The sequence below is a fragment of the Coregonus lavaretus genome, assembly GCF_964263955.1.
Source record: "Coregonus lavaretus genome assembly, contig: HAP1_SCAFFOLD_274, whole genome shotgun sequence".
In the NCBI taxonomy this organism is placed as follows: domain Eukaryota; kingdom Metazoa; phylum Chordata; class Actinopteri; order Salmoniformes; family Salmonidae; genus Coregonus; species Coregonus lavaretus.
In genome coordinates, this window is record NW_028167064.1 from 1 (window position 1) to 132,500 (window position 132,500).

General features: G+C 45.4%; 1 protein-coding gene and 1 pseudogene across 2 annotated transcripts; one reads left to right on the forward strand and one right to left on the reverse strand.

Annotated features, from left to right (window-relative positions):
- Window positions 1–11,996: 11,996 nt before the first annotated feature.
- LOC311113926 (inositol polyphosphate 5-phosphatase K-like) lies at window positions 11,997–90,482 on the forward strand (the record flags this gene model as incomplete). Its single annotated transcript, XM_084189201.1, has 12 exons — window positions 11,997–12,247; window positions 12,597–12,701; window positions 12,806–12,914; window positions 39,141–39,257; window positions 63,210–63,385; window positions 63,490–63,601; window positions 64,179–64,288; window positions 76,630–76,855; window positions 77,081–77,218; window positions 85,606–85,686; window positions 86,446–86,550; window positions 90,414–90,482. The coding sequence occupies 12 exons, from the start codon at window positions 11,997–11,999 to the stop codon at window positions 90,480–90,482; spliced, it is 1,599 nt and encodes a 532-aa protein (XP_084045327.1).
- A 27,872-nt stretch (window positions 90,483–118,354) lies between these two features.
- LOC311113921 lies at window positions 118,355–120,465 on the reverse strand (annotated as a pseudogene). Its single transcript has 2 exons — window positions 120,068–120,465; window positions 118,355–120,001 (listed from the first exon to the last, which is right to left on the reverse strand). The product of its transcript is annotated as an uncharacterized misc_RNA (transcript).
- Between the last annotated feature and the right edge of the window lie 12,035 nt (window positions 120,466–132,500).

Genomic DNA, 132,500 nt, shown 5'->3' on the forward strand with positions numbered 1-132,500 from the left:
GGGTAGAGGAGAGGTAGAGAGGGGAGGAAGGAGGGGTAGAGGAGAGGTAGAGGGGGGAGGAGGGGTAGAGGAGAGGTAGAGGGGGGAGGAGGGGTAGAGGAGAGGTAGAGAGGGGGAGGAAGGAGGGGTAGAGGAGAGGTAGAGCGGGAGGAAGGGAGGGGGTAGAGGAGAGGTAGAGGGGGGAGGAGGGGTAGAGGAGAGGTAGAGGGGGGAGGAGGGGTAGAGGAGAGGTAGAGAGGGAGGAAGGAGGGGTAGAGGAGAGGTAGAGGGGGGAGGAGGGGTAGAGGAGAGGTAGAGGGGGGGAGGAGGGGTAGAGGAGAGGTAGAGGGGGAGGAAGGAGGGGTAGAGGAGAGGTAGAGGGGAGGAAGGAGGGTAGAGAGAGGTAGAGGGGGGAGGAGGGGAGAGGAGAGGTAGAGGGGGGAGGAGGGGGGAGAGGAGAGGTAGAGGGGGGAGGAGGGGGGGAGAGGAGAGGTAGAGGGGGAGGAAGGAGGGGTAGAGGAGAGGTAGAGGGGAGGAAGGAGGGGTAGAGGAGAGGTAGAGGGGGAGGAGGAGGGGTAGAGGAGAGGTAGAGGGGGAGGAAGGAGGGGTAGAGGAGAGGTAGAGGGGGGGAGGAGGGGTAGAGGAGAGGTAGAGGGGGGGAGGAGGGGGTAGAGGAGAGGTAGAGAGGGGAGGAAGGAGGGGTAGAGGAGAGGTAGAGGGGAGGAAGGAGGGGGAGAGGAGAGGTAGAGGGGGGAGGAGGGGGGAGGAGAGGTAGAGGGGAGGAAGGAGGGGTAGAGGAGAGGTAGAGGGGAGGAAGGAGGGGTAGAGGAGAGGTAGAGGGGAGGAAGGAGGGGTAGAGGAGAGGTAGAGGGGGGAGGAGGGGTAGAGGAGAGGTAGAGGGGAGGAAGGAGGGGTAGAGGAGAGGTAGAGGGGGAGGAGGGGTAGAGGAGAGGTAGAGCGGAGGGAGGAGGGGGTAGAGGAGAGGTAGAGGGGAGGAAGGAGGGGTAGAGGAGAGGTAGAGGGGAGGAAGGAGGGGTAGAGGAGAGGTAGAGGGGGGAGGAGGGGTAGAGGAGAGGTAGAGGGGAGGAAGGAGGGGTAGAGGAGAGGTAGAGGGGAGGAAGGAGGGGTAGAGGAGAGGTAGAGGGGGGAGGAGGGGGGGAGAGGTAGAGGGGAGGAAGGAGGGGTAGAGGAGAGGTAGAGCGGGAGGAAGGAGGGGTAGAGGAGAGGTAGAGGGGGAGGAGGAGGGGGAGAGGAGAGGTAGAGGGGAGGAAGGAGGGGTAGAGGAGAGGTAGAGGGGAGGAAGGAGGGGTAGAGGAGAGGTAGAGGGGGGAGGAGGGGGGAGAGGAGAGGTAGAGGGGGGAGGTGGGGGGAGAGGAGAGGTAGAGGGGGGAGGAGGGGTAGAGGAGAGGTAGAGGGGAGGAAGGAGGGGTAGAGGAGAGGTAGAGGGGAGGAAGGAGGGGTAGAGGAGAGGTAGAGGGGGGAGGAAGGAGGGGTAGAGGAGAGGTAGAGGGGGGAGGAAGGAGGGGTAGAGGAGAGGTAGAGGGGGGAGGAAGGAGGGGTAGAGGAGAGGTAGAGGGGAGGAAGGAGGGGTAGAGGAGAGGTAGAGGGGGGAGGAGGGGTAGAGGAGAGGTAGAGCGGAGGGAGGAGGGGTAGAGGAGAGGTAGAGGGGGGAGGAAGGAGGGGTAGAGGAGAGGTAGAGGGGAGGAAGGAGGGGTAGAGGAGAGGTAGAGGGGAGGAAGGAGGGGTAGAGGAGAGGTAGAGGGGGGAGGAGGGGTAGAGGAGAGGTAGAGCGGAGGGAGGAGGGGTAGAGGAGAGGTAGAGGGGGGAGGAAGGAGGGGTAGAGGAGAGGTAGAGGGGAGGAAGGAGGGGTAGAGGAGAGGTAGAGGGGGAGGAGAGGTAGAGGGGAGGAGGAGTGGGTAGAGGAGAGGTAGAGGGGGGAGGTGGGGTGAGGAGGTTGAGGGGGGAGGAGGGGTAGAGGAGGTGGGGGGAGGAGGGGTAGAGGAGAGGTAGAGGGGAGGAAGGAGGGGTAGTGGAGAGGTAGAGGGGTGTGGTGGGGTAGAGGAGAGGTTGAGGGGGGAGGAGGGGTAGTAGGAGAGGTTGAGGGGTGGAGGAGGGGTAGGGAGAGGTAGAGGGGGGGAGGAGGGGTAGAGGAGAGGTAGAGGGGGGAGGAGGGGTAGAGGAGAGGTAGAGGGGAGGAAGGAGGGGTAGAGGAGAGGTAGAGGGGGGGAGGAGGGGTAGAGGAGAGGTAGAGGGGAGGAAGGAGGGGTAGAGGAGAGGTAGAGGGGAGGAAGGAGGGGTAGAGGAGAGGTAGAGGGGAGGAAGGAGGGGTAGAGGAGAGGTAGAGGGGGGAGGAAGGAGGGGTAGAGGAGAGGTAGAGGGGAGGAAGGAGGGGTAGAGGAGAGGTAGAGGGGAGGAAGGAGGGTAACAGGGATTATCTAGCTTTGCTTTGGAAAGAGATATGCTCCCTTAATTCTCTCTCACTTCACTGTTTCTCTTTTCTGGTTCGGCTCTGTTCTCTCTTAATACTCTGTGTTTTCACGCATTTATTCTCCCTCTGGTCATCTGAGCACCACACAGGGTTAGGGTTAGGAGCACTACAGGGTTAGGGTTAGGAGCACTACAGGGTTAGGAGCACTACAGGGTTAGGAACACTACAGGGTTAGGAGCACTACAGGGTTAGGAGCACTACAGGGTTAGGAGCACTACAGGGTTAGGGTTAGGAGCACTACAGGGTTAGGATTAGGAGCACTACAGGGTTAGGATTAGGAGCACTACAGGTTTAGGGTTAGGAGCACTACAGGGTTAGGGTTAGGAGCACTACAGGGTTAGGATTAGGAGCACTACAGGTTTAGGGTTAGGAGCACTACAGGGTTAGGATTAGGAGCACTACAGGGTTAGGATTAGGAGCACTACAGGGTTAGGGTTAGGAGCACTACAGGGTTAGGGTTAGGAGCACTATAGGGTTAGGGTTAGGAGCACTATAGGGTTAGGATTAGGAGCACTACAGGGTTAGGATTAGGATTAGGAGCACTACAGGGTTAGGATTAGGAGCACTACAGGGTTAGGATTAGGAGCACTACAGGGTTAGGAGCACTACAGGGTTAGGGTTAGGAGCACTACAGGGTTAGGGTTAGGAGCACTACAGGGTTAGGGTTAGGAGCACTACAGGGTTAGGGTTAGGAGCACTACAGGTTTAGGGTTAGGAGCACTACAGGGTTAGGGTTAGGAGCACTACAGGGTTAGGGTTAGGAGCACTATAGGGTTAGGGTTAGGAGCACTATAGGGTTAGGATTAGGAGCACTACAGGGTTAGGATTAGGATTAGGATCACTACAGGGTTAGGATTAGGAGCACTACAGGGTTAGGATTAGGAGCACTACAGGGTTAGGAGCACTACAGGGTTAGGGTTAGGAGCACTACAGGGTTAGGGTTAGGAGCACTACAGGGTTAGGGTTAGGAGCACTACAGGGTTAGGGTTAGGAGCACTACAGGTTTAGGGTTAGGAGCACTACAGGGTTAGGGTTAGGAGCACTATAGGGTTAGGGTTAGGAGCACTATAGGGTTAGGATTAGGAGCACTACAGGGTTAGGATTAGGATTAGGAGCACTACAGGGTTAGGATTAGGAGCACTACAGGGTTAGGATTAGGAGCACTACAGGGTTAGGAGCACTACAGGGTTAGGGTTAGGAGCACTACAGGGTTAGGGTTAGGAGCACTACAGGGTTAGGGTTAGGAGCACTACAGGGTTAGGGTTAGGAGCACTACAGGGTTAGAGCATCCAGGCTCTGTCGCAGCCGGCCGCGACCGGGAGACTCATGGGCGGCGCACAATTGGCCCAGCGTCGTCCAGGGTAGGGGAGGGAATGGCTGGCAGGGATGTAGCTCAGTTGATTGAGCATGGCGTTTGCAATGCCAGGGTTGTGGCTTCGATTCCCACGGGGGGCCAGTATACAAAAATATTTATTCACTAACTGTAAGTCGCTCTGGATAAGAGCGTCTGCTAAATGACTAAAAAAAAAAAAAAAAAAAAAAAAAGGGTTAGGGTTAGGAGCACTACAGGGTTAGGGTTAGGAGCACTACAGGGTTAGGGTTAGGAGCACTACTGACCACAACTACTGACCAAAACCATGTGCATAAATTAGCATATAAAACTTACCAACAATAATTGTAACTCTTGAACTGTTCAAGCTAGAGACACCAAACCAACTTTCACAGGTTTATGCTGTCCCAACTTCAAATTCTTTAAAAACTTTTATCAACTATAACTATATAAATGTGCATAAATTAGCATAAAATAACTCACCAACAGTAACTCTTGAACCATTCAAGCTAGAGACACCAAACCAACGTTTTAATGTGCAGGCCATCCTATACTATCAACCACCTGATCCTTCACCAGCTAGCAATCACACCACATCTTCTTCTAGCAATCACACCACATCTTCTTCTAGCAATCACTCCACATCTTCTTCTAGCAATCACACCACACCTTCTTCTAGCAATCACACCACATCTTCAGGAAATGTACTATTCTAGTTTTTATTGGTTCTATCAAAGCAACACAACAGTCAGAGGAATTAAATTGGCTAAATGAGGAGTAGGCTACAATGATCAACCAACAGGAAGGCTGTTGTTTCATACGAATGGAGTTGTTGTAGACAAGGACGGGGAGTGCAGCAAAATAGACCCAATTAGCCTTGCTAGCTAGCTAGCTACCTGACTCCTTGCTCGCACACGCTTTTTCAGTTCTGCCCACAAATGTTTTATAGGATTGAGGTCAGGGCTTTGTGATGGCCACTCCAATACCTTGACTTTGTTGTCCTTAAGCCATTCTGCCACAACTTTGGAAGTATGCTTTGTGTCAATGTCCATTTGGAAGACCCATTTGCGACCAAGCTTTACCTTCCTGACTGATGTCTTGAGATGTTGCTTCAATATATCCACATCATTTTCCTTCCTCATGATGCCATCTATTTTGTGAAGTGCACCAGTCCCTCCTGCAGCAAAAATCACAGCATGATGCTGCCACCCCCGTGCTTCACGGTTGGGATGGTGATCTTCGGCTTGCAAGCAAACCCCCTTTTTCCCACAAACATAACGATGGTCATTATGGCCAAACAGTTATCTTTTTGTTTCATCAGACCACATGACATTTGTCCAAAAAGTACGATCTTTGTCCCCATGTTCAGTTGCAAACTGTAGTCTGGCTTTTTGATGGCGGTTTTGGAGCAGTGGCTTCTTCCTTGCTGAGCGGCCTTTCAGGTTATGTCGATATAGGACTCGTTTTACTGGGGATATAGATACTTTTGTACCTGTTTCCTCCAGCATCTTCACAAGGTCCTTTGCTGTTGTTCTGGGATTGATTTGCACTTTTCACACCAAAGTACGTTCATCTCTAGGAGATAGAACGTGTCTCCTTCCTGAGCGGTATGACGCTTCGTGGTCCCATGGTGTTTATACTTGCATACTATTGTTTGTACAGATGAACATGGTACCTTCAGGTGTTTGGAAATTGCTCCCAAGGATGAACCAGACTTTTCTGAGGTCTTGGCTCATTTCTTTTGATTTTCCCATGATGTCAAGCAAAGAGGCATTGAGTTTGAAGGCAGGCCTTGAAGTACCTCCAATTGACTCAAATTATGTCAATTAGCCTATCAGAAGCTTCTAAAGCCATGACATCATTTTCTGGAATTTTCCAAGCTGTTTAAAGGCACAGTCAACTTAGTGTATGTAAACTTCTGACCCACTGGAATTGTGATACAGTGAATTATAAGTGAAATAATCTGTCTGTAAACAATTGTTGGAAAAATTACTTGTGTCATGCACAAAGTGGATGTCCTAACCGACTTGCCAAAACTATAGTTTGTTAACAAGAAATTTGTGGAGTGGTTGAAAAACGAGTTTTAATGACTCCAACCTAAGTTTATGTAAACTACCGACTTCAGCTGTAACCTACGGCAGCAACAAGTTTGTCTAACTAACACTAGTCGGTTTGTCTACTTTCTCTCTCCCTCTCTCCCTCCACGTCACACACACCAGCCCCTGCTCCTCTCCCGCCCCTCCACCACCCTTCTGCTGAAACAAGCAGAGTGCACCGGCTCTCTCCTGAGTTGCACGAGCAAGTCCCCATTGATGTGAGAAAATATACATATTTCTTTAAAACACATGTATTTCGAGGTTCGACTATCAGGATATCCGTTTATTTTTTACATTATTCAAATAGTGAAATAATTTCAAATGCCCATCCCTATTATGATTCACGTCATTGTTTTGTTATGTAAATTATACCCCCATTTTCTTAATTACTGCTGTATGGCAGTACAGCTCATTATACACCACACCCCATGCTGCTGCCTGTCCCTCTGTCCCTCTGTCCCTCTGTCCCTCTGTCCCTCTGTCCCTCTGTCCCTCTGTCCCGCTGTCCCTCTGTATGGCTGTAGCTGGTTATAGACCCCATGCTGCTGCATGTCCCTCTGTCCCTCTGTCCCTCTGTCCCTCTGTCCCTCTGTCCCTCTGTCCCTCTGTCCCTCTGTCCCTCTGTCCCTCTGTCCCTCTGTCCCGCTGTCCCTCTGTATGGCTGTAGCTGGTTATAGACCCCATGCTGCTGCATGTCCCTCTGACATGTTCCTTTGTCCTCAACAAGAACACCAGAGCAATAACAACATCATACACGACAAGACTTCTCTAGCTATGCCCTATTCCCCTAGCCTCTCTGGCCCTATTCCCCTACCCTCTCTGGCCCTATTCCCCTAGCCTCTCTGGCCCTATTCCCCTAGCCTCTCTGGCCCTATTCCCCTAGCCTCTCTGGCCCTATTCCCCTAGCCTCTCTGGCCCTATTCCCCTAGCCTCTCTGGCCCTATTCCCCTAGCCTCTTTGGCCCTATTCCCATAGCCTCTCTGGCCCTATTCCCCTAGCCTCTCTGGCCCTATTCCCCTAGCCTCTCTGGCCCTATTCCCCTAGCCTCTCTGGCCCTATTCCCCTACCCTCTCTGGCCCTATTCCCCTACCCTCTCTGGCCCTATTCCCCTAGCCTCTCTGGCCCTATTCCCCTACCCTCTCTGGCCCTATTCCCCTAGCCTCTCTGGCCCTATTCCCATAGCCTCTCTGGCCTTATTCCCCTAGCCTCTCTGGCCCTATTCCCCTAGCCTCTCTGGCCCTATTCCCCTAGCCTCTCTGGCCCTATTCCCCTAGCCTCTCTGGCCCTATTCCCCTAGCCTCTCTGGCCCTATTCCCCTAGCCTCTCTGGCCCTATTCCCCTAGCCTCTCTGGCCCGATTCCCCTACCCTCTCTGGCCCTATTCCCCTAGCCTCTCTGGCCCTATTCCCCTAGCCTCTTTGGCCCTATTCCCCTAGCCTCTCTGGCCCTATTCCCCTAGCCTCTCTGGCCCTATTCCCCTAGCCTCTCTGGCCCTATTCCCCTACCCTCTCTGGCCCTATTCCCATAGCCTCTCTGGCCCTATTCCCCTAGCCTCTCTGGCCCTATTCCCCTACCCTCTCTGGCCCTATTCCCCTAGCCTATCTGGCCCTATTCCCCTACCCTCTCTGGCCCTATTCCCCTAGCCTCTCTGGCCCTATTCCCCTAGCCTCTCTGGCCCTATTCCCCTAGCCTCTCTGGCCCTATTCCCCTAGCCTCTCTGGCCCTATTCCCCTAGCCTCTCTGGCCCTATTCCCCTACCCTCTCTGGCCCTATTCCCCTACCCTCTCTGGCCCTATTCCCCTAGCCTCTCTGGCCCTATTCCCATAGCCTCTCTGGCCCTATTCCCCTACCCTCTCTGGCCCTATTCCCCTAGCCTCTCTGGCCCTATTCCCCTAGCCTCTCTGGCCCTATTCCCCTAGCCTCTCTGGCCCTATTCCCCTACCCTCTCTGGCCCTATTCCCCTAGCCTCTCTGGCCCTATTCCCCTACCCTCTCTGGCCCTATTCCCCTAGCCTCTCTGGCCCTATTCCCCTACCCTCTCTGCCCTATGCCCCTAGCCACTCTGGCCCTATTCCCTTAGTCTCTCTGGCCCTATTCCCTTAGTCTCTCTGGCCCTATTCCCCTAGCCTCTCTGGCCCTATTCCCCTAGACCAGGGGTGTCAAACATATGGTCGGATATAACCAATTTTCAGTGCGGCCCTTCGGACCTCGTTGAAGACTGAATGCGGCCCTTTGAACCTCGTTGAAGACTGAATGCGGCCCTTCGGACCTCGTTGAAGACTGAATGCGGCCCTTCGGACCTCGTTGAAGACTGAATGCGGCCCTTCGGACCTCGTTGAAGACTGAATGCGGCCCTTCGGACCTCGTTGAAGACTGAATGCGGCCCTCTGACCTCGTTGAAGACTGAATGTGGCCCTTCGGACCTCGTTGAAGACTGAATGCGGCCCCCGGGGCAAAATGAGTTTGATGCCCCTGACCTTTCCCCTATTCCCTATCCCAGAGACTCTGTTCCCTAACCCAGAGACTATTCCCTATCCCAGAGACTCTATTCCCTATCCCATAGACTCTGTTCCCTATCCCAGAGACTATATTCCCTATCCCAGAGACTCTATTCCCTATCCCAGAGACTCTATTCCCTATCCCAGAGACTCTATTCCCTATCCCAGAGACTCTATTCCCTATCCCAGAGACTCTATTCCCTATCCCAGAGACTCTATTCCCTATCCCAGAGACTCTATTCCCTATCCCAGAGACTATATTCCCTATCCCAGAGACTCTGTTCCCTATCCCAGAGACTCTGTTCCCTATCCCAGAGACTCTATTCCCTATCCCAGAGACTCTATTCCCTATCCCAGAGACTGTTCCCTATCCCAGAGACTCTATTCCCTATCCCAGAGACTATATTCCCTATCCCAGAGACTCTGTTCCCTATCCCAGAGACTCTATTCCCTATCCCAGAGACTCTATTCCCTATCCCAGAGACTCTATTCCCTATCCCAGAGACTCTATTCCCTATCCCAGAGACTCTATTCACTATCCCAGAGACTATATTCCCTATCCCAGAGACTCTATTCCCTATCCCAGAGACTCTATTCCCTATCCCAGAGACTATATTCCATACCCAGGCTTACACCCTTTCATGCAGACATCTCTACCACAGGACGTTCTCTAACAGGACTAATAAATTATTTGGATTTAATTAAATACGGACAAAGGATCTGTGCAATACACCAGGATAGATTTAAACAGCTCAACTATATGGATGTTAGATATGTGTAACGTCAGCTCAACACGTTGTGTGTTTCTAAATCTAGGGAGATATTTGAGATTGTTGACCGTTGATTGCTGAGTGTTAACGCAGCCTTGGGGCTTTAGATCAATTGGATTAAAATAAATAATTGTATTTAAAAAACAACAACATACAGTAAACCACAGTTGTAGCAGAGGCTTAGTCATTTCCCCACCGCAGCTTTAAATACCTGATCTTTCACCTGGATCACTGGTCTAAAGAGTTCTATTGTGAACTCTCTCTTTTCATCTCCCATCTCTCTTCATGTCTGTCTTTCTCTCTCTCACTCGCTCTCTCGCGCTCTCTTTTTTATATTATATTTATACAATACCTTTTTGGAAAGTTTTCAGACCCCTTGACTTTTTCTACATTTTGTTATGGTTACAGCCTTATTCTAAAATGGATTAAATTGTTTTTTTCCCCCCTCATCAATAGCCCATAATGACAAAGTAAAAACAGGTTTTGGGAAATGTGTGCGTACAGTGCATTCGGAAAGCATTCAGACCCCTTCACGTTTTCCACATTCGTTACAGCCTTATTCTAAAATAGATTAAATTGTTTTTTCCCCCTCAATCTATACACAATACCCCATAATGACAAAGTGAAGTTTATCAAACAGAAAAAACAGAAATATCACATTTACATAAGTATTCAGACCCTTTACTCAGTACTTTGTTGAAGCACCTTTGGCAGCGATTACAGCCTCGAGTCTTCTTGGGTATGACACTACAAGCTTGGCACACCTATATTTGGGGAGTTTCTCCCATTCTTCTCTGCAGATCCTCTCAAGCTCTGTCAGGTTGGATGGGGAGCGTCGCTGCACAGCTATTTTCAGGTCTCTCCAGAGATGTTAGATCGGGTTCAAGTCCGGGCTCTGGCTGGGCCACTCAAGGACATTCAGAGACTTGTCCCAAACCCATTCCTGCGTTGTCTTGGCTGTGTGCTTAGGGTCGTTGTCCTGTTGGAAGGTGAACCTTCTCCCCAGTCTGAGGTCCTGAGCGCTCTGGAGCAGGTTTTCATCAAGGACCTCTCTGTACTTTGCTCCGTTCATCTTTGCCTCGATCCTGACTTGTCTCCCAGTCCCTGCTGCTGAAAAACATCCCCACAGCATGATGCTGCCACCACCATGCTTCACTGTAGGCATTGTGCCAGGTGTCCTCCAGACGTGATGCTTGGCATTCAGGCCAAAGAGTTCAATCTTGGTTTCATCAGACCAGAGAATCTTGTTTCTCATGGTCTGAGAGTCCTTTAGGTGCCTTTTGGCAAACTCCAAGCGGGCTGTCATGTGCCTTTTACTGAGGAGTGGCTTCCGTCTGGTCACTCTACCATAAAGGCCAGATAGTTGTCCTTCTGGAAGGTTCTCCCATCTCCACAATGACCCAACACACCTCCAGGCTGTGTAAGGGCTATTTGACCAAGAAGGAGAGTGATGGAGTGCTGCATCAGATGACCTGGCCTCCACAATCCCCCGACCTCAACCCAATTGAGATGGTTTGGGATGAGTCGGACGGCAGAGTGAAGGAAAAGCAGCCAACAAGTGCTCAGCATATGTGGGAACTCCTTCAAGACTGTTGGAAAAGCATTCCAGGTGAAGCTGGTTGAGAGAATGCCAAGAGTGTGCAAAGATGTTATCAAGTCAAAGGGTGGCTATTTGAAGAATCTCAAATATTAGATATATTTTGATTTGTTTAACACTTTTTTGGTTACTACATGATTCCATATGTGTTATTTCATAGTTTTAATGTCTTCACTATTATTCTACAATGTAGAAAATAGTAAAAATAAAGAAAAACCCTTGAATGAGTAGGTGTGTCCAAACTTTTGACTGGGACTGTATGTAAATAAGGTATTTCTGTTTCTTATTTTTTATACATTTGCAAACATTTCTAAAAACCTGTTTTCTCTTTGTCATTATAGGGTATAGGCACTGTATATATTTTTTACAATAATAATAAAACATGAATCTCTCTCTCTCTCTCTCTTAGTAGTAACAGTTGTCAGTGTTATAGAGTAAAGCCAACATATTAAACCTCTTACAGTGTGTGACGCCACTCTAGTGTTGCCCAAGTCCTGAAACAATACCCTCTGTGATTGGGGATCACACACACACACACACACACACACACACACACACACCTTATCACGTGGCTCTCCCCTGTCCTAATCTCACACTTTCTCTTCATCACTCTTTCGCCTGCGTCCCCAAAACTCTGTCGCTCTCAGTCTGTCACTTGCCGGTCACTCAGGCCAGCCAACCAGACACACACAGACAGGGAGTACAGGAAACACAGAGGACAGGACAGAGGACAGGACAGAGGACAGGACATAAAGGCTGTGCAGTTCATTCTGGAACAAGGCCAACTGTTCTGAGGGAGGATCTCCTGGATCTACTGAAAGACAACCCAGATTAGATCATCTCAGAAGATTCGAACCTCCAACTGAGACTGACAGTTTACTGCCAGGAGGAATCCACTAGCAAGCCAATCAACAAGAAGCAGAGAATCACAGACTGGGTTCTGTGAACGATCCAAAGAGGACCTGAAGAGAAAGACGCTGGTCTGAGTGGACCCAACCCACGCCGTTGGTTTAACTTGACGCTAACAGTCCAGCAGCTGGAGACCTCTGGACTGGACCAATCAGAGAAGAGCAAGGAATCTAAACAATCTATCAGAGCTGGAAGACTTTTCTCTTCCCTTCTTTCTCTTGTTCTGCCGACTGTATCCCTCCATCTCACCAACCAACCTCTCTGCCTGCTATCACTCAGAGAGAGAGAAACACACTTACAGTCAGATCTAGCTATGTCTGAGTCAATGAAAATGGCGATGGATGCACTGTGTGTCTCTGACGGGGTAGGGTCGGGGGTCGGGGGTCGTGTGAGGTCAGACAGCACCTCCAGCACGGCGTCCCAGGGGTCAAAGGGCAGACTGCTGCTCCGACAGCGGCTGTCCCAGCTGCTGAACTGTGTGGAGGACCTGAGCTCTGATGATGAGGCTAACGAGGAAGTGTCCCGCACTCTGGATGAAGCCTTTCAGCTCTGTGGACGCATCAGCCCCAGAGACACCTTCAGGTTCACACAGACACGCACACACCCAGAGGGAAGCACACACACACACCCAGAGGGAAGCACACACATACACACACCCAGAGGGAAGCACACACTCACACACACCCAGAGGGAAGCACACACACACACACACCCAGAGGGAAGCACACGCACACACCCAGAGGGAAGCACACACATACACACACCCAGAGAGAGAGAGAGACACACACACCAAGTACCTTAGTAGTTTTAAGTATCAAGGCTGGGTTCTAAGGCTGTGTTCTAAAGCTGGGTTCTGCAAATAACCTTTCTTCTGAAAATACACAGTTTGTTTATTATTTCTCTCTCTCTACTTCCTGCTTGTTTCTGATAGGCTGCACATGGTCACATGGAATGTGGCGACAGCAGAGCCTCCTGGTGATGTCACTTCCTTGCTGCAGCTGGAAGCCCAGCCCGCCACAGACCTCTACGTGATTGGGTGAGATCATGTCTGCTGGACAGCTATTCGATGTTGACTGTAAAATCTGTCTGTTTACTTGTATATAAGTGTATGTTTTATTAAAGTGTGTGTGTGTGTGTCAGTCTTCAGGAGGTGAATGCAGCTCCTCTGCGGTTTCTGTCAGACCTGCTGGTAGAAGACTCCTGGAGCCACCTTCTGATGAACACACTGGCCCATAGAGGCTACATCAAGGTAGTGTGTGTGTGTGTGTGTGTGTGTGTGTGTGTGTGTGTGTGTGTGTGTGTGTGTGTGTGTGTGTGTGTGTGTGTGTGTGTGAGAGAGAGCTGCACCAGTAAGTTGTGAGAAAACAATAGGAGGAATAACTTGGTTCATTCATTCCGGTCCTGTTGCAGGTTGAGAAGACACACACAGGGCCCGTTGTCTCTGTCTAGTATTTATGTAACAGGTCAGATCAGGGCCCGTTGTCTCTGTCTAGTATTTATGTAACAGGTCAGATCAGGGCCCGTTGTCTCTGTCTAGTATTTATGTAACAGGTCAGATCAGGGCCCGTTGTCTCTGTCTAGTATTTATGTAACAGGTCAGATCAGGGCCCGTTGTCTCTGTCTAGTATTAATGTAACAGGTCAGATCAGGGCCCGTTGTCTCTGTCTAGTATTTATGTAACAGGTCAGATCAGGGCCCGTTGACTCTGTCTAGTATTTATGTAACAGGTCAGATCAGGGCCCGTTGACTCTGTCTAGTATTTATGTAACAGGTTAGATCAGGGCCCGTTGACTCTGTCTAGTATTTATGTAACAGGTCAGATCAGGGCCCGTTGTCTCTGTCTAGTATTTATGTAACAGGTCAGATCAGGGCCCGTTGTCTCTGTCTAGTATTTATGTAACAGGTCAGATCAGGGCCCGTTGTCTCTGTCTAGTATTTATGTAACAGGTCAGATCAGGGCCCGTTGTCTCTGTCTAGTATTTATGTAACAGGTCAGATCAGGGCCCGTTGACTCTGTCTAGTATTTATGTAACAGGTCAGATCAGGGCCCGTTGACTCTGTCTAGTATTTATGTAACAGGTCAGATCAGGGCCCGTTGTCTCTCTCTAGTATTTATGTAACAGGTCAGATCAGGGCCCGTTGTCTCTCTCTAGTATTTATGTAACAGGTCAGATCAGGGCCCGTTGTCTCTGTCTAGTATTTATGTAACAGGTCAGATCAGGGCCCGTTGTCTCTGTCTAGTATTTATGTAACAGGTCAGATCAGGGCCCGTTGACTCTGTCTAGTATTTATGTAACAGGTCAGATCAGGACCCGTTGTCTCTGTCTAGTGTTTATGTACCAGGTCAGATCAGGGCCCGTTGTTTCTGTCTAGTATTTATGTAACAGGTCAGATCAGGGCCCGTTGACTCTGTCTAGTATTTATGTAACAGGTCAGATCAGGACCCGTTGTCTCTCTCTTGTATTTATGTAACAGGTCAGATCAGGGCCCGTTGTCTCTGTCTAGTATTTATGTAACAGGTCAGATCAGGGCCCGTTGACTCTGTCTAGTATTTATGTAACAGGTCAGATCAGGGCCCGTTGACTCTGTCTAGTATTTATGTAACAGGTCAGATCAGGGCCCGTTGTCTCTGTCTAGTATTTATGTAACAGGTCAGATCAGGGCCCGTTGTCTCTCTCTAGTATTTATGTAACAGGTCAGATCAGGGCCCGTTGTCTCTGTCTAGTATTTATGTAACAGGTCAGATCAGGGCCCGTTGTCTCTGTCTAGTATTTATGTAACAGGTCAGATCAGGGCCCGTTGACTCTGTCTAGTATTTATGTAACAGGTCAGATCAGGACCCGTTGTCTCTGTCTAGTGTTTATGTACCAGGTCAGATCAGGACCCGTTGTTTCTGTCTAGTATTTATGTAACAGGTCAGATCAGGGCCCGTTGACTCTGTCTAGTATTTATGTAACAGGTCAGATCAGGACCCGTTGTCTCTCTCTAGTATTTATGTAACAGGTCAGATCAGGGCCCGTTGTCTCTGTCTAGTATTTATGTAACAGGTCAGATCAGGGCCCGTTGACTCTGTCTAGTATTTATGTAACAGGTCAGATCAGGGCCCGTTGTCTCTGTCTAGTATTTATGTAACAGGTCAGATCAGGGCCCGTTGACTCTGTCTAGTATTTATGTAACAGGTCAGATCAGGGCCCGTTGTCTCTGTGTAGTATTTATGTAACAGGTCAGATCAGGGTTCGTTGACTCTGTCTAGTATTTATGTAACAGGTCAGATCAGGGCCCGTTGACTCTATCTAGTATTTATGTAACAGGTCAGATCAGGGCCCGTTGTCTCTGTCTAGTATTTATGTAACAGGTCAGATCAGGGCCCGTTGTCTCTGTCTAGTATTTATGTAACAGGTCAGATCAGGGCCCGTTGTCTCTGTCTAGTATTTATGTAACAGGTCAGATCAGGGCCCGTTGTCTCTCTCTAGTATTTATGTAACAGGTCAGATCAGGGCCCGTTGTCTCTGTCTAGTATTTATGTAACAGGTCAGATCAGGGCCCGTTGTCTCTGTCTAGTATTTATGTAACAGGTCAGATCAGGGCCCGTTGACTCTGTCTAGTATTTATGTAACAGGTCAGATCAGGACCCGTTGTCTCTCTCTAGTATTTATGTAACAGGTCAGATCAGTGCCCGTTGTCTCTGTCTAGTATTTATGTAACAGGTCAGATCAGGGCCCGTTGTCTCTGTCTAGTATTTATGTAACAGGTCAGATCAGGGCCCGTTGACTCTGTCTAGTATTTATGTAATAGGTCAGATCAGGACCCATTGTCTCTCTCTAGTATTTATGTAACAGGTCAGATCAGGGCCCGTTGTCTCTGTCTAGTGTTTATGTAACAGGTCAGATCAGGGCCCGTTGTCTCTGTCTAGTATTTATGTAACAGGTCAGATCAGGGCCCGTTGACTCTGTCTAGTATTTATGTAACAGGTCAGATCAGGACCCGTTGTCTCTCTCTAGTATTTATGTAACAGGTCAGATCAGGGCCCGTTGTCTCTGTCTAGTATTTATGTAACAGGTCAGATCAGTGCCCGTTGTCTCTGTCTAGTATTTATGTAACAGGTCAGATCAGGGCCCGTTGACTCTGTCTAGTATTTATGTAACAGGTCAGATCAGGGCCCGTTGTCTCTGTCTAGTATTTATGTAACAGGTCAGATCAGGGCCCGTTGTCTCTGTCTAGTATTTATGTAACAGGTCAGATCAGGGCCCGTTGTCTCTGTCTAGTATTTATGTAACAGGTCAGATCAGGGCCCGTTGTCTCTGTCTAGTATTTATGTAACAGGTCAGATCAGGGCCCGTTGACTCTGTCTAGTATTTATGTAACAGGTCAGATCAGGGCCCATTGTCTCTGTCTAGTATTTATGTAACAGGTCAGATCAGGGCCCGTTGTCTCTGTCTAGTATTTATGTAACAGGTCAGATCAGGGCCCGTTGACTCTGTCTAGTATTTATGTAACAGGTCAGATCAGGGCCCGTTGTCTCTGTCTAGTATGTATGTAACAGGTCAGATCAGGGCCCGTTGTCTCTGTCTAGTATTTATGTAACAGGTCAGATCAGGGCCCGTTGACTCTGTCTAGTATTTATGTAACAGGTCAGATCAGGGCCCGTTGTCTCTGTCTAGTATTTATGTAACAGGTCAGATCAGGGCCCGTTGTCTCTGTCTAGTATTTATGTAACAGGTCAGATCAGGGCCCGTTGTCTCTGTCTAGTATTTATGTAACAGGTCAGATCAGGGCCCGTTGTCTCTGTCTAGTATTTATGTAACAGGTCAGATCAGTGCCCGTTGTCTCTGTCTAGTATTTATGTAACAGGTCAGATCAGGGCCCGTTGACTCTGTCTAGTATTTATGTAACAGGTCAGATCAGGGCCCGTTGTCTCTGTCTAGTATTTATGTAACAGGTCAGATCAGGGCCTGTTGTCTCTGTCTAGTATTTATGTAACAGGTCAGATCAGGGCCCGTTGACTCTGTCTAGTATTTATGTAACAGGTCAGATCAGGGCCCGTTGTCTCTGTCTAGTATTTATGTAACAGGTCAGATCAGTGCCCGTTGTCTCTGTCTAGTATTTATCTAACAGGTCAGATCAGGGCCCGTTGACTCTGTCTAGTATTTATGTAACAGGTCAGATCAGGGCCCGTTGACTCTGTCTAGTATTTATGTAACAGGTCAGATCAGGACCCGTTGTCTCTCTCTAGTATTTATGTAACAGGTCAGAGCAGGGCCCGTTGTCTCTGTCTAGTGTTTATGTAACAGGTCAGATCAGGGCCCGTTGTCTCTGTCTAGTATTTATGTAACAGGTCAGATCAGGGCCCGTTGACTCTGTCTAGTATTTATGTAACAGGTCAGATCAGGACCCGTTGTCTCTCTCTAGTATTTATGTAACAGGTCAGATCAGGGCCCGTTGTCTCTGTCTAGTATTTATGTAACAGGTCAGATCAGTGCCCGTTGTCTCTGTCTAGTATTTATGTAACAGGTCAGATCAGGGCCCGTTGACTCTGTCTAGTATTTATGTAACAGGTCAGATCAGGGCCCGTTGTCTCTGTCTAGTATTTATGTAACAGGTCAGATCAGGGCCCGTTGACTCTGTCTAGTATTTATGTAACAGGTCAGATCAGGGCCCGTTGTCTCTGTGTAGTATTTATGTAACAGGTCAGATCAGGGCCCGTTGTCTCTGTGTAGTATTTATGTAACAGGTCAGATCAGGGTTCGTTGACTCTGTCTAGTATTTATGTAACAGGTCAGATCAGGGCCCGTTGACTCTATCTAGTATTTATGTAACAGGTCAGATCAGGGCCCGTTGTCTCTGTCTAGTATTTATGTAACAGGTCAGATCAGGGCCCGTTGTCTCTGTCTAGTATTTATGTAACAGGTCAGATCAGGGCCCGTTGTCTCTGTCTAGTATTTATGTAACAGGTCAGATCAGGGCCCGTTGTCTCTGTCTAGTATTTATGTAACAGGTCAGATCAGGGCCCGTTGACTCTGTCTAGTATTTATGTAACAGGTCAGATCAGGGCCCATTGTCTCTGTCTAGTATTTATGTAACAGGTCAGATCAGGGCCCGTTGTCTCTGTCTAGTATTTATGTAACAGGTCAGATCAGGGCCCGTTGACTCTGTCTAGTATTTATGTAACAGGTCAGATCAGGGCCCGTTGTCTCTGTCTAGTATGTATGTAACAGGTCAGATCAGGGCCCGTTGTCTCTGTCTAGTATTTATGTAACAGGTCAGATCAGGGCCCGTTGACTCTGTCTAGTATTTATGTAACAGGTCAGATCAGGGCCCGTTGTCTCTGTCTAGTATTTATGTAACAGGTCAGATCAGGGCCCGTTGTCTCTGTCTAGTATTTATGTAACAGGTCAGATCAGGGCCCGTTGTCTCTGTCTAGTATTTATGTAACAGGTCAGATCAGGGCCCGTTGTCTCTGTCTAGTATTTATGTAACAGGTCAGATCAGTGCCCGTTGTCTCTGTCTAGTATTTATGTAACAGGTCAGATCAGGGCCCGTTGACTCTGTCTAGTATTTATGTAACAGGTCAGATCAGGGCCCGTTGTCTCTGTCTAGTATTTATGTAACAGGTCAGATCAGGGCCTGTTGTCTCTGTCTAGTATTTATGTAACAGGTCAGATCAGGGCCCGTTGACTCTGTCTAGTATTTATGTAACAGGTCAGATCAGGGCCCGTTGTCTCTGTCTAGTATTTATGTAACAGGTCAGATCAGGGCCCGTTGACTCTGTCTAGTATTTATGTAACAGGTCAGATCAGGGCCCGTTGACTCTGTCTAGTATTTATGTAACAGGTCAGATCAGGACCCGTTGTCTCTCTCTAGTATTTATGTAACAGGTCAGATCAGGGCCCGTTGTCTCTGTCTAGTGTTTATGTAACAGGTCAGATCAGGGCCCGTTGTCTCTGTCTAGTATTTATGTAACAGGTCAGATCAGGGCCCGTTGACTCTGTCTAGTATTTATGTAACAGGTCAGATCAGGACCCGTTGTCTCTCTCTAGTATTTATGTAACAGGTCAGATCAGGGCCCGTTGTCTCTGTCTAGTATTTATGTAACAGGTCAGATCAGTGCCCGTTGTCTCTGTCTAGTATTTATGTAACAGGTCAGATCAGGGCCCGTTGACTCTGTCTAGTATTTATGTAACAGGTCAGATCAGGGCCCGTTGACTCTGTCTAGTATTTATGTAACAGGTCAGATCAGGGCCCATTGTCTCTGTCTAGTATTTATGTAACAGGTCAGATCAGGGCCCGTTGTCTCTGTCTAGTATTTATGTAACAGGTCAGATCAGGGCCCGTTGACTCTGTCTAGTATTTATGTAACAGGTCAGATCAGGGCCCGTTGTCTCTGTCTAGTATGTATGTAACAGGTCAGATCAGGGCCCGTTGTCTCTGTCTAGTATTTATGTAACAGGTCAGATCAGGGCCCGTTGACTCTGTCTAGTATTTATGTAACAGGTCAGATCAGGGCCCGTTGTCTCTGTCTAGTATTTATGTAACAGGTCAGATCAGGGCCCGTTGTCTCTGTCTAGTATTTATGTAACAGGTCAGATCAGGGCCCGTTGTCTCTGTCTAGTATTTATGTAACAGGTCAGATCAGGGCCCGTTGTCTCTGTCTAGTATTTATGTAACAGGTCAGATCAGTGCCCGTTGTCTCTGTCTAGTATTTATGTAACAGGTCAGATCAGGGCCCGTTGACTCTGTCTAGTATTTATGTAACAGGTCAGATCAGGGCCCGTTGTCTCTGTCTAGTATTTATGTAACAGGTCAGATCAGGGCCTGTTGTCTCTGTCTAGTATTTATGTAACAGGTCAGATCAGGGCCCGTTGACTCTGTCTAGTATTTATGTAACAGGTCAGATCAGGGCCCGTTGTCTCTGTCTAGTATTTATGTAACAGGTCAGATCAGTGCCCGTTGTCTCTGTCTAGTATTTATGTAACAGGTCAGATCAGGGCCCGTTGACTCTGTCTAGTATTTATGTAACAGGTCAGATCAGGGCCCGTTGACTCTGTCTAGTATTTATGTAACAGGTCAGATCAGGACCCGTTGTCTCTCTCTAGTATTTATGTAACAGGTCAGATCAGGGCCCGTTGACTCTGTCTAGTATTTATGTAACAGGTCAGATCAGGGCCCGTTGTCTCTGTCTAGTATTTATGTAACAGGTCAGATCAGGGCCCGTTGTCTCTGTCTAGTATTTATGTAACAGGTCAGATCAGGGCCCGTTGTCTCTGTCTAGTATTTATGTAACAGGTCAGATCAGGGCCCGTTGTCTCTGTCTAGTATTTATGTAACAGGTCAGATCAGGGCCCGTTGACTCTGTCTAGTATTTATGTAACAGGTCAGATCAGGGCCCATTGTCTCTGTCTAGTATTTATGTAACAGGTCAGATCAGGGCCCGTTGTCTCTGTCTAGTATTTATGTAACAGGTCAGATCAGGGCCCGTTGACTCTGTCTAGTATTTATGTAACAGGTCAGATCAGGGCCCGTTGTCTCTGTCTAGTATGTATGTAACAGGTCAGATCAGGGCCCGTTGTCTCTGTCTAGTATTTATGTAACAGGTCAGATCAGGGCCCGTTGACTCTGTCTAGTATTTATGTAACAGGTCAGATCAGGGCCCGTTGTCTCTGTCTAGTATTTATGTAACAGGTCAGATCAGGGCCCGTTGTCTCTGTCTAGTATTTATGTAACAGGTCAGATCAGGGCCCGTTGTCTCTGTCTAGTATTTATGTAACAGGTCAGATCAGGGCCCGTTGTCTCTGTCTAGTATTTATGTAACAGGTCAGATCAGTGCCCGTTGTCTCTGTCTAGTATTTATGTAACAGGTCAGATCAGGGCCCGTTGACTCTGTCTAGTATTTATGTAACAGGTCAGATCAGGGCCCGTTGTCTCTGTCTAGTATTTATGTAACAGGTCAGATCAGGGCCTGTTGTCTCTGTCTAGTATTTATGTAACAGGTCAGATCAGGGCCCGTTGACTCTGTCTAGTATTTATGTAACAGGTCAGATCAGGGCCCGTTGTCTCTGTCTAGTATTTATGTAACAGGTCAGATCAGGGCCCGTTGACTCTGTCTAGTATTTATGTAACAGGTCAGATCAGGGCCCGTTGACTCTGTCTAGTATTTATGTAACAGGTCAGATCAGGACCCGTTGTCTCTCTCTAGTATTTATGTAACAGGTCAGATCAGGGCCCGTTGTCTCTGTCTAGTGTTTATGTAACAGGTCAGATCAGGGCCCGTTGTCTCTGTCTAGTATTTATGTAACAGGTCAGATCAGGGCCCGTTGACTCTGTCTAGTATTTATGTAACAGGTCAGATCAGGACCCGTTGTCTCTCTCTAGTATTTATGTAACAGGTCAGATCAGGGCCCGTTGTCTCTGTCTAGTATTTATGTAACAGGTCAGATCAGTGCCCGTTGTCTCTGTCTAGTATTTATGTAACAGGTCAGATCAGGGCCCGTTGACTCTGTCTAGTATTTATGTAACAGGTCAGATCAGGGCCCGTTGACTCTGTCTGGTATTTATGTAACAGGTCAGATCAGGGCCCATTGTCTCTGTCTAGTATTTATGTAACAGGTCAGATCAGGGCCCGTTGTCTCTGTCTAGTATTTATGTAACAGGTCAGATCAGGGCCCGTTGACTCTGTCTAGTATTTATGTAACAGGTCAGATCAGGGCCCGTTGTCTCTGTCTAGTATGTATGTAACAGGTCAGATCAGGGCCCGTTGTCTCTGTCTAGTATTTATGTAACAGGTCAGATCAGGGCCCGTTGACTCTGTCTAGTATTTATGTAACAGGTCAGATCAGGGCCCGTTGTCTCTGTCTAGTATTTATGTAACAGGTCAGATCAGGGCCCGTTGTCTCTGTCTAGTATTTATGTAACAGGTCAGATCAGGGCCCGTTGTCTCTGTCTAGTATTTATGTAACAGGTCAGATCAGGGCCCGTTGTCTCTGTCTAGTATTTATGTAACAGGTCAGATCAGGACCCGTTGTCTCTCTCTAGTATTTATGTAACAGGTCAGATCAGGGCCCGTTGTCTCTGTCTAGTGTTTATGTAACAGGTCAGATCAGGACCCGTTGTCTCTCTCTAGTATTTATGTAACAGGTCAGATCAGGGCCCGTTGTCTCTGTCTAGTGTTTATGTAACAGGTCAGATCAGTGCCCGTTGTCTCTGTCTAGTATTTATGTAACAGGTCAGATCAGTGCCCGTTGTCTCTGTCTAGTATTTATGTAACAGGTCAGATCAGGGCCCGTTGACTCTGTCTAGTATTTATGTAACAGGTCAGATCAGGGCCCGTTGTCTCTGTCTAGTATTTATGTAACAGGTCAGATCAGGGCCCGTTGACTCTGTCTAGTATTTATGTAACAGGTCAGATCAGGGCCCGTTGTCTCTGTGTAGTATTTATGTAACAGGTCAGATCAGGGCCCGTTGTCTCTGTGTAGTATTTATGTAACAGGTCAGATCAGGGTTCGTTGACTCTGTCTAGTATTTATGTAACAGGTCAGATCAGGGCCCGTTGACTCTATCTAGTATTTATGTAACAGGTCAGATCAGGGCCCGTTGTCTCTGTCTAGTATTTATGTAACAGGTCAGATCAGGGCCCGTTGTCTCTGTCTAGTATTTATGTAACAGGTCAGATCAGGGCCCGTTGTCTCTGTCTAGTATTTATGTAACAGGTCAGATCAGGGCCCGTTGTCTCTGTCTAGTATTTATGTAACAGGTCAGATCAGGGCCCGTTGACTCTGTCTAGTATTTATGTAACAGGTCAGATCAGGGCCCATTGTCTCTGTCTAGTATTTATGTAACAGGTCAGATCAGGGCCCGTTGTCTCTGTCTAGTATTTATGTAACAGGTCAGATCAGGGCCCGTTGACTCTGTCTAGTATTTATGTAACAGGTCAGATCAGGGCCCGTTGTCTCTGTCTAGTATGTATGTAACAGGTCAGATCAGGGCCCGTTGTCTCTGTCTAGTATTTATGTAACAGGTCAGATCAGGGCCCGTTGACTCTGTCTAGTATTTATGTAACAGGTCAGATCAGGGCCCGTTGTCTCTGTCTAGTATTTATGTAACAGGTCAGATCAGGGCCCGTTGTCTCTGTCTAGTATTTATGTAACAGGTCAGATCAGGGCCCGTTGTCTCTGTCTAGTATTTATGTAACAGGTCAGATCAGGGCCCGTTGTCTCTGTCTAGTATTTATGTAACAGGTCAGATCAGTGCCCGTTGTCTCTGTCTAGTATTTATGTAACAGGTCAGATCAGGGCCCGTTGACTCTGTCTAGTATTTATGTAACAGGTCAGATCAGGGCCCGTTGTCTCTGTCTAGTATTTATGTAACAGGTCAGATCAGGGCCTGTTGTCTCTGTCTAGTATTTATGTAACAGGTCAGATCAGGGCCCGTTGACTCTGTCTAGTATTTATGTAACAGGTCAGATCAGGGCCCGTTGTCTCTGTCTAGTATTTATGTAACAGGTCAGATCAGGGCCCGTTGACTCTGTCTAGTATTTATGTAACAGGTCAGATCAGGGCCCGTTGACTCTGTCTAGTATTTATGTAACAGGTCAGATCAGGACCCGTTGTCTCTCTCTAGTATTTATGTAACAGGTCAGATCAGGGCCCGTTGTCTCTGTCTAGTGTTTATGTAACAGGTCAGATCAGGGCCCGTTGTCTCTGTCTAGTATTTATGTAACAGGTCAGATCAGGGCCCGTTGACTCTGTCTAGTATTTATGTAACAGGTCAGATCAGGACCCGTTGTCTCTCTCTAGTATTTATGTAACAGGTCAGATCAGGGCCCGTTGTCTCTGTCTAGTATTTATGTAACAGGTCAGATCAGTGCCCGTTGTCTCTGTCTAGTATTTATGTAACAGGTCAGATCAGGGCCCGTTGACTCTGTCTAGTATTTATGTAACAGGTCAGATCAGGGCCCGTTGACTCTGTCTAGTATTTATGTAACAGGTCAGATCAGGGCCCATTGTCTCTGTCTAGTATTTATGTAACAGGTCAGATCAGGGCCCGTTGTCTCTGTCTAGTATTTATGTAACAGGTCAGATCAGGGCCCGTTGACTCTGTCTAGTATTTATGTAACAGGTCAGATCAGGGCCCGTTGTCTCTGTCTAGTATGTATGTAACAGGTCAGATCAGGGCCCGTTGTCTCTGTCTAGTATTTATGTAACAGGTCAGATCAGGGCCCGTTGACTCTGTCTAGTATTTATGTAACAGGTCAGATCAGGGCCCGTTGTCTCTGTCTAGTATTTATGTAACAGGTCAGATCAGGGCCCGTTGTCTCTGTCTAGTATTTATGTAACAGGTCAGATCAGGGCCCGTTGTCTCTGTCTAGTATTTATGTAACAGGTCAGATCAGGGCCCGTTGTCTCTGTCTAGTATTTATGTAACAGGTCAGATCAGTGCCCGTTGTCTCTGTCTAGTATTTATGTAACAGGTCAGATCAGGGCCCGTTGACTCTGTCTAGTATTTATGTAACAGGTCAGATCAGGGCCCGTTGTCTCTGTCTAGTATTTATGTAACAGGTCAGATCAGGGCCTGTTGTCTCTGTCTAGTATTTATGTAACAGGTCAGATCAGGGCCCGTTGACTCTGTCTAGTATTTATGTAACAGGTCAGATCAGGGCCCGTTGTCTCTGTCTAGTATTTATGTAACAGGTCAGATCAGTGCCCGTTGTCTCTGTCTAGTATTTATGTAACAGGTCAGATCAGGGCCCGTTGACTCTGTCTAGTATTTATGTAACAGGTCAGATCAGGGCCCGTTGACTCTGTCTAGTATTTATGTAACAGGTCAGATCAGGACCCGTTGTCTCTCTCTAGTATTTATGTAACAGGTCAGATCAGGGCCCGTTGACTCTGTCTAGTATTTATGTAACAGGTCAGATCAGGGCCCGTTGTCTCTGTCTAGTATTTATGTAACAGGTCAGATCAGGGCCCGTTGTCTCTGTCTAGTATTTATGTAACAGGTCAGATCAGGGCCCGTTGTCTCTGTCTAGTATTTATGTAACAGGTCAGATCAGGGCCCGTTGTCTCTGTCTAGTATTTATGTAACAGGTCAGATCAGGGCCCGTTGACTCTGTCTAGTATTTATGTAACAGGTCAGATCAGGGCCCATTGTCTCTGTCTAGTATTTATGTAACAGGTCAGATCAGGGCCCGTTGTCTCTGTCTAGTATTTATGTAACAGGTCAGATCAGGGCCCGTTGACTCTGTCTAGTATTTATGTAACAGGTCAGATCAGGGCCCGTTGTCTCTGTCTAGTATGTATGTAACAGGTCAGATCAGGGCCCGTTGTCTCTGTCTAGTATTTATGTAACAGGTCAGATCAGGGCCCGTTGACTCTGTCTAGTATTTATGTAACAGGTCAGATCAGGGCCCGTTGTCTCTGTCTAGTATTTATGTAACAGGTCAGATCAGGGCCCGTTGTCTCTGTCTAGTATTTATGTAACAGGTCAGATCAGGGCCCGTTGTCTCTGTCTAGTATTTATGTAACAGGTCAGATCAGGGCCCGTTGTCTCTGTCTAGTATTTATGTAACAGGTCAGATCAGTGCCCGTTGTCTCTGTCTAGTATTTATGTAACAGGTCAGATCAGGGCCCGTTGACTCTGTCTAGTATTTATGTAACAGGTCAGATCAGGGCCCGTTGTCTCTGTCTAGTATTTATGTAACAGGTCAGATCAGGGCCTGTTGTCTCTGTCTAGTATTTATGTAACAGGTCAGATCAGGGCCCGTTGACTCTGTCTAGTATTTATGTAACAGGTCAGATCAGGGCCCGTTGTCTCTGTCTAGTATTTATGTAACAGGTCAGATCAGGGCCCGTTGACTCTGTCTAGTATTTATGTAACAGGTCAGATCAGGGCCCGTTGACTCTGTCTAGTATTTATGTAACAGGTCAGATCAGGACCCGTTGTCTCTCTCTAGTATTTATGTAACAGGTCAGATCAGGGCCCGTTGTCTCTGTCTAGTGTTTATGTAACAGGTCAGATCAGGGCCCGTTGTCTCTGTCTAGTATTTATGTAACAGGTCAGATCAGGGCCCGTTGACTCTGTCTAGTATTTATGTAACAGGTCAGATCAGGACCCGTTGTCTCTCTCTAGTATTTATGTAACAGGTCAGATCAGGGCCCGTTGTCTCTGTCTAGTATTTATGTAACAGGTCAGATCAGTGCCCGTTGTCTCTGTCTAGTATTTATGTAACAGGTCAGATCAGGGCCCGTTGACTCTGTCTAGTATTTATGTAACAGGTCAGATCAGGGCCCGTTGACTCTGTCTAGTATTTATGTAACAGGTCAGATCAGGGCCCATTGTCTCTGTCTAGTATTTATGTAACAGGTCAGATCAGGGCCCGTTGTCTCTGTCTAGTATTTATGTAACAGGTCAGATCAGGGCCCGTTGACTCTGTCTAGTATTTATGTAACAGGTCAGATCAGGGCCCGTTGTCTCTGTCTAGTATGTATGTAACAGGTCAGATCAGGGCCCGTTGTCTCTGTCTAGTATTTATGTAACAGGTCAGATCAGGGCCCGTTGACTCTGTCTAGTATTTATGTAACAGGTCAGATCAGGGCCCGTTGTCTCTGTCTAGTATTTATGTAACAGGTCAGATCAGGGCCCGTTGTCTCTGTCTAGTATTTATGTAACAGGTCAGATCAGGGCCCGTTGTCTCTGTCTAGTATTTATGTAACAGGTCAGATCAGGGCCCGTTGTCTCTGTCTAGTATTTATGTAACAGGTCAGATCAGGACCCGTTGTCTCTCTCTAGTATTTATGTAACAGGTCAGATCAGGGCCCGTTGTCTCTGTCTAGTGTTTATGTAACAGGTCAGATCAGGACCCGTTGTCTCTCTCTAGTATTTATGTAACAGGTCAGATCAGGGCCCGTTGTCTCTGTCTAGTGTTTATGTAACAGGTCAGATCAGTGCCCGTTGTCTCTGTCTAGTATTTATGTAACAGGTCAGATCAGGGCCCGTTGACTCTGTCTAGTATTTATGTAACAGGTCAGATCAGGGCCCGTTGTCTCTGTCTAGTATTTATGTAACAGGTCAGATCAGGGCCCGTTGTCTCTGTCTAGTATTTATGTAACAGGTCAGATCAGGGCCCGTTGTCTCTGTCTAGTATTTATGTAACAGGTCAGATCAGGGCCCGTTGTCTCTGTCTAGTATTTATGTAACAGGTCAGATCAGGGCCCGTTGTCTCTGTCTAGTATTTATGTAACAGGTCAGATCAGTGCCCGTTGTCTCTGTCTAGTATTTATGTAACAGGTCAGATCAGGGCCCGTTGACTCTGTCTAGTATTTATGTAACAGGTCAGATCAGGGCCCGTTGTCTCTGTCTAGTATTTATGTAACAGGTCAGATCAGGGCCTGTTGTCTCTGTCTAGTATTTATGTAACAGGTCAGATCAGGGCCCGTTGACTCTGTCTAGTATTTATGTAACAGGTCAGATCAGGGCCCGTTGTCTCTGTCTAGTATTTATGTAACAGGTCAGATCAGGGCCCGTTGACTCTGTCTAGTATTTATGTAACAGGTCAGATCAGGGCCCGTTGACTCTGTCTAGTATTTATGTAACAGGTCAGATCAGGACCCGTTGTCTCTCTCTAGTATTTATGTAACAGGTCAGATCAGGGCCCGTTGTCTCTGTCTAGTGTTTATGTAACAGGTCAGATCAGGGCCCGTTGTCTCTGTCTAGTATTTATGTAACAGGTCAGATCAGGGCCCGTTGACTCTGTCTAGTATTTATGTAACAGGTCAGATCAGGACCCGTTGTCTCTCTCTAGTATTTATGTAACAGGTCAGATCAGGGCCCGTTGTCTCTGTCTAGTATTTATGTAACAGGTCAGATCAGTGCCCGTTGTCTCTGTCTAGTATTTATGTAACAGGTCAGATCAGGGCCCGTTGACTCTGTCTAGTATTTATGTAACAGGTCAGATCAGGGCCCGTTGACTCTGTCTAGTATTTATGTAACAGGTCAGATCAGGGCCCATTGTCTCTGTCTAGTATTTATGTAACAGGTCAGATCAGGGCCCGTTGTCTCTGTCTAGTATTTATGTAACAGGTCAGATCAGGGCCCGTTGACTCTGTCTAGTATTTATGTAACAGGTCAGATCAGGGCCCGTTGTCTCTGTCTAGTATGTATGTAACAGGTCAGATCAGGGCCCGTTGTCTCTGTCTAGTATTTATGTAACAGGTCAGATCAGGGCCCGTTGACTCTGTCTAGTATTTATGTAACAGGTCAGATCAGGGCCCGTTGTCTCTGTCTAGTATTTATGTAACAGGTCAGATCAGGGCCCGTTGTCTCTGTCTAGTATTTATGTAACAGGTCAGATCAGGGCCCGTTGTCTCTGTCTAGTATTTATGTAACAGGTCAGATCAGGGCCCGTTGTCTCTGTCTAGTATTTATGTAACAGGTCAGATCAGGACCCGTTGTCTCTCTCTAGTATTTATGTAACAGGTCAGATCAGGGCCCGTTGTCTCTGTCTAGTGTTTATGTAACAGGTCAGATCAGGACCCGTTGTCTCTCTCTAGTATTTATGTAACAGGTCAGATCAGGGCCCGTTGTCTCTGTCTAGTGTTTATGTAACAGGTCAGATCAGTGCCCGTTGTCTCTGTCTAGTATTTATGTAACAGGTCAGATCAGGGCCCGTTGACTCTGTCTAGTATTTATGTAACAGGTCAGATCAGGGCCCGTTGTCTCTGTCTAGTATTTATGTAACAGGTCAGATCAGGGCCCGTTGTCTCTGTCTAGTATTTATGTAACAGGTCAGATCAGGGCCCGTTGTCTCTGTCTAGTATTTATGTAACAGGTCAGATCAGGGCCCGTTGTCTCTGTCTAGTATTTATGTAACAGGTCAGATCAGGGCCCGTTGACTCTGTCTAGTATTTATGTAACAGGTCAGATCAGGGCCCATTGTCTCTGTCTAGTATTTATGTAACAGGTCAGATCAGGGCCCGTTGTCTCTGTCTAGTATTTATGTAACAGGTCAGATCAGGGCCCGTTGACTCTGTCTAGTATTTATGTAACAGGTCAGATCAGGGCCCGTTGTCTCTGTCTAGTATGTATGTAACAGGTCAGATCAGGGCCCGTTGTCTCTGTCTAGTATTTATGTAACAGGTCAGATCAGGGCCCGTTGACTCTGTCTAGTATTTATGTAACAGGTCAGATCAGGGCCCGTTGTCTCTGTCTAGTATTTATGTAACAGGTCAGATCAGGGCCCGTTGTCTCTGTCTAGTATTTATGTAACAGGTCAGGTCAGGGCCCGTTGACTCTGTCTAGTATTTATGTAACAGGTCAGATCAGGGCCCGTTGTCTCTGTCTAGTATTTATGTAACAGGTCAGATCAGGGCCCGTTGTCTCTGTCTAGTATTTATGTAACAGATCAGATCAGTGCCCGTTGTCTCTGTCTAGTATTTATGTAACAGGTCAGATCAGGGCCCGTTGACTCTGTCTAGTATTTATGTAACAGGTCAGATCAGGGCCCGTTGTCTCTGTCTAGTATTTATGTAACAGGTCAGATCAGGGCCCGTTGTCTCTGTCTAGTATTTATGTAACAGGTCAGATCAGGGCCCGTTGACTCTGTCTAGTATTTATGTGTGACGTTCTGGCTCCGGGACTCTTTGTTGTGAGCCAGGGTTGTCATTTTCTTTTGGGTGTATTTCTATGTGGGATCTGGTTGTTCATTTTCTATGTTTGGTTTTGTTGTTTATTGGGCATATGACTCCCAATCGGAGGTAACGAGTGTCAGCTGTTCGGCTCGTTATCTCTGATTGGGAGCCATATTTAATCTGTGTGGTTTCACCTTTGTTTGTGGGTTTTTGTTTCCGTGTGGCTGTTTGTTGTATTCAGCATTGAACTTCACTTTCGTCTATTTTGGTTTATTGTTTTCGATCGTGGTTTCTTTATAATTAAAGTCTACGATGTTCGCTCAACACGCTGCGCTTTGGTCTCATCCTTTCGACGATCGTGACAGAAAAACCCACCACAAGAGGACCAAGCGGCGTAACAAGCGGCAACAGGACCTACCTACGCAGGATTTATGGGAGCCTCCTAAGGACTTTTGGACATGGGAGGAGATACGGGCTGGAAAGGGTCCTTGGGCACAACCGGAGGAGTACCACCGCCCTCGTGAAGAGCTGGAGGCAGCTGCAGCCGAGAGGAGGTGGTATGAGGAGGCAGCGCGGAGTCGAGGCTGGAAGCCCGTGGTTACTCCCCAAAAATTTCTTGGGGGGGGGCTAAAAGGGAGTGTGGCGAAGTCAGGTAGGAGACCTGCGCCTACTCCCTGGACTAACCGTGGAGAGCGGGAGTACGGGCAGACACCATGTTACGCAGTAGAGCGCATGGTGTCTCCTGTACGCAGGCATAGCCCGGTGCGGTACATTCCAGCTCCTCGTATCGGCCGGGCTAGATTGAGTGTTGAGCCGGATGTCATGAGGCCGGCCCCACGCAGCAGGCCACCAGTGCGTCTCCTCGGGCCGGCTTACATGGCACCAGCCCTACGTATGGTTTCCCCGGTTCGCCTACTTAGCCCGGTGCGGGTTATTCCTCCTTCCCGTACTGGTCGGGCGACGGGGAGCATACAACCAGGTAAGGTTGGGCAGGCTCAGTGCTCAAGGGAGCCAGTACGCCTGCACGGTCCGGTATTTCCGGCGCCGCCTCCCCGCTCCAGCCCAGTACCACCAGTGCCTACACCACGCACCGAGCCTCCTGTGTGTTCCCAGAGTCCTGTGCGTCCTGTTGCTGCTCCCCGCACTAGCCCTGAGATGCGTGTCCTCAGCCCGGGACCACCAGTTCCGGCACCACGCACTAGGACTTATGTGCGTCCCCAGGGTCCTGCATGCCCTGTTGCTGCTCCCCGCACTAGCCCTGAGATGCGTGTCCTCAGCCCGGGACCACCAGTTCCGGCACCACGCACTAGGACTTATGTGCGTCCCCAGGGTCCTGCATGCCCTGTTGCTTCTCCCCGCACTAGCCCTGAGATGCGTGTCCTCAGCCCGGTACCTCCAGTTCCGGCACCACGCATCAGGTCTACGGTGCGCCTCAGACGGCCAGAGTCTGCCGTCTGCCCAACGGCGCCTGAACTGCCCGTCTGCCCAACGGCGCTTGAACTGCCCGTCTGCCCAACGGCGCTTGAACTGCCCGTCTGCACAACGGCGCCTGAACTGTCTGTCTGCCCAACGCCGTCTGAACTGCCCGTCTGCCCAACGCCGTCTGAACTGCCCGTCTGCCCAACGCCGTCTGAACTGTCCGTCTGCCCAACGCCGTCTGAACTGCCCGTCTGTACTGAGCCTGCAAAGCCGCCCGTCTGCCATGAGCCTTCAGAGCCGTCCGCCAGACCGGAGCCGCTAGAGCTCTTCGCCAGACAGGATCAGCCAGAGCCTTCCGCCAGACAGGATCAGCCAGAGCCTTCCGCCAGACAGGATCAGCCAGAGCCTTCCGCCAGACAGGAGCAGCCAGAGCCTTCCGTCAGACCGGATCAGCCAGAGCCTTCCGCCAGACAGGAGCAGCCAGAGCCTTCCGCCAGACGGGATCAGCCAGAGCCTTCCGCCAGCCATGAGTGGCCAGATCCGTCAGCCAGCCATGAGCCGCCAGATCCGTCAGCCAGCCATGAGCAGCCAGATCCGTCAGCCAGCCATGAGCCGTCCAGCCAGGATCCGCCAGAGCCAGCCAGCCAGGATCCGCCATTTAGTCCAGTGCTGCCCCTTAGTCCAGTGCTGCCCCTTAGTCCAGTGCTGCCCCTTAGTCCGGTGCTGTCCTTTAGCCTGGTGCTGCCTCTTAGTCCGGTGCTGCCCATTAATCCAGGTGGGTTTAAGTGGAGGGTGGTCATTGGGAGGAGGTTAAGAAAGCGGGTAGGAACTATAGTGGGGTGGTGGTCAAGCCCGGAGCCGGAACCGCCTCCGGGGAGCAACACCCACCCAGCCCTCCCCTATTGTGGGGTTGTGAGGCGCGGTCGCAGTCCGCGCCTTTAGGGGGGGGTACTGTGACGTTCTGGCTCCGGGACTCTTTGTTGTGAGCCAGGGTTGTCATTTTCTTTTGGGTGTATTTCTATGTGGGATCTGGTTGTTCATTTTCTATGTTTGGTTTTGTTGTTTATTGGGCATATGACTCCCAATCGGAGGTAACGAGTGTCAGCTGTTCGGCTCGTTATCTCTGATTGGGAGCCATATTTAATCTGTGTGGTTTCACCTTTGTTTGTGGGTTTTTGTTTCCGTGTGGCTGTTTGTTGTATTCAGCATTGAACTTCACTTTCGTCTATTTTGGTTTATTGTTTTCGATCGTGGTTTCTTTATAATTAAAGTCTACGATGTTCGCTCAACACGCTGCGCTTTGGTCTCATCCTTTCGACGATCGTGACATTATGTAACAGGTCAGATCAGGGCCCGTTGTCTCTGTCTAGTATTTATGTAACAGGTCAGATCAGGGCCCGTTGTCTCTGTCTAGTATTTATGTAACAGGTCAGATCAGTGCCCGTTGTCTCTGTCTAGTATTCATGTAACAGGTCAGATCAGGGCCCGTTGACTCTCTCTAGTATTTATGTAACAGGTCAGAACAGGGCCCATTGTCTCTGTCTAGTATTTATGTAACAGGTCAGATCAGGGCCCGTTGTCTCTGTCTAGTATTTATGTAACAGGTCAGATCAGTGCCCGTTGTCTCTGTCTAGTATTTATGTAACAGGTCAGATCAGGGCCCGTTGACTCTGTCTAGTATTTATGTAACAGGTCATATCAGGGCCCGTTGTCTCTGTCTAGTATTTATGTAACAGGTCAGATCAGTGCCCGTTGTCTCTGTCTAGTATTTATGTAACAGGTCAGATCAGGGCCCGTTGTCTCTGTCTAGTATTTATATAACAGGTCAGATCAGGGCCCGTTGTCTCTGTCTAGTATTTATGTAACAGGTCAGATCAGGGCTCTTTGTGTCTGTCTAGTATTCATGTAACAGGTCATGCCAGGGCCTGTTGTCTCTGTCTAGTATTTATGTAACAGATCAGAGCCTGTTGTCTCTATCTAGTATTTATGTAACAGGTCAGATGAGTGCCCGTTGTCTCTGTCTAGTATTTATGTAACAGGTCAGATTAGGGCCCGTTGTCTCTGTCTAGTATTTATGTAACAGGTCAGATCAGTGCCCGTTGTCTCTGTCTAGGATTTATGTAACAGGTCAGATCAGGGCCCGTTGTCTCTGTCTAGTATTTATGTAACAGGTCAGATCAGTGCCCGTTGTCTCTGTCTAGTATTTATGTAACAGGTCAGATCAGGGCCCGTTGACTCTGTCTAGTATTTATGTAACAGGTCAGATCAGGGCCCGTTGTCTCTGTCTAGTATTTATGTAACAGGTCAGATCAGGGCCTGTTGTCTCTGTCTAGTATTTATGTAACAGGTCAGATCAGGGCCCGTTGACTCTGTCTAGTATTTATGTAACAGGTCAGATCAGGGCCCGTTGTCTCTGTCTAGTATTTATGTAACAGGTCAGATCAGGGCCCGTTGACTCTGTCTAGTATTTATGTAACAGGTCAGATCAGGGCCCGTTGACTCTGTCTAGTATTTATGTAACAGGTCAGATCAGGACCCGTTGTCTCTCTCTAGTATTTATGTAACAGGTCAGATCAGGGCCCGTTGTCTCTGTCTAGTGTTTATGTAACAGGTCAGATCAGGGCCCGTTGTCTCTGTCTAGTATTTATGTAACAGGTCAGATCAGGGCCCGTTGACTCTGTCTAGTATTTATGTAACAGGTCAGATCAGGACCCGTTGTCTCTCTCTAGTATTTATGTAACAGGTCAGATCAGGGCCCGTTGTCTCTGTCTAGTATTTATGTAACAGGTCAGATCAGTGCCCGTTGTCTCTGTCTAGTATTTATGTAACAGGTCAGATCAGGGCCCGTTGACTCTGTCTAGTATTTATGTAACAGGTCAGATCAGGGCCCGTTGACTCTGTCTAGTATTTATGTAACAGGTCAGATCAGGGCCCATTGTCTCTGTCTAGTATTTATGTAACAGGTCAGATCAGGGCCCGTTGTCTCTGTCTAGTATTTATGTAACAGGTCAGATCAGGGCCCGTTGACTCTGTCTAGTATTTATGTAACAGGTCAGATCAGGGCCCGTTGTCTCTGTCTAGTATGTATGTAACAGGTCAGATCAGGGCCCGTTGTCTCTGTCTAGTATTTATGTAACAGGTCAGATCAGGGCCCGTTGACTCTGTCTAGTATTTATGTAACAGGTCAGATCAGGGCCCGTTGTCTCTGTCTAGTATTTATGTAACAGGTCAGATCAGGGCCCGTTGTCTCTGTCTAGTATTTATGTAACAGGTCAGATCAGGGCCCGTTGTCTCTGTCTAGTATTTATGTAACAGGTCAGATCAGGGCCCGTTGTCTCTGTCTAGTATTTATGTAACAGGTCAGATCAGTGCCCGTTGTCTCTGTCTAGTATTTATGTAACAGGTCAGATCAGGGCCCGTTGACTCTGTCTAGTATTTATGTAACAGGTCAGATCAGGGCCCGTTGTCTCTGTCTAGTATTTATGTAACAGGTCAGATCAGGGCCCGTTGTCTCTGTCTAGTATTTATGTAACAGGTCAGATCAGGGCCCGTTGACTCTGTCTAGTATTTATGTAACAGGTCAGATCAGGGCCCGTTGTCTCTGTCTAGTATTTATGTAACAGGTCAGATCAGTGCCCGTTGTCTCTGTCTAGTATTTATGTAACAGGTCAGATCAGGGCCCGTTGACTCTGTCTAGTATTTATGTAACAGGTCAGATCAGGGCCCGTTGACTCTGTCTAGTATTTATGTAACAGGTCAGATCAGGACCCGTTGTCTCTCTCTAGTATTTATGTAACAGGTCAGATCAGGGCCCGTTGTCTCTGTCTAGTGTTTATGTAACAGGTCAGATCAGGGCCCGTTGTCTCTGTCTAGTATTTATGTAACAGGTCAGATCAGGGCCCGTTGACTCTGTCTAGTATTTATGTAACAGGTCAGATCAGGACCCGTTGTCTCTCTCTAGTATTTATGTAACAGGTCAGATCAGGGCCCGTTGTCTCTGTCTAGTATTTATGTAACAGGTCAGATCAGTGCCCGTTGTCTCTGTCTAGTATTTATGTAACAGGTCAGATCAGGGCCCGTTGACTCTGTCTAGTATTTATGTAACAGGTCAGATCAGGGCCCGTTGTCTCTGTCTAGTATTTATGTAACAGGTCAGATCAGGGCCCGTTGTCTCTGTCTAGTATTTATGTAACAGGTCAGGTCAGGGCCCGTTGACTCTGTCTAGTATTTATGTAACAGGTCAGATCAGGGCCCGTTGTCTCTGTCTAGTATTTATGTAACAGGTCAGATCAGGGCCCGTTGTCTCTGTCTAGTATTTATGTAACAGGTCAGATCAGTGCCCGTTGTCTCTGTCTAGTATTTATGTAACAGGTCAGATCAGGGCCCGTTGACTCTGTCTAGTATTTATGTAACAGGTCAGATCAGGGCCCGTTGTCTCTGTCTAGTATTTATGTAACAGGTCAGATCAGGGCCCGTTGTCTCTGTCTAGTATTTATGTAACAGGTCAGATCAGGGCCCGTTGACTCTGTCTAGTATTTATGTAACAGGTCAGATCAGGGCCCGTTGTCTCTGTCTAGTATTTATGTAACAGGTCAGATCAGGGCCCGTTGTCTCTGTCTAGTATTTATGTAACAGGTCAGATCAGTGCCCGTTGTCTCTGTCTAGTATTTATGTAACAGGTCAGATCAGGGCCCGTTGACTCTCTCTAGTATTTATGTAACAGGTCAGATCAGGGCCCATTGTCTCTGTCTAGTATTTATGTAACAGGTCAGATCAGGGCCCGTTGTCTCTGTCTAGTATTTATGTAACAGGTCAGATCAGTGCCCGTTGTCTCTGTCTAGTATTTATGTAACAGGTCAGATCAGGATCCGTTGACTCTGTCTAGTATTTATGTAACAGGTCATATCAGGGCCCGTTGTCTCTGTCTAGTATTTATGTAACAGGTCAGATCAGTGCCCGTTGTCTCTGTCTAGTATTTATGTAACAGGTCAGATCAGGGCCCGTTGTCTCTGTCTAGTATTTATATAACAGGTCAGATCAGGGCCCGTTGTCTCTGTCTAGTATTTATGTAACAGGTCAGATCAGGGCTCTTTGTGTCTGTCTAGTATTCATGTAACAGGTCATGCCAGGGCCTGTTGTCTCTGTCTAGTATTTATGTAACAGATCAGAGCCTGTTGTCTCTATCTAGTATTTATGTAACAGGTCAGATGAGTGCCCGTTGTCTCTGTCTAGTATTTATGTAACAGGTCAGATTAGGGCCCGTTGTCTCTGTCTAGTATTTATGTAACAGGTCAGATCAGTGCCCGTTGTCTCTGTCTAGGATTTATGTAACAGGTCAGATCAGGGCCCGTTGTCTCTGTCTAGTATTTATGTAACAGGTCAGATCAGGGCCCGTTGTCTCTGTCTAGTATTTATGTAATAGGTCAGATCAGGACCCATTGTCTCTCTCTAGTATTTATGTAACAGGTCAGATCAGGGCCCGTTGTCTCTGTCTAGTGTTTATGTAACAGGTCAGATCAGGGCCCGTTGTCTCTGTCTAGTATTTATGTAACAGGTCAGATCAGGGCCCGTTGACTCTGTCTAGTATTTATGTAACAGGTCAGATCAGGACCCGTTGTCTCTCTCTAGTATTTATGTAACAGGTCAGATCAGGGCCCGTTGTCTCTGTCTAGTATTTATGTAACAGGTCAGATCAGTGCCCGTTGTCTCTGTCTAGTATTTATGTAACAGGTCAGATCAGGGCCCGTTGACTCTGTCTAGTATTTATGTAACAGGTCAGATCAGGGCCCGTTGTCTCTGTCTAGTATTTATGTAACAGGTCAGATCAGGGCCCGTTGTCTCTGTCTAGTATTTATGTAACAGGTCAGATCAGGGCCCGTTGTCTCTGTCTAGTATTTATGTAACAGGTCAGATCAGGGCCCGTTGTCTCTGTCTAGTATTTATGTAACAGGTCAGATCAGGGCCCGTTGACTCTGTCTAGTATTTATGTAACAGGTCAGATCAGGGCCCATTGTCTCTGTCTAGTATTTATGTAACAGGTCAGATCAGGGCCCGTTGTCTCTGTCTAGTATTTATGTAACAGGTCAGATCAGGGCCCGTTGACTCTGTCTAGTATTTATGTAACAGGTCAGATCAGGGCCCGTTGTCTCTGTCTAGTATGTATGTAACAGGTCAGATCAGGGCCCGTTGTCTCTGTCTAGTATTTATGTAACAGGTCAGATCAGGGCCCGTTGACTCTGTCTAGTATTTATGTAACAGGTCAGATCAGGGCCCGTTGTCTCTGTCTAGTATTTATGTAACAGGTCAGATCAGGGCCCGTTGTCTCTGTCTAGTATTTATGTAACAGGTCAGGTCAGGGCCCGTTGACTCTGTCTAGTATTTATGTAACAGGTCAGATCAGGGCCCGTTGTCTCTGTCTAGTATTTATGTAACAGGTCAGATCAGGGCCCGTTGTCTCTGTCTAGTATTTATGTAACAGGTCAGATCAGTGCCCGTTGTCTCTGTCTAGTATTTATGTAACAGGTCAGATCAGGGCCCGTTGACTCTGTCTAGTATTTATGTAACAGGTCAGATCAGGGCCCGTTGTCTCTGTCTAGTATTTATGTAACAGGTCAGATCAGGGCCCGTTGTCTCTGTCTAGTATTTATGTAACAGGTCAGATCAGGGCCCGTTGACTCTGTCTAGTATTTATGTAACAGGTCAGATCAGGGCCCGTTGTCTCTGTCTAGTATTTATGTAACAGGTCAGATCAGGGCCCGTTGTCTCTGTCTAGTATTTATGTAACAGGTCAGTTCAGTGCCCGTTGTCTCTGTCTAGTATTTATGTAACAGGTCAGATCAGGGCCCGTTGACTCTCTCTAGTATTTATGTAACAGGTCAGATCAGGGCCCATTGTCTCTGTCTAGTATTTATGTAACAGGTCAGATCAGGGCCCGTTGTCTCTGTCTAGTATTTATGTAACAGGTCAGATCAGTGCCCGTTGTCTCTGTCTAGTATTTATGTAACAGGTCATATCAGGGCCCGTTGTCTCTGTCTAGTATTTATGTAACAGGTCAGATCAGTGCCCGTTGTCTCTGTCTAGTATTTATGTAACAGGTCAGATCAGGGCCCGTTGTCTCTGTCTAGTATTTATATAACAGGTCAGATCAGGGCCCGTTGTCTCTGTCTAGTATTTATGTAACAGGTCAGATCAGGGCTCTTTGTGTCTGTCTAGTATTCATGTAACAGGTCATGCCAGGGCCTGTTGTCTCTGTCTAGTATTTATGTAACAGATCAGAGCCTGTTGTCTCTATCTAGTATTTATGTAACAGGTCAGATGAGTGCCCGTTGTCTCTGTCTAGTATTTATGTAACAGGTCAGATTAGGGCCCGTTGTCTCTGTCTAGTATTTATGTAACAGGTCAGATCAGTGCCCGTTGTCTCTGTCTAGGATTTATGTAACAGGTCAGATCAGGGCCCGTTGTCTCTGTCTAGTATTTATGTAACAGGTCAGATCAGGGCCCGTTGTCTCTGTCTAGTATTTATGTAACAGGTCAGATCAGGGCCCGTTGTCTCTATCTAGTATTTATGTAACAGGTCAGATCAGGGCCCGTTGTCTCTGTCTAGTATTTATGTAACAGGTCAGATCAGGGCCCGTTGTCTCTGTCTAGTATTTATGTAACAGGTCAGATCAGGGCCCGTTGTCGCTGTCTAGTATTTATGTAACAGGTCAGATCAGTGCCCGTTGACTCTGTCTAGTATTTATGTAACAGGTCAGATCAGTGCCCGTTGTCTCTGTCTAGTATTTATGTAACAGGTCAGATCAGGGCCCGTTGTCTCTGTCTAGTATTTATGTAACAGGTCAGATCAGGGCCCGTTGTCTCTGTCTAGTGTTTATGTAACAGGTCAGATCAGGGCCCGTTGTCTCTGTCTAGTATTTCTGTAACAGGTCAGATCAGGACCCGTTGACTCTGTCTAGTATTTATGTAACAGGTCAGATCAGGGCCCGTTGTCTCTGTCTAGTATTTATGTAACAGGTCAGATCAGGACCTGTTGTCTCTGTCTAGTATTTATGTAACAGCTCAGATCAGGGGCGTTGTCTCTGTGTAGTATTTATGTAACAGGTCAGATCAGGGCCCGTTGTCTCTGTCTAGTATTTATGTAACAGGTCAGATCAGGGCCCGTTGTCTCTCTCTATTATTTATGTAACAGGTCAGATCAGGGCCCGTTGACTCTGTCTAGTATTTATGTAACAGGTCAGATCAAGACCCGTTGTCACTGTCTATTATTTATGTAACAGGTCAGATCAGGGCATGTTGTCACTATCTAGTATTTCTATAACAGGTCAGATCAGTTGTTTAATAATCACTACCTCCATTTTCTCTCTTTCTGTTTCCCCCCCTCTCTCCCTCTCCATCCCCCCCTTCTCTCTCTCTCTCACCCCTCTCTTTTCCCCTACAAGGTATCTTCAGTGAGGCTGCAGGGGCTGCTGTTGTTGGTCTTCTCTAAGCAGGTTCATGTCCCCTTCATCAGAGACATACAGACTACCTACACACGGACCGGCATCTTCGGTTACTGGGTATGGACCTGATAGCTTTATTAACTCTATATGTGGGTTTGATTCCCACGGGTGGCCAGTATAAAAAAAGTAATAATGTATTCACTAACTGTAAGTCGCTCTGGATAAGAGCGTCTGCTAAATGACTAAAATGTAAATGTAAATGTATATACTGGGGATGGACCTGATAGCTTTATTAACTCTATATATTGGGGATGGACCTGATAGCTTTATTAACTCTATATACTGGGGATGGACCTGATAGCTTTATTACCTCTATATACTGGGGATGGACCTGATAGCTTTATTAACTCTATATATTGGGTATGGACCTGATAGCTTTATTAACTCTATATACTGGGGATGGACCTGATAGCTTTATTAACTCTATATATTGGGGATGGACCTGATAGCTTTATTACCTCTATATATTGGGTATGGACCTGATAGCTTTATTAACTCTATATACTGGGGATGGACCTGATAGCTTTATTACCTCTATATACTGGGGATGGACCTGATAGCTTTATTAACTCTATATATTGGGTATGGACCTGATAGCTTTATTAACTCTATATACTGGGGATGGACCTGATAGCTTTATTACCTCTATATACTGGGGATGGAACTGATAGCTTTATTAACTCTATATATTGGGTATGGACCTGATAGCTTTATTAACTCTATATACTGGGGATGGACCTGATAGCTTTATTAACTCTATATACTGGGGATGGACCTGATAGCTTTATTAACTCTATATATTGGGTATGGACCTGATAGCTTTATTAACTCTATATACTGGGGATGGACCTGATAGCTTTATTAACTCTATATACTGGGTATGGACCTGATAGCTTTATTAACTATATATACTGGGGATGGACCTGATAGCTTTATTAACTCTATATATTGGGTATGGACCTGATAGCTTTATTAACTCTATATACTGGGTATGGACCTGATAGCTTTATTAACTCTATATATTGGGTATGGACCTGATAGCTTTATTAACTCTATATACTGGGGATGGACCTGATAGCTTTATTACCTCTATATACTGGGGATGGACCTGATAGCTTTATTAACTCTATATATTGGGTATGGACCTGATAGCTTTATTAACTCTATATACTGGGGATGGACCTGATAGCTTTATTAACTCTATATACTGGGTATGGACCTGATAGCTTTATTAACTATATATATTGGGGATGGACCTGATAGCTTTATTAACTCTATATATTGGGTATGGACCTGATAGCTTTATTAACTCTATATACTGGGTATGGACCTGATAGCTTTATTAACTCTATATATTGGGGATGGACCTGATAGCTTTATTAACTCTATATACTGGGTATGGACCTGATAGCTTTATTAACTCTATATATTGGGTATGGACCTGATAGCTTTATTAACTCTATATACTGGGGATGGACCTGATAGCTTTATTACCTCTATATACTGGGGATGGACCTGATAGCTTTATTAACTCTATATATTGGGTATGGACCTGATAGCTTTATTAACTCTATATACTGGGGATGGACCTGATAGCTTTATTAACTCTATATATTGGGGATGGACCTGATAGCTTTATTACCTCTATATACTGGGGATGGACCTGATAGCTTTATTAACTCTATATATTGGGTATGGACCTGATAGCTTTATTAACTCTATATACTGGGGATGGACCTGATAGCTTTATTAACTCTATATACTGGGTATGGACCTGATAGCTTTATTAACTCTATATACTGGGGATGGACCTGATAGCTTTATTAACTCTATATATTGGGTATGGACCTGATAGCTTTATTAACTCTATATATTGGGGATGGACCTGATAGCTTTATTAACTCTATATACTGGGTATGGACCTGATAGCTTTATTAATTCTATATATTGGGTATGGACCTGATAGCTTTATTAACTCTATATACTGGGTATGGACCTGATAGCTTTATTAACTCTATATACTGGGTATGGACCTGATAGCTTTATTAACTCTATATACTGGGATGGACCTGATAGCTTTATTAACTCTATATATTGGGTATGGACCTGATAGCTGTATTAACTCTATATATTGGGGATGGACCTGATAGCTTTATTATCTCTATATACTGGGATGGACCTGATAGCTTTATTATCTCTATATACTGGCTATGGACCTGATAGCTTTATTAACTCTATATACTGGGTATGGACCTGATAGCTTTATTAACTCTATATACTGGGTATGGACCTGATAGCTTTATTAACTCTATATATTGGGTATGGACCTGATAGCTTTATTAACTCTATATACTGGGGATGGACCTGATAGCTTTATTAACTCTATATACTGGGTATGGACCTGATAGCTTTATTATCTCTATATATTGGGGATGGACCTGATAGCTTTATTAACTCTATATACTGGGTATGGACCTGATAGCTTTATTAACTCTATATACTGGGTATGGACCTGATAGCTTTATTAACTCTATATATTGGGTATGGACCTGATAGCTTTATTAACTCTATATACTGGGTATGGACCTGATAGCTTTATTAACTCTATATATTGGATATGGACCTGATAGTTTTATTAACTCTATATACTGGGTATGGACCTGATAGCTTTATTAACTCTATATACTGGGGATGGACCTGATAACTTTATTAACTCTATATACTGGGGATGGACCTGATAGCTTTTATTAACTCTATATACTGGGATGGACCTGATAGCTTTATTAACTCTATATACTGGGTATGGACCTGATAGCTTTATTAACTCTATATATTGGGGATGGACCTGATAGCTTTATTAACTCTATATATTGGGGATGGACCTGATAGCTTTTATTAACTCTATATACTGGGATGGACCTGATAGCTTTATTAACTCTATATACTGGGTATGGACCTGATAGCTTTATTAACTCTATATACTGGGGATGGACCTGATAGCTTTATTAACTCTATATACTGGGTATGGACCTGATAGCTTTATTAACGCTATATACTGGGTATGGACCTGATAGCTTTATCAACTCTATATATTGGGTATGGACCTGATAGCTTTATTAACTCTATATACTGGGTATGGACCTGATAGCTTTATTAACTCTATATACTGGGGATGGACCTGATAGCTTTATTAACTCTATATACTGGGTATGGACCTGATAGCTTTATTAACTCTATATACTGGGTATGGACCTGATAGCTTTATTAACTCTATATACTGGGTATGGACCTGATAGTTTTATTAACTCTATATATTGGGTATGGACCTGATAGCTTTATTAACTCTATATACTGGGGATGGACCTGATAGCTTTATTAACTCTATATACTGGGATGGACCTGATAGCTTTATTAACTCTATATATTGGGGATGGACCTGATAGCTTTTATTAACTCTATATACTGGGATGGACCTGATAGCTTTATTAACTCTATATACTGGGTATGGACCTGATAGCTTTATTAACTCTATATATTGGGGATGGACCTGATAGCTTTATTAACTCTATATATTGGGGATGGACCTGATAGCTTTTATTAACTCTATATACTGGGATGGACCTGATAGCTTTATTAACTCTATATACTGGGTATGGACCTGATAGCTTTATTAACTCTATATACTGGGGATGGACCTGATAGCTTTATTAACTCTATATACTGGGTATGGACCTGATAGCTTTATTAACGCTATATACTGGGTATGGACCTGATAGCTTTATCAACTCTATATATTGGGTATGGACCTGATAGCTTTATTAACTCTATATACTGGGTATGGACCTGATAGCTTTATTAACTCTATATACTGGGGATGGACCTGATAGCTTTATTAACTCTATATACTGGGTATGGACCTGATAGCTTTATTAACTCTATATACTGGGGATGGACCTGATAGCTTTATTAACTCTATATACTGGGTATGGACCTGATAGTTTTATTAACTTTATATATTGGGTATGGACCTGATAGCTTTATTAACTCTATATATTGGGGATGGACCTGATAGCTTTATTAACTCTATATACTGGGTATGGACCTGATAGCTTTATTAACTCTATATACTGGGTATGGACCTGATAGCTTTATTAACTCTATATACTGGGGATGGACCTGATAGCTTTATTAACTCTATATACTGGGGATGGACCTGATAGCTTTATTAACTCTATATATTGGGTATGGACCTGATAGCTTTATTAACTCTATATACTGGGTATGGACCTGATAGCTTTATTAACTCTATATACTGGGGATGGACCTGATAGCTTTATTAACTCTATATATTGGGTATGGACCTGATAGCTTTATTAACTCTATATATTGGGTATGGACCTGATAGCTTTATTAACTCTATATACTGGGTATGGACCTGATAGCTTTATTAACTCTATATACTGGGATGGACCTGATAGCTTTATTAACTCTATATATTGGGGATGGACCTGATAGCTTTTATTAACTCTATATACTGGGATGGACCTGATAGCTTTATTAACTCTATATACTGGGTATGGACCTGATAGCTTTATTAACTCTATATATTGGGGATGGACCTGATAGCTTTATTAACTCTATATATTGGGGATGGACCTGATAGCTTTTATTAACTCTATATACTGGGATGGACCTGATAGCTTTATTAACTCTATATACTGGGTATGGACCTGATAGCTTTATTAACTCTATATACTGGGGATGGACCTGATAGCTTTATTAACTCTATATACTGGGTATGGACCTGATAGCTTTATTAACGCTATATACTGGGTATGGACCTGATAGCTTTATCAACTCTATATATTGGGTATGGACCTGATAGCTTTATTAACTCTATATACTGGGTATGGACCTGATAGCTTTATTAACTCTATATACTGGGGATGGACCTGATAGCTTTATTAACTCTATATACTGGGTATGGACCTGATAGCTTTATTAACTCTATATACTGGGGATGGACCTGATAGCTTTATTAACTCTATATACTGGGGATGGACCTGATAGCTTTATTAACTCTATATATTGGGTATGGACCTGATAGCTTTATTAACTCTATATACTGGGTATGGACCTGATAGCTTTATTAACTCTATATACTGGGTATGGACCTGATAGCTTTATTAACTCTATATACTGGGTATGGACCTGATAGCTTTATTAACTCTATATACTGGGGATGGACCTGATAGCTTTATTAACTCTATATACTGGGGATGGACCTGATAGCTTTATTAACTCTATATATTGGGTATGGACCTGATAGCTTTATTAACTCTATATATTGGGGATGGACCTGATAGCTTTATTAACTCTATATACTGGGTATGGACCTGATAGCTTTATTAACTCTATATACTGGGTATGGACCTGATAGCTTTATTAACTCTATATACTGGGGATGGACCTGATAGCTTTATTAACTCTATATACTGGGGATGGACCTGATAGCTTTATTAACTCTATATATTGGGTATGGACCTGATAGCTTTATTAACTCTATATACTGGGTATGGACCTGATAGCTTTATTAACTCTATATACTGGGGATGGACCTGATAGCTTTATTAACTCTATATACTGGGGATGGACCTGATAGCTTTATTAACTCTATATATTGGGTATGGACCTGATAGCTTTATTAACTCTATATACTGGGTATGGACCTGATAGCTTTATTAACTCTATATACTGGGTATGGACCTGATAGCTTTATTAACTCTATATACTGGGGATGGACCTGATAGCTTTATTAACTCTATATATTGGGGATGGACCTGATAGCTTTATTAACTCTATATACTGGCTATGGACCTGATAGCTTTATTAACTCTATATACTGGGTATGGACCTGATAGCTTTATTAACTCTATATACTGGGTATGGACCTGATAGCTTTATTAACTCTATATACTGGGGATGGACCTGATAGCTTTATTAACTCTATATACTGGGGATGGACCTGATAGCTTTATTAACTCTATATACTGGGATGGACCTGATAGCTTTATTAACTCTATATACTGGGTATGGACCTGATAGCTTTATTAACTCTATATACTGGGTATGGACCTGATAGCTTTATTAACTCTATATATTGGGTATGGACCTGATAGCTTTATTAACTCTATATACTGGGGATGGACCTGATAGCTTTATTAACTCTATATACTGGGATGGACCTGATAGCTTTATTATCTCTATATACTGGCTATGGACCTGATAGCTTTATTAACTCTATATACTGGGTATGGACCTGATAGCTTTATTAACTCTATATACTGGGTATGGACCTGATAGCTTTATTAACTCTATATATTGGGTATGGACCTGATAGCTTTATTAACTCTATATACTGGGGATGGACCTGATAGCTTTATTAACTCTATATACTGGGTATGGACCTGATAGCTTTATTATCTCTATATATTGGGGATGGACCTGATAGCTTTATTAACTCTATATACTGGGTATGGACCTGATAGCTTTATTAACTCTATATACTGGGTATGGACCTGATAGCTTTATTAACTCTATATATTGGGTATGGACCTGATAGCTTTATTAACTCTATATACTGGGTATGGACCTGATAGCTTTATTAACTCTATATATTGGATATGGACCTGATAGTTTTATTAACTCTATATACTGGGTATGGACCTGATAGCTTTATTAACTCTATATACTGGGGATGGACCTGATAGCTTTATTAACTCTATATACTGGGGATGGACCTGATAGCTTTATTAACTCTATATACTGGGATGGACCTGATAGCTTTATTAACTCTATATACTGGGTATGGACCTGATAGCTTTTATTAACTCTATATACTGGGATGGACCTGATAGCTTTATTAACTCTATATACTGGGTATGGACCTGATAGCTTTATTAACTCTATATACTGGGGATGGACCTGATAGCTTTATTAACTCTATATACTGGGATGGACCTGATAGCTTTATTAACTCTATATATTGGGGATGGACCTGATAGCTTTTATTAACTCTATATACTGGGATGGACCTGATAGCTTTATTAACTCTATATATTGGGGATGGACCTGATAGCTTTTATTAACTCTATATACTGGGATGGACCTGATAGCTTTATTAACTCTATATATTGGGTATGGACCTGATAGCTTTATTAACTCTATATACTGGGGATGGACCTGATAGCTTTATTAACTCTATATACTGGGTATGGACCTGATAGCTTTATTAACTCTATATACTGGGTATGGACCTGATAGCTTTATTAACTCTATATACTGGGGATGGACCTGATAGCTTTTATTAACTCTATATACTGGGATGGACCTGATAGCTTTATTAACTCTATATACTGGGTATGGACCTGATAGCTTTATTAACTCTATATATTGGGTATGGACCTGATAGCTTTATTAACTCTATATACTGGGGATGGACCTGATAGCTTTATTAACTCTATATACTGGGATGGACCTGATAGCTTTATTAACTCTATATATTGGGGATGGACCTGATAGCTTTTATTAACTCTATATACTGGGATGGACCTGATAGCTTTATTAACTCTATATACTGGGTATGGACCTGATAGCTTTATTAACTCTATATACTGGCTATGGACCTGATAGCTTTATTAACTCTATATACTGGGTATGGACCTGATAGCTTTATTAACTCTATATACTGGGTATGGACCTGATAGCTTTATTAACTCTATATATTGGGGATGGACCTGATAGCTTTATTAACTCTATATACTGGGGATGGACCTTTTTATTAACTCTATATACTGGGGATGGACCTGATAGCTTTATTAACTCTATATATTGGGGATGGACCTGATAGCTTTATTAACTCTATATACTGGGTATGGACCTGATAGCTTTATTAACTCTATATACTGGGTATGGACCTGATAGCTTTATTAACGCTATATACTGGGTATGGACCTGATAGCTTTATTAACTCTATATATTGGGGATGGACCTGATAGCTTTATTAACTCTATATACTGGGTATGGACCTGATAGCTTTATTAACTCTATATACTGGGTATGGACCTGATAGCTTTATTAACTCTATATATTGTGGATGGACCTGGTAGCTTTATTATCTCTATATGCTGGGTATGGACCTGATAGCTTTATTAACTCTATATATTGGGTATGGACCTGATAGCTTTATTAACTCTATATACTGGGGATGGACCTGATAGCTTTATTAACTCTATATATTGGGGATGGACCTGATAGCTTTATTACCTCTATATACTGGGGATGGACCTGATAGCTTTATTAACTCTATATACTGGGGATGGACCTGATAGCTTTATTAACTCTATATACTGGGTATGGACCTGATAGCTTTATTAACTCTATATATTGGGTATGGACCTGATAGCTTTGTTAACTCTATATACTGGGGATGGACCTGATAGCTTTATTAACTCTATATACTGGGTATTGACCTGATAGCTTTATTATCTCTATATATTGGGGATGGACCTGATAGCTTTATTAACTCTATATACTGGGTATGGACCTGATAGCTTTATTAACTCTATATATTGTGGATGGACCTGGTAGCTTTATTATCTCTATATACTGGGTATGGACCTGATAGCTTTATTAACTCTATATACTGGGGATGGACCTGATAGCTTTATTAACTCTATATACTGGGTATGGACCTGATAGCTTTATTAACTCTATATATTGGGGATGGACCTGATAGCTTTTATTAACTCTATATACTGGGATAGACCTGATAGCTTTATTAACTCTATATACTGGGTATGGACCTGATAGCTTTATTAACTCTATATATTGGGGATGGACCTGATAGCTTTTATTAACTCTATATACTGGGATAGACCTGATAGCTTTATTAACTCTATATACTGGGTATGGACCTGATAGCTTTATTAACTCTATATACTGGGATGGACCTGATAGCTTTATTAATTCTATATATTGGGTATGGACCTGATAGCTTTATTAACTCTATATACTGGGTATGGACCTGATAGCTTTATTAACTCTATATACTGGGTATGGACCTGATAGCTTTATTAACTCTATATACTGGGATGGACCTGATAGCTTTATTAACTCTATATATTGGGTATGGATCTGATAGCTGTATTAACTCTATATATTGGGGATGGACCTGATAGCTTTATTATCTCTATATACTGGGATGGACCTGATAGCTTTATTATCTCTATATACTGGCTATGGACCTGATAGCTTTATTAACTCTATATACTGGGTATGGACCTGATAGCTTTATTAACTCTATATACTGGGTATGGACCTGATAGCTTTATTAACTCTATATATTGGGTATGGACCTGATAGCTTTATTAACTCTATATACTGGGAATGGACCTGATAGCTTTATTAACTCTATATACTGGGTATGGACCTGATAGCTTTATTATCTCTATATATTGGGGATGGACCTGATAGCTTTATTAACTCTATATACTGGGTATGGACCTGATAGCTTTATTAACTCTATATACTGGGTATGGACCTGATAGCTTTATTATCTCTATATATTGGGGATGGACCTGATAGCTTTATTAACTCTATATACTGGGTATGGACCTGATAGCTTTATTAACTCTATATACTGGGTATGGACCTGATAGCTTTATTAACTCTATATACTGGGTATGGACCTGATAGCTTTATTAACTCTATATATTGGGGATGGACCTGATAGCTTTATTAACTCTATATACTGGGGATGGACCTTTTTATTAACTCTATATACTGGGGATGGACCTGATAGCTTTATTAACTCTATATATTGGGGATGGACCTGATAGCTTTATTAACTCTATATACTGGGTATGGACCTGATAGCTTTATTAACTCTATATACTGGGTATGGACCTGATAGCTTTATTAACGCTATATACTGGGTATGGACCTGATAGCTTTATTAACTCTATATATTGGGGATGGACCTGATAGCTTTATTAACTCTATATACTGGGTATGGACCTGATAGCTTTATTAACTCTATATACTGGGTATGGACCTGATAGCTTTATTAACTCTATATATTGTGGATGGACCTGGTAGCTTTATTATCTCTATATGCTGGGTATGGACCTGATAGCTTTATTAACTCTATATATTGGGTATGGACCTGATAGCTTTATTAACTCTATATACTGGGGATGGACCTGATAGCTTTATTAACTCTATATATTGGGGATGGACCTGATAGCTTTATTACCTCTATATACTGGGGATGGACCTGATAGCTTTATTAACTCTATATACTGGGGATGGACCTGATAGCTTTATTAACTCTATATACTGGGTATGGACCTGATAGCTTTATTAACTCTATATATTGGGTATGGACCTGATAGCTTTGTTAACTCTATATACTGGGGATGGACCTGATAGCTTTATTAACTCTATATACTGGGTATTGACCTGATAGCTTTATTATCTCTATATATTGGGGATGGACCTGATAGCTTTATTAACTCTATATACTGGGTATGGACCTGATAGCTTTATTAACTCTATATATTGTGGATGGACCTGGTAGCTTTATTATCTCTATATACTGGGTATGGACCTGATAGCTTTATTAACTCTATATACTGGGGATGGACCTGATAGCTTTATTAACTCTATATACTGGGTATGGACCTGATAGCTTTATTAACTCTATATATTGTGGATGGACCTGGTAGCTTTATTATCTCTATATACTGGGTATGGACCTGATAGCTTTATTAACTCTATATACTGGGTATGGACCTGATAGCTTTATTAACTCTATATACTGGGTATGGACCTGATAGCTTTATTAACTCTATATATTGGGGATGGACCTGATAGCTTTTATTAACTCTATATACTGGGATAGACCTGATAGCTTTATTAACTCTATATAATGGGTATGGACCTGATAGCTTTATTAACTCTATATACTGGGATGGACCTGATAGCTTTATTAATTCTATATATTGGGTATGGACCTGATAGCTTTATTAACTCTATATACTGGGTATGGACCTGATAGCTTTATTAACTCTATATACTGGGTATGGACCTGATAGCTTTATTAACTCTATATACTGGGATGGACCTGATAGCTTTATTAACTCTATATATTGGGTATGGACCTGATAGCTGTATTAACTCTATATATTGGGGATGGACCTGATAGCTTTATTATCTCTATATACTGGGATGGACCTGATAGCTTTATTATCTCTATATACTGGCTATGGACCTGATAGCTTTATTAACTCTATATACTGGGTATGGACCTGATAGCTTTATTAACTCTATATACTGGGTATGGACCTGATAGCTTTATTAACTCTATATATTGGGTATGGACCTGATAGCTTTATTAACTCTATATACTGGGGATGGACCTGATAGCTTTATTAACTCTATATACTGGGTATAGACCTGATAGCTTTATTATCTCTATATATTGGGGATGGACCTGATAGCTTTATTAACTCTATATACTGGGTATGGACCTGATAGCTTTATTAACTCTATATACTGGGTATGGACCTGATAGCTTTATTATCTCTATATATTGGGGATGGACCTGATAGCTTTATTAACTCTATATACTGGGTATGGACCTGATAGCTTTATTAACTCTATATACTGGGTATGGACCTGATAGCTTTATTAACTCTATATACTGGGTATGGACCTGATAGCTTTATTAACTCTATATATTGGGGATGGACCTGATAGCTTTATTAACTCTATATACTGGGGATGGACCTTTTTATTAACTCTATATACTGGGGATGGACCTGATAGCTTTATTAACTCTATATATTGGGGATGGACCTGATAGCTTTATTAACTCTATATACTGGGTATGGACCTGATAGCTTTATTAACTCTATATACTGGGTATGGACCTGATAGCTTTATTAACGCTATATACTGGGTATGGACCTGATAGCTTTATTAACTCTATATATTGGGGATGGACCTGATAGCTTTATTAACTCTATATACTGGGTATGGACCTGATAGCTTTATTAACTCTATATACTGGGTATGGACCTGATAGCTTTATTAACTCTATATATTGTGGATGGACCTGGTAGCTTTATTATCTCTATATGCTGGGTATGGACCTGATAGCTTTATTAACTCTATATATTGGGTATGGACCTGATAGCTTTATTAACTCTATATACTGGGGATGGACCTGATAGCTTTATTAACTCTATATATTGGGGATGGACCTGATAGCTTTATTACCTCTATATACTGGGGATGGACCTGATAGCTTTATTAACTCTATATACTGGGGATGGACCTGATAGCTTTATTAACTCTATATACTGGGTATGGACCTGATAGCTTTATTAACTCTATATATTGGGTATGGACCTGATAGCTTTGTTAACTCTATATACTGGGGATGGACCTGATAGCTTTATTAACTCTATATACTGGGTATTGACCTGATAGCTTTATTATCTCTATATATTGGGGATGGACCTGATAGCTTTATTAACTCTATATACTGGGTATGGACCTGATAGCTTTATTAACTCTATATATTGTGGATGGACCTGGTAGCTTTATTATCTCTATATACTGGGTATGGACCTGATAGCTTTATTAACTCTATATACTGGGGATGGACCTGATAGCTTTATTAACTCTATATACTGGGGATGGATCTGATAGCTTTATTAACTCTATATACTGGGTATGGACCTGATAGCTTTATTAACTCTATATACTGGGTATGGACCTGATAGCTTTATTAACTCTATATACTGGGTATGGACCTGATAGCTTTATTAACTCTATATACTGGGATGGACCTGATAGCTTTATTAACTCTATATACTGGGTATGGACCTGATAGCTTTATTAACTCTATATACTGGGTATGGACCTGATAGCTTTATTAACTCTATATATTGGGTATGGACCTGATAGCTTTATTAACTCTATATACTGGGGATGGACCTGATAGCTTTATTAACTCTATATACTGGGTATGGACCTGATAGCTTTATTATCTCTATATACTGGGGATGGACCTGATAGCTTTATTAACTCTATATACTGGGTATGGACCTGATAGCTTTATTAACTCTATATATTGGGTATGGACCTGATAGCTTTATTAACTCTATATACTGGGGATGGACCTGATAGCTTTTGTCACGGTTCAGACAGACGACCAGAGGACCACAATTGCGTCACACCAGAAAGTTTATTAAAACTTAAGGGAAAAGGGAAGTAGGGAGTGAATGAAGGCTCCAGGGGTAACAGGGATCCCGTCCAATGTGCTGGGTCTGTGCCCCCCCCAGTGGCAGCGATGCGTCCTATGAAGCCGGTGGTGGGTGGTCCAGAAGTCCTGGGGGGGGGGAGACACAGACACAACAGGGCGGAATGAAACAAGGCAGCAGTACAGTTCAAGGGAAATCCAAAATACGTAGTAGCAAGGCAGAAGGCTGGTCAGAGTTACCGGGATTGAAGAGTAGTCAGGAGTCGTTATGGCAGAAGCAGGTCTGGATCTCCTGGGGCAGAAGAGTATCCAAAAATCAGGCAGGTCCGGGGTCACAAAACCAGGGTGAGCCAGAAGCGCGAGCAAACAGGTTCCGGGTGTGAGCTTTGCAGACGATCTGACACCGGAGAGCTGAAAGACAGGGCCTTAAATACTGGGAGAGGTAGTGGGTAATGCAGCGCAGCTGGCAGAGTAATTAGAGCAGAGCAGAGCAGGGACAGGTGGAGCTAGTTAGGCTGAGTAGAGAGAGTGGTGAGCAGAGTGGAAGAAAATTAAGGTGGTAACCCGGTGGAGTGAGAGGCTCATGACAGAACCCCCCCCCCAAGGGACGGCCCCAGAAGTCCCAAGAGCAACACCACGCCGGGCGGGAGGAGGGGAGCCGGAGGAGGGCTAGAACTCCTCCGAACGGTCCGAGTGAACGTCCTCATCCTCGGAGGAAGCCGGAGGGCCGTGGTCGGGAGATGGGACAGGTCCCGAGACAGGATCAGGCACAGGACAGGAAGCCGAGCGGGCAGGACGGTTAGGGACCCCTCTGGGGCGGCCCCTACGGATTGCAGGTTGATCAGGATGCCGTTGGTGGAAAGCGGTGATGAGAGTCCTATCCACAATCCGACTAGCTGGCACCCAGGTCCTTTCCTCAGGTCCATAGCCCTCCCAGTCAATGAGGTACTGGAGACCCCTACCCCTCCGTCTGGACCGAAGCAGGCGGCGGACGGTGTAAACCAGACCACCATCGACGAGCCGTGGAGGAGGAGGACAAGGCGCAGCAGGGACCAGCGGACTCTCATGGATGGGCTTAATCTTAGACACATGGAAAGTGGGGTGCACCCTCAGGGAATTAGGCAGTTGGAGCCGGACAGCAGTTGGGCTAATCACTCTTATGATAGGGAATGGGCCAATGAACCGAGGTGCCAGCTTCTGTGACTCCACCCTGAGTGGCAGGTTCTTCGATGACAACCACACCCTTTGACCAACATGGTAGGTGGGAGCAGGAATTCTCCGACGGTTGGCCCCGGTAGTGTAGCTGGCAACGGATCTGAGGAGTGTGGCTCGGGCTTGTGACCAGGTGCGGCGACATCGACGGGCAAAAGCAAGTGCAGATGGGCAAGTAACCTCCTCTTCCTGGCTGGCAAATAGAGGAGGCTGGTATCCATAAACACATTGGAAAGGGGACATACCGATGGCAGAGCAGGTCAGAGAATTGTGTGCGTACTCCACCCATGTCAATTGCTGCGACCAGGAGTGGGGGTTGCGTGAAGTCATGCATCGCAGTGCCTTCTCGAGCTCCTGATTAGCCCGCTCTGACTGCCCATTGGATTGGGGATGGAATCCGGAAGTCAGACTGACTGTGGCTCCCAGCAGGTGACAGAACTCCTTCCAAAAAGCGGAGGAGAATTGTGGACCACGGTCAGAAACTACATCCTTTGGCAGTCCGTGGATCCGGAAGACGTGTTCCAGGACCACCTGGGCGGTCTCCTTGGCGGTTGGGAGCTTGGGGAGGGGAATGAAGTGTGCCATCTTGCTGAAACGGTCAACTATGGTGAGAATGACGGTCATGCCACTTGAAGGGGGCAGCCCCGTGACAAAGTCAAGGGCGATGTGAGACCAGGGACGTCTGGGCACAGGCAGGGGCTGCAGCAATCCGGCTGGGGGCTGGCAGGACGACTTGTGTTGGTTGCAGATGGGGCAGGCTTGGACGAATTCCCGTACATCCTTTCTCAGAGAGGGCCACCAGAACCTCTGGGCGAGCAGGTTGTAAGTGCGGGTGGAGCCAGGGTGACAAGCTAGGCGGGAGTCATGTCCCCACTGAACGACCTGGGACCTCAGGTCTTCGGGGACAAAAAGGCGGTCAGCTGGGCAAGTGCTGGGACCTGGCTGGTTACGGAGAGCCTCCAGCACCTGTTCCTCAACAGCCCAGGTCAGAGCTGCAACGATGCAGGGACTTGGCAGAATCGACACAGGGTCCTTGGAGGGGGTGTCATCCTTCTGGAATTGACGGGAGAGGGCGTCTGGCTTGGTGTTGCGTGATCCAGGCCGGTATGACAGAGTGAAATTAAACCTGGTGAAGAACAGGGCCCAGCGGGACTGCCTGGAGTTCAACCGTTTGGCCGTGCGGATGTACTCCAAGTTCTTATGATCGGTCCAAACGAGAAATGGAATGGTGGACCCCTCCAGCCAGTGACGCCACTCCTCCAAGGCAAGCTTCACAGCCAGCAGCTCACGGTTCCCTATGTCGTAATTGCACTCAGAGGGGGACAACCGACGTGAGAAAAAGGCACAGGGATGGAGCTTCCTATCCTCCGCAGCCCACTGAGAAATCACAGCACCAACTCCCACATCCGAGGCGTCCACCTCCACAATGAATTGCCGGTCCACATCAGGCATCTGGAGGATGGGAGCGGAGGTGAACCTCACCTTGAGGGTACTGAAGGCTTTGTCGGCTGCTGGGGTCCAGGTGAAGGGTTGCTTGGTGCTGGTTAGAGCAGTGAGAGGGGCAGCAACGGTACTGTAGTTCCGGATAAACTTTCTATAGAAGTTAGCAAACCCCAGAAACTGTTGCAGCTTCTTTCTGTTCTCCGGAACTGGCCATGAAGTGACTGCTGATACTTTGGCAGGATCCATTTGGATACTTCCCTCTGCCACTATGTACCCCAGGAAGGCCACTGTCTTGACGTGAAACTCACATTTCTCTGCCTTGGCGTAGAGGGAATTCTCCAGAAGACGATGAAGGACTTGCTGGACATGGCGGGTGTGTTCAGACAGGTTTCTGGAGTAGATTAAGATGTCATCCAGGTAAACGAAGACAAACTTGTTTAACATGTCCCGCAGTACATCATTCACTAGAGCCTGGAACACAGCAGGAGCATTGGTGAGGCCAAAAGGCATAACCAGATACTCGTAGTGGCCTGTTGGTGTATTGAATGCGGTTTTCCATTCATCTCCCTCCCGGATCCGCACTAGGTGGTAAGCGTTTCTGAGATCCAACTTGGTAAAAACAGTGGCTCCCTGGAGCAACTCAAAAGCAGAGGTGAGCAGAGGCAGAGGGTAACGGTTTTTCACTGTGATGTCGTTGAGTCCCCTGTAGTCGATGCAGGGGCGAAGAGATCCGTCCTTCTTCCCCACAAAGAAGAAGCCAGCACCAGCAGGAGATGAAGATGAACGGATTAATCCTGCGGACAGAGAGCCATTGATGTAGTCCTCCATGGACTTTCTTTCAGGAGCAGACAACGAATAAAGACGACCCTTTGGAGGGGCTGTTCCAGGGAGGAGGTCGATGGCACAGTCGTACGGTCGGTGAGGGGGCAGAGATGTGGCTCTTGCTTTGTTAAACACCTCTCTGAGACCATGGTAGCATTCTGGGACATTGGAGAGGTCAGGAGCGGAGTTAGTAGGTACTGGCCGAGGGGGTAGTGCGGCAGCAAGCAGGCAGGTTCGGTGGCAGTCCTCTCCCCACTCCCTGATCACCCCGGTCACCCAGTCGAGCTGAGGGTTGTGCCGGCGGAGCCATGGGTAACCCAGGATGAGGGGTTGGCCTGGAGAGGGGAGCAGGTGAAACTGGATAGTTTCTTGATGGTTTCCGGACAGACCCATCGAGACCGGGGCCGTGACATGAGTGACCGATCCGAGTAAGTGTCCGTCCAGTGCCCGGGCAGGAATAGGAGGTGTCAAACGGAGGTTCTCCAGTCCCAGTTGGCGTGCCAGCTTGATTTCCATTATGTTGGCTTCGGCGCCAGAATCCACCAGAGCAGCCAGGGTGTGAGTTGAGTCAGAGAGGCGGAGGTGAACTTGCAGCAGGGGTTTGCGGTCGGAGGACTGGATGGTCATTGAACTCAACCGGACTCCCCCTATGCCCGGTGAGCTTCGGCCCTTTAAAGGGCAGGTTACCACACGATGTCCATCACCTCCACAATAGAGGCAGAGGTTTGAGGTGAAGCGGCGCTGGCGCTCTGCAGGAGTGAGAGAGGCTCGCCCAATCTCCATAGGCTCAGACTGATCAAGCTGACCTGGGTGAGTGGCAGTAGATGACAGGAGCCCAGTCGGATCTCTCCGAATGCCGGTAGTAGGTGGACCTTGGCGCCCCCTCTCACGACGACGGGTCTGTATCCTTCTGTCGATCCTGACAGTCAGTGCGATGGCTTCATCAAGAGTGGAAGGCAGTTCATGGGAGACCAACTCGTCCTTGATATAGTCAGCCAAACTATGGAAGAACGCGTCCACCAACGATGGTGTGTTCCAAGAACTTCGTCTAGCCAGGGTTCGGAAGTCGATGGAATGGTCTGCGACTGTACGTCTGCCTTGTCGAATACTGAACAGTTCATGAGACGCCTCTGCGGTTGGTGAATCCAGGTCAAACACCTTCAGCATCTCCTCAGCAAACAGGTCGAAGGTTGCACATGCGGGGGTTTGACGTTCGAACTCTGCTGTTCCCCAGAGTCGAGCTCGGCCCGTCAGGTGAGTGATGGCATACCCAACTTTAGCCCCCTCCGAGGCGAAGGTCCTTGGCTGCAAGGAGAACTGAAGTCGGCAGCTAGTCAGGAATGGCCGGACCTGGGTTGAATCGCCGTTGAACCGCTCGGGGTTTCCAATCTTGGGTTCCGGAGCAGCGGCTGCAATGACCGGGGCAGGTAACTCGGGGGCAGGGCTGGTGGGCAGACTGGCTGGGGTAAGGTTGGTGAGGAGTTGAATGATCATGGCGAGTTGTTGTTGCTGCTGCTGGAACTGCTGCTCATGCTCATCGGTTTCCATGTCGGGGAAAGTGTGCGCTGAGTCCATAATGGTCAGATCGTACTGTCACGGTTCAGACAGACGACCAGAGGACCACAATTGCGTCACACCAGAAAGTTTATTAAAACTTAAGGGAAAAGGGAAGTAGGGAGTGAATGAAGGCTCCAGGGGTAACAGGGATCCCGTCCAATGTGCTGGGTCTGTGCCCCCCCCAGTGGCAGCGATGCGTCCTATGAAGCCGGTGGTGGGTGGTCCAGAAGTCCTGGGGGGGGGGAGACACAGACACAACAGGGCGGAATGAAACAAGGCAGCAGTACAGTTCAAGGGAAATCCAAAATACGTAGTAGCAAGGCAGAAGGCTGGTCAGAGTTACCGGGATTGAAGAGTAGTCAGGAGTCGTTATGGCAGAAGCAGGTCTGGATCTCCTGGGGCAGAAGAGTATCCAAAAATCAGGCAGGTCCGGGGTCACAAAACCAGGGTGAGCCAGAAGCGCGAGCAAACAGGTTCCGGGTGTGAGCTTTGCAGACGATCTGACACCGGAGAGCTGAAAGACAGGGCCTTAAATACTGGGAGAGGTAGTGGGTAATGCAGCGCAGCTGGCAGAGTAATTAGAGCAGAGCAGAGCAGGGACAGGTGGAGCTAGTTAGGCTGAGTAGAGAGAGTGGTGAGCAGAGTGGAAGAAAATTAAGGTGGTAACCCGGTGGAGTGAGAGGCTCATGACAGCTTTATTAACTCTATATACTGGGTATGGACCTGATAGCTTTATTATCTCTATATATTGGGGATGGACCTGATAGCTTTATTAACTCTATATACTGGGTATGGACCTGATAGCTTTATTAACTCTATATACTGGGTATGGACCTGATAGCTTTATTAACTCTATATATTGGGTATGGACCTGATAGCTTTATTAACTCTATATACTGGGTATGGACCTGATAGCTTTATTAACTCTATATATTGGGTATGGACCTGATAGTTTTATTAACTCTATATACTGGGTATGGACCTGATAGCTTTATTAACTCTATATACTGGGGATGGACCTGATAGCTTTATTAACTCTATATACTGGGATGGACCTGATAGCTTTATTAACTCTATATATTGGGGATGGACCTGATAGCTTTTATTAACTCTATATACTGGGTATGGACCTGATAGCTTTATTAACTCTATATACTGGGTTTGGACCTGATAGCTTTATCAACTCTATATACTGGGGATGGACCTGATAGCTTTATTAACTCTATATACTGGGTATGGACCTGATAGCTTTATTAACTCTATATACTGGGTATGGACCTGATAGCTTTATTAACTCTATATACTGGGGATGGACCTGATAGCTTTATCAACTCTATATACTGGGGATGGACCTGATAGCTTTATTAACTCTATATACTGGGTATGGACCTGATAGCTTTATTAACTCTATATACTGGGGATGGACCTGATAGCTTTATTAACTCTATATACTGGGTATGGACCTGATAGCTTTATTAACTCTATATACTGGGTATGGACCTGATAGCTTTATTAACTCTATATACTGGGTATGGACCTGATAGCTTTATTAACTCTATATACTGGGGATGGACCTGATAGCTTTATTAACTCTATATACTGGGTATGGACCTGATAGTTTTATTAACTCTATATATTGGGTATGGACCTGATAGCTTTATTAACTCTATATATTGGGGATGGACCTGATAGCTTTATTAACTCTATATACTGGGTATGGACCTGATAGCTTTATTAAATCTATATACTGGGTATGGACCTGATAGCTTTATTAACTCTATATACTGGGGATGGACCTGATAGCTTTATTAACTCTATATACTGGGGATGGACCTGATAGCTTTATTAACTCTATATATTGGGTATGGACCTGATAGCTTTATTAACTCTATATACTGGGTATGGACCTGATAGCTTTATTAACTCTATATACTGGGGATGGACCTGATAGCTTTATTAACTCTATATACTGGGGATGGACCTGATAGCTTTATTAACTCTATATATTGGGTATGGACCTGATAGCTTTATTAACTCTATATACTGGGTATGGACCTGATAGCTTTATTAACTCTATATACTGGGGATGGACCTGATAGCTTTATTAACTCTATATATTGGGGATGGACCTGATAGCTTTATTAACTCTATATACTGGCTATGGACCTGATAGCTTTATTAACTCTATATACTGGGTATGGACCTGATAGCTTTATTAACTCTATATACTGGGTATGGACCTGATAGCTTTATTAACTCTATATACTGGGGATGGACCTGATAGCTTTATTAACTCTATATACTGGGGATGGACCTGATAGCTTTATTAACTCTATATACTGGGATGGACCTGATAGCTTTATTAACTCTATATACTGGGTATGGACCTGATAGCTTTATTAACTCTATATACTGGGTATGGACCTGATAGCTTTATTAACTCTATATATTGGGTATGGACCTGATAGCTTTATTAACTCTATATACTGGGGATGGACCTGATAGCTTTATTAACTCTATATACTGGGTATGGACCTGATAGCTTTATTAACTCTATATACTGGGGATGGACCTGATAGCTTTATTAACTCTATATACTGGGTATGGACCTGATAGCTTTATTAACTCTATATACTGGGTATGGACCTGATAGCTTTATTAACTCTATATACTGGGGATGGACCTGATAGCTTTATTAACTCTATATACTGGGTATGGACCTGATAGTTTTATTAACTCTATATATTGGGTATGGACCTGATAGCTTTATTAACTCTATATATTGGGGATGAACCTGATAGCTTTATTAACTCTATATACTGGGTATGGACCTGATAGCTTTATTAACTCTATATACTGGGTATGGACCTGATAGCTTTATTAACTCTATATATTGGGTATGGACCTGATAGCTTTATTAACTCTATATACTGGGGATGGACCTGATAGCTTTATTAACTCTATATACTGGTTATGGACCTGATAGCTTTATTAACTCTATATATTGGGTATGGACCTGATAGCTTTATTAACTCTATATACTGGGTATGGACCTGATAGCTTTATTAACTCTATATACTGGGTATGGACCTGATAGCTTTATTAACTCTATATACTGGGGATGGACCTGATAGCTTTATTAACTCTATATATTGGGGATGGACCTGATAGCTTTATTAACTCTATATACTGGCTATGGACCTGATAGCTTTATTAACTCTATATACTGGGTATGGACCTGATAGTTTTATTAACTCTATATACTGGGTATGGACCTGATAGCTTTATTAACTCTATATACTGGGTATGGACCTGATAGCTTTATTAACTCTATATACTGGGGATGGACCTGATAGCTTTATTAACTCTATATATTGGGTATGGACCTGATAGCTTTATTAACTCTATATACTGGGTATGGACCTGATAGCTTTATTAACTCTATATAATGGGGATGGACCTGATAGCTTTATTAACTCTATATATTGGGGATGGACCTGATAGCTTTATTAACTATATATACTGGGGATGGACCTGATAGCTTTATTAACTCTATATACTGGGTATGGACCTGATAGTTTTATTAACTCTATATATTGGGTATGGACCTGATAGCTTTATTAACTCTATATATTGGGGATGGACCTGATAGCTTTATTAACTCTATATACTGGGTATGGACCTGATAGCTTTATTAACTCTATATACTGGTATTGACCTGATAGCTTTATTATCTCTATATACTGGGTATGGACCTGATAGCTTTATTAACTCTATATACTGGGGATGGACCTGATAGCTTTATTAACTCTATATATTGGGGATGGACCTGATAGCTTTATTAACTCTATATACTGGCTATGGACCTGATAGCTTTATTAACTCTATATACTGGGTATGGACCTGATAGTTTTATTAACTCTATATACTGGGTATGGACCTGATAGCTTTATTAACTCTATATACTGGGTATGGACCTGATAGCTTTATTAACTCTATATACTGGGGATGGACCTGATAGCTTTATTAACTCTATATATTGGGTATGGACCTGATAGCTTTATTAACTCTATATACTGGGTATGGACCTGATAGCTTTATTAACTCTATATACTGGGGATGGACCTGATAGCTTTATTAACTCTATATATTGGGGATGGACCTGATAGCTTTATTAACTCTATATACTGGGTATAGACCTGATAGCTTTATTAACTCTATATACTGGGTATGGACCTGATAGTTTTATTAACTATATATACTGGGTATGGACCTGATAGCTTTATTAACTCTATATACTGGGTATGGACCTGATAGCTTTATTAACTCTATATACTGGGTATGGACCTGATAGCTTTATTAACTCTATATACTGGGTATGGACCTGATAGCTTTATTAACTCTATATACTGGGGATGGACCTGATAGCTTTATTAACTCTATATATTGGGTATGGACCTGATAGCTTTATTAACTCTATATACTGGGTATGGACCTGATAGCTTTATTAACTCTATATACTGGGGATGGACCTGATAGCTTTATTAACTCTATATATTGGGGATGGACCTGATAGCTTTATTAACTCTATATACTGGGTATGGACCTGATAGCTTTATTAACTCTATATACTGGGTATGGACCTGATAGTTTTATTAACTCTATATACTGGGTATGGACCTGATAGCTTTATTAACTCTATATACTGGGTATGGACCTGATAGCTTTATTAACTCTATATACTGGGTATGGACCTGATAGCTTTATTAACTCTATATACTGGGGATGGACCTGATAGCTTTATTAACTCTATATACTGGGGATGGACCTGATAGCTTTATTAACTCTATATATTGGGTATGGACCTGATAGCTTTATTAACTCTATATACTGGGTATGGACCTGATAGCTTTATTAACTCTATATACTGGGTATGGACCTGATAGCTTTATTAACTCTATATACTGGGGATGGACCTGATAGCTTTATTAACTCTATATATTGGGGATGGACCTGATAGCTTTATTAACTCTATATACTGGCTATGGACCTGATAGCTTTATTAACTCTATATACTGGGTATGGACCTGATAGTTTTATTAACTCTATATACTGGGTATGGACCTGATAGCTTTATTAACTCTATATACTGGGTATGGACCTGATAGCTTTATTAACTCTATATACTGGGGATGGACCTGATAGCTTTATTAACTCTATATATTGGGTATGGACCTGATAGCTTTATTAACTCTATATACTGGGTATGGACTTTATAGCTTTATTAACTCTATATACTGGGGATGGACCTGATAGCTTTATTAACTCTATATATTGGGGATGGACCTGATAGCTTTATTAACTCTATATACTGGGTATGGACCTGATAGCTTTATTAACTCTATATACTGGGTATGGACCTGATAGTTTTATTAACTCTATATACTGGGTATGGACCTGATAGCTTTATTAACTCTATATATTGGGGATGGACCTGATAGCTTTATTAACTCTATATACTGGGTATGGACCTGATAGCTTTATTAACTCTATATACTGGGTATGGACCTGATAGTTTTATTAACTCTATATACTGGGTATGGACCTGATAGCTTTATTAACTTTATATATTATCTCTGTCTCAGGGTAATAAGGGCGGTGTATCCGTGCGGTTCTCCCTTTATGGTCACATGATGTGTTTTGTGAACTGCCACCTGACGGCTCATATGGGCAACGCTCTGCATCGCGTTGATGAGTTTGAGTACATTCTGGAGACTCAGGACTTTGACCTGGACAACACACCCACCGTCCGAGACCACAAGTCAGTACCACACACACAGTCACACACACACGCACGAGCGCACGCACACACACACACACACACACACACACACGCACAAACACACTTATCGCTCTCTCTCCCAGGGTGGTTTTCTGGTTTGGTGATCTGAACTTCCGAATCGCTGACCATGGAATGCACTTCCTCCGATCCTCCATCAACAGCGGACGCTTCAACCTTCTGTGGGAGAGGGACCAGGTAACACACACAAGATTGACACACACACAAACACACACACATGTGCCTCCCGAGTGGCGCAGTGGTCTACGGCACTGCATCGCAGTGCTAGCTGTGCCACTAGAGATCCTTGTTCGAATCCAGGCTCTGTCGTAGTCGGCCGCGACCGGGAGACCCATGGGGCGGCGCGCACAATTGGCCCAGCGTCGTCCAGGGTAGGGGAGGGAATGGCCGGCAGGGGATGTAGCTCAGTTGGTAGAGCATGGCGTTTGCAACGCCAGGGTTGTGGGTTCGATTCCCAGGGGGGGCCAGTATGAAAAATATAAATAATGTATGCACTCACTAACTGTAAGTCGCTCTGGATAAGAGTGTCTGCTAAATGACGTAAATGTAAAAAGTGATACACACACACATGATACACACACAAGCACACACCCTCTCTCTCTAACTCTGTGTGTTATCCTGTAGCTGTTAACGATGAAGAAAAAGCACACACACACCCTCTCTCTCTAACTCTGTGTGTTATCCTGTAGCTGTTAACGATGAAGAAAAAGCACACACACACCCTCTCTCTCTAACTCTGTGTGTTATCCTGTAGCTGTTAACGATGAAGAAAAAGGAACCGTTCCTGCAGGAGTTTGAGGAGGGACCTCTGAAGTTTAAACCTACGTACAAGTTCGACCGCAACTCTGACACCTACGATACCAGGTAACACACTACACAGTCAAATACACTCCTGTACAGCACACACTTCATAAGCCAACTTGCTGTCTGACCAATGAGAGATAGAGAGAGAGAGAGAGAGAGAGAGAGAGAACACCAGATAAGACAGAAGAAAGTACACCAGCCAGGACAGACTGACTATTGCAGCATAGACGCTGAGGACTGAGACGTCGGGGGACACTGTGACCCCTGGACAGGGCCAACCAGGCAGGATATAACCCCTCCCACTTTGCAAAAGACAATAAGGAGGCCTGCGTCTTGTACGTGTAGGTATGTACGGCAGGACCAAATCAGAGAGATAGGTAGGAGCAAGTCCATGTAATGCTTTGTAGGTTAGCAGTAAAACCTTGAAATCAGCCCTAGCCTTAACAGGAAGCCAGTGTAGAGAGGCTAGCACTGGAGTAATATGATCATTTTGGGGGGTTCTAGTCAAGATTCTAGCAGCCGAATTTAGCACTAACTGAAGTTTATTTAGTGCTTTATCCGGGTAGCCGGAGAGTAGAGCGTTGCAGTAGTCTAATCTAAAAGAGATAAAAGCATGAATTGGCTTTTATGCGTCATTTATGGACAAACGTTTCTGATTTTTGCAATGTTACAGAGAAGGACAAAAGCTGCTCTTGAAAAATGTTTGATACGCTTTTCGAAAAAGAGGTCCTTCACAGTTTTGTTTCAGACGACAGTACAACCATTGAGATTCATTGACAGATCTGACAGCAGATCCCTTTGTTTATAGGGTCCTAAAACTAGTATCTCTGTTTTGTCCAAGTTAAAAGTACAGTATAAAAATTGCCGCCATCCACTTCCTCATGTCTGAAACCAAGGCTTCCAGGGTAGGCAATTTTGGTGGCTTCACCATGCTTCTTTGAAATGTACAGCTGTGTGTCGTCTGCATAGCAGTGAAAGTTGACAATTTTGTTTCCGTATGACATCACCAAGAGTTTATTAGGTACACCCATTTAGTACCGGGTCGGAACCCCCTTTGCCTTCTGAGCATGGAAACGTTGCTCAATTGGAACCCGGTGTGGTCGTCTGCTGCAATAGCCAAGGTGACAAGGTGACCTCCGTGACAAGGACCGACGAGTTGTGAGTTACGAGATGCACACCACTGTTGTGCTGCGCCGTTATTTGCCTGTTTGTGGCCCGCCTGTTAGCTTGCATGATTCTTGCCATTCTCCTTTGACCTCTCATCAACGAGCTGTTTTCTCCCAGAGGACTGCCCGCTGACTGGATGTGTTTTGTTTGTCTCACCATTCTCGGTAAACCCTAGACACTGTCGTGCGTGAAAAGCCCAGGAGGCCGGCAGTTTCTAAGATACAGGCGCGCGCCTGGCACCGACGATCATACCATGCTCAAAGTTGCTTAGGTCACTTGTTTTGCCCATTCTAACATTCAATCGGAACAGTAACTGAATGCCTCGATGCCTGTCTGCCTGCTTTAAATAGCAAGTCATGGCTATTTTTGAACAGGGTGGTGTACCTACTAAACTGGCCACTGAGTGAATAGTGAAAACAATAGTGGTCCTAGAACGGAACCTTGAGGAACAGCGAAACGTACCATTAATTTGTCGGAGGATAAACCATCCACAGAGACAAATCTTTCCGACAGATGAGATCTAAACCAAGCAAGAACTTGACGTGTAGTTTAGGGTTTCCAATCTCTCCAAAGAATGTGGTGATCGATGGTGTCGAAAGCGTCACTAAGGTCTAGGTCCTAGACCTTAGAGCACAAGGACAGACGCAGAGCCTTGGTCTGACGCCATTAAAAGGTCATTTACCGCCTTCACAAGAGCGGTCTCAGTAGTATGATGGGGTCTAAAACCAGACTGGAGCATTTCGTATACATTATTTTGTCTTCTGGAAGGCAGTGAGTTGCTGAGAAACAGCTTTTTTTAATGATAGGAATGGGAGATTCGATATAGGTCGATAGTTTTAATTTTCCAGGACAAGGTTTGGCTTTTTCATGAGAGGCTTTATTACTGCCACTTTTAGTGAGTTTGGTTCACATCCAGTGGATAGGGAGCCATTTATTATGTTCAACGTAGGAGGGCCAAGCACAGGAAGGAGCTCTTTCAGTAGTTTAGTTTAGTTGGAATAGTGTCTAGTAGGCAGCTGGAAGGTTTAGAGGCATCACAATTTGTTATGAATGTGTCGAGAGATACAGGATTTAAAAACTTGAGTATCTCCATTGATCCGAGGTCCTGGCAGTTCTGTGCAGACTCAGGACAACTGAGTTTTTGGAGAAATACGCAGATTCAAAGAGGAGTCCGTAATTTGTTTTCTAATGTTCATGATCTTTTCGTCGAAAAAGTTGAAGGCCAACTTCACTTGAGGAATGTTGCTTTTTAGTTAGGTTTGCGAGAGTATAAAAAAATAACATTTTGAATTATTTTTATTCTCCTCAATCAGGTTGGAAAAGTAGGCTGATCGAGCAGCAGTGAGGGCTCTTCGTTATTGCACGGTAGTGTCTTTCCAAGCTAGTCGGAAGACTTTTAATTTGGCGCCATTTCCGTTCCAATTTTCTGGACGCTTGCTTCAGGTCACGTGTATTTTCTGTATACCAGGGAGCTAGTTTCTTGAGGCAGTTTCTTTTAGTTTTCTGCTGTGCGACCGCATCTAGGGTATTAAGCAGGGTTAAGTTTAGGTCCTCGATTAGGTGGAATCTTGGGAATCTTTATGTTGTCTGAGAATTTATAGTACGACTTTTGATCATCCGTGGTTGGTTTTGGAAGCAAATTAGTTGTTGCGATTACAAATGTAATAAGATGGTGGTCTGATTTTGAGGAAAAACATTTAGATCCACAATATGTATTCCACGGGACAAAACTAGATCCAGGTTGTGATTGTGTCAATGCGCAGGTCCTGAGACATGTTGAGTCGATGATGGCTCCGAAAGCCTTTTGGAGTGGGTCTGTGGACTTCTTCATGTGAATATTGAAGTCACCCAAAAAAATTTAATATCTGCCATGACTACGAGGTCCGATAGGAATTCAGGGAACTCAGTGAGGAACTCTGTATACGGCCCAGGAGGCCTGTAAACAGTAGCTAAAAGTAGGATTGAGTAGGCTGCATAGATTTCATGACTAGAACCTCAAAAGATGAAAACGCAGTCATTTTTCTTTCTGCGTAAATTTAAATTTTATGTCAGATGTTAGCAACACCTCCGCCTTTGTGGGATGCGCTGGGGGATATGGTCACTAGTGTAGCCAGGAGGAGAGTCCTCATTTAGCACAGTAAATTCATCAGGCTATGTCTAAGTCAGGCCCAATCACATTCAGTTTATGATCAGTGATTAGTTCATTGACTATGGAGGTGAGGGATCTATCACAATATTTTTGATTAATGACAGGAATGGAAGAGTTCTTTATTCCAACATGATTGCTAAGGCGAACACCGCCATGTTTAGTTTTGCCCAACCTAGATCGAGGCACAGATACAGTCTCAATGGGGGATAGCTGAGCTGACTACCCTGACTGTGCTAGTGGCAGACTCCACTAAGCTGTCAGGCTGGCTAACAGCCTGCTGCCTGGCCTGCACCCTGTCTCATTGGGCTGGCTAACAGCCTGCTGCCTGGCCTGCACCCTGTCTCATTGGGCTGGCTAACAGCCTGCTGCCTGGCCTGCACCCTGTCTCATTGGGCTGGCTAACAGCCTGCTGCCTGGCCTGCACCCTGTCTCATTGGGCTGGCTAACAGCCTGCTGCCTGGCCTGCACCCTGTCTCATTGGGGAGGCTAACAGCCTGCTGCCTGGCCTGCACCCTGTCTCATTGTGGAGCTAGAGGAGTTAGAGCCCTGTCTATGTTGGTAGATAAGATGAGAGCACCCCTCCAGCTAGGATGGAGTCCATCACTCCTCAGCAGGCCAGGCTTGGTCCTGTAGCCCCCCTCCATCTAGGATGGAGTCCATCACTCCTCAGCAGGCCAGGCTTGGTCCTGTAGCACCCCTCCAGGATGGAGTCCATCACTCCTCAGCAGGCCAGGCTTGGTCCTGTAACACCCCTCCAGCTAGGATGGAGTCTGTCACTCCTCAGCAGGCCAGGCTTGGTCCTGTAGCACCCCTCCAGCTAGGATGGAGTCCATCACTCCTCAGCAGGCCAGGCTTGGTCCTGTAGCCCCCCTCCAGCTAGGATGGAGTCCATCACTCCTCAGCAGGCCAGGCTTGGTCCTGTAGCACCCCTCCAGCTAGGATGGAGTCCATCACTCCTCAGCAGGCCAGGCTTGGTCCTGTAACACCCCTCCAGCTAGGATGGAGTCCATCACTCCTCAGCAGGCCAGGCTTGGTCCTGTAGCCCCCCTCCAGCTAGGATGGAGTCCGTCACTCCTCAGCAGGCCAGGCTTGGTCCTGTAGCACCCCTCCAGCTAGGATGGAGTCCATCACTCCTCAGCAGGCCAGGCTTGGTCCTGTAGCACCCCTCCAGCTAGGATGGAGTCCATCACTCCTCAGCAGGCTAGGCTTGGTCCTGTAGCCCCCCTCCAGCTAGGATGGAGTCCATCACTCCTCAGCAGGCCAGGCTTGGTCCTGTAGCCCCCCTCCAGCTAGGATGGAGTCCATCACTCCTCAGCAGGCCAGGCTTGGTCCTGTAGCACCCCTCCAGCTAGGATGGAGTCCATCACTCCTCAGCAGGCCAGGCTTGGTCCTGTAGCACCCCTCCAGCTAGGATGGAGTCCATCACTCCTCAGCAGGCCAGGCTTGGTCCTGTTTGTTGGGGAGTCCCAGAAAGAGGGCCAATTATCTACAAATTATATATTTTGGGAGGAACAGGAAACAGTTTTTAACCAGTGATTGAGTTGTGAGACTCTGCTGTAGAGCTCATCACTCCCCCTAACTGGGAGGGGCCAGAGACAATTACTGCTGTAGAGCTCATCACTCCTCCCCCTAACTGGGAGGGGCCAGAGACAATTACTGCTGTAGAGCTCATCACTCCTCCCCCTAACTGGGAGGGGCCAGAGACAATTACTGCTGTAGAGCTCATCACTCCTCCCCCTAACTGGGAGGGGCCAGAGACAATTACTGCTGTAGAGCTCATCACTCCCCCTAACTGGGCGGGGCCAGAGACAATTACTGCTGTAGAGCTCATCACTCCCCCTAACTGGGAGGGGCCAAAGACAATTACTGCTGTAGAACTCATCACTCCTCCTAACTGGGAGGGGCCAGAGACAATTACTGCTGTAGAACTCATCACTCCTCCTAACTGGGAGGGGCCAGAGACAATTACTGCTGTAGAGCTCATCACTCCTCCTAACTGGGAGGGGCCAGAGACAATTACTGCTGTAGAGCTCATCACTCCTCCTAACTGGGAGGGGCCAGAGACAATTACTGCTGTAGAGCTCATCACTCCTCCTAACTGGGAGGGGCCAGAGACAATTACTGCTGTAGAGCTCATCACTCCTCCCCCTAACTGGGAGGGGCCAGAGACAATTACTGCTGTAGAGCTCATCACTCCCCCTAACTGGGAGGGGCCAGAGACAATTACTCGATGCCGACATCTTTCTAACTAATTTACACTCTGAAGTTATGTTGCTCTTGGTGGCCTCTGACTGTTTCATCCTAACATCGTTGGTGCCGACGTGGATAACAATATCCCTATACTCTCTACACTCACCAGTTTATAACAATATCCCTATACTCTCTACACTCACCAGTTTATAACAATATCCCTATACCATCTACACTCACCAGTTTATAACAATATCCCTATACTCTCTACGCTCACCAGTTTATAACAATATCCCTATACTCTCTACACTCGCCAGTTTATAACAATATCCCTATACTCTCTACACTCACCAGTTTATAACAATATCCCTATACCATCTACACTCACCAGTTTATAACAATATCCCTATACCCTCTACACTCACCAGTTTTAGCCTTAGCCAGCACCATCTTCAGATTAGCCTTTACGTCGGTAGCCCTGTCCCCTGGTAAACAGTGTATGATCGCTGGATGATTCTTCTTCAGTCTGATATTGCAGGTAATGGAGTCTCGCCAATGACTAGGGTTTTCAATTTGTCAGGGCTAATGGTGAGAGGCCTCGGTGGCTCAGACCCTGTAACAGGTGGAGGAGAGACCTGAGAAGGCTCAGACCCCGTAACAGGTGGAGGAGAGACCTGAGAAGGCTCAGACCCCGTAACGGGTGGAGGAGAGACCTGAGAAGGCTCAGACCCCGTAACGGGTGGAGGAGAGACCTGAGAAGGCTCAGACCCCGTAACGGGTGGAGGAGAGACCTGAGAAGGCTCAGACCCCGTAACGGGTGGAGGAGAGACCTGAGAAGGCTCAGACCCCGTAACGGGTGGAGGAGAGACCTGAGAAGGCTCAGACCCCGTAACGGGTGGAGGAGAGACCTGAGAAGGCTCAGACCCCGTAACAGGTGGAGGAGAGACCTGAGAAGGCTCAGACCCCGTAACGGGTGGAGGAGAGACCTGAGAAGGCTCAGACCCCGTAACGGGTGGAGGAGAGACCTGAGAAGGCTCAGACCCCGTAACGGGTGGAGGAGAGACCTGAGAAGGCTCAGACCCCGTAACGGGTGGAGGAGAGACCTGAGAAGGCTCAGACCCCGTAACGGTGGAGGAGAGACCTGAGAAGGCTCAGACCCATTAACGGGTGGAGGAGAGACCTGAGAAGGCTCAGACCCCGTAACGGGTGGAGGAGAGACCTGAGAAGGCTCAGACCCCGTAACGGGTGGAGGAGAGACCTGAGAAGGCTCAGACCCCGTAACGGGTGGAGGAGAGACCTGAGAAGGCTCAGACCCCGTAACGGGTGGAGGAGAGACCTGAGAAGGCTCAGACCCCGTAACGGGTGGAGGAGAGACCTGAGAAGGCTCAGACCCCGTAACGGGTGGAGGAGAGACCTGAGAAGGCTCAGACCCCGTAACGGGTGGAGGAGAGACCTGAGAAGGCTCAGACCCCGTAACAGGTGGAGGAGAGACCTGAGAAGGCTCAGACCCCGTAACGGGTGGAGGAGAGACCTGAGAAGGCTCAGGCTCAGACTCCGACTCGTTTTTTAGTGGTTGAAGGTTGAAGGTTTCTATCGGCTGTATGAGTGACCCCGGTTGACAATGCCGACAGCATTTCTTTCCAGCAGCCTGTACTTACTGGTGGCACAGATGCTGTTTCATCCTTTCCTACACTTACATTGCTCTTGCCTAACGACTGCATCTGAAGCTGTGCTTGCAACATGGCTATCCTCACCATAAGGCGATAGTTCTCCATTATAGTATGAGTACAGCGACTGCAATGAGAAGGCATAATGTTTCCCGTGTGTATCAAGAATGGTCCACCACACAAAAGGCATCCAGCCAACTTCCCACAACTGTGGGAAGCATTGGAGTCAACCTGGGCCAGCATCTCTTTGGAACGCTTTCAGCACCATGTAGAGTCCTTGCCAGGACGAATTGAGGCTGTTCTGAGGGCAAAAGGTGACGCAACTCAATATTAGGAAGGTGTTCCTAATGTTTTGTACAGTCAGTCTAGAATGCTGAACTCGATAGGAGAAGTTTGGGTTGAGTCACGACACTGACCTTCAACAAGTTTGTTCAAACCTAAACATGCATGCTTACAGAATATTTAATGCAATTTTCTCATTGGCAGAATTGACATCTTTCAGTTGCCTGGTCTGATTGAGCTGATCTGCCCAGTTGCCTGGTCTGATTGGCTGATCTGCCCAGTTGCCTGGTCTGATTGGCTGATCTGCCCAGTTGCCTGGTCTGATTGGCTGATCTGCCCAGTTGCCTGGTCTGATTGGCTGATCTGCCCAGTTGCCTGGTCTGATTGGGCTGATCTGCCCAGTTGCCTGGTCTGATTGAGCTGATCTGCCCAGTTGCCTGGTCTGATTGGCTGATCTGCCCAGTTGCCTGGTCTGTTTGAGCTGATCTGCCCAGTTGCCTGGTCTGATTGGCTGATCTGCCCAGTTGCCTGGTCTGATTGCGCTGATCTGCCCAGTTGCCTGGTCTGATTGGCTGATCTGCCCAGTTGCCTGGTCTGATTGAGCTGATCTGCCCGGCTGCCTGGTCTGTTTGAGCTGATCTGCCCAGTTGCCTGGTCTGATTGGCTGATCTGCCCAGTTGCCTGGTCTGATTGGCTGATCTGCCCGGCTGCCTGGTCTGATTGGCTGATCTGCCCGGCTGCCTGGTCTGATTGGCTGATCTGCCCGGCTGCCTGGTCTGATTGGGCTGATCTGCCCGGCTGCCTGGTCTGATTGGGCTGATCTGCCCGGCTGCCTGGTCTGATTGGCTGATCTGCCCGGCTCTCCCACACAGTTCCCAGGCGGTCACTTCAGTCACTCGTCAATCTTTTGAACTGTTGCGAAGCCAGAACTCTTGACTTGTAAACTAACCTCAATTAACAACAAAGTTTACGCTCTCCTACTTTCATATCGGCTATTGTTGCTATGTGCGCTGTTATTCATTCATCTGTGTTTCCACGCTCACGCACCACAGACCGCAAATGCGAGTTTCGGTTACTTTTTTCCTATGGGAAAAACGAATGCTATAAGAAACTAATGTTATTAGAAACGAATGCTATAAGAAACGAATGCTATAACAAACGAATGCTATAAGAAAATAATGCTATAACAAACGAATGCTATAACAAACGAATGCTATAACAAACGAATGCTATAAGAAACTAATGCTATTAGAAACAAATGCTATAACAAACGAATGCTATAACAAACGAATGCTATAACAAACGAATGCTATAACAAACAAATGCTATAACAAACGAATGCTATAACAAAAGAATGCTATAACAAACGAGTGCTGTAAGAAACTAATGCTATTAGAAATGAATGCTATAACTAACGAATGCTATAACAAACGAATGCTATAACAAACGAATGCTATAACAAACGAATGCTATAACAAACGAATGATATAACAAACGAATGCTATAACAAATGAATGCTATAACAAACAAATGCTATAACAAACGAATTCTATAACAAACGAGTGCTATAAGAAACTAATGCTATTAGAAACGAATGCTATAACAAACGAATGCTATAACAAACGAATGCTATAACAAACGAGTTCTATAACAAACGAATGCTATAACAAACGAATGCTATAACAAACGAATGCTATAACAAACGAATGCTATAACAAACGAGTGCTATAACAAACGAATGCTATAACAAACGAATGCTATTACAAACGAATGCTATTACAAACTAATGCTATAACAAACGAATGCTATAACAAACGAATGCTATAACAAACGAATGCTATAACAAACGAATGCTATAAGAAACGAATGCTATAAGAAACGAGTGCTATAAGAAACGAATGCTATAACAAACGAATGCTATAACAAACGGATGCTATAAGAAACGAATGCTATAACAAACGAGTGCTATAACAAACGAATGCTATAACAAACGAATGCTATAACAAACAAATGCTATAACAAACAAATGCTATAAGAAACGAGTGCTATAACAAACGAATGCTATAACAAACGAATGCTATTACAAACTAATGCTATAACAAACGAATGCTATAACAAACAAATGCTATAACAAACGAATGCTATAACAAACGAATGCTATAACAAACGAGTGCTATAACAAACGAATGCTATAACAAACGAGTGCTATAACAAACGAGTGCTATAAGAAACGAATGCTATAACAAACGAGTGCTATAACAAACGAGTGCTATAAGAAACGAATGCTTGTCGTGAAATCTACTTCCTGGACGATGTGAATCTACTTCCTGGACGTCGTGATGGGAGGAAACATTGTTTAACCTGTAGCCAAGGCTTTATATCCTGTATGGTTAATTGTGGTTAGCGTTTGGTTACAACCTGCCACAATATCGATGTTGCAAGCTAAGGTATAGGATATTAGGCTTAGCTGGACCAGGCTATCTGAGCCTAGCTGGGCCAGGCTGTCTGAGCCTAGCTGGACCAGGCTATCTGAGCCTAGCTGGACCAGGCTGTCTGAGCCTAGCTGGACCAGGCTATCTGAGCCTAGCTGGACCAGACTATCTGAGCCTAGCTGGACCAGACTATCTGAGCCTAGCTGGACCAGACTATCTGAGCCTAGCTGGACCAGGCTATCTGAGCCTAGCTGGACCAGGCTATCTGAGCCTAGCTGGACCAGGCTATCTGAGCCTAGCTGGACCAGGCTATCTGAATGTCCACATGATGGTAGTTAGAGGTAGAGGTAGCTGGATGGATGGAAGATGGTATCCTACATATTCATTATTTAATAGAAGCAAATACACAGACTATTATGTGACTAAAATGGCTGTGACTAAAACTAGACTAAAACTGTCCAGAGTTTTAGTCGACTGATAATAACTAAAACTAGACTAAAACTTTCCAGAGTTTTAGTCGACTGATAATAACTAAAACTAACGAAAGATGAAATGACAAAAATGTATTTTAAGACTAAAACTAAATCTATAATAGCTTCCAAAATTAACACTGCTCTCCTCACCCTCCTACCTGCGCCTCCCTACACCCCCCCCCCCTCCCCCAACCCAACAAACGCACCCATTGCACCCCCCCCCCCCACACCAGCCTTTAACTGCCACCGCATGCTGTTCATGCTCCGTTTTACAACAGTGTGTTACTATGTGTGCGATAGATGTTAAAAGGGAATGTGTCAGTGTCTGTTCACAGCTTCACAGTTCATGTCTTCATCCAATATGACACCAACATGACACCAACATGACACCAACATGTCACTAATATGACACCAACATGTCACCAGCATGACACCAACATGTCACTAATATGACACCAACATGACACCAGCATGACACCAACATGACACCAGCATGACACCAACATGACACCAGCATGACACCAACATGACACCAGCATGACACCAACATGACACCAACATGACACCAACATGTCACTAATATGACACCAACATGACACCAACATGTCACTAATATGACACCAACATGTCACCAGCATGACACCAACATGACACCAACATGACACCAACATGTCACTAATATGACACCAACATGTCACCAACATGACACCAACATGACACCAACATGACACCAACATGTCACTAATATGACACCAACATGTCACCAGCATGACACCAACATGTCACTAATATGACACCAACATGACACCAGCATGACACCAACATGACACCAGCATGACACCAACATGACACCAGCATGACACCAACATGACACCAGCATGACACCAACATGACACCAACATGACACCAACATGTCACTAATATGACACCAACATGACACCAACATGTCACTAATATGACACCAACATGTCACCAGCATGACACCAGCATGACACCAACATGACACCAACATGACACCAACATGTCACTAATATGACACCAACATGACACCAACATGTCACCAACATGACACCAACATGACACCAACATGACACCAACATGTCACTAATATGACACCAACATGTCACCAGCATGACACCAACATGTCACTAATATGACACCAACATGACACCAGCATGACACCAACATGACACCAGCATGACACCAACATGACACCAGCATGACACCAACATGACACCAGCATGACACCAACATGACACCAACATGACACCAACATGTCACCAGCATGACACCAACATGTCACTAATATGACACCAACATGACACCAGCATGACACCAACATGACACCAGCATGACACCAACATGACACCAGCATGACACCAACATGACACCAGCATGACACCAACATGACACCAACATGACACCAACATGTCACTAATATGACACCAACATGACACCAACATGTCACTAATATGACACCAACATGTCACCAGCATGACACCAGCATGACACCAACATGACACCAACATGACACCAACATGTCATTAATATGACACCAACATGTCAACAGCATGACACCAACATGACACCAACATGACACCAACATGTCTTCAACATATCTCACCAACAAAAATAAGCCAAGCTCAAATGAGGCTGCATGAATTAACATGAATTAGTAGAGTCTGATAACTGTAACTATAGAGAGAGAGAGAGAGAGAGAGAGGGAGAGAGAGAGAGAGGGAGAGAGAGAGAGGGAGAGAGAGAGAGAGAGAGAGAGAGAGAGAGAGAGAGAGAGGCAGAGCGAAGGAGAGAGCAAGAGAGAGAGAGAGAGAGAGAGAGAGAGAGAGAGAGAGAGAGAGAGGGGGAGGGAGAGAGAGAGAGAGAGAGAGAGAGAGAGAGAGAGAGAGAGAGAGAGAGAGAGAGAGAGAGAGAGAGAGAGAGAGAGACAGTATAAAGAGGAGGATGTGTATTAAACCCTCCCAACTCTCTGAGTCACCTGATCTCATAGTGACATCACTTCCTGTGTTCTTTGATTGGCCAGTGGTAAGAAGAGGAAGCCAGCATGGACCGACCGCATTCTGTGGCGCATCAAACCCAAAACCCCGCCCCCTGAGGATGACGAGGAGGAGAAGGCGTCGACCTCCACCCAACACTCGGATGACGGACAGGAGGAGTATCCAATCAAAGTGCTACAGGACACCTACACCTGCGACCCCAGCTACGGGGTCAGCGACCACAAACCTGTCATAGGAATCTTTAACCTGGAGGTAGGAACACACAACACACAGACACACACACATACACAAAGAGATACACACAGAGACACACACGAGGACACACACACACACACACACAAAGAGATACACACAGAGACACACACGAGGACACACACACACACACACACACACAAAGAGATACACACAGAGACACACACGAGGACACACACACACACACAGAGAGAGACACACATAACCCCTGTCCTCTCCCTGTAGATGAGGAAGCGTAGTGACAGGGCACTGGTCAGTGTGTGTCCAGAGGGCCAGTGGAGCGCTGACCAGGAAGCTGAGCTGTCCTACACCATCCTGGAAGACTTCATGTCCTCTACCTGGGACTGGATAGGACTTTACAAGGTGAGGGGGGAGGAAAGAGGGGTGGGGGAGACAATGAGGAGTAAGAGAGAGAGAGTGGTGGGGGAGAGAGAGAGGGGTGGGGGTGAGAGAGAGAGAGGTGGGGGAGAGAGAGGTGGGGGAGAGAGAGAGTGGGGTGGGGGAGAGAGAGAGAGGTGGGGGAGAGAGAGAGAGGTGGGGGAGAGAGAGAGGGATGGGGGAGAGAGAGAGGGAGGTGGGGGAGAGAGAGAGGGGTGGGGGTGAGAGAGAGGGAGGTGGGGGCGAGAGAGAGAGGTGGGGGAGAGAGAGAGGGATGGGGGAGAGAGAGAGGGAGGTGGGGGCGAGAGAGAGAGAGGTGGGGGGGAGAGAGAGAGAGAGGTGGGGGAGAGACAGAGTGGTGGGGGAGAGAGAGAGGGAGGTGGTACTATTTAGAGTTAATAAAACTATCAGGTCCATACCCAGTATATAGAGTTAATAAAACTATAAGTCCATACCCAGTATATAGAGTTAATAAAGCTATCAGGTCCATACCCAGTATATAGAGTTAATAAAGCTATCAGGTCCATCCCCAATATATAGAGTTAATAAAGCTATCAGGTCCATCCCCAGTATATAGAGTTAATAAAGCTATCAGGTCCATACCCAGTATATAGAGTTAATAAAGCTATCAGGTCCATACCCAATATATAGAGTTAATAAAGCTATCAGGTCCATCCCCAGTATATAGAGTTAATAAAGCTATCAGGTCCATACCCAGTATATAGAGTTAATAAAGCTATCAGGTCCATACCCAGTATATAGAGTTAATAAAACTATCAGGTCCATACCCAGTATATAGAGTTAATAAAGCTATCAGGTCCATCCCCAGTATAATAGAGTTGCAATGATCATGAGAACGGTGAGGAATCAGCCCAGAACTACACGGGAGGATCTTGTCAATGATCTCAAGGCAGCTGGGACCATAGTCACCAAGAAAACAATTGATAAAACACTACGCCGTGAAAGACTGAAATCCTGCAGCACCCGCAAGGTCCCCCTGCTGAAGAAAGCACATATACAGGCCCGTCTGAAGTTTGCCAATGAACATCTGAATGATTCAGAGGAGAACTGGGTGAAAGTGTTATGGTCAGATGAGACCAAAATCGAGCTCTTTGGCATCAACTCAACTTGCCGTGTTTGGAGGAGGAGGAATGCTGCCTATGACCCCAAGAACACCATCCCCACCGTCAAACATGGAGGTGGAAACATTATGCTTTGGGGGTGTTTTTCTGCTAAGGGGACAGGACAACTTCATCGCATCAAAGGGACAATGGACGGGGCCATGTACCGTCAAATCTTGGGTGAGAACCTCCTTCCCTCAGCCAGGGCAATGAAAATGGTAGTGGATGGGTATTCCAGCATGACAATGACCCAAAACACACGGCCAAGGCAACAAAGGAGTGGCTCAAGAAGAAGCACATTAAGGTCCTGGAGTGGCCTAGCCAGTCTCCAGACCTTAATCCCATAGAAAATCTGTGGAGGGAGCTGAAGGTTCGAGTTGCCAAACGTCAGGCTCGAAACCTTAATGACTTGGAGAAGATCTGCAAAGAGGAGTGGGACAAAATCCCTCCTGAGATGTGTGCAAACCTGGGGGCCAACTACACGAAACGTCTGAACTCTGTGATTGCCAACAAGGGTTTTGCCACCAAGTACTAAGTCATGTTTTGCAGAGGGGTCAAATACTTATTTCCATCATTAAAATGCAAATCAATGTATAACATTCTTGACATGCGCTTTTCTGGATTTTGTTGTTGTTATTCTATCTCTCACTGTTCAAATAAACCTACCATTAAAATTATAGACTGATCATGTCTTTGTCAGTGGGCAAACGTACAAAATCAGCAGGGGATCAAATACTTTTTTCCCTCACTGTATATACATTCAACTCATTTCATCAACAAAAAATAGTTTCCCCTCCTCCACAAAACAAACCGCTCCTTCGTAAGCCCACTTCTCCTCAAACAATGCGAAATATTTTACAGCCGAGAAGAACTCAAAATTCACTTTTATTCACGCTTTCACTAATCCTTTAAAAACACATATTACTTCCTGCCCATATCCCGTGTCTATCTAATGTTTCCTACTCAGAAAAATTGACATCTTGGCTTGTCCCAAAATAAAATGTAACAGTTTACATTTTATTTTCTGTTGCTTACTATATTGAAACCCCAAAATAAAAACAGTGTTATTGAAAATCTCCCCTACAGCTTTAAACAAAGACTCCAGTATTTCCAAGAGAGGCTTTATCCTCTCACACTCCATAAAACAGTGAAAAATGGTTTCTCTTATAATACAAAAAGGACATCCATCTCCAACATCTGAGTTAATAACAGATACAAAAGCATTAACTGCAATGATGCCATGCAAAACTCTCCATTGCATATCCCCAGTACCCTTTTGTAACGGTGGCTTGTACAGTGCTCTCCATGCTGGCTTTACCTTGTCATCAATGCCCAATTTTACCCTCCATGGAGTGTCTTTTCTATTTTTCAATGTATCTTTATTCAACACCTTGACACACCCCCTATATAAGTCTTTCCCATTCACCTCATCCAAACCCACCTCTTCCAACCCTCTCAAATCCAGTAATAACGCCTTTCTTTCTGACTCTGGGATATTGGGTGTAATCCCTAGTCTTGGAAATGAGACGTTTTCATCTTGTACCTTCTTCTTGTGACTATTCAGCATACCCCACTCTTCTGCTGACAGAGCCTTCCTGCAGCTTCCCAGCAGTTGTCCGACAATCCTTTCCGACCTCACCCCCAAATGTTCAGCCACCCGTCTTCCATCCATTAAGGCGGGCCCAGCCATGGCCATTAACTGTTTTAAGGTGATGATTTTGCCCTTTTACCAGAATCTTGGAGAAATGTGGAACAGCTGCAGTTGTACAATCCAGTCTTGCCCCGTACACCAGAGGTTCCTCCAACAGCCAATGCAACTCTGCTGAAGTGCGTCTGGACACCTTCATTATGCTCCACACCCTAAGAAGGCCTCTGTAAAACGGAGATACTCCCTCCCTAGAAATCTGGCTACTATCAACCAAAAATAAAGCCTCGTTTAAACCTAATCTCCCAACCTGCTGTAATACAAGACCTGCCACCCCTCTCCAAACCACATTTTCCGGTCCATAAAGCAACCTTTGAATAAACTGAAACCGGAAAGCAGCAGCCCTACTAGCAAGATGTACAAGACCTTGTCCCCCCTCCTCTTTTGACAAATACAAAAAACACTTTGTGGAACCCGATGATATTTATCCCAAAAGAAATCTACAATAATTGCCTGTATCTTAGCCAGTAGGCCAGATGGTGGCTCTAAAACTGAAAACCGATGCCACAGTGCAGAGGCAATCACATTGTTAACTATAATAGTGCGGCCCCTATATGACATACGAGATAACAACCAACGCCATCTCCTCATCCTCCCTTACACCATTCCAGCCCCCCTGGCAAAGCCATGATCCCTCCAGACCATTCTCCAATCTGTAAAGCACAACTTTTTTCCCAATTTACCTTTGCAGAGTATATTCCCCTAAAACGATCAACCATTAGACTCAAACTATCCACCTCCGCTTGATTTTTCACTAAAATAACTACATCATCAGCATAGGCTGAGAGACAAATAGGAGGAATATCCTCTGAAAGGTACACCCCTTCAATGCGACTTCTAATGCTAATTAGTAGTGGCTCTATAGCAATGGCATATAACATTCCTGACAAAGAACACCCCTGCCTAATACCTCTACACACTTTAAAAGGAGCACTCAAGCCACCGTTAACTTTCAGTACACTTTCAATGTCCCCATATATCACCCTGATCATGGCAATAAACCCAGAGCTGAAACCAAACGCCTCAAAAGTGTGACCTAAGTATTAATGTTCAACTCGGTCAAATGCCTTTTCCTGATCAGTTGAAATTAGACCAGCATCCAATCCAATAGCCCTAGAGACGTCCAAAAAATCCTGAATCAGAGAAATGTTATCCCCTATCTGCCTGCCAGGAACACAGTAGGACTGGTCCGTATGTATGATTTGCCCCATCACCTCCCTCAGCCTGTTGGACAAAGCCTTTGACAGGATCTTATAATCAGTGCACAATAGAGCCACCGGCCTCCAGTTCTTCACCTCCCTAGGGTCACCCTTTTTGGGCAGTAGGGTGAGGACAGCCCTTCTGCAGCTTATCGGTAGTAACCCTCCGGTCAAACTATCATTAACTACTGCTAGCCAGTCCTCTCCCAACATAGCCCAGAAAGACTTAAAAAAATCAACGGGAAGCCCATCAATGCCTGGTGCCCTTCCATTTTCCATGCCTTTTAATGCAGTGTATAGCTCCTGCAAAGACAATGGTTGGTCTAGCTCAACCTGAGCTTCTGCAGCCGCCTGTGGGAGCCCATCAAGGAACTGCTGTGGCACTGTTTTATCCTCTTTGTACTCACACTTGTAGAGCTCAGCATAGAACTCTACTGCCCTCTTTCTAATTTCACTAGGGCTAGTGAGCTCCTGTCCAACAGCTGATTTGAGACAATGAATAATTATTCTTTGTCCATTCTTTTTCTCTAAACCAAAGAAAAATGTGGATGAGGCATCCATTTCAGAGATTCCCTGAAACTTACTTAATAATAATAATATGCCATTTAGCAGACACTTTTATCCAAAGCAACTTACAGTCATGTGTGCATAAATTTTTACGTATGGGTGCCCCCTATGCTCTGATACCCAGCAGGTCTGCCAATGCAGCTTTTTTCCTCCTGAGGGCCTGAGTATGGCCTCGATCTCCTGTGGTCTCAACCAACGTCAGGAGTTCCACTACTTCAGACTCTAGGGCTTTCATTGATCTGGTGATGTCTTTGGTGACATTCCTCGTGTATTGATTACAGAATTGTTGAATCTGGATTTTCCCTATATCCCACCACTGTTGAAGGGATACAAAACTGGCCTTTTGAGACCTCCACCTCTCCCAGAAAAAACTAAAACATTTCCTGAAGTGAGCATCACTCAATAAAGTAATATTAAAATACCAGTATGCGCTTTTGGGTTTTACAGCGTTAATGGACACCACCTCTATTAAACAATGATCAGAAAATCCCACTGGGGTTATCACACTTGATTTACATACTTGAGATTGATGCTCAAAACAATAAAACCTATCTAACCTGGCCATAGAGATGGTGTTCTCTCTCACATGGGCCCAGGTGTACTGTCTCGTGCCTCCATGTTGACTCCGCCAAATATCACACAGTTCATGTGTTACAATGAGGCGTTTTAAAAAAAAGTCCTTGAGGCTATATGAGGTTCTTTGTGATTTCTATCTAAATCACTGACTGTGCAGTTAAAATCCCCAGCAATAAATAAATAATCTTCATTATTACATTTCTCAATGGTATTTGATAATGTCTCTAAAAAACATACCCTCTCAACTGCCACCACTGGGGCATATACATTTATCAGACACATAGTGATGTTTTCATACCTCGCTCTAACTTTTAATAACCTCCCCTCAACTACCTCTTCAACCTCATATGACAAAGGTAAAAACCCTTTTGAGAACAAGATGGCCACACCCCCACTTTTTGAGTTTTTATGACTACACACCACTGCCCCCCCCCCCCCCCCCCCCCCCACACTCCTGTTTCCACATAACTTCATTTTCCATATTACTATGCGTTTCCTGTAGAAAACTTATGTCACTTCCCTTTCCCCTAATTAACACATACACTTTTTTTAACGTCTCTCGCCCCATTTACGGTTAAAGAAGAAATCTTAAAACTTCTCATGGATGAAAAACAAATACAGAGGAAGACACAGAAGTTGTTAAGGCTGTGACTGAACTCTTTCATTTCCTTTAGAATTTATAATATAATATAATATAATATGCCATTTAGCAGACGCTTTTATCCAAAGCGACTTACAGTCGTGCGTGCATACATTTTTGTGTATGGGTGGTCCCGGAGATCGAACCCACTACCTTGGCGTTACAAGCGCCGTGCTCTACCAGCTGAGCTACAGAGGACCACGTATCACTCTCGCGACATCACGTATCACTCTCGCGACCACTTTCTAGCTATTTCAGGGCTTGTCAAACCTCCCCCTGTTATTTTTTACATCAGAAACTTTGCTGATTCAATAAACAATTCACTTTCAGGAAAAAAATATGTTACATTATAATCCTGCATATATTTCTTCCCTTTTGTCAACTTCAGAAATTGACGTACCTTCTCAATCACATACCTCCCTTCCACCCCATTTCTCTCACTATTTTGTTGTGACGCATCAGATGACTCACTCTCGCTATCCTCCCCAGAAGAAAACTCCACCATCTCTACAACCTGTTCATCCTCAACTGATTTATCAATCTCTACCTTCCTCTTGGAATTAGACCCTCCACCTCCCCTTAAATTCTTCCTCTTACTCCTCGGTACTTTGAAAAAAGCTGATTCCTTTTCCATTATTTCTTATTTCAATCTCCTCTTGACCACCAATTTCATTTTCCAGTGGTGTGAGGTATGCATGTGTGTGTGTGTTTGTGTGTGTGTGTGTGTGTGTGTGTGTGTGTGTGTGTGTGTGTGTGTGTGTGTGTGTGTGTGTGTGTGTGTGTGTGTGTGTGTGAGGTATGCATGTGTGTGTGTGTGTGTGTGTGTGTGAGGTATGCATGTGTGTGTGTGTTTGTGTGTGTGTGTGTGTGTGTGTGTGTGTGTGTGTGTGTGTGTGTGTGTGTGTGTGTGTGTGAGGTATGCATGTGTGTGTGTGTGTGTGTGTGTGTGTGTTTGTGTGTGTGTGTGTGTGTGTGTGTGTGTGTGTTTGTGTGTGTGTGTGTGTGTGTGTGTGTGTGTGTGTGTGTGTGTGTGTGTGTGTGTGTGTGTGTGTGAGTGTGAGGTATGCATGTTTGTGTGTGTGTGTGTGTGTGTGTGTGTGTGTGTGTGTGTGTTTGTGTGTGTGAGGTATGCATGTGTGTGTGTGTGTGTGTGTGTGTGTGTGTGTGTGTGTGTGTGTGTGTGTGTGTGTGTGTGTGTGTGTGTGTGTGTGTGTGTGTGTGTGTGTGTGTGTGAGGTATGCATGTGTGTGTGTGTGTCTGTGTGTGTGTGAGGTATGCATGTGTGTGTGTGTGTGTGTGTGTGTGTGTGTGTGTGTGTTTGTGTGTGTGAGGTATGCATGTGTGTGTGTGTGTGTGTGTGTGTGAGGTATGCATGTGTGTGTGTGTGTGTGTGAGTGTGAGGTATGCATGTTTGTGTGTGTGTGTGTGTGTGTGTGTGTGTGTGTTTGTGTGTGTGAGGTATGCATGTGTGTGTGTGTGTGTGTGTGTGTGTGTGTGTGTGTGTGTGTGTGTGTGTGTGTGTGTGTGTGTGTGTGTGTGTGTGTGTGTGTGTGTGAGGTATGCATGTGTGTGTGTGTGTCTGTGTGTGTGTGAGGTATGCATGTGTGTGTGTGTGTGTGTGTGTGTGTGTGTGTGTGTGTGTGTGTGTGTGTGTGTGTGTGTGTGTGTGTGTGTGTGTGTGTGTGTGTGTGTGTGCTTGTTATCAACGCTAGACTACCACCCCTTCAGGTATAAAACTCAACTCAACTGTAACCATAGTTACAACCCTGTGAACTCATCCTTGTCTGCCCCCTGCTGGTTGAATAATGACAGACAGTCTCAGCTAGGGACTAAGGGCCTTTACAGTGTAGTGGTCGATAGTCAATGTCTAAAACCCTCGACTCTTCAACCTGCTTCCACCTTTAAGGAGTATTAAGGATGATTTAACCTGGCTAGGATCCTATACATACTTTACCCAATCATTTTTACAGTGGATTCCACTGTACTCCAGAAACTCAAAGGCCTGAATAAAACAACAAATCATGGTTTAGGACAACAAAACCAAGTTTATGAAACATCCCAAACAGGTATCACAAATCACACAAGCATATGATAAGCAACATTTTAAGATACCTTCTAACACCCCATTACGCTGCCAACCACAATTTGTTTTCTATTACAATTTTATGAGAAGCACAATTTTTAAGAACAAGAAAAAATGAACAATCCAATAGTTTTTGTCAAGGTGATCGGAAAGATTCAAAACTCTAACAGCTACTTACATCTATCAATAAGGTCATCTTAAGGATTCCTTCTAAACGTTTAACTTAATAAATGAAAATAAAATTAGAAAAACTAAAAAGCAACAGCAAGAACATGAACTGTGTGTGTGTGTGTGTGTGTGTGCGGTAGTGTGTGTGTGTGTGTGTGTGTGTGTGTGTGTGCGGTAGTGTGTGTGTGTGTGTGTGTGTGTGTATGTGTGTGTGTGTGTGTGGTATGAACTGTGTGTGTGTGTGTGTGTGTGTGTTTGTGTGAGGAATGGTGTGTCTGTGGTATGAACTGTTTGTGTGTGTCTCCCTCTGCAGGTGGGTTTTAAGACTGCGTCAGACTACGCTACCTTCGTCTGGGTCAAAGATGAACTAGCAGAGGTCAACGAGGTCATGCAGGTACAGAATACTGTGTGTTGTTGAGGTGTGTGCAATATTGTATCATGGTCCTCTGTAGCTCAATTGATAGAGCATGGCGCTTGTAACGCCAGGGTAGTGGGTTCGATCCCCGGGACCACCCATACGTAAAAATGTATGCGCACATGACTGTAAGTCACTTTGGATAAAAGCGTCTGCTAAATGGCATACTATTATTATTATGATGTCCCAGTATCCTGTATTAACATGTTTCCTGTATTAACGTGTGTGGGTCTTTGTGTGTGTGTGTGTGGGTCTTTGTGTGTGTGTGTGTGTGTGTGGGGGGGGGGGGGGGGTCTTTGTGTGTGTGTGTGTGTGGGGGGGTCTTTGTGTGTGTGTGTGTGGGTATTTGTGTGTGTGTGTGTGGGTCTTTGTGTGTGTGGGTCTTTTGTGTGTGTGTGTGTGTGTGTGTGTGTGTGTGTGTGTGTGTGTGTGTGTGGGGGGGGGGGGTCTTTGTGTGTGTGTGTGTGTGTGTGTGTGTGTGTGGGTCTTTGTGTGTGTGTGTGTGTGTGGGTCTTTGTGTGTGTGTGTGTGTGTGTGTGTGTGTGTGTGGGGGGGGGGGGGGGTCTTTGTGTGTGTGTGTGTGTGTGGGGGGGGGTCTTTGTGTGTGTGTGTGTGTGTGTGGGTCTTTGTGTGTGTGTGTGTGTGTGTGTGTGTGTGTGTGTGTGTGTGGGTCTTTGTGTGTGTGTGTGTGTGTGGGGGGGGGTCTTTGTGTGTGTGTGTGTGTGTGTGTGTGTGTAGGTGTGTGTGAATAAGGATGAGGTCCCACTAGTAGGAGGACAGTATGTTCTGGGATACTACAGTTACAACATGGGGAGCATCGTAGGATTCAGCCACAACTTCCAGGTGAGTAATTCGGGGAATAAATGGTCATGGGATGGTCCCTCAGGCTATGGCAATCAGATACATATATAATACACCATATAGCCTACACTGCCTTACAAAAGTATTCATCCCCCTTGCCTTTTTTCCTATTTTGTTGCATTACAACCTGTAATTTAAATGGATTTTTATTTGGATTTCATGTAATGGACATACGCTAAATAGTCCAAATTGGTGAAGTGAAATGAAATCAATAACTTAATAAATAACGGAAAAGTGGTGCATGCATATGTATTCACCCCCTTTGCTATGAAGCCCCTGAATAAGATCTGGTGCAACCAATTACCTTCAGAAGTCACATAATTAGTTAAATAAAGTCCACCTGTGTGCAATCTAAGTGTCACATGATCTGTCACATGATCTCAGTAAATATACACCTGTTCTGAAAGGCCCCAGAGTCTGCAACACCACTAAGCAAGGGGCACCACCAAGCAAGCGGCACCATGAAGACCAAGGAGCTCTCCAAACAGGTCAGGGACAGAGTTGTGGAGAAGTACAGATCAGGGTTGGGTTATAAAAAAATATCAGAAACTTTGAACATCCCACGGAGCACCATTAAATCCATTATTAAAAAATTGAAAGAATATGGCACCACAACAAACCTGCCAAGAGAGGGCCGCCCACCAAAACTCACGGACCAGGCAAGGAGGGCATTAATCAGAGAGGCAACAAAGAGACCAAAGATAACCCTTAAGGAGCTGCAAAGCTCCACAGCGGAGATTGGAGTATCTGTCCATAGGACCACTTTAAGCCGTATACTCCACAGAGCTGGGCTTTACGGAAGAGTGGCCAGAAAAAAGCCATTGCTTAAAGAAAAAAATAAGCACGCATGTTTGGTGTTCGCCAAAAGGCATGTGGGAGACTCCCCTAACATATGGAAGAAGGTACTCTGGTCAGATGAGACTAAAATTGAGCTTTTTGGCCATCAAGAAAAACGCTATGTCTGGCACAAACCCAACACCTCTCATCACCCTGAGAACACCATCCCCACAGTGAAGCATGGTGGTGGCAGCATCATGCTGTGGGGATGTTTTTCATCGGCAGGGACTGGGAAACTGGTCAGAATTGAAGGAATGATGGATGGCGTTAAATACAGGGAAATTCTTGAGGGAAACCTGTTTCAGTCTTCCAGAGATTTGAGACTGGGACGGAGGTTCACCTTCCAGCAGGACAAATGACCCTAAGCATACTGCTAAAGCAACACTCAAGTGGTTTAAAGGGAAACATTTAAATGTCTTGGAATGGCCTAGTCAAAGCCCAGACCTCAATCCAATTGAGAATCTGTGGTATGACTTAAAGATTGCTGTACACCAGCGGAACCCATCCAACTTGAAGGAGCTGGAGCAGTTTTGCCTTGAAGAATAAAAAAATATATAAAAAAATAAAGAATGGGCAAAAATCCCAGTGGCTAGATGTGCCAAGCTTATAGAGACATACCCCTAGAGACTTGCAGCTCTAATTGTTGCAATAGGTGTCTCTACAAAGTATTGACTTTTTGGGGGTGAATAGTTATGCACGCTCAAGTTTTCTTGTTTGTTTCACAATAAAAAATATTTTGCATCTTCAAAGTGGTAGGCATGTTGTGTAAATCAAATGATACAAACCCCCCCAAAAATCCAGTTTAATTCCAGGTTGTAAGGCAACAAAATAGGAAAAAGGCCAAAGGGGTGAATACTTTCGCAAGTCACTGTATATATGTGCGGTTTATCCCTCACCTAGAATAATTCCCAGCTTTGTGATTTGTATTTATTTATGTGAGCGTTATGTGTAAACAGAAGTTGGGAATTGATTGAGCTATTTTCTTGAAAAAAATATTATCTTATTTGTGAGTATTTCTCACGGTCTCTACCTCCCCTGTCGTTCAGTGACCACATAGACGTTCCTCTTTGGGTAGCCATGTCTTTAAGTGTCTCCCTTTTTCTACAGAAAATTGGTGGTCACTGAGCCTGTATTTGGTCAGGATCTGTCTCTGTTTTGTATCTCTGACAGAGTAGAGATATTCTGCCAGTTTGTATTCTCTATTCAGGGCCAAATAGCAATTTAGTTTATTCTGTGTTTTTGTTTCATTTTCCCAATTTGTCAAATAGGAGATTTACATTTCTGTAACAATTTGATTGATTTCCTTGTGTGTTTAGATATTAGGGTAGTTTAGTGTTTTTAACAGCTGACATAGGGGACTCTTTTCGGGGTTCAGCTCTTCCAGTGATTTGAATTGTAAGGATGTTTTGGGGCTTAATTTCAAATGGTGCCAAAATGTTAGTGTCCTTTTCTATTATTTACAATTAAAGGGAATATTCTGAGTTTTACTCTGCATCCATTATTTGGTACTTTCTTTTGGATATTTAGGATCATTCTGCAGATGATATATTTATTATTATATTTTATATATATTCTGTATGTAGGTTTTCTATAGTTTTTTTCTCCCAATGCCTATAATTGTAATTGGACCCCAATTTTTGAGAATATTATTTTTATGGAGTAAAATGCTTTGCAGGCTTTTTCTTTTAGTGCATTCACTGCCAGATCAAATCCACCAGAGGCTGTTCCAGAGATTTGACTGTTTTTTTTGTCCCAGGTAGTTGGATATGTTCAACCACGGTATTTCCTCATTTGAAGGAGTGTCTGCTGCTCTGATTTGAAAATCATTGTTGTTGATTGCCCAGTTGATGCTGTGTTGCCAAACAATGTTAAGTTGTTCCTGTAGACCTTGCTCTGTTGGTGACAGAAGGACAAGATCACCTGGGTAGAGCAGGAACCTGACCTCTTCATCTTTGGGGCTGCGGTACAGGACAACAATCGGTCTCTCTCTCTCTCATGACTCTCATCCAGCCATGTCTCTCTCTCTCTCTCTCTCTCTCTCTCTCTCTCTCTCTCTCTCTCTCTCTCTCTCTCTCTCTCTCTCTCTCTCTGTCTCTGTCTCTGTCTCTGTCTCTGTCTCTCTCTCTCGCTCTCGCTCTCGCTCTCGCTCTCGCTCTCTCTCTCTCAATTTAAGGGCTTTATTGGCATGGGAAACGTGTGTTAACATTGCCAAAGCAAGTGAAGTAGATAGTAAACAAAAGTGAAATCAACAATAAATATTAACAGTAAACATTACACTCAGAAGTTCCAAAAGAATAAAGACATTTCAAATGTCATATTATGTATATATACAGTGTTGTAACAATGTGCAAATAGTTAAAGTACAAATGGGAAAATAAATAAACATAAATATGGGTTGTATTTACAATGGTGTTTGTTCTTCACTGGTTGCCCTTTTCTTGTGGCAACAGGTCACAAATCTTGCTGCTGTGATGGCACACTGTGGTATTTCACCCAGTAGATATGGGAGTTTATCAAAATTGGGTTTGTTTTCAAATTCTTTGTGGGTCTGTGTAATCTGAGGGAAATATGTGTCTCTAATATGGTCATACATTTGGCAGGAGGTTAGGAAGTGCAGCTCAGTTTCCACCTCATTTTGTGGGCAGTGTGCACATAGCCTGTCTTCTCTTGAGAGCCAGGTCTGCCTACGGCGGCCTTTCTCAATAGCAAGGCTATGCTCACTGAGTCAGTACATAGTCAAAGCTTTCCTTAAGTTTGGGTCAGTCACAGTGGTCAGGTATTCTGCCACTGTGTACTCTCTGTTTAGGGCCAAATAGCATTCTAGTTTGCTCTGTTTTTTGTTAATTATTTTTCTCTCTCTCTCCCTCTCTCGCTCTCTCTCTCTCTCTCTCTCTCTCACACTCTCTCTCTCTCTCTTTCTCTCTCACTCTCTCTCTCTCTCTCTCTCTCACTCGCTCTCTCTCTCTCTGTCTTTATCCCCTCTCGCTAACCCCCCCCCCCCCGTCTAGATCGTGGAGTCTAAGAGGGCGGTTATGGAGGGAATGGTTCCACAGGATGTCAACGGGTTGAACAAATAAACCCCACATCATCATCATAACACCTCATTGACACACACATACATACACACCTCCTTGGCCCTGACCCCAAAACCACACAGTCGCTGGAAATCACACCGCTGTGCCGCCACGCACGCACGCATGCACACACACACACGTGGAGATGACAATCTTCATTCCAAGTATCAAAAAAAAAATGCTACAATGTGCCCCAATGAACATGAGCCAGAGGGGTATACTAAAAAGCAAGATCAATGAGTTAGCAGCTAACTTTGATAAACAATTAGAAATAACTATTGATTTTCTGGTTCATTAAGAAAGCTAAACTGTGATAGACTATCCGAGTCAATAAGACCATGCCCATTTCAAGCTTATCTTTCTAAAAAATAAAAATATATTTAGGCAAGGTAGCTGGCTAACTGATTCATCCTGCTTTGTAGTATACCTGGGGTGAAGAGAGAGACAGAACAGGTGGTAGGATACCTGGGGTGAAGAGAGAGAGAGACAGAACAGGTGGAAGGATACCTGGGGTGAAGAGAGAGAGAGACAGAACAGGTGGAAGGATACCTGGGGTGAAGAGAGAGAGAGACAGAACAGGTGGTAGGATACCTGGGGTGAAGAGAGAGAGAGACAGAACAGGTGGAAGGATACCTGGGGTAAAGAGAGAGAGAGACAGAACAGGTGGAAGGATACCTGGGATAGTTTTACTCTCATCATCAATATACATGAGTTCATAAAGCTATATTGAGACATTCTAAATGAATAGTATATTTGAATGTGATGTATTGATGCGCTCTATAATCTCCAGGATGCTGTTTGTCTGTATGTCTAAAGAATGAAACACAAATCGCACAACTTATGTTCAAACATACAGTACCAGTCAAAGGTTTGGACACACCTACTCATTCCAGGGTTTTTCTTTATTTTTACTATTTTCTACATTGTAGAATAATAGTGAAGACATCAAAACTATGAAATAGCACATATGGAATCATGTAGTAACCAAAAAAGTGTTAAACAAACCAAAATATATTTTATATTTGAGATTCTTCAAAGTAGCCACCCTTTGCCTTGATGACAGCTTTGCACACTCTTGGCATTCTCTCAACCAGCTTCATGAGGAATGCATTTCAATTAACAGACGTGCCTTTTTAAAAAGTTAATTTGTGGAATTTCTTTCCTTCTTAATGCGTTTGAGCCAATCAGTTGTGTTGTGACAAGGTAGGGGGGGTATACAGAAGATAGCCCTATTTGGTAAAAGACCAAGTCCATATTATGGCAAGAACAGCTCAAATAAGCAAAGAGAAATGACAATCCATCATTACTTTAACACATGAAGGTCAATCAATGCAGAAAATCTCAAGAACTTTGAAAGTTTCTTCAAGTGCAGTCGCAAAAACCATCAAGCGCTATGATGAAACTGGCTCTCATGAGGACCGCCACAGGAAAGGAAGACCCAGAGTTACCTCTGCTGCAGAGGATAAGTTCATTAGAGTTACCAGCCTCAGAAATTGCAGCCCAAATAAATGCTTCACATAAATGCTTCACAGACACATTTCAACATCAACTGTTCAGAGGAGACTGTGTGAATCAGGCCTTCAGGCCGAATTGCTGCAAAGAAACCACTACTAAAAGACACCAATAAGAAGAAGAGACCTGCTTGGGCCAAGAAACACGAGCAGTGGACATTTGACCGGTGGAAATGTGTCCTTTGGTCTGATGAGTCCAAATGTGAGATTTTTTTTCTCCAACCGCTATATCTTTGCGAGACACAGAGTAGGTGAACGGATGATCTCCGCATGTGTGGTTCCCACTTTGAAGCATGGAGGGGGAGGTGTGATGGTGTGGGGGGTGCTTTGCTGGTGACACTGTCTGTGATTTATTTAGAATTCAAGGCACACTTAACCAGCATGGCTACTGCAGTGATATGCCATCCCATCTGGTTTGCGCTTAGAGGGTCTATCATTTGTTTTTCAACAGGACAATGACCCAACACATCTCCAGGCTGTGTAAGGGCTATTTGACCAAGAAGTAGAGCGATGAGTTGGACGGCAGAGTGAAGGAAAAGCAGCCAACAAGTGCTCAGCATATGTGGAAACTCCTTCAAGACTGTTGGAAAAGCATTCCAAGTGAAGCTGGTTGAGAGAATGCCAAGAGTGTGCAAAGCTGTCATCAAGGCAAAGGGTGACTATTTGAAGAATCTAACAAATATTTTCATTTGTCTAACACTTGTTTGGTTACTACATGATTCCATATGTGTTATTTCATAGTTTTGATGTCTTCACTATTATTCTACAATGTAGAAAATAGTAAAAATAAAGAAAAACCCTTGAATGAGTAGGTGTGTCCAAACTTTTTGACCGGTACTGTATGTTCAAAATGTAAGGATTAATTTTTAATTAAATTTGTATAATTGTTTTGTTTGTGTGTTTATGTTGATGTGTTTGTGTGTGAGTGCGTATGTATGCCACAATATTTGTCTGATTGATACTAGCCGACGCATGTAGTATTGTACCTCTGGACTATCTATTGATGTTATTATCATCATATAGAGAATAGTTATCTACACATCATCTGTTTATGTTTACTGTGTGTTATTTACAACAACATACCGACCAATCATCTACCTTTGCTGTGTGTTTTTTCGACCAATCATCTACCTTTGCTGTGTGTTTTTTCGACCAATCATCTACCTTTGTTATAACTGTACCTTAAATGTCCTTAAATCATTTATGAATATCTATATATGTCTAAATACAGTATGTACAGTGAGGGGAAAAAAGTATTTGATCCCCTGTTGATTTTGTACGTTTGCCCACTGACAAAGAAATGATCAGTCTATAATTTTAATGGTAGGTTTATTTGAACAGTGAGAGACAGAATAACAACAACAAAATCCAGAAAAATGCATGTCAAAAATGTTATAAATTGATTTGCATTTTAATGAGGGAAATAAGTAGTTGACCCCTCTGCAAAACATGACTTAGTACTTGGTGGCAAAACCCTTGTTGGCAATCACAGAGGTCAGACGTTTCTTGTAGTTGGCCACCAGGTTTGCACACATCTCAGGAGGGATTTTGTCCCACTCCTCTTTGCAGATCTTCTCCAAGTCCATCGTCGGCCGCAATCATCTATCTTTGTTATAAATGTTAAATCATTTATGAATATCTAAATACATTATGTACTGTATGTCATTTATCTCTACATGAATTTGTCTCTGAAAGATTCCTTTAGTATGTTGTTGATTTGGGATTAAACTACCTTCTACTACTCATGAAAATAAAACAATGGCTGGATTTTCTTAGTGATGTAACAATTGTATTTACATGCACATTTTCTATTGTAGGAAATCTTATTAAAACTGTTAAAAAAAAATTCTGGACTGTGAACTGTGTTTACATTTTGAGGCAATTGGTAGATGGATTTGTAAACCAGATCAGTTAAAAACTGATGGGTTGGTAAATTAGATCAGTTAAAAACTGATGGGTTGGTAAACTAGATCAGTTAAAAACTGATGGGTTGGTAAATTAGATCAGTTAAAAACTGATGGGTTGGTAAACTAGATCAGTTAAAAACTGATGGGTTGGTAAACTAGATCAGTTAAAAACTGATGGGTTGGTAAACTAGATCAGTTAAAAACTGATGGGTTGGTAAACTAGATCAGTTAAAAACTGATGGGTTGGTAAACTAGATCAGTTACAAACTGATGGGTTGGTAAACTAGATCAGTTAAAAACTGATGGGTTGGTAAACTAGATCAGTTAAAAACTGATGGGTTGGTAAACTAGATCAGTTAAAAACTGATGGGTTGGTAAACTAGATCAGTTACAAACTGATGGGTTGGTAAACTAGATCAGTTACAAACTGATGGGTTGGTAAACTAGATCAGTTAAAAACTGATGGGTTGGTAAACTAGATCAGTTAAAAACTGATGGGTTGGTAAACTAGATCAGTTACAAACTGATGGGTTGGTAAATTAGATCAGTTAAAAACTGATGGGTTGGTAAACTAGATCAGTTAAAAACTGATGGGTTGGTAAACTAGATCAGTTAAAAACTGATGGGTTGGTAAACTAGATCAGTTAAAAACTGATGGGTTGGTAAACTAGATCAGTTAAAAACTGATGGGTTGGTAAACTAGATCAGTTAAAAACTGATGGGTTGGTAAACTAGATCAGTTAAAAACTGATGGGTTGGTAAACTAGATCAGTTAAAAACTGATGGGTTGGTAAATTAGATCAGTTAAAAACTGATGGGTTGGTAAACTAGATCAGTTAAAAACTGATGGGTTGGTAAACTAGATCAGTTAAAAACTGATGGGTTGGTAAACTAGATCAGTTAAAAACTGATGGGTTGGTAAACTAGATCAGTTAAAAACTGATGGGTTGGTAAACTAGATCAGTTACAAACTGATGGGTTGGTAAACTAGATCAGTTAAAAACTGATGGGTTGGTAAACTAGATCAGTTAAAAACTGATGGGTTGGTAAACTAGATCAGTTACAAACTGATGGGTTGGTAAACTAGATCAGTTACAAACTGATGGGTTGGTAAACTAGATCAGTTAAAAACTGATGGGTTGGTAAACTAGATCAGTTAAAAACTGATGGGTTGGTAAACTAGATCAGTTACAAACTGATGGGTTGGTAAATTAGATCAGTTAAAAACTGATGGGTTGGTAAACTAGATCAGTTAAAAACTGATGGGTTGGTAAACTAGATCAGTTAAAAACTGATGGGTTGGTAAACTAGATCAGTTAAAAACTGATGGGTTGGTAAACTAGATCAGTTAAAAACTGATGGGTTGGTAAACTAGATCAGTTAAAAACTGATGGGTTGGTAAACTAGATCAGTTAAAAACTGATGGGTTGGTAAACTAGATCAGTTAAAAACTGATGGGTTGGTAAACTAGATCAGTTAAAAACTGATGGGTTGGTAAACTAGATCAGTTAAAAACTGATGGGTTGGTAAACTAGATCAGTTAAAAACTGATGGGTTGGTAAACTAGATCAGTTAAAAACTGATGGGTTGGTAAACTAGATCAGTTACAAACTGATGGGTTGGTAAACTAGATCAGTTAAAAACTGATGGGTTGGTAAACTAGATCAGTTAAAAACTGATGGGTTGGTAAACTAGATCAGTTAAAAACTGATGGGTTGGTAAACTAGATCAGTTAAAAACTGATGGGTTGGTAAACTAGATCAGTTACAAACTGATGGGTTGGTAAACTAGATCAGTTACAAACTGATGGGTTGGTAAACTAGATCAGTTAAAAACTGATGGGTTGGTAAACTAGAAAGGCCTAATAGATTCATACAAATCTATTCACTAAACACTTCACTTCATAACACTGATGACATTGTTCACTACATCTCATAGCACTTTTAAAACGATGACATTGCTAGGAAACACTGTCACCACCGATAAATCTACAATAATCGAGAATTTCAACAAGCATTTTCCTACGGCTGGCCATGCTTTCCACCTGGCTACCACTACCCCGGCCACCAGCTCTGCACCCTCCACTGCAACTTGCCCATGCCCCCCCCCCCCCCCCCCGCTTCTCCTTCACACAAATTCAGACAGCTGATGTTCTGAAAGAGCTGAAAAATTTGGACCCCTACAAATCAGCTGGGCTAGACAATCTGGACCCTTTCTTTCTAAAATTAGCCGTCGAAATTGTCGCAACCCCTATTACTAGCCTGTTCAACCTCTCTTTCGTAACGTCTGAGATCCCCAGAGATTGGAAAGCTGCCGCAGTCATCCCCCTCTTCAAAGGGGGTGACACTCTAGATCCAAACCTTTATATACCTATATTCATCCTGCCCTGCCTTTTCGAAAGTATTTGAAAGCAAAGTTAACAAACAGATCACCGACCATTTCGAATCCCACCGTACCTTCTCCACTATGCAATCTGGTTTACAAGCTGGTCATGGGTGCACCTCAGCCACTCTCAAGGTCCTAAACGATATTATAACCGCGATCGATAAAAGACAGTACTGTACAGCCGTCTTCATCGTCAATCACTGCATTCTTATTGGCAGACTAAATAGCCTTGGTTTTTCAAATGACTGCCTCGCCTGGTTCACCAACTACTTTTCAGATAGAGTTCAATGTGACAAATTGGAGGGCCTGTTGTCTGGACCTCTGACAGTCTCTATGGGGGTGCCACAGGGTTCAATTCTCAGGCCGACTCTATTCTCTGTGTATATCAATGATGTCGCTCTTGCTGCTGGTGACTCTCAGATCCACCTCTACGCAGACGACACCATTTTGTATACATCTGGTCCTTCATTGGACACTGTGTTAACAAACCTCCAAACGAGCTTCAATGCCATATAACACTCCTTCCGTAGCCTCCAACTGATCTTAAACACTAGTAAAACTAAATGCATGCTCTTCAACCGAACGCTGCTTGCACCCGCCCACACGACTAGAATCACTACTCTCGGCGGGTCTGACCTAGAGTATGTGGACAACTACAAATACCTAGGTGTTTGGTTAGACCGTAAACTCTCCTTCCAGACTCACATTAAGCATCTCCAATCAAAAGTTAGATCTAGAATCGGCTTCCTATTTCGCAACAAAGCCTCCTTCACTCATGCTGCCAAACATGCCCTCGTAAAAACGGACTATCCTACCGATCCTTGACTTCGGTGATGTCATTTACAAAATAGCCTCCAACACTCTACTCAGCAAATTGGATGTAGTCAATCACAGTGCCATCCGTTTTGTCACCAAAGCCCCATATACTACCCACCATTGTGACCTGTACGCTCTCGTTGGCTGGCCCTCACAACATATTCGTCGCCAAACCCACTGGCTCCAGGTCATCTATAAATCACTGCCAGGCAAATCCCTGCCTTATCTTAGCTTATTGGTCACCATAGCAACACCCACCCGTAGTCTGCGCTCCAGCAGGTATATCTCACTGGTCATCCCCAAAGCCAACACCTCCTTTGGCCGCCATTCCTTCCAGTTCTCTGCTGCCAAGACTGGAACGAACTGCAAAAATCTTTGAAGCTGGAGACTCTTATCTCCCTCACTAACTTTAAGCATCAGTTGTCAGAGCACCTTACCGATCACTGCACCTGTACACAGCCCATCTGTAATTAGCCCACCCAACTACCTCATCCCCATATTGTTATTTATTTTGCTCATTTGCACCCCAGTATCTCTATTTGCACATCATCTTCTGCACATCTATCATTCCAGTATTAATACTAAATTGTAATTATTTTGCACTATGGCCTATTTATTGCCTTACCTCCATAATTTACTACATTTGCACACACTATTGACTGTACTTTTTGTTTACCCCATATGTAACTCTGTGTTGTTGTTGTTTTTATCGCACTGCTTTGCTTTATCTTGGCCAGGTCGCAGTTGTAAATGAGAACTTGTTCTCAACTGGCTTACCTGGTTAAATAAAGGTGAAATAAAATTTTAAAAATAACACTTTTACAATGATGACATTTTTCACTAGGTATCATAATACTTTTACACTAATGACATTGTTCACTAGGTCTCATAATGCTAATGATATTGTTCACTATGTCTCATAACACTGATGACGTTGTTCGTGAGTCTAATAATACTGATGACATTGATCACTAGGTTTCATAACACTTTTACAATGATGACATTGTTCACTAGGTTTCATAACACTTTTACAATGATGACATTGTTCACTGGGTCTCATAACACTGATGACATTGTTCACTAGGTCTCAAAACACTGAAGACATTGTTCCCTAGGTCTCATAACACTTTTACAATGATTACATTTTTCACTAGGTCTCATAACACTTTTACAATGATGACATTGTTCAGTAGGTCTCATAACACTAATGACATTGTTCACTAGGTCTAATAATACTGATGACATTGTTATCTAGGTCTCATAATAGATTTACAAAGATGACATTGTTCACTCAGTTTCATAACACTTTTACAATGATGACATTGTTCACTATGTCTCAAATCAAATCAAATTGTATTTGCCACATGCGCCGAATACAACCGGTGTAGACATTACAGTGAAATGCTTACTTACAAGCCCTTAACCAACAAAGCGATTTTTAAAGATTTTTTTTTTTAAGTGTAAAAAAAAAAAGAAATAAAAAACGTAAGTAAGTAAATTACAGTAGGGGACACCGGCTAGTCGAGGTAATTGAGGTAATATGTACATGTGGGTAGAGTTAAAGTGACTATGTATAAATAATTAACAGAGTAGCAGCAGCGTAAAAGAGGGGGGTGGGGGTGGGGGTCGGGGGGGGCAGTGCAAAAAGTCTGGGTAGCCATGATTAGCTGTTCAGGAGTCTTATGGCTTGGGGGTAGAAGCTGTTGAGAAGCCTTTTGGACCTAGACTTGGCACTCCGGTACCGCTTGCCGTGGGGTAGCAGAGAGAACAGTCTATGACTAGGGTGGCTGGAGTCTTTGACAATTTGTAGGGCTTTCCTCTGACACCACCTGGTATAGAGGTCCTGGATGGCAGGAAGCTTGGCCCCAGTGATGTAATGGGCCGTACGCACTACCCTCTGTAGTGCCTTGCGGTCGGTGGTCGAGCAGTTGCCATACCAGGCAGTGATGCAACCAGTCAGGATGCTCTCGATGGTGCAGCTTCAGAACTTTTTGAGGATCTGAGGACCCATACCAAATCTTTTCAGTCTCTTGAGGGGGAATAGGCTTTGTCGTGCCCTCTTCATGACTGTCTTGGTTTGTTTGGACAATGATAGTTCGTTGGTAATGTGGACACCAAGGAACTTGAAGCTCTCAACCTGTTCCACTACAGCCCCGTCGATGAGAATGGGGGTGTGCTCAGTCCTCTTTTTGTCTTGATCACGTTGAGGGAGAGGTTGTTATCCTGGCGCCACACGGCCAGGTCTCGGACCTCCTCCCTATAGGCTGTCTCATCGTTGTCGGCAACTGTTGTGTCGTCAGCAAACTTAATGATGGTGTTGGAGTCTTGCCTGGCCAAGCAGTCATGGGTGAACAGGGAGTACAGGAGGGGACTGAGCACGCACCCCTGAGGGTCCCCCGTGTTGAGGATCAGCGTGGCAGATGTGTTGTTACCTACCCTTACCACCTGGGGGCGGCCCGTCAGGAAGTCCAGGATCCAGTTGCAGAGGGAGGTGTTTAGTCCCAGGATCCTTAGCTTAGTGATGAGCTTTGAGGGCACTATGGTGTTGAACATTTACATTTTACATTTTAGTCATTTAGCAGACGCTCTTATCCAGAGCGACTTACAGTTAGTGAATACATTAATTTTTTTATTTTTATACTGGCCCCCCGTGGGAATCGAACCCACAACCCTGGCGTTGCAAACGCCATGCTCTATCAACTGAGCTACATCCCTGCCGGCCATTCCCTCCCCTACCCTGGACGACGCTGGGCCAATTGTGCGCCGCCCATGAGTCTCCCGGTCGCGGCCGGCTGCGACAGAGCCTGGATTCGAACCAGGATCTCTAGTGACACAGTTAGCACTGCGATGCAGTGCCTTAGACCACTGCGCCACTCAGGAGTTGAACGCTGAGCTGTAGTCAATGAACAGCATTCTCACGTAGGTGTTCCTCTTGTCCAGGTGGGAAAGGGCAGTGTGGAGTGCAATAGAGATTGCATCATCTGTGGATCTGTTGGGGCGGTATGCAAATTGGAGTGGGTCTAGGGTTTCTGGGATAAGGGTTTTGATGTGAGCCATGACCAGCCTTTCAAAGCACTTCATGGCTACAGACGTGAGAGCTAAGGGTCGGTAGTCATTTAGGCAGGTTATCTTAGTGTCCTTGGGCACAGGGACTATGGTGGTCTGCTTGAAACATGTTGGTATTACAGACTCAGTCAGAGACATGTTGAAAATGTCAATGAAGACACTTGCCAGTTGGTCAGCACATGCTCGGAGTACACGTATGGTAATCCGTCTGGCCCTGCGGCCTTGTGAATGTTGAATTGCTAAAAAATCTTACTCACATCGGCTACGGAGAGCGTGATCACATAGTCATCCAGAACAGCTGGTGCTCTCATGCATGCTTCGGTGTTGCTTGCCTCGAAGTGAGCATAGAAGTGATTTAGCTCGTCTGGTAGGCTTGTGTCACTGGGCAGCTCGCGGCTGTGCTTCCTTTTGTAGTCTGTAATAGTTTTCAAGCCCTGCCGCATCCGACGAGTGTCAAAAAAAATATCAGAGCTGGTGTAGTATGATTCAATCTTAGTCCGGTATTGACTCTTTGCCTGTTTGATGGTTCGTCAGAGGGCATAGCGGGATTTCTTATAGGCGTCCGGCTTAGAGTCCCACTCCTTGAAAGCAGCAGCTCTACCCTTTAGCTCAGTGCGGATGTTACCTGTAATCTATGGCTTCTGGTTGGGGTATGTACGTACGGTCACTGTGGGGACGACGTCATCGATGCACTTATTGATGAAGCCAGTGACTGATGTGGTGTACTCCTCAATGCTATCTGAAGAATCCCGGAACATATTCCAGTCTGTGCTAACAAAACAATCCTGTAGCTTAGCATCTGCATCATCTGACCACTTTTTTATTAACCGAGTCACTGGTGCTTCCTGCTTCAGTTTTTGCTTATAAGCAGGAATCAAGAGGATAGAGTTATGGTCAGATTTGCCAAATGGAGGGCGAGGGAGAGCTTTGTATGCATCTCTGTGTGTGGAGTAAAGGTGGTCTAGAGTTTTTTTTCCCCTCTGGTTGCACATTTAACATGCTGGTAGAAATGAGGTAGAACGAATTTAAGTTTCCCTGCATTAAAGTCCCCGGCCACTAGGAGCACTGCCTCTGGATGAGCGTTTTCCTGTTGACTTATGGCCTTATACAGCTCGTTGAGTGCGGTCTTAGTGCCAGCAACGGTTTGTGGTGGTAAATAGACAGCTACAAAAAATATAGATGAAAACTCTCTTGGTAAATAGTGTGGTCTACAGCTTATCATGAGATACTCTACCTCAGGTGAGCAAAACATAGAGACTTCCTTAGTATTAGATTTTATGCACCAACTGTTGTTTACAAATATACACAGACCGCCATCCCTTGTCTTACCGGAGTCAGCCGTTCTATCCTGCCTATTTAGCATATATCCCGTCAGCTGTGTGTTGTCCATGTCGTCATTCAGCCACGACTCGGTGAAACATAACATATTACAGTTTTTAATGTCCCGTTGGTAGGATAACCGTAATCTTAGGTTGTCCAATTTGTTCTCAAATGATTGAACATTGGCTAATAGGATTGATGGAAGAGGCAGTTTACTCGCTTGCCGTCGGATCCTTTCAAGGCACTTCGATTTACGTCCACGATATCTCTGTCTCTTTCTCATGCGAATGACAGGGATTTGGGCCTTGTCGGGTTTCTGTAGGATATCCTTCGCGTCCAGCTCATTGAAGAAAACATCTTCGTCCAATACGAGGTGAGTAATCACTGTCCTGATATCCAGAACTTCTTTTTGGTCATAAGAAACTGTGGCAGAAACATTATGGACAGAATAAATTACAAATAATACGAAAAAACACACATAATAGTACAATTGGTTAGAGGGCGCCACCTATCATAACACTAATGACATTGCTCACTAGGTCTAATAATACTGATGACATTGTTCACTAGGTCTCATAACACTAATGACATTGTTCACTAGGTCTAATAATACTGATGACATTGTTCACTAGGTCTCATAACACTTATATAATGATTACATTTTTCACTAGGTATCATAATACTTTTACACTGATTACATTGAAAGTATTCACCCCCTTGGCATTTTTCCTATTTTGTTGCCTTAAAACCTGGAATTAAAATGGATTTTTTTGGGGTTTGTATCATTTGATTTACACATCATGCCTACCACTTTGAAGATGCAAAATATTTTTTCTTGTGAAACAAACAAGAAATAAGACAAATAAGCTTAGAGCTGCAAGTCTCTTGGGGTATGTCTCTATGAGCTTGGCACATCTAGCCACTGGGATTTCTGCCCATTCTTCAAGGCAAAACTGCTCCAGCTCCTTCAAGTTGGATGGGTTCCGCTGGTGTACAGCAATCTTTAAGTCATATCAGTTGGTAGAACATGGCGCTTGCAACACCAGGGTTATGGGTTCGTTTCCCACGGGGGGCCAGTATGAAAACATGTATGCACTCACTAACTGTAAGTCGCTCTGGATAAGAGCGTCTGCTAAATGACTAAAATGTAAATGTAAATACCACAGATTCTCAAATAGATTGAGGTCTGGGCTTTGACTAGGCCATTCCAAGACATTTAAATGTTTCCCCTTAAACCACTCGAGTGTTGCTTTAGCAGTATGCTTAGGGTCATTTGTCCTGCTGGAAGGTGAACCACCGTCCCAGTCTCAAATCTCTGGAAGACTGAAACAGGTTTCCCTCAAGAATTTCCCTGTATTTAGCGCTTTCCATCATTCCTTCAATTCTGACCAGTTTCCCAGTCCCTGCCAATGAAAAACATCCCCACAGCATGATGATGCCACCACCATGCTTCACTGTGGGGATGGTGTTCTCGGGGGTGATGAGAGGTGTTGGGTTTGGCCAGACATAGCGTTTTTCTTGATGGCCAGAAAGCTCAATTTTTGTCTCATCTGACCAGAGTACCTTCTTCAATATGTTTGGGGAGTCTCCCACATGCCTTTTGGCGAACACCAAACATGCGTGCTTATTTTTTTCTTTAAGCAATGGCTTTTTTCTGGCCACTCTTCCGTAAAGCCCAGCTCTGTGGAGAGTACGGCTTAAAGTGGTCGTATGGACAGATACTCCAATCTCCGCTGTGGAGCTTTGCAGCTCCTTCAGGGTTATCTTTGGTCTCTTAGTTGCCTCTCTGATGAATGCCTTCCTTGCCTGGTCCGTGAGTTTTGGTGGGTGGCCCTTTCTTGGCAGGTTTGTTGTGGTGCCATATTCTTTCCATTTTTTAATAATGGATTTAATGGTGCTCCGTGGGATGTTCAAAGTTTGTGATATTTATTTGTAACACAACCCTGATCTGTACTTCTCCACAACTTTGTCCCTGACCTGTTTGGAGAGCTCCTTGGTCTTCATGGTGCCGCTTGCTTGGTGGTGCCCCTTGCTTAGTGGTGTTGAAGACTCTGGGGCCTTTTAGAACAGGTGTATATATACTGAGATCATGTGACAGATCATGTGACACTTAGACACACACAGGTGGACTTTATTTAACTAATTATGTGTAATTAAGTAATTTTTTTCATTTCAATTCACCAATTTGGACTATTTTGTGTATGTCCATTACATGAAATCCAAATAAAAATCTATTTAAATTACAGGTTGTAATGCATCAAAATCAGAAAAAAAGCAAGGGGGATGTATACTTTTGCAAGGCACTGTACGTCTCATAACACTTTTACAATGATGACATTGTTCACTAGGTCTCATAACACTAATGACATTGTTCACTAGGTCTCATAACACTGATGATATTGTTCCCTAGGTCTAATAGTACTGATTACATTGTTATCTAGGTCTCATAATAGATGTACAATGATGACATTCTTCACTAGGTTTCATAACACTTTTACAATGTTGACATTGTTCACTAGGTCACATAACACTATTGACATTGTTCACTAGGTCTTATAACACTGATGATATTGTTCACTAGGTTTAATGATACTTTTACACTGATGACATTGTTCACTAAGTCTCATAATACTTATATAATTAAGACATCTTACACTAGGTCTCATGATACTAATGAGATTGTTCACTAGGTCTCATTACGCTAATGTTATTATTCACTAGGTCTCATAATTATTTTACACTGATGACATTGTTCACTGCGTATCATAACACTGATGCCATTGTTAAATAGCTCTCATAATATTTTTCCAATGATGACGTTGTTCACTTAGTCTCATAAAAATGATGCCATTGTTCATTAGGTCTCACCGTACTGATGACATTGTTCACTAGGTCTCATAATACTTCTACACTGATGACATTGTTCACTGCGTATCATAATACTGGTAACATTGTTCTCTCGTCTCATTTTACTTTAACACTGATTACATTGTTCTCTAGTTCTCATAACACTGATGACTTTGTTCACAAGTTCTCATTATAATGAAGACATTGTTCAATTGGTCTCACAATAATTTTACACTGATGACATTGTTCACTAGGTCTCATAATACTTTTCAACTAATGACATTGTTAACTGGGTCTCATAATACTGATTACATTGTTCACTACCTCTCATAACACTTTTACATTGTTCACTAGCTCTCATAACACTTTTACATTGTTCACTAGGTCTTATAACATTTACATTTTAGTCATTTAGCAGACGCTCTTATCCAGAGCGACTTACAGTTAGTGAGTGCATACATTTTCTATACTGGTATATGGTATATTATATAGTGTTTATGGTGTGTTATATAGGGTATATGGTGTGTTATATAGGGTATATGGTGTGTTATATAGGGTATATGGTGTGTTATATAGGGTATATGGTGTGTTATATAGGGTATATGGTGTGTTATATAGGGTATATGGTGTGTTATATAGGGTATATGGTGTGTTATATAGGGTATATGGTGTGTTATATAGGGTATATGGTGTGTTATATAGGGTATATGGTGTGTTATAAAGGGTATATGGTGTGTTATACAGGGTATATGGTGTGTTATATAGGGTATATGGTGTGTTATATAGGGTATATGGTTTGTTATATATAGGGTATATGGTGTGTTATATAGGGTATATGGTGTGTTATATGGGGTATATGGTGTGTTATATAGGGTATATGGTGTTATATAGGGTATATGGTGTATTATATAGGGTATATGGTGTATATGGTGTGTTATATAGGGTATATGGTGTGTTATACAGTGGGGAAAAAAGGTATTTAGTCAGCCACCAATTGTGCAAGTTCTCCCACTTAAAAAGATGAGAGAGGCCTGTCATTTTCATCATAGGTACACGTCAACTATGACAGACAAATTGAGAGAAAAAAAATCCAGAAAATCACATTGTTGGATTTTTAATGAATTTATTTGCAAATTATGGTGGAAAATAAGTATTTGGTCACCTACAAACAAGCAAGATTTCTGTCTCTCACAGACCTGTAACTTCTTCTTTAAGAGGCTCCTCTGTCCTCCACTCGTTACCTGTATTAATGGCACCTGTTTGAACTTGTTATCAGTATAAAAGACACCTGTCCACAACCTCAAACAGTCACACTCCAAACTCCACTATGGCCAAGACCAAAAAGCTGTCAAAGGACACCAGAAACAAAATTGTAGACCTGCACCAGGCTGGGAAGACTGAATCTGCAATAGGTAAGCAGCTTGGTTTGAAGAAATCAACTGTGGGAGCAATTATTAGGAAATGGAAGACATACAAGACCACTGATAATCTCCCTCGATCTGGGGCTCCACGCAAGATCTCACCCCGTGGGGTCAAAATGATCACAAGAACGGTGAGCAAAAATCCCAGAACCACACGGGGGGACCTAGTGAATGACCTGCAGAGAGCTGGGACCAAAGTTACAAAGCCTACCATCAGTAACACACTACGCCGCCAGGGACTCAAATCCTGCAGTGCAAGACGAGTCCCCCTGCTTAAGCCAGTACATGTCCAGGCCCGTCTGAAGTTTGCTAGAGTGCATTTGGATGATCCAGAAGAGGATTGGGAGAATGTCATATGGTCAGATGAAACCAAAATAGAACTTTTTGGTAAAAACTCAACTCGTCGTGTTTGGAGGACAAAGAATGCTGAGTTGCATCCAAAGAACACCATACCTACTGTGAAGCATGGGGGTGGAAACATCATGCTTTGGGGCTGTTTTTCTGCAAAGGGACCAGGACAACTGATCCGTGTAAAGGAAAGAATGAATGGGGCTATGTATCGTGAGATTTTGAGTGAAAACCTCCTTCCATCAGCAAGGGCATTGAAGATGAAACGTGGCTGGGTCTTTCAGCATGACAATGATCCCAAACACACCGCCCGGGCAACGAAGGAGTGGCTTCGTAAGAAGCATTTCAAGGTCCTGGAGTGGCCTAGCCAGTCTCCAGATCTCAACCCCATAGAAAATCTTTGGAGGGAGTTGAAAGTCCGTGTTGCCCAGCGACAGCCCTAAAACATCACTGCTCTAGAGGAGATCTGCACGGAGGAATGGGCCAAAATACCAGCAACAGTGTGTGAAAACCTTGTGAAGACTGACAGAAAACGTTTGACCTGTGTCATTGCCAACAAAGGGTATATAACAAAGTATTGAGAAACTTTTATTATTGACCAAATACTTATTTTCCACCATAATTTGCAAATAAATTCATTAAAAATCCTACAATGTGATTTTCTGGATTTTTTTTCCTCATTTTGTCTGTCATAGTTGACGTGTACCTATGATGAAAATTACAGGCCTCTCTCATCTTTTTAAGTGGGAGAACTTGCACAATTGGTGACTGACTAAATACTTTTTTTCCCCACTGTATGGTGTATATGGTGTGTTATATGGGGTATATGGTGTGTTATATAGGGTATATGGTGTGTTATATAGGGTATATGGTGTGTTATATAGGGTATATGGTGTGTTATATAGGGTATATGGTGTGTTATATAGGGTATATGGTGTGTTATATAGGGTATATGGTGTGTTATATAGGGTATATGGTGTGTTATATAGGGTATATGGTGTGTTATAAGGGTATATGGTGTGTTATATAGGGTATATGGTGTGTTATATAGGGTATATGGTGTGTTATATAGGGTATATGGTGTGTTATATAGGGTATATGGCAGGGCATTATAAACAATAGACAGCAGCTGCTGTCACTCAAACCCTTTTCCATTAGCTGATTGGTTGGCTCTTATATCCCTGACAGCATTAATCAAGGCTCTGTTCTCAGACAGCATCAATTAAGGTTCTGGTCCCTGACAGCATCAATCAAAGCTATGGTCACTGACAGCATCTATCAAGGCTTTGGTCACTGACTGCATTAATCAAGGCTCTGGTCCCTGACATCATCAAACAAGGCTTTGGTCACTGACAGCATTAATCAAGGCTCTGGTCACTGACAGCATCTATCAAGGCTTTGGTCACTGACTGCATTAATCAAGGCTCTGGTCCCTGACATCATCAAACAAGGCTCTGGTAACTGACAGCATTAATCAAGGCTCTGGTCCCTGACAGCATCAATCAAGGCTCTGGTCCTTGACAGCAACAATCAAGGCTCTGGTCCTTGACAGCATCAATCAAGGCTATTGCCACTGACAGCATCAATCAACGCTCTGTTCTCAGACAGCATCAATCAAGGCTCTGGTCCTTGACAGCAACAATCAAGGCTCTGGTCCTTGACAGCATCAATCAAGGCTATTGCCACTGACAGCATCAATCAACGCTCTGTTCTCTGACAGCATCGATAAAGGCTCTGGTCCTTGACAGCATCAATCAAGGTGGGTTCAATCACGACTTAATCATTATCTTCAATGCCAGCCGCCAAATTATACAGCTCAAAGATTGTGTGTGTGTGTGTGTGTGTGTGTGTATGTGTGTGTGTGTGTGTGTGTGTGTGTGTGTGTGAGGCCCTCTGCAGTTAAGTGTACAGATGTATGACTCATCCCCCAATCATGTGACTCATCAATCACTGCAGTTCCTTTCGCTCTCCCAAATGATCTCTCTTTCTCTCTCTCTCTTCCTCCCTCTCTCTTTCTCTCACTCTCTTCCTCCCTCTCTCTTTCTCTCTCTCTTCCTCTTTCTCTCTCTCTCTTCCTCCCTGTCTTTATTTATTTCTCTCTTCCTCTTTCTCATTCTGCTTTTCTCTGTCCCTCTACCTTCTCCCGTTATTCTCTCCCTTTCCTCCCCTCTCTCTTCCTCCCTCTCTCTTCCTCCCCTCTCTCTTCCTCCCCTCTCTCTTCCTCCCTCTCTCTTCCTCCCCTCTCTCTTCATCCCTATCTCTTCCTCCCTCTCTCTTCCTCCCTCTCTCTTCCTCCCCTCTCTCTTCCTCCCCTCTCTCTTCCTCCCTCTCTCTTCCTCCCCTCTCTCTTCATCCCTATCTCTTCCTCCCTCTCTCTTCCTCCCTCTCTCTTCCTCCCCTCTCTCTTCCTCCCTCTCTCTTCCTCCCTCTCTCTTCCTCCCCTCTCTCTTCCTCCCTCTCTCTTCCTCCTCTCTCTTCCTCCCTCTCTCTTCCTCCCCTCTCTCTTCCTCCCTCTCTCTTCCTCCCTCTGTCTTCCTCCCCTCTCTCTTCCTCCCTCTCTCTTCCTCCCTCTCTCTTCCTCCCCTTTCTCTTCCTCCCTATCTCTTCCTCCCTCTCTCTTCCTCCCCTCTCTCTTCCTCCCCTCTCTCTTCCTCCCTCTCTCTTCCTCCCTCTCTCTTCCTCCCCTCTCTCTTCCTCCCCTCTCTCTTCCTCCCTCTGTCTTCCCCCCCTCTCTCTTCCTCCCTCTCTCTTCCTCCCCTCTCTCTTCCTCCCCTCTCTCTTCCTCCCTCTGTCTTCCTCCCCTCTCTCTTCCTCCCTCTCTCTTCCTCCCTCTCTCTTCCTCCACTTTCTCTTCCTCCCTCTCTCTTCCTCCCCTCTCTCTTCCTCCCTCTCTCTTCCTCCCTCTCTCTTCCTCCCTCTCTCTTCCTCCCTCTCTCTTCCTCCCCTTTCTCTTCCTCCCTCTCTCTTCCTCCCCTCTCTCTTCCTCCCTCTCTCTACCTCCCTCTCGCTTCCTCCCTCTCTCTTCCTCCCCTCTCTCTTCCTCCCTCTCTCTTCCTCCCTCTCTCTTCCTCCCTCTCTCTTCCTCCCTCTCTTTCCCTTTCTCCCCCTTCGTTCATATTGTCTCTCTCTTTTCTCTATGTTTTCTAGCAGTCAGATTCATGTGTTCTTTCTGAGGGTAGATTCTGCCTTTACACAGGCAGCCCTGTTCTGGAAGCCAGAAGAAGATTCTCCATACACTTTCCTCTTATACAACATACATACAGCATTGTAAGGCATACAGATCCCCTGTTCTCAGCTCCATTCCCAGAGGTCAGCAGCACGGCTGGTTGTCATTCTTCGTCTCTAATCAGGGACTGTGTAACGAACCCTGCATCCTGAGTCGGTTCCTGTCTGTGTTGTCAGTTTTCTGCTCGGGATCTCCAGTTTCCCGAGGGTTCTGGAACGCTCCCTGCCTGGTTGCCGGGCGACGTTGCTAGGCGGGAGCTCTCATGATTTACCGCACCTGCATCCCATCAGCAATCTGCACACCTGGTCCTGATCATCACCCTTTTTAGGCTCTGACCTGACATCCATTCCCTGCCGGATCGTTAGCCATGAACAGTATGTTTATCAGAGTATCAGCCTTAGAGCTTCTAGCGTTAGTTTTGTTGTTTTGCACCTTGTTGGTTTGTTGTGTACTTACCTCCGTTTTGTTCCATCTGCAGTCACTCGTCCGGAACCTTCACCCAACCCCTGCCTGGTGGTCGGCGGCTGCCGAGCCATTATTGGATCTACCACTGCACCCCCAACAACTCATCCACGCCGCCCGCTCTGTTCCCTGGATTATTCAGCATCACTCTTGAATCTGTTAAATAAACACTCACCTTCGTTTCAACTTACCTTGTCCTGGTCTGCTTCTGGGTTCTGGCTTTGTAACTCGTGACAGAACGATCCGGCCAGTAATGAACCCAGCGGACCTGGACTCTGTTCGCCATGCCATTTCCCATCAGGAGAAGATGTTGGGACATCATAGCACGGTACTACAGGAGATAGCGTTGTCAGTTCGGAACCTTTCTACCGGTCTGACGGAGGTCCAGAACCAGCGCAAGATTCCGGTGGAGAATCCACTACCGGTTTCACCCATCTCGCCTGCCGCTTCTGGAGCTGTGTCCTTCCGTGAGCCCAAGGTTCCGACGCCGGATAAATATGAGGGGGAACTGGGAAGATGCCGTTCTTTCCTTATGCAGTGTGGTTTAGTGTTCGATCTACAGCCCTACTCTTATGCCACAGACAAGGCTAGGATAGCCTTTGTTATTGAGTTGCTGCGTGGTCGAGCGCTGGAGTGGGCTTCAGCCGTTTGGGAACGACAGGACACCTGCATGGATTCATACCAGGGGTTCACGGCCGAGATGAGGAAGCTATTCGACCATTCCGTCCGAGGGATGGATGCAGCTAGGCGCCTGTTTTCGCTTCGCCAAGGAACTCGCAGCGTTGCCGACTTCGTGATCGAGTTCAGGACGTTGGCTGTGGAGAGTGGGTGGAATGAGGAGTCTCTGCAAGCGGCCTTTTACCAGGGCCTGTCGGAGCAGCTCAAGGATGAGTTGATCTCCTATCCGGAGCCTAGTGACCTGGACAGCTTGGTAGCCTTGTCTATTCGGGTGGATAACCAAGTTCGAGAGCGAAGGAGGGAGAAGCAATGGGTCCCGTCCAATCGATCAGCTTCTCAGGTCCCAGTCGGGTCGGGGAGTGGACCAGAATACGTCGATCATTGTCCACCACACAGGATTAGTGGAGAGGTCCTGTCTCCCGATTCTGAACCCATGCAAGTGGGGTGGCACGGGTTAAACAAGGAGGAGCGCCAACATAGACGTAGGACCAACTGTTGCCTCTACTGTGGTAGTTCGGGACATTACATCGCCACTTGTTCCCGGCGGTCGTCAAACTGCTCGGCTCGCTAAAGTTGGGAGGACTTTTAGCGAGCCAGTTTCGACCTCTCAATACCTCTGTCAGACCCCGTTTCCCGGCTACCCTCATGAACAGGAATCAGAGCTTAGCGATTAACGCTTTTGTCGATTCAGGTGCCGATGGAAGCTTTATTGATGCCGAAGTGGTGGAACAGCTGGGGCTTTCCAAGGAGCAATTACCGGAAGCCATTGAAGCTACCACTCTGAACGGCAGTAGTCTGGCACGTATCACGATGAGGACTGAACCGGTTAAGATGCTGTTGTCGGGGAATCATTCTGAGGTGATCTCATTCTTCATTCTGCCGTCTTCCCATGTTCCTCTGGTCCTTGGATACCCCTGGCTGAAGGAACACAATCCCACGTTCGATTGGGTGACGGGCAAGGTAACGAGTTGGAGCCTTGATTGTCATGCTAACTGTCTCAAGACTGCCTGTTCCCATTCAGTTCCCAGTCAGGTGATTGAGGCTAAACCCCCAGATTTGTCCCTGGTTCCCGAGACATATCACGATTTGGGGGAAGTGTTCAGTAAGCAGAGGGCGCTGTCACTCCCTCCCCACCGACCATATGATTGTGCCATCAACCTGTTCCCTGGAGCTGTCTATCCCAAGGGACGGTTATACAGTATCTCCCGACCTGAACGTGAGGCTTTGGAGACCTACATCAAGGAGTCCCTAGCTGCTGGCCTCATTCGTCCCTCGTCATCACCCCTGGGGGCAGGATTCTTCTTTGTGGGTAAGAAGGATGGCTCTCTTCGACCGTGTATTGATTATCGGGGGTTGAATGATATCACGGTCAAGAACAAGTATCCCCTGCCCTTGATGAGCTCTGCCTTCGACTCCTTACAGGGTGCTACGGTGTTCACCAAGCTAGACCTACGCAATGCGTATCACCTGGTCCGGATCAGAGAGGGGGACGAGTGGTTGACGGGTTTCAATACACCGATGGGTCACTTCGAGTATCAGGTGATGCCGTTTGGACTGACCAATGCTCCAGCGGTATTCCAGAGTATGGTGAACGACGTCCTGAGAGATATGATCGGTCTCTTTGTGTTTGTTTACCTGGATGACATTCTGATCTTCTCGAAGGAACCTTCCAACCACGTCCAGCATGTCCGGCAGGTTCTGCAGCGATTGTTGGAGAATCGCCTGTTCGTGAAGGCCGAGAAGTGCGAGTTTCACGCCCACACGACATCCTTCCTCGGGTACATCATCTCCAGGGGAGAGATTAGGATGGACCAGGAGAAGGTTAGAGAGGTTCTGGAATGGGCCCAGCCCGGTACGAGATTGCAGCTCCAGAGGTTTTTGGGGTTTGCGAATTTCTACCGCAGATTCATCCGGGATTACAGCCGTGTGGCCGCTCCGTTAACTGCCTTGACTTCCAGTACCAGGACCTTCAATTGGAATCCGGAGGCGGATCGAGCGTTTCTGGATTTGAAGAGGCGATTCACCAACGCACCGATTCTCTCTCAACCTGACATGGCCCGTCAGTTCGTCGTTGAAGTGGATGCGTCTGATGTGGGGGTTGGCGCCATCCTGTCCCAGCGATGCTCCACTGACGGTAAACTCCATCCCTGCGCCTACTACTCTCGTCGTCTTTCGCCTGCGGAGAGGAACTACGATGTGGGTAACCGGGAGCTTCTCGCGGTGAAGCTTGCCTTGGAGGAGTGGCGCCACTGGTTGGAGGGGGCGGAGCAACCGTTTATTGTCTGGACTGACCACAAGAATCTTGCTTACGTGCAATCGGCTAGACGTCTCAACTCCCGTCAGGCCAGGTGGGCGTTGTTTTTCGGACGATTCAATTTTTCCCTGACGTTCCGACCTGGATCTAAGAACGGCAAGGCGGACGCCTTGTCCCGGATGTTCTCCAAGACGGAGGAGAGTGGGGCCAAGACCGAGACGATTCTTCCCCGGAACTGTGTCGTGGGAGCAGTTATGTGGAAGATTGAGGAGGAGGTTATGGCGGCCCTTCGGACGCAGCCCGGTCCCGGTAACGGTCCACCCGGTCGGTTGTTTGTGCCTGAGTCGGTTCGTTCTGCTGTCCTCCAATGGTCCCACGCCAGCAAGATGGCTTGTCACCCTGGCGTGGCTCGGACGATGGCGTTTCTTCGCAGACGATTTTGGTGGCCTGCCATGGGAGAGGATACTCGGGGGTTTGTTGCTGCCTGTCCAGTGTGTGCGCAGAATAAGAGTGCCAATCGGCCCAGCTCTGGACTACTTCACCCCCTTCCTATTCCCCGGCGACCATGGTCGCATCTGGCCCTGGACTTTGTCACTGGGTTGCCCTCTTCTGAGGGGAACACGGTCGTTCTGACTATCGTGGACAGATTCAGCAAGTTCGCCCACTTTGTGCCCATTTCCAAGCTTCCCTCTGCCTCTGAGACGTCCGAGATCCTGGTTAGGGAGGTTTTCAGGGTCCACGGGTTGCCCAGTGATATCGTTTCCGACCGTGGTCCTCAGTTTACCTCTGCTGTCTGGAAGTCCTTCTGTTTGGCCATTGGAGCTACAGTCAGTCTCACATCTGGTTTTCACCCCCAATCTAATGGTCAGGCGGAGAGAGCCAACCAGAAGATGGAATCCACGCTACGCTGCCTTGTCTCCTCCAACCCCACCTCCTGGGTCTCTCAGTTGCCTTGGGTTGAGTATGCCCACAATACTCTCCCTACCTCTGCCACTGGGATGTCTCCCTTCCAGTGCCTGTATGGCTACCAACCTCCCTTGTTTCCTTCTCAGGAGAAGGATCTCTCAGTGCCCTCTGTTCAGGCTTACATTCGTCGTTGCCACCGGACCTGGCATCGGGCCAGAAAGGCACTCCTTAGAGTTTCTGACCGGTATCAGCTCCAGGCGAATCGTCGCCGGATTCCCGCTCCTACCTATACCATCGGAGATAGGGTCTGGTTGGCCACACGGGATCTTCCTTTACGGACTGAGTCTAGGAAGTTGTCACCGAAGTTCATTGGTCCGTTTGTGGTGGAGAAGGTGATCAATCCGGTTGCAGTTCGACTCAAGTTACCGAGAACGCTCAGAGTCCATCCCACCTTTCACGTCTCCTGCCTCAAGCCTGTTCTCCTCAGTCCTCTGTTGCCTCCTCCGCCTCCTCCTCCTCCTCCTCGGATGATCGGAGGTGGTCCTGCCTACACGGTGCGACGCATTATGGATTCCAGACGGCGGGGCCGGGGTTTCCAGTATCTCGTGGACTGGGAGGGGTATGGTCCTGAAGAGAGGAGTTGGATTCCGCGGCGACAGATCCTTGATGCTGACCTCCTTCGTGACTTCTACCGCCTCCATCCTGGCGCTCCGGGGAGTCCGCCCGGTGGCGTTCGTCGGAGGGGGGGTACTGTAACGAACCCTGCATCCTGAGTCGGTTCCTGTCTGTGTTGTCAGTTTTCTGCTCGGGATCTCCAGTTTCCCGAGGGTTCTGGAACGCTCCCTGCCTGGTTGCCGGGCGACGTTGCTAGGCGGGAGCTCTCATGATTTACCGCACCTGCATCCCATCAGCAATCTGCACACCTGGTCCTGATCATCACCCTTTTTAGGCTCTGACCTGACATCCATTCCCTGCCGGATCGTTAGCCATGAACAGTATGTTTATCAGAGTATCAGCCTTAGAGCTTCTAGCGTTAGTTTTGTTGTTTTGCACCTTGTTGGTTTGTTGTGTACTTACCTCCGTTTTGTTCCATCTGCAGTCACTCGTCCGGAACCTTCACCCAACCCCTGCCTGGTGGTCGGCGGCTGCCGAGCCATTATTGGATCTACCACTGCACCCCCAACAACTCATCCACGCCGCCCGCTCTGTTCCCTGGATTATTCAGCATCACTCTTGAATCTGTTAAATAAACACTCACCTTCGTTTCAACTTACCTTGTCCTGGTCTGCTTCTGGGTTCTGGCTTTGTAACTCGTGACAGACTGATTCAGACCTGATACACCAGGGCTGTGTTTACACAGTCAGCCCTTTTCTGATCTCTCATCCACTCATTTGTCTTTTGACCAAAGAGGAAAGTGTACTCTACTGTGTATAGAACTTTAGTTTGTAATATAGAACTCTACTGTGTAATATAGAACTCTACTGTGTAATATAGAACTCTACTGTGTAATATAGAACTATACTGTGTAATATAGAACTCTACTGTTTAATATAGAACTCTACTGTTTAATATAGAACTCTACTGTGTAATATAGAACTCTACTGTGTAATATAGAACTTTACTGTGTAATATAGAACTCTACTGTGTAATATAGAACTCTACTGTGTAATATAGAACTCTACTGTTTAATAATATAGAACTCTACTGTGTAATATAGAACTCTACTGTTTAATATAGAACTCTACTGTGTAATATAGAACTCTACTGTGTAATATAGAACTCTACTGTGTAATATAGAACTCTACTGTGTAATATAGAACTCTACTGTGTAATATAGAACTCTACTGTTTAATATAGAACTCTACTGTGTAATATAGAACTCTACTGTGTAATATAGAACTCTACTGTTTAATATAGAACTCTACTGTGTAATATAGAACTCTACTGTTTAATATAGAACTCTACTGTGTAATATAGAACTCTACTGTGTAATATAGAACCCTACTGTGTAATATAGAACTCTACTGTGTAATATAGAACTCTACTGTGTAACATAGAACTCTACTGTGTAACATAGAACTCTACTGTTTAATATAGAACTCTACTGTTTAATATAGAACTCTACTGTGTAATATAGAACTATACTGTGTAATATAGAACTCTACTGTGTAATATAGAACTCTACTGTGTAATATAGAACTCTACTGTGCAATACAAAACTCTAATGTGCATCAAACTGTTCAAAAATGCATTAAAAAACAGAACTTTAATAAAATAGTTGCTTTTATTTTTTCTTCTTAAAGCAAAACTAGTCATGGGTCATGCTGTTATGTACACGTTGCACAGAAGGGCATTTATTTCACATGAACTGTACATCTTACAAGCCCAAAGGAGATATGGTCACGACAACACAACAGTCCTTTCACAGGACGGAGCTCTTCTCTGACCCCGAGTTTTACATTCTCACTTTTTTTAGATCACAATTGAATCAGAGAAACAAACACCACCACATATTTCTCCTCACTGGATGTTTTTTTTGTTGGTACAAATGTTTTTTTTCTTTTTTTAAATTAGAAAGACGTGCAGATTTATCAGGTCAAGCTCTCCTAGCTCACCCTCCTCCCCTCCTCCTCTCCTCCTCTCCTCCCCTCCTCCCCTCCTCCCCTCCCCTCCTCCTCCTCTCCTCCCCTCCTCCCCTCCCCCTCCCCTCCTCCCCTCCCCTCCTCCTCCTCTCCTCCTCTCCTCCCCTCCTCCCCTCCCCCCCTCCCCTCCTCCCCTCCTCCCCTCCTCCTCCTCCCCTCCTCTCCTCCCCTCCTCCCCTCCTCCTCCTCTCCCCTCCTCCTCCCCTCCTCCCCTCCTCCTCCCCTCCTCCCCTCCTCCCCTCCCCTCCTCCCCTCCTCCTCCCCTCCTCCCCTCCTCCCCTCCCCTCCTCCCCTCCTCCCCTCCTTCCCTCCTCCCCTCCTCTCCTCCTCTCCCCTCCTCCCCTCCTCCCCTCCTCCTCTCCTCCTCTCCCCTCCTCCCCTCCCCTCCCCTCCTCCTCTCCTCCCCTCCTCTCCTCTCCTCTCCTCTCCTCTCCTCTCCTCTCCTCTCCTCTCCTCCTCCCTCCTCTCCTCTCTCCCCCCTCTTCCCTCTTTCTCAATATCCTTTGGAAATAATATGACATAGTGACTTCTAGTAGCTGTGAGATGGAGGGTTGGATAAGTGTGTGTGTTGTGTGTTGTGTGTTGTGTGTGTTTGACCTGCCCTATTGGCCCTGGGTAGCGAACAACTGGTCCTATCAGGTTGTAATTGAGGAGGCCGGGTTAGGGTTAGGGTTACTGTCGACTGTCTCTCTGTGCTCACATCACTATAGGCCCCAGAAATACTACCTAACACTGGGTTCAACTCCAGTACCTACTGGATGTAAAATAGCTTTGTTTTTGTTTTCTTGTTTTAACACTATCCTAAACCTTAGCCCTAACCTTAACCAGTCGGAATTAATGCCTTTGCAGTTAACTGTCGAGGTGTTTCTGTTTCAACCCTATCTCAAAACACACGCGGAATGAACGCAGTCCTAAATGGGTCAAAAAAAGAAGCTTGTCCATAATTCGTTAAATTTCGACGTGAAACTGTGAGATCTTGTTGAATATATTGGTATGACATTACAGAGGATGGGTTTGGGATCTGTAAGGATTTACTATGTCAGTATTATTGTGGTATTGGATTGGTATTAGAACAGGCAGAGAGAAAGACGCCTCTATCTGAATAGTCCTGGGATCTGTGACTGTGTTTGGTACCTTGGTAAAAGATCAGCTGATGTCAACAGAAAAACACAACTCGACGACAGACGTTTTCCTGAATCTCTGAAAGAAAAGACACTATAGACGGGTTGGTTGTTTAGCAACAGAACCGAGGTGTGCGCAAGTCTGTGGCAAAACAGACAGGGTTGGCTTAGACTGTTGACATGTAAACTATACTTCATCTCCATGTTTATTGAAAACATAAATATATTTGCACAATGAGGGCTTGTTCTCTCTCAAATACATCGTTACATTTGTTGGTTAGCTAGCTAGCGAATTTTAGCCATATTAGCATAGGCATGAAATCAGTCAAAACAGCTCAAATTGTCAAATGGTATCAATAACAAGATAAAACGAGCTGAAACGAGCCACCTACGATTCCCCACATGGCAGCTTCTGGTCATTGTTGCTAGCCATCTGAATCACAACAACTCATGGATTTCTGCCCCATTGCAGCGTGAGCATCCTTTTGGTGACGTTGTCAGCTAACCCGTCTATAGATGATTCTGTAAACATGAGTCTCCCGCTGTTGGCACCATGTTGTTGTTTGTTCTAACCCCCAGCTCTCTGGATGTGCCCCAACGTCAGAGACAGACCTGAATGAAAGCAGACAGCCAGCAGCTCCCCTGCTCCGGACCGACCGGAAGTTCTGACTCACAATGTCAAGCTCTCCCGCTCCTCCTCCCTCCCTTCCTTCACTGCTCACAAATAAACCAAAACGACAACAGAAAAAAAACAGTGAAAAACAAACAACAGAACATCTATCACTCTTTCTTCTCTCTCTCATCCAGCCTTCTTATATTACTCCCTCCCTCCCCCCTCCCCCCTCCCTCCCCCCCTCCCCCCTCCCTCCCTCCCTCCTCCCTCCCCCCTCCCATCCTCCCTCCCTCCCTCCCCTCCCCTGTTTGGTCCCTTTGTCCTGTGGTAGTGTCTGTCTGTCCTTGTGTCTCTAGTACATTCTGCGTTTCATGTATATTTTGGATATAAAGTTCTCCAGTTCCTCTTGACTGTCCAGCTGAGGAACCAGCCCATCGTCGTCTTCATAGTCCCCTCCCACCCTTCCCCCGGCTACGCCCAAGCCCCCAGGCCCTGGTGGGTTGTAGTATGGGGGGCGCCAGCCCCTGCCCTGGGGGAAGAGGGGTTTAGGCAGGGGCTGATATGTCCGGGGGTGTGGCAGGATGTAGTTGGAGATGTAGGGGGAGGAGGGGAGATGTTGTGGGAGGGGCTGCTGTCTCCAGCCATGCCTACCTCCCCCTCTTACCCTGCCCCCTGCCCTGTGTCTGCGCCTGGTTGGCCGGAGCTCGTAGTCCGGGGGCGGGCTGTGGGGTAGCTCCTCCCCCATGGGAGTATTGTCGTAGTACTGCGGTTTGGGGTAGGGAAAGTACACAGGGTAGTAGGCTCGGTAGGGTTTCTGGTAGTAGGGGTAGGAGGGGAAGGCTAGGAACTTTTTCTGGGGTTTGAACCACACGTCCTTCTGTTTGTGGGGTTTGAACCAGTAGTCCTGCTTGTAGGCCTTAGCTTTGGCTCTGTCCTTGTTCCACTTGTTCTTGTAGGGCTGGTAGTACGGGTCCTTCTTGGGGTTGGAGGAGGCTGTGTAGTGGTACATGGGGCCCGTCGCTAGGGGAGGGGGAACTAGGGGCCGGTAACGCGGGGCGACAGGGTTACTAAGCGGCGTCAGCTCCTTCCTCTTCTTCTTCTTCTTCTTCTCCTCTACGTTGGAGATGATCTGGACCACGTCGTCGGCCGGCAGGTGCAGCTTGCTGCTGATCTCGATCAGCCTGTCAATCATCTGCTGGTCCAGGTCATCGCCGTCGGTTACCACCTCCTCGGAGCGCTTGTCTTCAGCGGCGTTGGCGCCGGCCTTCTGTCTGGCCACGAGGTACGGCGCCCCCTGCTGTTTCTGTCTCCCCATGTACTGCAGCAACATGTCAGAGGCGATGTCCGCGAGTCTCTGCTCCTCCTCTCTGGCTCTCTCCGCCTCCTCCTGCTGCCTTTGCACCTCCTGCTGCTCTGCACGTGCACGAGCCTCCTCCTCCACCATCGACAGAGCCGCCTCCTCCTCTGCTTCATTCTCAAAGTCGTCCATGAAGTTGCCCCCCAGTGGGGGGGTGTTGCGTGCCCGCTCCTCCTGCCAGTGCAGCTTCTTGCCAGCTTGTGCCAGCTGGGTGTTGTAGGCCTTATACCCCTTCAGAGGAGGAAGGATCTCGTTGTCTTGGAGACCAAGGTCTATGTTCTGGAAGTAGCCCCGAGCCTTCCGCTGAAGAGATGGGTCACTAGGCCTCCCCTCCTCTCCTCTCCTACTCCCCTCTGCTATTTTCTCCTCCTCACCTCCCCATCTCCCTGCTTCTCCACCTTTCTCGTCCTCCTCCTCCTCCTCCTCCTCCTCCTCCTCCTCCTTCTGCTGTCCTCCCTCCTCACTCCCTCCACCAGCTCTGTCCCCCTCTCCCTCTAGAAGCCAGCCTCTGTCCTCTAACCTCTTCCTCTCCTCCCTCTCCTCCTCTTCCTCTATCTGTCTTAACTCCTCTCCCAGAGCTGCTGCCATTAGTGCTGGTCCTAGCTGTTCCATCCTTCTCTTCCCCACCCTCCTCTCCTCCTCCTCTCTCCCAACCTCTCTCCTTCTCTCCCCCACCCTCCTCTCCTCCTCCTCCTCCTCTCTCCCAACCTCTCTCCTTGTCTCCTCACCCCTTCTATCCTGCAAAGGGACTGGGTCCCCCTCTCCTCGCTCCTGTGTCTGTGCTCTCCCGGTTTGGTCCAGGGCCTCCAGTAGTATTGGGGCCAGCCATAGCTCTGTTCCTGGCTCTGTCCCTGGTCTTCTTCCCGGTCCTGGGTCTGGTCCAGGGGGTAGCGGAGGGGGCTGGGGCTGATTTCTAGAGGGCTATGGAGGGGGCTGAGGATAAGGCTGTCCTCTTTGAGGTGAGTCCTGGAGTGCCCCTCCCCCTGCTCCTGCCCCTCCCTTCCCTCCCCCCCCACAGGGGTGGCGGTCAGCCGTGGAGTGACAGTGAGCAGGACCAATAGGATGAGTCGGGCTGTGGAGGGTGCGTGGTGACTGGTCATGACCATGCAGAACGGGCAGGAGGGAGGGAGGGCTGAGCACCTGTAGGGAGGGAGAACATTGAGCAGATATCTTTAACATAATCTTTATGACTTGCAGCAGACTTCTGTAAAATCATAGGGAGAGGGAGGGAGGGAGGTAGGGAGCAGGGGGGGGGAGGGAGGGACTAGAGGGGAGGGAGGGAGCAGAGGGGAGGGAGGGGGAGTGAGGGAGGGAGAGAGGGGGAGAGGGAGGGAGGGAGAGGGAGCTTGCAGGAAGGGAGAGGGAGGGAGGGAGGGAGGGAGCAGGGAGGGAGGAAGATGGAGAGGGAGGGAGGGAGGGAGGGAGGGAGGGAGGGAGGGAGGAGGGAGGGAGGGAGGGAGGGAGGGAGGGAGGGAGGGAGGGAGGGAGGGAGGGAGGGAGGGAGGGAGGGAGAGTGAGGGAGAAGAGGGGAGGGGAGTGAGGGAGGTAGGGAGGTAGGAAGCAGGGAGGGAGAGAGGGGGAGTGAGGGAGGGAGAGTGAGGGAGAGGGAGTGAGGGGGAGGGAGCAGGGAGGGAGAGGGAGGGAGAAGGGAGGGGGAGGGAGAGGGAGGGGGTAGGGAGCAGGGAGGGAGAGGGAGGGAGAGGGAGGGAGCAGGGAGGGAGAGATGGGGAGTGAGGGAGGGAGGGAGGGAGAGGGAGGGAGCAGGGAGGGGGAGGGAAGGGAGAGGGGAGGGGGTAGGGAGCAGGGAGGGAGAGGGAGGGAGAGGGAGGGAGCAGGGAGGCAGAGAGGGGGGAGTGAGGGAGGGGGAGGGAGGGAGGGAGGTGGAGGGAGAGGGAGGGAGCAGGGAGGGAGGAAGAGTGAGGGAGGGGGAGGGAGGGAGGTGGAGGGAGAGGGAGGGAGCAGGGAGGGAGGAAGAGTGAGGGAGGGAGCAGGTAGGGAGGAAGAGGGAGGGAGCAGGGAGGGAGGAGGGGAGGGAGCAGGTAGGGAGGAAGAGGGAGGTAGGGAGCAGGGAGGGAGAGAGGGGGAGGGAGGGAGCAGGGAGGGAGAGGGAGGGAGGGAGGGAGGGAGGGAGGGAGGAGGGAGGGAGGGAGGGAGGGAGGGAGGGGGAGGGAGAGGGAGGGAGCAGGGAGGAGAGATGGGGAGTGAGGGAGGGGGAGGGAGGGAGGGAGGTGGAGGGAGAGGGAGGGAGCAGGGAGGGAGGAAGAGTGAGGGAGGGGGAGGGAGGGAGGTGGAGGGAGAGGGAGAGAGCAGGGAGGGAGGAAGAGGGAGGGAGGGAGCAGGTAGGGAGGAAGAGGGAGGGAGGGAGCAGGGAGGGAGGGTGGTAGGGAGCGAGCAGGGAGGTTGTATATCATTTGTATCTATAAATTGACCTATAGCCAACTGGTTTAAAGAGATACTGAGAATTTCAGTGTCCAGTGTGAAGAAAGTTCGAGGTTGCTTTGCAAGCCAATGCTGACATAACGAGTTCATCTGACTCTGGGTAAGTAGAAATACAGGATAATTGTTTGAAATAATGTTTTATACAGAGCCTGCTTTATTTGAAACCCATTGACTGTTGCTGATTTTCAGTCTTTTGAGCTCCTTGCTTTTACATCTAATCAACCAAATCATCCCAGTGGTATCCTGGTTTACTGCCGCCCCAAGACAAGCACCTCTTTTATTCCTGGGTTTATCCTTGTTTACTGCCGCCCCAAGACAAGCACCTCTTTTATTCCTGGGTTTATCCTTGTTTACTGCCGCCCCAAGACAAGCACCTCTTTTATTCCTGTGTTTTCTGAACCATTAACCTCCGTATGCCCCACCCTCTCCAACATTCTGATTTTGGGTGAGTTGGCTGCTGACTTCCTCAACTTGATGGACTGTCCAGCTAGTCATTAGCACAGCTAGTGGTCCTCTGTAGCTCAGCTGGTAGAGCACGGCGCTTGTAACGCCAGGGTAGTGGGTTCGATCCCCGGGACCACCCATATGTAAGAATGTATGCACACATGACTGTAAGTCGCTTTGGATAAACGCGTCTGCTAAATGGCATATTATTATATTATTATGTGCAACATGTTAATGTCCCCCACCCACAACGGTGGACACACAACACACCTCATTTTCACTGGAGTTGTCCCTGCCTCTGACTTGGAAGTCCTCAAACTATCTGACCACCAGGCTGTGACACTGTCTCTGACTGCTGCCACTCCTCTCCACCGCCCAAAGAGGACCTTTCGACCCATCCCTCTTCCAGGAACACATCCAGCTCACCTCTGAGTCTGCCTGCAGTGAGCTGGCCCTCGATGACATGGTCAACCTGTACAGCAGCACTCTGAGTACTACCCTGAACATCCTTGCGTCCGAAAACAAAACAAAAAACACACAAAAAGTGTGTTGGAGAAGGATGGCCTCACTGTCCATCTACTGGCCTATAAAGACCACCAAGCGAGCTACTCTGCTGCCCTAAAGCACGATCAGCCTTCTACTCCACAACGAAGCTAACGCCAGACCCTGGTCCAAACCATTAACTGTCTTCTCAACCCTGCAAAATCATGCAGCCTCATCCGAGAAGTGCAGTCGCTGCTTCTCAGAATGATTCAAGAATAAAGATTGACAACGTCAGAACAAACATCAAGGCCTCTTAGATGACCTGAACCCCACCTCCTGAGCCCCACCCCCAACCCAGACTGCCCCTCCCCTCAGCAGCTTCACATGAAGTCCCATCCACCGCTGTGCAGTCAATCATCTTTAAAATGAAGGCCATCACTTGCTCCCTTGACCCTGTCCCTACATCCCTACTCGAAACCTGCTCATCTAGCCTGCTTCAGTTTGTCACCACCCTCATCAACAAGTCCCTGCTGACTGGGGGAGGTACCATCACTCTTCAAAACAGCTGCAGTCACCCCCTTACTGAAGAAACCCAACCTTGACCAGGACATCCTATTCAACTACAAACCAGCTTCAATTCCATCTGTCTTCCAATCAGCTGTACACAGTTTTCCAGTCTGGCTTCCGGCCCTTGCACAGCACCGAAACAGCTCTGGTGAGAGTTACCAACGACCTACTGATGGCTGCGGATACAGGATCTCCCAGCATCCTCCTCTTCTTAGATCTCAGTTATGCTTGACACCGCAACATCCTCCTGCGGCATCTCAGAGAGCACACTGGTGTCTCTGGAACTGCTCTGAATTGGTTCTCCTCCTACCTCTCCAATAGGAAGCAATACATCACCATTGGAGTGTCCAGATCGGAGGAGTCTACAGTCACATGCGGTGTCCCACAGCGGTCACGTTTTTGGGACCTATTCTGTTCCTAATCTACATGCTCCGTCTCAGCCAAATCCTCAGAGACTAGAACATGAACATCCACTGCTACGCTGATGATCCCCAGGTCTACATTAACACCCAGCCAGATACCATCTCAGGAAAACTCAGCAGCTGCCTAGATGACATCAGGGTATGGGATGAAAGAGAACTTCCTCCAGCTGAACAGCAGCGAGACTGAGGCTATGCTTACTGGGTCAAGCAGGTCACCACTGCTGGAAACATCTGGCCTAAAATTGACGGTCAAGCCATCCATCTGTCCTCTCTCATCTCCAACATTGGGGGGTCAAGTTTGATATAATTGTTCTATCTAAGAAACATCGCCCGGCTCAAACCATCGCTCTCCCAGCCAGATGCAGAGAAACTCGTCCATGCCTTCATCTTCTCCCGGATCGACTACGGCAACGCTCTAGGGCACATCGACAGATTTTTCACCTAGTCGGCTCGGGGATTAGAACCAGCGACCTTTCGGTTACAGGCACAACGCTCTTAACCTCTAAAAGCTACCTGCCGCTCTACTCGGAGGCCTTAAATCACTTCAGAGGCTACAACTTCTCCAGAATAGTGCTGTCAGAGTCCTGACCAGGACCAGGAAGTCAGCCCACATCACAACCATCCTTGCTGAAGTCCTGTGGCTACCGGTCAACTAGAGGATTCACTTTCAAATCCTCCTCCTAGTGTTTAAAGCGTTGAATGGATTGAGTCCCACCTACATCAGGGACGTCATTCCTATCAACGAGCCACCTCGCACTCTCCGCTCCAGCCGCTCCCTACTGCTTCAAGCCCCCCAAGACACATCTCCGTACTATGGGGTGACCGTGCCTTCTGCTCACTTGCCCCCTCGCCTATGGAATGCTCTCCCTGACCATCTGAGAGGCGCTCCATCAATCAGAACTTTTAAAAATGGGCCTTACAAAACATTTCCACAGACGGTCTTTCTTCTGGTCCTAATCTGGAAAGTCCTTTTAGGATTTTAAAACCCATTTCTACAGAAGGTCTTTCTTCTAGTCCTAATCTGGAAAGTCCTTTTAGGATTTTAAAACCCATTTCCACAGACGGTCTTTCTTCTGGTCCTAATCTGGAAAGTCCTTTTAGGATGTATTATTGCTATTTCCTGCCTTGATTCTAAATGTATGATGTTGACATTGCATTTTTTTTTTTTATTATCATGATTTGTATTTTTGTAGAGCTTTGAGATAACACTGTAATGAAAAGCACTATACAAATTAAAGGCATGGAGTGCGATATTTATTATTATTGTAATTGCCAGAACCTTGCAGTATCCCTTAAAGGGTATGTCCATTTAAATTATGGATGAATAAAATTACTTCAGAAAAGCAGGAAATCGCATCCCTTTTAGCAGCGTCGATATAGTACTGTGTGTTCCACTGTGTCTGTTCTCAATCTAATTAATGGTGTAGATATGGTAAAGAGGCAGTAGCAGTAAAAAAATATATACAATAATAATAATAACAATAATACATTTAATTTATATAGCGTTTTTGATTACAGATAAAAATAATAAATAAACATATTTAACATTTTTTATTATCATACATTTTATTTATAGATCCAGTTTATATACAACCTCCCTCCCTCCCTCCCTCCCTCCCTCCCACGGTCGCCAATTCAAATCCCCAAGCCAACAAGGTGAAAAATCTGTCAATGTGCCTTTGAGCAAGGCACTTCACCCTAACTGGTCCCGCGTGGCTCAGTTGGTAGAGCATGGCACTTGCAACGCCAGGGTTATGGGTTCGATTCCCACGGGGGACCAGTATGAAAATACATACACTCACTGCTGTAAATCGCTCTAGAGTGTCTTCTAAATGACTAAAATGTAAATGCTCCAGGGTTGCCATTGGTAACGGCTGATCACTGGCCGTGACCCCAATCTCTGAACCTGTCTCAGGGGAGAGTTGAGATACGAAAAATAAATAAAAAAATTACCCCCTCTTAAGAACATTATCCAGAAGTAAAATTCTCACGAAAATGTTTTACTTCTGGGGGGAATGCTGCTAAAAATTGTGATTACCGTTGTGCGAAGGAAGGAAGCGAAGTCTCCTCTCTCACAAAAGGAAACTCTCTGCCAAACCCATCCCTTCCACTAATTTCACCCGTGTTTATCATGGACAAAAAGCTCATTTTTGTTTTCGTTAAATCTTATGATATAGCCAATTTTGACTTTGTGGCTGTGGAATCTAGTGTAAACCGTTTATCATCCGCAGGCGGCTTGAAATCACCTCCCCAGTTTAAGCACCGTCTTCGCCGATTCCTGGTTCGTAGGCTACAAATAATCAATGATGAAAACAAACAAAAAAAACAGAAATAATTGCTTCTCGTAATCAGAATCTGTCCACGAGAGATTATATGGCGACCAACCGTTTCTACCGAATCCTATATGACGACCCTACCGTTTCTACCGAATCCTATATGACGACCAACCGTTTCTACCGAATCCTATATGACGACCCTACCGTTTCTACCGAATCCTAAATGATGACCAACCGTTTCTACCGAATCCTATATGATGACCAACCGTTTCTACCGAGTCCTATATGATGACCAACCGTTTCTACCGAATCCTATATGATGACCAACCGTTTCTACCGAATCCTATATGATGACCAACCGTTTCTACTGAGTCCTATATGATGACCAACCGTTTCTACCGAATCCTATATGATGACCAACCGTTTCTACTGAGTCCTATATGACGACCAACCGTTTCTACCGAATCCTATATGACGACCAACCGTTTCTACCGAATCCTATATGACATTATATGATGACATCAGACACAATTCCAAGGGAGGCTTCTGTTGATTTCTAACAGATGTTGGAGGAGCCTTTAAATCAACACTTCGTTCAGTACTGGTTTTGGTACAGCCGGAGAAACAGATGGCTAAAATATGTATTTGTAGCCATGCAGCCTATGTGTTTCAAATGTATACATTTTTGGAGAACAAAATTGTAAACTCAAAACAGTCAAAGCTGGTATCTAAATTGCATTGACATATTCTCCCATATTCTCCCGGAACAAAAAACACCGTCCTCACCTCAGACACCAAAACAAGACATACAGACTAACCGGCTATCGACTTCATAGCGTCATACATGCGGAATAATGACAGCGACCGGACAACACCGACAGTATGAAGCCGTTAGTGCTGGTTTATCCGTCTGGCTGCAGCACACCGGCAGCTGCATTCCGATGCTTCCATATGGACACGAGCCGGAGTCGTCTGGCTGCGCTGCGCATGAGGACAGCCATGCGTAAAACCGCGAGCCACGTTGTCAACGTTAACCCGCTCTCTGGTTCCCTTCAACTATTCACGGCTGAGTTCGTTATTATGACACCTCTCGTCTCTGTCCAAAGTCGAACGGTAAGGTATGTAGAACGTCAGAAAGAGCGGTCACTCTTTTATTTTTCCCGGATCTGTGTGTGAAATGCTGTCTGTGCTGTTTTTTTGGGGGGTGGTCACGTTTAGTTGAGGAGCGAGAGAAGAATGCATCTAGATTCTAGCCGCCTATTTAAAATAGAGCAAATCTGAGGTATTCACAACGTAGCCAAAATGGTGACGGGTAAATGTGCCTATGTTATAAATGCGTTAAATGCACATTTGAATTTTCAAGCTAGCCATGAGGAGATGGGCACCATTGTGAGAGCATTTCGTTCTTGTGAGGAAAGCAAAGAAAAAATAGCCAGAAAATATTGTGAAATAAGGCACCAGTAAAGATAGACGCACTCATTTATTCCATGGTTCAGGAGGCTATGGCAATATTTATTTTACGTTTCATCATTATTTACAATAGCCTATATTAATTTACTAGACTGCTCTAACATTTGGAGTGCCTGTTGCCTAATCTATAGCCTTTAATATTATAACTATAGTTCTATATTTTGGGGTGTCTAGTCTAATCACATATATAGGCTGCAATAGTTATTATAGGCTATATGCACTTTGCCACACTGTCGCTGCGCCTCTTCAGAGTTTCCAACCCAAATAAAACGGAACTTATTCAATCCTACAGTCTATCCAGATTGTTCAAGACACCATAAAACGTTCCCTCTGTGCAATAAATACACAGCAGGGGACAAACAGAGAGTTGTTTCTCTGACAACCTAATTTATGTTTAAACCACAGTATCGTATGGGCAGCTCCGGCAGAACATTTCCACACTGTCTCCCTCCGTTTTACGCACTCCTTTGGATGCCTTCAGTCGATCTGTTCTGTAAACTGCTCCTTTTAGATTAATCAACCGAACACTATTCTAGTTTCCAACCATGGAGAGTCCTCTAATACGTATGACGTGTTCATTCCCCGGAGAGTTTGGTTATAATATCAACGTATTATCCAACAGACAACCGTTTTCTGCGCCTGGTGTGGGAGAGAAACAGAGAAAAAGGAAGCGAGGGAGATGCTGGAACTCACCTGTATTCCTGCGAGGGAGAAGTGCTGTATCTCGTGCCTCTCGTAGTCTCTCAGCCTACACTTCATAAATTATTAATAAACAGTTTCGACTTCTTCAACCTCTTCTCTTCTCCCGGGCGACTGGACTATCAACTATCTGGAAATGTGATATTGGTTGTTTTATTTTGGGGTCAATAGTCTTGTGATGTGTTTGTTTCTCAACGAACAACTGTCAAAAACACTTTAGTTGTCGCATCTGCGCGTCGTGAGTAGAGTTTTCAGCACCACGGCCAGCGCAACTTTCCTTTATATACCCCCCCCCCTCCTGATGAAGTGACGCGGCGTCCCCCCCTCCTGATGAAGTGATGCGGCGCGACTGACGTCAGCTCCATTGATAAGAATGTTTGTGTGGAACTCGGAGGGTCTGCTGGCCCGCGCGCTGATGAATGAACGGAAATGGCATGAATGAAATAGTACTTTTCCTCAATGAAGGCAGGGGAGAACATTGAGGCTGTGGAAAGAGTGAGTGGCGGCAGCCATTTTCTGACTGAGATGTTGTTTTTAGGTTAGGTTGGGTTGGGTACCCCTCCTCCCCAGAAAGCCGTGTGGAGTTCAGAAGGAGCGGGAAAAGGCACAGTGACTCTTACCTGTCTGATAGCTTGTTAATTAGGGTGATTTGATGACCTGCCCCAGAGACCGAATGACTCGTGCCTCTCCAAAATGGCATCTAAAAAAACACCGTGGCCAACTGCATGTGACCTTCAGTGGTGAAACGAGACAGACAAAAGAGGAATTTTCTCCTGTGTGTTCTAAAAAGATAACTAGATCTTGGCCGGTGCAGCCCGTTCTCCTCTCCTGTGCGGCCTGACGGTTATTTTTTGAGGTGTCACCTGATCCTCCACGGAGGGGCAACGCGGTACGCACACGGTTCAGCTCTGTTCCTCTCAATTTTCTGGGCTCGCTCAATTTTCTGGGCTCGCTCAATTTTCTGGGCTCGCTCAATTTTCTGGGCTCGCTCAATTTTCTGCTCTTTGTCTCGCGCTGTCTCTGGCTCTCCTCCCATCTGTCAGCCACCCTTTCTACTTCTGACGGGTCTTCTGATCACCAGTTATCTCCCTCCCTCACACACACACACACACACACACACACACACACACACACACACACACACACACACACACACACACACGTGCAGTGAATGGAGGGTGATTAACCCCGGCTCTGAGCGGATCAGTGAGTTGAATTTGCGTTTATTTTCCTTTCTGATAAAGATGTTAATGTCTTAATAGTGCTCTCACTGAGAAACACACTAACACAACTTGGAACGATCTATACTATTCTGTTATTATATTATATTATATTATATTATATTATATTCTGTTATATTCTGTTATATTCTGTTCTGTTCAATTCTGTTATATTCTGTTCTATTCAATTCTATTGTATTTTATCCAATTGTATTTTATTGTATTATTTTCTATTCTGTTCTGCATTTTATTATACATCATAATATGTATTAAGGTGGAAAACATAATGTGGTCATCTGTTTCTTTGTTCAAGCCTGCCGACCACAGCACTCATTTATGTTTGATTCCTTTGTTTTCTTCTGATATAACTTCATAATTATCAGATATTTTATAATAACAGTATATATTTCGTAATACTATTTTAGACTATTTCAGGTGGTAATTATATGGTTTTATCAAGACTTTGAATTTAATTCCTTTTGCTGCATTTTTACTTAATACTTGTGTTTTATTATTAATAAAAACACATTTGGTAACTACCTGAAAAGGTCATAGTGCCTGCCAGTGAAATAAAACAGTTGTTCTTTGGTAATTTGGTCAGTTGTAAAATAAAACCTGACCACATATTGAAATGAGATTGACTGAAGGGCAGGTTACCACCGTATTTAGTCTACTGACGAGAGACGGCAAATGGTGTGAATTAAATATATAGGCTAGCTATAGGTTAATTCTGCTGTTAGAAAACACATCATGAGTGAAACAACCAATTTGAGGTGGGACAGATCCACTGCCACAACTTCACTTTCCAAACAGTGCATTAATTTAGGAGCAAGCTGAAGTAGTCTAGAGAGGAGATTCAGCAAATCTTGGAGAGCGAAGAGGAATTACATTTTTAAAAAAGTGTCTTTATTGTTAAAATGATGAAGAAGTACATGCTGGCCCATGTTGACTCCAATGCTTCCCACAGTTGTGTCAAGTTGGCTGGATGTCCATTTGGTGGTGGACCATTCTTGATACACACAGGGACTGTTGAGTGTGAAAAACCCAGCAGCGTTGCAGTTCTTGACACAAACCAGTGTGTCTGGCACCTACTACCATACCCCGTTCAAAGGCACTTAAATCTTTTGTCATGCCCATTCCCCCTCTGAATGGCACACATACACAATTCATGTCTCAATTGTCTCAAGGCATAAAAATCCTTCTTTAACCGGTCTCCTCCCCTTCATCTACACTGATTGAAGTGGATTTAACAAGTGACATCAATAAGGGATCATAGCTTTCACCTGGATTCACCTGGTCAGTCTATGTCATGGAAAAACATGTGTCCTTAATGTTTTGTACACTCAGTGTAATATTACAATAATATTATTACTGCAGGTGTTCTTAACGTTTTGTACACTCAGTGTATATTTCAATATAACAATAATATGAATGTATCTATGTTAACTACCAACATCAAAACCCTCAAGAAAGCTAAAAGCCAAAACACATCCAGTGTGTGTGTGTGTGTGTGTATGTGTGTGTGTGTGCGTGCGTGTGTGTGTGCGTGCGCGCGCGCGCGCGTGTGTATGTGTGTGTGTGTGCGTGCGTGTGTGTGTGCATACTTCCAGTCTTGATTAAGGCCGAGATTCAATCAGATCAGTGTTAGCAGACAGCCGAATAGCGGATGTTTTGATGGTTGTCAAGCAGCTGCTCTTGCAGTCATTGTCACAAAGCCACACCTGCCCCACTCGCGTTAGACGTTCAGAATGAGAACATGTAGCTATATAGAAATAATTACGCTCAAATTAAATATAATTAAACTAAATAAGGAGGATTTCTGTCATCCTAATGGAGGTGTAGATTACATCTCACATTCCGTTGTTCAAACGTTAATGAGGCTGCAATTGGATTTCTGTTAATGTGACTCTGTGTAGCCAATGGCAACGTCCCCTTCAGGTACAATGCCAGGAGCTGCTTGTGGATTGGACAGCTTTAATGCAGTTCCACCTCCGACAAAGCCAAAACAACCGCTATGCGGATGTAGGCTAAAGCGGATCTGATTAAATAGAGCCCAAAATACCTGGGGGTGTTCAGGCGATAATGTGGAGCCTGTAGGTGGGATAAAAGAATGTTCACGCTTAAAAAAAAAAATGTTGTGTTAAAAAGCAACTCAATTTGGTTAAATATTGGACAGAACTCATTAGGTCACTTAACAACCCATTGCCAGAGCCAGGTTGGGTTGTTGATGCTGAGTTATTTTAGCTACAATCAGAGATGGACAGTATTTCTGTCACAATTATTTTGAAATATGTATTTTAATTACTTCTGAGTATTTTATATGTTGTATTACACTGGGCTGAAATACACTCCAATTAATTTTTTAACGAGATACTTTTGATAACTGTTATTTCGATAACAAAATACTTTTCTATACCATTATAGGTGGTTCACAATTTTGTGGCCCCCCCTTTCACTAACATCACATCGAGCCGATAACAATCTCACCAATCACATTTCCTGACTGCTTCAATTAGATTCAACTTGAATATTGATATTATCGACTTGATATTCGAGTCCCACGAGGAACATTGGGAACGGCGACATTAAAATGTCTGACGCGCGTCTCTAAATATGGAGTGCGTGGCCTCATGCACTGATGTGACTTTCAGATTGTACCGTTTTAACATCCGATTAGTTTCAATCGAGGAAGAAACAGTGTCGCTGTTTTCACAGTGAAGTATCATTTGAAGGCCTTGGTGGGTAGTTAGATAAAGAAATGTTCATATTATCAAAGAGAGATCTATAATCTAATGAAGGAAACGCCCACATCTCTACTGATGCACTGTGCCGTGGTGATGACGCGCTACTCTGTCTGCCACGAGATTCAGGGGTGAGGTAAACGTTTAAACTGCACCTCTGGGTAGGAAATATACATATTCCTCCCTGGATACACTAAAATATAGCCTATCTATTCTCTCTGTGTAGACCAACTGAGAATAGTTGATTTCTCCCTGGTGAGTTCAATGTCGAAGCGTTGACGCTATCAGCCCTCCATGTTGCGCCGTGTATTTAAAGGAGGCCTTGTTTTGCACTGTGACTCATATAGGCTTGGTTGTATTTAGCCTGCAGACGTAAACAC